At 42.9% G+C, this 144179-nt stretch overlaps 2 protein-coding genes across 3 annotated transcripts; one reads left to right on the top strand and one right to left on the bottom strand.

Annotated features, from left to right (window-relative positions):
• The first annotated feature begins 8764 nt into the window (after positions 1-8764).
• On the top strand, positions 8765-44211 carry ENDOD1 (endonuclease domain containing 1). The gene is made up of 2 exons (XM_036324642.1): positions 8765-9338; positions 40024-44211. Exons 1-2 carry the CDS (start codon positions 9039-9041, stop codon positions 41224-41226), a joined length of 1503 nt encoding a protein of 500 aa, XP_036180535.1. The 5' UTR covers positions 8765-9038; the 3' UTR covers positions 41227-44211.
• A 31585-nt stretch (positions 44212-75796) lies between these two features.
• On the bottom strand, positions 75797-136006 carry SESN3 (sestrin 3). Of its 2 annotated transcripts, XM_036324638.1 has the most exons (10): positions 135666-136005; positions 103058-103123; positions 100272-100469; positions 98406-98588; positions 93381-93617; positions 92327-92501; positions 87721-87839; positions 86452-86642; positions 84083-84227; positions 75797-83453 (listed from the first exon to the last, which is right to left on the bottom strand). In XM_036324638.1, the coding sequence occupies exons 1-10, from the start codon at positions 135741-135743 to the stop codon at positions 83367-83369; spliced, it is 1479 nt and encodes a 492-aa protein (XP_036180531.1). In that variant the 5' UTR covers positions 135744-136005; the 3' UTR covers positions 75797-83366. The 2 variants fall into 2 exon arrangements, with proteins under 2 accessions (XP_036180531.1, XP_036180532.1); XM_036324639.1 differs by lacking the exon at positions 93381-93617 and having other exon boundaries at positions 135666-136006.
• Between the last annotated feature and the right edge of the window lie 8173 nt (positions 136007-144179).

The following is a 144179-nucleotide window of genomic DNA, read 5'->3' as shown; positions in this document are numbered from 1 at the left end:
TTAGTTTCCTGAATCCTGTGGAAGTTCGCATGTCTGACTCTGTTGCCTCCTACACGTGCTATGTTCTAACAGACGTTGTCAAAATGAGCATTTTCTGCCCACAGTGATTCAAGGCTAGCTGAGACTTGGTCAAAGCCAATGAATCAAGGGCCTTCGGGTCTCAGGAGGTTGTGCTGAAAAGGTTCTGTGATATGAAGGCTCTATCTTGATTTGGATAGAACTGTCATTATCCCCATTTTGCAGATGAGGGATTTAAGGCTCAGAGAGCTCAAGCAACTCATAAGTGGCAAAGCTCAGGTCTAAACCAAAGTTTCCTGATACTCAAACCTCGGCTTTTTCCACTTATCTGCACTTTTGGAGATTTTATACAATTCCCAGATGCTGTTACAAGCTCACCGAGACAGATACACACAAACCGAGACAGAACTGTTTGCCTTAAAATTTTTCTAGTGATAAAAGTAAACAGAAATGGCTTTAAATTCATAAGTAATTACAATGACATGAATACTTGGGCAGATGAACTTCTGAATAAATGTTTACAGTTCTCTGTTGAAAATAGAGTTAACCTGGTAGCTTGACCTGTGAGTTCCAGGACCGCTGAGGTCATATTTTATTTGCTCTGTGTCCCCAGCAATTAGCCCTGAGCTTGGCCCAGAAGGGGCACTCACCATTTGTTGAATGAATGAATGAATGAATGAATGAATGAATAAGTTTCTCCTCTATCCATATCAGTATTTGGAAGAAAGAGACCATCTACCTAAATACAACAATAAAATCAGCTTTCCAAACTTGACCTGGATTTAATATTTTTTGCTTGAAAAAAGTATTTTGGCAGGAAGAGATTAGCCAAAGAACTTATATTCATACTAGAGGCCCAGTGCACAAAATTTGTGCATGGATAGGGTTCCTAGGCCTGGCTGGCAATCAAGGCCAATCAGGGCCTTCCGGCTGCCAGCTGGGGCCTTCCTTCATTCTGCGCTGCCCCCTGGTGATCAGTGCACATCATAGCGAGCGGTCAAACTCCCGGTTAGTTGAACTCCTGAGGGGACAATTTGCATATTAGCCTTTTATTATATAGGATATGCATTGCCCATAAACACAGACAATAAAGTGGTGAAGGTCTTGGGGGAGGAAGGAGAATGGGGGAGGTGGAGGGCAAGAGGGGAAAAAAAGGGGGGGGGACATCTGTAATACACTCAACAATAAAAATTTTAAAAGTATTTTGTTTTTTTCTTTTGTAAGATAGTTTCTCTATATAAAAATATAAATATATGAAAATAGAATAAAACAATTTTACTTATCTTATTATGCAAAGATAGTTATTGAACTCTTAGTCTTTTATTATTCTTTGCATACATTCACACAGTGTGATCATACCATGCATATAATTTTTTATTCTACTTTTCCAATTTTCTTTCTATTACAAACATGTTAATAGCACTTCAGTTTTTACCTCCTGGGAAGTTTTGTTTTTTTTTTTTAACTTTGTTAATACAAAGGCAACATATATTCTAGATAAATAAAAATATACAGATTAAAAAATAAAAAATTATTCAAAATAAAGAAAATTAAAAATATGGACCTTAAATAAAACAGAGTGTTCTGCCTTCTCACATTGATGTTTTAAAAAGGAACATGCAATTAGCAAGGCAAATAACCTGGGAAGCTCTTTTTGATCCCCTTTCTAAATACACAACGTCCACCCTGTCTGTGTGTCTGTTACCTGAATAAACTCCTTTTGGGGCCCAGAGTGGAGCTGAAGTACCGTTGGTGGGAAGATGTTTGGAGTCGCTCATAGGACCAGTCTCCAAGGTTCACTAGAGCATTATTGGAAATATGAGGATATTTTAATAAATATATTTATTGAAACTTCTCTTAGGGAGAGTGCTGTATATGATTATAAAATAATACTTTGATTATGTATTTGGGGAAGGGTGTAAAATCCCTTGAGTAGCCAACAATTTATGCAAGATCACACAGTCAGTAAGAGGAGCTGGCATTGGAACCCAGACAGTCTAACTTCAAAGCTCAAGTTCATAACCACTACACTCTTCTCCTTATTAATATGGAAAGCAAAAAAAAAAAAAGCTTCAGAAAAAATATTTTTAAATTTTTATTTATCAACTAGAAGTCCAGTGCATGAAATTCATGTGGGGGGGTTGGGGGGGGGACGGTCCCTCAGCCTGGCCTGCACTCTCTCCAATCTGGGACCCCTCGGAGGATGTCCGAATGTCTGACTGCCAGTTTAAACCGGCAGTCGGACATCCCTCTTGCAATCCGGGACTGCTGGCTCCTAACCGCTTGCCTGCCTACCGGCTTGATTGCCACCTAAGCACTCCCCTGCTGGCCTGATGGCCCCCAACTGCCCTCCCCTGACAGCCTCATGGCCCCTAACCGCCTCTGCCTCAGCCCCCACCACCATGGCTTTGTCCGGATGGAAGTTGGACGGTCAGAAGATGTCCAATCTCCCGGTCTAATTAGCATATTACCTTTTATTAGTATAGATTTATTTTTTTATTGACGTATATCAGAAAAATTACTTTAAATATGCCTCTACATGAAGGGAAGTTATTCCTGCCTGAAGTAATCCTCTAACATCTGGACAAATATGCAAAGACAGTTGAACAACCTGAAGTGCTCCGTAGTTCTATGGGCCACGTGTCTGTTTTAGTGCAGGCTAACCAGGAGAGTGTGTATGTGTACACATGTGTGCTTCTAGGGGAACTGAAGTTCTCTAATACTACTGTAAAGTAGTATTAGAGTATAGGTTTTGCCCTAGTCAGTGGTTCTCAACCTTCTGGCCCTTTAAATACAGTTCCTCATGTTGTGACCCAACCATAAAATTATTTTCGTTGCTACTTCATAACTGTAATGTTGCTACTGTTATGAATCATAATGTAAAAATCTGATATGCAGGATGGTCTTAGATGACCCCTGTGAAAGGGTCATTCGACCACCAAAGGGGTCGCAACCCACAGGTTGAGAACCGCTTGCCCTAGATGGTTTTTCTCAGTAGTTAGAACATTGACCTGCAGACTGAAGGGTCTCAGATTTGATTCCAGTCAAGGGCACATACCTCAGTTGCAGGCTCAATTCATGTGAAGAAGGCAACCAGTCGATGTGTCTCTCTCACATCGATGTTTCTCTGTCTCTCCCCTTCCTTCCATTCTCTCTAAAAAAAAACCAATGGAAAAAATATCTTCAGGTAAGGATTAACAAAACAAAACAAACAAAAAAGTAGCTTTTCTAGAAAGAAGATAGCTCTGCCCACAATTTCAGTTGAGCATGACTCAGCCTCCGGTGGGCTTGGCAGTCAACATCTCTTTTGACTCAGAGGCCTTCAGACTCTCACTAGAGGATGTGAGCCAGGCCTGCTTTGTTAGGTTTAGTCATTATTAGAAAAATAAACCAGGCATTCTAACCCAAATAGGAGCTACTTCTCAGCCTCCTCTCCCCCTCCTAATAATCCAAATGGGGTTAATTTCCTTATTATTGGTCAGTTTCATATAAATGCTAGACAATCTATGAGAGGAGAGCCAAAGAAGTACCTTCAAGTGCTTAGAAATTATTATTCTAGTTTGTGAGCCATTGTTTCAAGTATCTTATCACCAAGTGTGACTTTCTACTATTCCCATTGTCTTTCCAGAGCTACTTCGCCCCAGATTAGCCTCGTTGACCCTTCTCTGCCCTCATAACACATGTATTGTAATTGCTTGTCTGTCTTCCCTCCCTCCTTTAAGTTCTGTGGTGCAAAGGTCTGTGCCAGGTTTGCACTGGAAAAGAGCTGGGTACAACATGAAGCCAAAGCTACGGAACTCACTGGCTGCATGAAAGCTCCCAGCATTGCCCTTCCCTGGCCTAAATGAGCAGTTTGCAGAGGTTACCCACAGGCATCACAAGCGCAGCGGCAGGGTTTTACTTTGCTCCCCTGGAATAACCAGCATCCAGCACAATGTAGCTCAAGGTAGATGTTAAAAAAAAAAAAAAAATCTTGAAAACCTGGACAGAGTGGCTCAATGGTTGAACATTGACCTATGAACCAGGAAGTCACCGTCGGATGCCTGATCAGGGTATATGCCCAGGTTTCAGGCTTCGTCTCCAGTAGGGGGCATGCAGGAAGCAGCCAAAGATTCTCTCTCTTCCTCTCTGAAATCAATAACAATATGCTTAAAAAAACATTTTGAAAGTAAATGAATTAAAGCATGAGACTCCAAATGAAGTTACATAGAGAAGGGTTTTCTTCTTTTATTCATTCATTTAGTCACTTACTATATTGAATACACTATGTTTATGTCTAAGGGAGAAGGTAGCAATTAGATACAGGGGAAATAATGGCCTAACACAATTAGAAGAGACATTTAACCTCACAGAGGGCAGGAGGGGGCAAAGGGTGAGGGCACACTTGTCAGGAAGGTGGGTGACCTGAGGAGCTAATGCTTATCTGGATTGTGTAAAAAGGAAAAACAAAAACCTAACAGTAAATGAAAGAGGTGAAGGGATGAAAGTGTGTGGTGAGAATTCCAGGCCACGGAAGTAGTTTAAGGTGCAAAGGCACTGTACATTCAAGAAACTACAAGAGCCCGGCCAGCGTGGCTCAGTGGTTGAGCGTTGACCTGTGAACCAGGAGGTTACAGTTCAATTCCTGGTCGGGAAACATACCCGGGGTTGCAGGCTTGATGCCCAGTAGGGGGCATGCAGGAGGAAGCCAATCAATGATTGTCTCTCATCATTGATGTTTCTCTCTCCCTCTCCCTTCCTCTCTGAACTCAATCAAAATATTTACAAAAAGAATAAAAAAGAAACTACAAGAGCACAGAGGGCGAGGTGGGAGTGGCAGGGAATGAGGCCCGAGAGGGAGGGGCCAGATTTCAGTGGCCTAGGGATCAGGTGGAGAGTAGCTTCATCCTAAAATGAATGGAGAGTAATTGAAGGGATGTAAAAGTTGGATGACATCATTGGATTTATTTTAGGAAGTCACTCCAGCTGGAAAATGGATTGGAGGAGATGAAAGGATATAGCCTGGGTGTGAGAGATGAGGATGGCTTGGTCTCAGGTGCTGGTGGGGGGACCACTAATCATCAGAGCACTGAGGCAGTGAGGGGGTGGGGTTGGAGAAGTACCTACTTGTTTTCAAACAGCTTGAAATAGAAACAACCAAACCCCAGAAGTACAAGTAGGCTGCCATTTTATTCCACATCGGCCATTACTTTTCCTCTTCAGGCCTTTGCTGAAGGCTATTGACAGACACTGACTGGCATGGGTGTGAGCGCAGAGGCCCAAGAGGCTCTGGTTTGAAACCTTCTCCCCTGTGAGAACAGTGAATGGAAAGGGACTAGAGGCAAGAGATGGCAGTGAACTATCAATGGGCTGTATGTTATGCATAAAGATGCAGCTAAAGACAGTCTTCCCCTGGAATGAGCAGTCAGCAAAAACTAAAATTAGATCAAGGCTCTCCCACCCTGTAGTGTGTTCTAGAACCTTGGGGTGAGGACATTTGTAGTTTGCAAAAGCATGTTCAGTATTATAATCATTTTATATTTGGAAGGCAAGCAAACAAAAACAACCTGTATTATTTTGTGCTATAAATGAAAGGAGATAATGCAGACAAAACCATCTGGGCTGTGGGATGTGCACATGTTCTGTGTGTATATGTGTCAGGGGCCTGGAGGAAAACTGGAATCTGTGTGGGGCTGGGGATGTGTGGCAGAGACATTATGCTTATCCAAGGGGAGAAGGACCCAGAAAGTGTGAGAAACAGTGAATTAAAGTCGTATAAATACTTTGGTTATAAAGACCAAGAATTTATTTCATTATGTTTTCTGCATTTGTTAAAATGTAACATAAGCATCACATTTGACATCTATTACTGCAGACTCTGTGGTAGCCCCCGGCATCTAGAGACTAAGAAGACATCACCCTGTCCCCAGGAGTACATGATCTAGTAGAGAAGACAGACACAGGAATTACTAATACCTTAACATTATAGGCATCATAATAGAAGCACTTACAAAGAACGCAGGGTGAAGAAGGATTGGTTTATAGCTGCTTATACAGTTCCTTATAGTTGTCAACATGAATTGACATTGGGGAACATGTATATCCCCATATAATAATATAAAAAATCCTATAAAATCTAGAATCCTCACAGCTTCCCAGGAGAGGCACCATACCCAAGAGAGGATATGACTGAGGTCTACAAGGTTGAGATATAACTTGGCTGAGATACAAGTACTAGATGATCAAGGTCAGCAACCCCAGATCAAAAGGGACTCTAAGTTTAGCCTTTTTGTGACATCATATTAAATGTACTTATCGTTGTTTTTTCTGTTGTTTTGTTTTTGTTAATCCACTCCCAAGAATATTTTTTCCATAGATTTTTAGAGAGAGTGGAAGGGAGGGGGAAAGACACAGAGAGAGAAACATCAATGTGAGAGAGACACATTGATTGGTTGCCCCCCTCTCCCCCCTCCCCACCCCCACGCCCCCGCCACATGCCCTGACCAGGGCTGTGGATCGAGCTTGCAACCAAGGTACGTGCTTTTGATCAGACTCGAACCTGCGACTCTTCAGTCTGAAGGCTGATGCTCTATACCAGTGGTTCTCAACCTTCTGGCCCTTTAAATACAGTTCCTCATGTTGTGACCCAACCATAAAATTATTTTCGTTGCTACTTCATAACTGTAATGTTGCTACTGTTATGAATCGTAACGTAAATATCTGATATGCAGGATGGCCTTAGGCGACCCCTGTGAAAGGGTCGTTCGACTGCCAAAGGGGTCGCGACCCACAGGTTGAGAACCGCTGCTCTATACACTGAGCCAAACCAGCTAGGGCTGGGTTTTTTCTTAATAAAAAAATAAGATATAAGTTTAGGCTTCATTTTAGTCAACATTTTCAGGAATTGAAGCCTGCATAAGTTTGTTCTTAAGCTCCAAAATATGTTCTTCTGATAATCCGTCTTCTACTTCATAGGTTCACCTTATAGATTTGCTGTGACTCAGAGGAAAGGCCAGGCTTGGGAACCAGACAAACCTGGTTCAGATCTGGTTCAGGACTCGCTGGCTATGCCATCTTAGACAAGCATCAACATACTCTAGTCCTCAGTCTCCCATGTGGCACACTGGGGAAATAAGATTAAATACAAGGGCACCTGGCCCTGAGTAGGTGCTCTGGCTCTACCTCTACCACCACCACCATCTGAACTACCATCGTTCACCTGAATTATTGGAAATGTTTTTCTTCGTTCATTCTGGACCACTCTGATCTGCTCATTTCTGCAGAGAGAGCAAATGTGATTGCAACACCACATCCTATATAATCCTATATAATAAAACGCTAACATGCAAATCAACCAAAAGGTGGAATGACCGGTCGCTACGACCAGCACTGACCACCAGGTGGAAGACTCTCAACACAGGAGCTGCCCCCTGGTGGGGCCAGTGTGCTCCTATAGGGGGAGCGCTGCTTAGCCAGAATCTGGGCTCCCTGCTGGCAAGAGCAGTGGTGATGGCGGGAGCCTTTCCCACCTCCATGGCAGCGCTACGGACCCCTTGGGGGATGTCCGACTGCCTGCTTAGGCCCGCTCCCCAGGGGGTCTAAGCCAGCAGTCAGACATCCCCCGAGGGGTCCTGGATTGCCAGAGGGCACAGGCCGGGCTGAGGGGGACCCCCCCCCCCAGTGCACAAATGTTGTGCACCAGGCCTCTAGTTGAAAGGTGAAAATCCTCAATATGATTTATAATATTTTTTCCAAACTGTAGCTCATGAGCCATTAGTGAGTCACAGAAACAATTTTGTGAATCACCAATGGCATTTTTAAAAAGCAGAATAAAATAGAACAGAATAGAAATACCAGCTTGCAATGCCATGAGCATAAGTATTATTACATGAAAGTTGTTTTCTCATTATGGGTCCTGTCAAAAATGTTTGAAGGCCTCTAGCCAATGATACCCTGAATGATATGACACTGCCTCCTTCTTTAGCCTCGTTTCTCCTACTCTCCCAGTTCTCTGCTTGAGGCCCACACCGGCCTTCCTTAAATTCCACCAACACACGCTGTTTCACTCTTAGTCCAGTTAATGTCATCTACTAGGTCTCAGCTCAGACTTCGCTTCTTCAGGCAAACCCCTGATTTTATACCCTGAGTCCCTGTGAGGGTCAGGTTCTCACATAGATCCTTGGTCAGTGTTTAATTATTCCGTTAATAGAATGATTCTGTGATGAATGAAAAGCTTCGCTGCTAGGCTGTCCTCCTCACTCCTGTCCTTGTCTATCACCTGACCCAGGCGCTCCGTGGGATGAATGAAGCAATGAATCCACCAACCTAACAACCCTGGCCTCCTTGTTTTCTTGGTATTGGTTTAGTTTCTAAGCTTTGCACCAGATAAACTACAAAGGCTGTGCTGTCTGCCATTTTAGGAACTTCTTAGAACTCCAGGCTTCTGATCTGCTAAGGATACAGGGACGTGGTGTTCCTGTGCAGGCGGCTGAGCATTCGCTGGGCGGGGCAGGCTAATTTTCATCGGATTTTAGAGGGTCTCTGCCCACCTGCCCCAAGGAGATACAGTTCTTTGAGCATCTCACACCGCCCCTTCACCTCCCTAGGGGTCCCTGCGGCCGTTCGCGCCGGACTCTGCTCAGCGCCCAGCCCAGGGGACGGTCCCTTCCCCGCGCCTCCGGTTAGGGCGACTGCTCAGATCTCTCCGGAGCGCGCGTTCCCGCAGACTGCGGAGGCGAGCCGGAGCGGCGGCAGGTGCCTGCGTCTCCGAGCCCGGGTGCAGCCCAGGGGCGCTGTCCGCATCCCCCGGCCCGGCCGCAGGCCTCTGCAGCCACCATCACAGGGAGGGAGGGTGCGCGGGAGGCGCGGCCTCAGGACGCGGACCCGCCCCCGCCGCCGGGGCCGCCCAGCCCGGCCCCCGCAGTGCGATCGCCCAGCCGCGCCTCGCCGGGTTCCGACTTCCCCTCCAGCCCCGCTCGCGCCTCGCTCCCCGCCGGCCACCCGTACAGCCCGCGCCGCCCGCCGCGCTCGCAGAGGCCGCCATGGGCCCCGCGCGCTGGCTGGCGCTGGGCAGCCTCCTCGCCCTGGGCGCGCCGCTGGAAGGCCGGCTGGTGGGCGAGGGGGACGCCGGCTTCGGCGAATGCGACCAGTTCTTCTACGCCGGGACCCCGCCCGAAGGGCTGGCGGCCGAGGGCCACGTGAAGATCTGCCAGCGCTCCGCGGGCACCGAGCGCTTCGCTACCCTGTATAGCACCGGGGACCGCATCCCCGTGTACTCGGCGTTCCGCGCCCCGCGCCCCGCGCCCGCCGGCGCAGAGCCGCGCTGGCTGGTGGAGCCGCAGGTAAGGGAGGTGGATCCCCAGCCCCGCGCTGGGCGGGGGGGTGGGGGCCCTGGGGCGCCTTGCCGCCACCGTGAGGGGTGGGACCGGGAAAAGCAGCCCCCACGCCCTCAGTGCCCGGGTCAGGAAGCCCGGGTTTCGGATCCACCCACTGCGCCCCTGTAGTCACAGCCTATCTCGCCCCTGTCATCGCCACCGCAGGAGCTCGGCGACATTCGAGCCCTCGCTGGAGCCGCAGGGGCCGGAGGTGGCTCTCTCTGTTTCGCGTAGACGCCTGCAGTGCTTCATTCATTTCCTGAGCAGTGAGGGGCGTGAGAGCCAGGCCGCCGACACCCTTCAGATGAGCGGGCAGCCTAGGCTGGGAGCTCACAGGCCTTGGTGCAGGGCATTGTCAGTTTGGAGGCAGGGGGTGGGCCTTTTCATGCCCATTTTGCAAAAGAGGAGATCCAGGCTCAGGAGGAAGAAGAGGCCTGGGGAAGGGAAGACCGCCTGACTGGGAAGCTGGGCAGGTCTCTTGGCTAGAAGTTCACTGCCCATTCTACTAGGGAAAGCTGACTTCTGCAGAGGCCGCCTGAGCCTGAAAGCCCTTCCCTTATGCACAGACATCCAGTAAATTCTATCTGAAGTTGTGTTGAGCTAGGACAATAAAAGTATAGGCTTTTAGGAATGCAATGGGATAGTTACAAATAACATGGAAACATTGACTACCTCCAATTAATGCAAAGGACAAACCAGTTTTTCCTGACCCTTTATATCTGTATTACTTGGAAACCATGCCAAGTCCCAGGGTGTTCTGTCACGTTTGGGGAGGGTAACCAAACACTCCAAGAGGCCCCCAGAGGCCCTGCTGAACCCGAGAGCACATGCTGCCCCACCTCAGCTCAGCCAGCCTCTCTCTCTTTTCTCAATATATTTTTATTGATTTCAGAGAGGAAGGGAGAGGGAGGGAGAGCTAGAAACATCAATGATGAGAGAGAATCATTGATCAGCTGCCTCCTGCACGACCCCCGCACCCAGGTGTGCTCTGACTAGGAATTGAACTGTGACCTCCTGGTTCATAGGTAGACGTTCAACCACTGAGCCACACCGGCCTGGCTAGCCAGCCTCCCCTTTGGCCAGTTCTCCACCTCTCACCAGCCTCCCACCTACCTCTGCCCCAGCTGCCAAGGCCACCCTAGCTGACTAAGGAATTGAGCCACTCAGCCCGCCCATTCACGATGGCCTCAGCTGTGCAGGGAGGGCCACATGGGTGGACCGGAGACCTGATTTCAGGTGCTTCATTCAGAAGCCTGGATTGTAATCTCTGTAATCGCATTCAGATATTTCTAACTCTGAGGTTTTCCCAGGTCTCAAGCAATCTGCACCTGTCTCCTTACCTTCTCCCCTCCATCCCACCTTCCTCCCCTGCTGATGTCAGAACCTCTGAGATCAGGCATGTGCAAACGCCTTTGTAAATTGGGCACACTTTAGACATACAGTATCTAAAGTTATTTTGCCCCCCACTGCCCCCCCCCCCCCAACCCCCTGTGCTCTCTCCGTATCCTCCAGCTCATTGTGCATTGTGATTGTGGGCCTGTGAAGAAAAGAGAAGATCTGGTCTTTACTCCTCGAGGATCTCATGGATGCCTTGGGAAGACAGAACATACATGCGGGGGTGGCATAGGAATGCATGCTAAACACATTTCAGCTTAATTCAGAACACATTTAGTGATCCCCTATTGTGGGCCAGGCACTTAGGGTACCAGGAGAATAGAGTGAAGCTCTTGAACTCAAAGGCTTCTTGGTCTCCAGGTGAAGCATGCTGGGTGGATTAGTCCTTCCATTGACTAGCTGTAAACTTGGCGATAATTATAGGGTGGTTCTGAGAACTTAATGAGTTACTATATACAATGTTCTCTGAGAGGTGCTGGCACCTGAGTACTAGGTTATTATGACATAAGCAAACCCCATAATGTAATAAAGCTAAACAAAGTCCTATTATGTTTAATCTGCCTTGGAGGTGATAGGGGAAAGCCTGGGGGTCAGGATGACATTTGTGCTGTGCTTCCCAGGATGAAGCAGAATTCAGAAGGGAGGTCGCAGCAGGAAGGCATTCCAGAGCAGATTCAAGGATTAGTGATGAGCGTGGGGAGTGGTTGGAGCAGCTGTAAAGTGAGTGGATTATAGTCTACTCATGTGTCCAGGGGAATCATGGGAGGGAGGGGTCAGGTGTGAAGGAGTAATCAAGGAGGGCTTAGGGAGGCAGCAGTTATTGAAGGAGTCACAAAGGAGCAGGGGTGGCAGAGAGGAAGTGGACAGAGCCTCACCCAAGCCTGGGCCTTTGGGGGTAGGGGTGGGTGATGAGGAATGGGACTAAGGAGGTAAAAGAGATTGGGGAAGGAGGGGAAATAGTTCAAATGGCGGCTCTGGAGGTGAGCCATACAGCGTGTTGGAGAAGTACAGGAGCCAGAGTTCTTAGCTGGGGAGGTCTGAATGGTCACAGGGCTGATGCCTCCCCCTGCGAGATGGGCTGTGGCCCCCTCCCTCCTTTCCCACTACAACTACAGGTCCACAGGAAGTCAGGAGGGAGGGGGAGGAGGTGCGAGATGAGATGCGGGCAACTTTGGAGCACACTGCAGCAAACCTGACCGCCCTCCCTGTGGCCAGCTCCCCAGGCCTGCCTCACTGCCCAGGTCCCCACTGCAGAAGGATGCCCCCGGCTCCGTGTGGACTTCTGGCTGCTTCATAGCTGTTTGAATACTGAGTCACCTGTGCCCACATCACCTTTGAATGAGGTCAGCATTACAGAGAGGCTGAGCAGACAGGGGAGGAAGAGGTAGAGACCCAAGGAGCTGCAGGCTGGCCATTGGTAATGAGTCAGGCAGGGCTGCCCTGGCCCTGGGGCTCCTGAAGCCCATTCAGTAGCTCTTACCACTGTCCTGCAGTTTCCCTTTGAAAAAACAACTCCTAAGTCGAAAACTGAGTCACTCTTGTGCTTTAAACCTTTAAAGAATCGGCTGCCCCACACCTACAGGACAGAGTTCACAAGGCCCCCATGCCCTGTCTCCAGCCCCAGGCTTGTTTCTCACTCCTCCCCATTCTCACTGGTTAGGTTCTAGCATTGTCCAGCTGCCTCTCGTGCCTCTCATAAACCATATTGTTTACTGCATTGGCTTCTTTGCTCATGGTCATTCCTTTTGCCCCAAATGCCCTTTCCACACTGCCCCCATCTTGCTTCTGACTTCTCCCTCCCCTACTCCATCCTTTAAAACCGCCAAGGTGTCACCTCTTCCAAAAAGAATTGCCCACCTGACTTAGGTCCGCCTCTCAGTGCTCCTATGACTTCTCTATTGTTGTGCTTACCACATCATTTTATTTTATTTTTTATATTTTTTTATTGATCTCAGAGAGGAAGGGAGAGGGAGAGGGAGATAGAAACATCAATGATGACAGAGAATCATTGATCAGCTGCCTCCTGCACGCCCCATACTGGGGATCAATCCCACAACCTGGGCATGTGCCCTTGACTGGAATTGAACCCAGGACCCTTGAGTCTGCAGGCTGATGCTCTATCCACTGAGCCAAACCAGCCAGGGCGACATCGTTTTAGAATTACCTGCTTACGTGTCTGTCTCCCCCGTGTAAGCCCCTGAGGACTGCATTTTACTCATGCTTGTATTCCGAGTGCCTAGAATGTACAAAGCACTCAGTAACTATTGAATAACAATTTGATATTAGGGTCAATCAGGCAGCGAGTGAGAGGTTCAGCTGGAGCTTTTTTGGGGGAGCTTACTGCTTCAGAAGCTTGTCCTGTCACTGGCCAGCAGCCACTGTTACAAACACATTCCATGTGTGAAGCTGGAACCTTCCTCCATTTACCCATCATTCCTAGCGCTACCCCAAATGATCTGGATCTCTGCTCTGGATGACACCTCTTTAGTGTCAGACAGAGGAGCCCATGTCTGCCCATGTTGGAGGAATTTAAATGGGATCTCTGAGGAACAGAATGAGAACTTTAAAATGAAACAGAGAGCCCTAGCCAGTTTGGCTCAGTGGATAGAGCGTTGGCCTGCGGACTGAAGGGTCCCAGGTTTGATTCCGGTCGAGGGCACATGCCCAGGTTGCAGGCTTGATCCTCAGTGGGGGACGTGCAGAAGGTGGCCGATCAATGATTCATCGTTGATGTTTCTGACTCTCTGCCTTCCTCTCTGAAGTCAATTTTATATATATATATATATGTATATATATATATATTTAAAATGAAGCAGAGAAAACAGCTGCCTTAGGTTTTATGGTCACCTTTAAATTGAGAATGGGGAGAAGGAGAGAGGGAGAGAGAGAGAGAAGATGAGAAGAGAAAATGCGTTCCTGTTAGCTTGATGCCAGTGGTGTGGAGGTGTCCAGTCAAGATTCCAAGACTCCAGAGACCTGAGACCTGGGTCTGGTTTAGTACAGGGAGCCTCAAACCATTTAGTTTCTCAACTCCTTTCCGTTTAGGGGGAGACTTTGTGGATGAGGTGCCAGTGATGCCTTTCTAAAGTACATTGTCAGTTCATGCCAACATATAAGACTATCGTTTTATAAACACGAATACCAGAAGTATCTGGCTTTATATTCCACGTACAATTATTTCAACTTACAAAAATACTGTGAGGTAGATAACATTTTCTTCATAGTAGAGGTGAGGCCCAGTGAGATCATTTCAAATCTTAGTAAATGTATGTGAATCATTGTCACAGCTTAGTTCTTGACCTTAAGTTCTTGACCTTTAATTTCCACCAGTGGCTTCTTGCTTACACACCCTGAAACTGTTAGACACACTGTCTAATTTATTCCAACATCAGGCCTCTTCTGATTGTGTCAGAGATAGAAGACATCATACACTTATAGAGGTGTGTTGTTACAAAACAAGCAGTGAGCAATTACATTCCAATCTATTATGCTGAGCCTGGGTCAGGCTGAGCACCTGACAGAGGAATCCCTGTCAGCCGCTCACAATTTCTTCTTTACTTGAGTGCAAATAGCAAAAAATAACAAACACACACACACAAAAAACCCCAAAAACAAAACAGGAGGCACTTGGGCTATTCTTCATTGCATTTTTCTCCCTTTCTGACTTTTTATTTATCTCTGATTTCAGTGTTTCCATTTGATTTGCGATTATTTTCAGGAGCAAGTTAAGGTACTTGCCCTATATTGGCAGATCATTGTAGGACATTTTGTCCTGAAACAGTCCAGGGGTGGCAGATCTGTACACCATTCTTTCAGTTCAGGCTTAAATTTGCACAGTCCAGGAAAGGAACTATTGTTTATTGATCCCTACGAGGTGCAAAGGTCTTCACAAATTAACTCATTCATACAACTCCACGTTTTATAGTTACTATGCTCAGTTCTGTGGATGATTTGTGGCTTTCCTTCTAACATACCATTCTGAAAATCCCACCTTCGGATTGCCGCTAGCTCGTTATTAGCTGATGGTGATTGAATGGTGCTTACCTTGAGACATAAGGATTTTGTTCTTTGGGTTTCAGATTTCTCTTTCTCTTACACTGTCGGCTTGACAAGTGAAAATTGGAAAAAATAAGTCCTCCCACTTGCCAGTAGCTGTCACTTCCTGTGGTCTGGTCTTGCTCCTAGAATTACTGTTAGCTCGAGAATGTTTTCTCCTTCAAGTTGCATATCATGTCTCCTGCTTGGTCACATGCCCTTTTGTTCCATAGAACCTGACATCTATGGCAGCGATAATTGGTTGCCTGCTGATATATCTATGCGGCCACTGAAAGGAAGGGGGAATAAAGAAGAAACCACCTCATAGGGTGAACCAAATAGGGAAGCACCACTTAGTATTCCAGTCATGCATTTACTTCTGTGCCTGACGGAAGAGTGGTTCAATCAAGAGTCTAGCTGAGGGCATTTTATATTTTTAATCAAAACTGAAAATAAGGGCACATTTTGTTTTGCTGAGTAAACAGATAGCTGAATAGTGTTCAGAAATGTAAATTAAATGACATGTTCCCATTGGCTTGCACCTTAACTGTGAGGATTATGGTCTTGAGTTTTGACTGACCTTCAGTTGGCAGGACTACCTAATGCTTTCACAAAGCCCTGGAGCCTCCATTGGTTAATTCATCAACAAATGTCTATTCCAGGACCTGCTATGTGCCAGGCACTGTTCTGGGCCCTGGGAATAGATCAGTGACTCGGACAAAAATCCCTGCTTTCATGGAGCTTAATATCTAATAGAGGACATAAGCAATAAGATAAATAAAAGGCATAGCTTAGTAAATAGTAGGAAGTACGAAGGAGAAAAATAAAGCACGGTAGAAGGATATGAGTTACCCAGGAAAAGGTGACTCTGTGTACAGACCCAAAGCAAGTGACAAAACCAGACATGCAGGTATCTGGGGGAAGGTTGTTCGGTAGAGGGAACAGCAAGTGCAAAGGCCCTGGGGCCTGAGTGTTCCTCCGTATTTGAAGAGGCCAGTGCAGCTAGAGAAGGATAAATGAGGTGAATGGCAGGAGATGAGGTCAGACAGGTGGGGTGGGAAATGGTAGATCTCGCCTCTGCGTTATATGTAGGAAATTTGGCTTTTACCTCGTGTGAGACAGGAAGCCACTGTACCAGCTTTGAGCAGAGAGTTTTGATGTGACCTGACTAACATTTGAATATCATCATTTCGGTTGCCACATTGAGAGCAGACTGTATGGGTTTCAGGACAGAAGCAGAGACCAGATAGGAGATTTCAATAATCTGGCAAGAGGCAATGGTGGCTTGGACCAGGGTAATGGCAGTCTAGTTCTGGATTTATTTTTGAAGAAAGAACCAAGAGTCTTTGGGGTGAGAGAAAGGAAGGAGTCACAGATGACTCAAGGACTTTGGCCGGACGACTGGAAGAATGGCATGGCCATGAATAAGATGAGGATACTAAAGGGGAGGCCGGGGTGAGAGGAGCTAAAGTGTGAGGTGCTTTCAGGTGTTCAATGGAGCTTCTAGGGCTCGCTGGGTACTTACCACATACTGGGCCCTGTCCTAGGCATTTCCCCCCACATGTAATCTCAGTCTTCACAACAACTGTAGGAAATAGGTGCTATTATTATTATCCTCCTCAGGCAGAGGAGGAAACGGAGGCACAAAGAGGTTCAGTTATTCCATTTTTTATGGGGCTAGGAAGCGGCGGAACTGGGGTTTGAACTCAAGTTGCCTGACACTAGAGAACATATGCAGCTGCCTCTGTTTGTTGTAAGGTACCCGGCGAATCACAGAAGGACGCCTCAAGAAGTCGAATGAAAGAGTCACATTTATTGCAATCCGGGACTATGAGGGGTCATTCCCAAATCTCACAGTAACAAGATGGTCGCAGCTCCAGGGTTATATAGGCAAAAAAATCACGAAGGTATTGATTACATCTCAAGGTTTGGAATGAGGAACCTGGTTTGCAAAAAAGCAGTTTACAGAAGCAGAAGCAGCATGTTAATTGTAGTTTTGGGTCTCGGGGTCACTGAATTGACAGAAACACATTATCTAGAGCCCTCAGGTCTGGAATGAGGAACCTGGGTTAAACTTAGGCATGCTATCTAAATTACAGTTTTGGGTCTCTGGAACACTGAGTCAACAAGGATACGTTAACTGGAGCCCTCTGACCTTGGGATAACTGTGCTGTCCTTCCCAGGTAAAGGAAAATGTGCTTTCTAAGACTAGTATAACCACAACCCATGGGATATTCACATTACAATCAATAAGGCATTTAATCGAATAGGATGATTTATATAATTCAGAAAGTCAAAATAACCTGTCCATTGTTAAACAAAGCAAATAGGTACCATACTTCATGTTACCAAACCCATTACTGTAATAGGAGAACTCCTCTTTAGCTCTCCTGAATGAAGTTCCTCTTTCGAAAGGTCACACATCTATTTTCTAGGATTTTATAGAGCATCATAGCTCCATGCCCACGAGTGCCAGATGCTCACAGCCGCAGGTGTACCTTCGTGCTGCATTGGCTGAGGGTGCTGTTGCCGCCCTCTGCAATGTTGCTCTATTCTCGCCTGTGGTGAGCACGTCCTATGGTGGTTGTGCTCTCAGACATTCTCCTTAAGGCACCAGCTTGGGGTGGAGGGGAATGGATCATCTAAAAACTCTGTCAAACAAGTATTGTCCCCTGGGTCACAGTGAGTGTGGTGGGAATAAGGGGGTGCTTGCACTTGTGGGGGCGTAGGCCTATTGCTGCTGGAGGTGGGTTGGGTACAGTACCTGAGCCCGAGGTGAGCCCAGCTCCTGACCAGATGCCAGTTGCCCGAGGGGAAGGAGCGGGCAAACCACACCCTACACAGACCCTCCTCTGGAGCAGAGATGGAGACCCACTCACCCAGCCTTCAGCCCAGTCCGTTCAGGAGCCCCTCCCATGCACCCAGCTCGTGTCCCCAGGGAAGTTAAGTCAGCTGACAGCACATTCTGAAACTTAGCCCAGTAAAGCAGGAAGCCCCACTTTGGGCCAGAAGAGGGCCTTTGCTCCCACTCAGACCTCCCGGCCTCCTGAAAGTGCGGACATTCCCTTTCCCTTTATGACTGGTAGCAACCCGAAGTCCCTCCCCTGTGCAAGTCCTTATGTTGGAGGCGGTGGGAGTAGCACCAGGTGTCTGACCGGTGGGGTCAGACCAAACCCGGGTTCAGAACCTTGGAGCTTGGGTTCTGGCTGGGAAAGAATTCAGAGCAAGACCCAACTGTAAGAGAACATGTATTGGGTAAATTACAGAGGTAGATAAAGCAATTCCTGGAATAAATGGGCTTAGCAAACAAATTCCAGAGGTAAAGGAAGGGCCCTTGGAGCTGGGGAGTGAGGAAGCTAATGGTAACTTGCCAGGGGGAGGGAAGGGAAAGGCAGTAGCTTGCTCCCAGGAGGTCCTCTGTCCTAAGGGTTTTAGGGGTATAGATTTTAGGGGAGGTCCCAGGGAAGATCTCAATAGAATATTCAGTAGTTTTCCAAGTGTGTGCTTTCAGGGTTGTGATCTCCACTGTTTGATTGATGGGGGTCAGTATTCAATGCAGCTGGTCCTGATGTCACCTGTGGCAGGTTTTGTTGTTTATCTGGGCCTGGAACTGAAATACAACTGAGGCCTAGATGTTATCTCTAGGAAGGAAAGGCCAGGGAGGGGGTCCAAACCGAATGATCAGCTGATCAGCAATATGCTAGGGGAGGGAAAGTTACCCTGGGGAGAGTTCCCACCCTGCAATTGATTGTCCATTGTTAAGCACCTGGAAATTTCCACCCTGATGACCTTCTGTACCTGGCCCATCATTCTTGCTCCGTTTCTGTCTGTCTAACTGCCTACAACACTGACATCTGTCATAGTCCCAGGTCACCTGGCTTCCACCCAGCATGGTAAATGAGCCTTTGCTAAGTGTTTGGGAGATGGCAATGTTGGTTTCAGGAAATCTCCTGGCCATTATCTTAGTGTTTATAACTTCTTAGTGCAGAAGTTGATCCACACACATCACTTTGTTGAACCAACTGACCACGATACATGATTGAACAGGGACCTTGTGAGGAAATGGCCACTATTTATGTTTCTGAAAGATTGGGCATCCACCATGGTCTCAGTGTTACAGAAGACTGGAGAAGAACCAAGCAACATTTAGAGAAATGGAGTTACACTTTATTATTATTATGCACGGGCCCAGAGAAAAATGTCTTTCAAATTCTGTGCAAAAAACATGGAGGAAGCTTTCCCTTTTTATACTTTTTTCAGTCCTTTGTCTCCCAAATATGGGGTTTTTCCGGTTCCCTTTGCAAGTTCTTAAAGAGCCCTATGTGCTGGGGCTTTGAGACCTCAACCAAAGGCCTGGCCTGGCACCAGCACTGATAACTTTGTCTGGGGAAGGTTTAAGGCCTCTCTAAAGTGGGAGTAAACAGGTCTTGCAGGACCAGACAATTAAAGGAGCAGTGACTAGATTCAGATTGCTAGCCCCCCAAAATGTCTCTTTTCCCCCATCATCAGGACACACAGAGACTTAGGGGAAGGAAAGCAGAGTTTATGAGTCATGAAAGGCCTTTCCTCATTCTTGGCTGTCTCTACCACATCTGAACCCTGGTACCTATGATAACATCGGACAATTCCTTCACGTCTGAGTGGTCCGTTTGGGATGATTGATGACCTTGCTTCTGCACCTCAGCTGGACGGACTTCACCCCTGCAACCCCTACCATCTGCATTCTGAGGTCCTAGCTCCCATCATCTTCGTCCAGCCCTCTCTGCAGAAGAGCTTCCTGCCTGGTTAGCCCCTGGGTCTCCCCTAGCCTTTCTCCACTGGGAGCCAGAGAAATCCTCTCCAAGCACTAATCCCATCAATGTCTCCCAACAGTCTCACTGGAAACGCTTGGAGACTCCCCACTTTCCTTCAGATAAAGATAAGCCCTTATCGTGGTCTCCGGAGTCCTTCCTGCTCTGTCTCCCTTCCCCCTCCTTGCCTTATCTGGTGTCACAGACCTTGTCAGGCTTTTACCTCTAGCCACTTTGGCTTATTTCTGAGTTTGTTTAAAAAAAAATTTTTTTTTGGGTTTAAATTTCCATCATAAGGACTTTGTACCTGCTATTTTTGTTTTTGTTTTATTGTCTTCCATGGTATTCCCAACCAGGTCAACCACCGGGAACACTCTCTAGCAGCACCAAACATACCTTTTTGTTGCTAGCATGTTGCAATTATACATTTATTTGTGTGACTAATTGACTTCCACCCACTAGACTCTAAGGACTATGAGGGCAGGGCCCAGGGCTCTTGTTGCTCCATATTGAACCCTCGTTGTCTAACTCAGGGGCCAATAAACTTTTTCTCTAAAGGGCCAAATAGTACATATTTTAGGCTTTGCAGGCCACATAGTCTCTGTTGTAACTATTCAGCTGGGCTGTTTGAGCACAGAAACAGCCACAGACAACACATAAATGAATAATGCTGTGCTCCGAGGGAACCCTGTGAAAGCAGGTGGTGGGCTGGATTTGGCTCACCGGCTGTGGTTTGCCAGCCCCTGGTCTCACATGATGCCATCGGTAGTAAGTGGTTAATGTTGAGTGTTGAGCACTCAGCAAATATGGATTGAACAGTGACTGGGGAATTTGAAGGCTGTATCATCCTATTCCTATCATGGCATGGCAGCCCTAGATCTAGACCTATAATTTTCAACTAACCTTTTTGATGTGGTTGCGGTTGTCATTATTTATAACATTTAGGTTTTTTTGGATTATACAAGTAATGTACGCTTATGATAAAAAATATTTTGAGTATTTTGGAAGTATATAAAGAAAAAGATCTAACTTCTTACAGGTCGTTTATGAGTGTGTGTGTGTGTGTATGTGTGTGCTAACATTCCAGGAATTTCCATCATTCAGAGACACATATATGTTTGCATACCCTTTATTCTAGTCAACAAGTTTCAGCACACGCCTTTGGACTCTGTGCAGCCACATATAACAAGCTCAGAAACAACCAACACACCCATGGAGTCGGAGAGTTTATTTCATTTAGAAATAGAAGACCTAGGGATCTCGAATGCAAAGTCCAGTTCATCACATTTTCTTTCAAGTTTGTATCACATATTGCTCATGGGTGGCTTGAGACCATCCCGCCTGCTTTCCCCTTCCCGTGCTCCTGAGCAGAGGTCTTCCTTTCCTCTTACAGGAGACAAAGGCTGGGCAGTCACTATCTGCCCAAAGTCACAAGGCCAGTAAGAGGCAGGGCCAACAGGTGCCTCGTTTCTAATCTGGTGTTCGATTTCTAATTCCAAGCCCTGCTGTTGTGTAGTCCATGTTTAGAGGAACTTGAAGAGGAGCCACATTCCAAACACCCAGGAGAAAAGTTAAAGAAATGGAAATGATTTTGTCTGAGGGCAGACTTACTAGCCTCTGTTATGCCCAGATTTCAAGATCCCCAAAAGCCCACCAGGGAGCCAGCCGAGTCCGATGCAAAAGCAAAGAGTCTTTATTCGAACTAGTTCGGCTCTCCGACCACACTCACCGAGGCAACGGCAAGCCAAGTGGCAGAGAGAGAGAACTCTGTGTGGAGAGAGGTTTTATAGGGGGTTGGAGGAGAAAGGACTGTTGGCCTGCCGATTGGCCAGGCGCAAGTTGGTGTCTCGTTACACAGGATGTGGTCATATCTATGGCGACTTCCCTTGATTGTCATTGGTTAGTTTAAAGAAGTCCTGGGTATGGCTAGCAGAGGCTTGGGCTTCTGGGAAGAAGCCTTGCCAAGCACATGGCCAAGGTAAGATGGAGGGCATAGACCTTACCCTGGGCAAGATGGAGGGTGTAGCCCTTTCCCTGGGGCAAGATGGAGGGCATAGTCCTCGCCCTTTCAGCCTCAAACGATATTTGCTACACAACATGGAGCAGATGCTGTCTCTTTTTTGCTTAAGAAGATATAAACTTTAACACTTACGAAGGGTTTAGGTTGGAAGCAAAGAAACCATTTCCTATAGAGAGAGCTATTATGCCGTGGAAAAGGGTCTGAGGGCTAAGGCCCCTTCTCAAGTGATCTTTTTTTTAAAATCTTTATTGTTGAAAGTATTACTTATGTCCTCCCTTTCCCCCGCATTGACCCCCTCCAGCCCGCTCCTATAGTGATCTTTATAGCGAAGGGTAAATTTTGGAAAAAGGCTGTCTGTATAGCTGTAATCTTGTGTGGAAACAGGCTAGGAGCCCTTCCCAGTTTTCAGGTAGAGGTGAGTCCATAATTGAGATGACAGTGGTGTCTTGTAGGCTGCAGTTCCGTGCCCAGGTAGCTCACTGACTAGGCTTGTTACTGCTGTTGCTTTTGCTGCTGTTAATATTGGGTACCATTCTGTTCCTCCAGTCCAGACACAGGCCAGTGCCCGCATGTTTCCTCTCATTCATTTACATAATAAATGTGGTCATGGCCAATCAGAGACAAGAGTTTATCATAAATGTGTTCTCTTTTCTATTAATAAATTGGGTTTAAGAGGTAGACATAGAATTACAGGGATCTTCAGTGACAAGAGCAAGCTGCCCCTGTTTATTATCTGTTCATTCATTTATTCATTCCTGATCAGCAGGTCTAGACAGTTAGCATAGCAAAGGATGAGTAGTCAGACGTCTAGGTGCTGACTGATACTCTTATCAATATTGTCATTATCATCAGCAGCAAAACCATTTATTGAGTTCTCAGGACTAAGCCAAGAAATAGAGTCTAAGACGTGGTCCTGGAGCAAGGCCCCGCCCCTGACTGCGGGTGTCCTGTTTCTTACTTGGGAAGGCAGATCATGACCAGGAGTGGTTTACTTACCTCTCTCTCATTAGACTATTAGCTCTGAAGGGGCAAAGACAGAAACAGAGAGGTTAAAAAATGGGTTTTGTAGAGAGGCAACATGGGGTTGTGTCCCAGCTCTGTCACTTACCAGCTGTGTGACCTTGGAAATATTACTGAATCCCGTGGTGCTTAGTTCCCCATCTGTGGTGTGGAGCTAATAGATTGTCCCTATTCTGCAGAGGAGTTAGGACGATGCAGTATGGCAGTGTGTTCAAGAGGCACTCTGCATTGTGTCTGAGCACACAATACAAATTCATTAAGTATGTTGAGTAAACAAGTAACCTTTGCTATACCTGCCTTGGAGGTCACCAGAATGAAGGTTACCAGGCTTCTAGGTCTGACCCTTTATTATTTCTGAAATGGGTCCTTGGTCCATCTGGGAAAGAGAGAGGTCAGACTCCCTCAGTGGCCAAATAGGAGAAGAAAAAGGCCTCACCAAGCGACAGATGTAGTACATCCGGTGCTTTGCCAATGTTGTGCCCACCTTTAGCAAAAAGAAGGGTCCCAGTGCCAGCTCTGAAGACTTTCGTGATCCTGGCTTTTCTCTAACAAAACCCCTTAGCCTTCTCAGAACAACAAAAGTCCCCGTTCCTGCTCCATTGCCACCTTCCCTGTGATTGGTCTCAGCTTTTTCTCTACGTTCAGTTGCTCCTGAACTCTTCTCTATGTTACTTTTTCCCCCTGATACATTCTCTGAATGTGGTAGAAGTTCTTTCTCTCTGTCCCATGGGGCATCCCTCTGATGTGTCCCCAGACTTCTTAGACCACGGCAGCCTTGTATCTTCATTTGTTCCGAGATTTAATCCAGGTGTCTAGAAGGTTCCATGACTACAAGGTCCCTGCCCCAATTCCCACAGTGGGCTTAGTGAGTTCTCATAAGAACAGGACTGTTGTTTCAGGCTTGTTGGTGCATGAATCATAAGCTTACCCAACCTTATTCGGGTGAAGGGCAGGGCAGTGTAGGAACAGGCACAGGAACAGATACAGAAAGGCCTCAGAGGAGCCAGAGCTGGGAATCGTCTACAAACCAAATGGTCCCACTTAGTCTCCAGGGTCCTTCTCCCACCCTCTGTCTTTTTTATTTTTATTTTTTAATTTAACGCATTTTTATTGATTTCAGAGAGGAAGGGAAGGAAGAGAGAGAGAAACATCAATGATGAGAGGGGATCATTGGTTGGCTGCCTCCTGCACGCCCCCTACTGGGGACCGAGCCTGCAACCCGGGCATGTGCCCTTGACTGGAATCGAACCCGGGACCCTTGAGTCCGCAGGCCAACGCTCTATCCGCTGAGCCAAACCGGTGAGAGCATCACCTTCTGTCTTCTACCTGCTTTCTCATGGACCATCCTGGCCGTCAACCCTAAACTGCATCGAGCAACTCTCACACCCTGACTCTTGTCAGTCGCTGAGTTTCTTCGATAGAAAACCTGAGAGAGTCATCTGGTTGGCTGCTGGCTGGATTGGCTGTCCCTTGGTTGTGACTGGCAAGGCAAGGAGTGCTTAGGGAGGGTCATGCAGTAACAAGTGCTGCTCTTTCAGAAGTAGTGTCAGAACTGCTCAGTTAAGTCAGAAGTAAAAGTTGACTGTGGCACATTGATTGACAGGGGCTGGTATACCTGGCGGTTGGCTGGGAGAGCCCAGAGTGGGCAGCCAGATTAGACTACTTGAGGGACCCTTTCTGTGTACCATCCATGCACGTAATCCTTGCTACCCATGCCCTGAGGCGGCTGTGACTGATCTCTCAGGATTGGGTGAGTTGGGTTCTTGGGAAAGATCTCACTGTAGCTGTATCCTGGCAGGAAATAGATGGAACTCTCAAAGAGTTGAATCAACAGAATTGAATGAAAAAATGATTTCTAGAGAATTAAGGGAGTCAGCAAGATATGGTGAAGCACCTAGGGCCTAGCCATCACACGAAGCTGTCACTATCCCTGGTCTGTGCGGTGAGGGGAAGCCTGGTGGGAGCCATGACGACAGAGAAACTCAGCCAGAGCCAGAACTGCAGCAACCAGGTGGGGAGAGAGCAAGGGAATAAGTACTCTGGCCTCTTCTTCCCACCCTCTTGTTGGCTATTCCAGTCAGAAGCCAGAGGGCAAGAGAGCTCAGACGATGTGGTCCCTCAAAGTCACCCTCCTGGGATACAGAGGAGGGCAGAGAAGAGTGGAGAATGGATCTGGGAGGCCAAAGGAGACTGCCCAGCACAAGAGCTGTGAGGTTGAGGCCCAGCCTTGGCATCCAAGTAGAATGCAAGCAGCAGAGAGGAATGGTGAAGGCATCTCCAGCCGCTGATGACCTGGGCGGCAGTACAGAGAGAAGCAGGGAAGCATTTACATTATCGCCATGTAACTGACATGGTTGGGACAGGCATTGGCCTGTTTTGTTGAAGATGAAAGAATAGTTGAGAGAAGAGGCGGGGGGAGTGTGGGGGGGACCCCATTTACATGCCAGTTGATCATTAACCAGGATGTTATTGAAGATGTTAAGAGTAGTGACATACGCTCAAAAGAGTATAAATAGCCAAAAATAGACTTTTCATACCACATGAGAATAAGGCAGGAAATCCATGTTTACACTTTTATGATCAGAATCCTAGCTGCTCTGATAGATGGAGGACCCAGTTGGCTCTATATTTTGTTCTCTCCATTGTCGTTATCACAGCACCTGCAATTTGGGGATAATACCTCTCACAAAATATGGATAGTTTGACTAAACTAAGCCCAGCTGGGGTACTATCAAAGATGATTTGCACATTTGTTTTTCAGTGTGGGGTTCCTGGACCCCCTGCATCAGTATCACTTGGGGGGGGGGAGTTGAAAATGCATTTCTGAACCCCACTCCAAACCTAGTGAATAGACCTTGTTTAAGGACACATAACTGATTCCTTCTAGTGGCTGTCTAGGCAGGGGCTGAACTCCAGCAGAACGATAAATAAAAATCTGATAAAGATCTAGCCCAGCCGGTTCTTAATTTAGAATCATCTGGAGAACTTTAAAAACATCCTGATTCCCAGCCCTGCTCCTACCCCAGAGGTTCTGATTTAACTGGTCCGAGGTAAGGCCCGGAGGTATTTTTGTTTTTAAGCTCCCAGGTGATTCTGATGGGCAGCCAGGTCCAAGAACCTCTACGCTTGTCTGAACTCCGAAGGTGGAAAAAATGAGAAATGGAGACAGCTCCACTGAACCAACCTGCTTTTCTGAGTTCTGCCCCACGCAGTTCAAGGCTGAGAATAATTGTGCTGGAAAAGAAAGTAGCGTCCAGAGTGGAAAAAGAAAGTGGAGGCCTCAGTGAGTAAGGAGGAAGGAAACCAGAGAAGACCAGGGATGATGTAACCTGAGAAGGTGCCGCAGGTCTGGAAAGGCCTTAAAGGAGCCCGCACCTCTCTGAGGCTCCCAGGAGTTGGAAACTTGGAGCTTTGTGTGAGAAGAGCAGTCTGAGGCGTCTCATGGGAGGGTGTTCGCCTCAAGGCCGCCCACTGCCCTCCTTCCAGCTTCCCTTGTAATTGCTAGTGTAGGTTTGGTGCATTTTTTTAATCCCTCCACCCCCTTTTATTTATTTTTTTAATTTTCAAGAAAAAAACCCCAAACCCACAACAGTCTGAAATGGAAATGGAATAAATGGGCTTTCATTCTCTCTCCTGTTCCATCATCTTCCAATGTAGGAGGACCCAGCCATTCGTCTTTGCATCTCTGCGGTTCACCCAACTTGCTGAGCACCTAAGGCAGCGAGCGGTTCTCAACCTGTGGGTCACGATCCCTTTGGGGGTCGAACGACCCTTTCACAGGGTCGCCTAAGACCATCGGAAAACACATATATAATTACATATTGTTTACAGTAGCAAAATTACAGTTATGAAGTAGCAACGAAAATAATTTTATGGTTGGGGGTCACCACAATATGAAGAACTGTATCAAAGGGTCGAGGTATTAGGAAGATTGAGAACCACTGACCTAAGGCATGAACATCCCAAGGAGAGCTGCAGTGCCTGTTCTCCCAAAGGCAGGAGGTGCGAGTGGCCTGGGGGCCCAGAGGGAAGCTGATTCACAGGGGCGAGGGGGTGGGGGTGGGGGGGGGTGGCGGGCAGGGTCCGCCTGAGTGCTGAAGGGCTGGTTGGGAAAGGAAAGAAGCCTGCATTTCTCTTTAGAAAAAGAAAAAATCCTTCTAATTCTTCTATAGCCATTACTATCCCCAAGAGGATAAGGAATATTTTGGATGCCAAGCAGGGAGGATTTATTTTTTTCTTAAATGGGTGGGTCAGAACTCTGTTTATCCCTTCTCTGAGAGCTCCAAGGTCTCCTTCACCCGCTCTGTGGCCCCAGCGGCCTCCCGCTGCTTTTCGGAAAGGCGGCTCTTCCCTGGCGCTGGGTGTTTTCTGTGGTGAGTGGATTCTCTCAGGACTCACCCAAGGCCTCAGATCTAGCTCATTCTAATGCGTGCCTCTGTGCAGAGGGCCTGTTTGCACCATCCGGCTCCAGCCCTGATAGGATTGTCTGATGATCTGATTATCAGCTTCTCTCCCCGTGTCTTGTAAGGAGGGGCCCTCCCCCCATCTGGTGATGGGCAGTGGGTGATAGCATCTCTGTAATGTTCCTGTGTGGATCGTAGTTCAGAAAACTGTGAACAGGAACAAAATGGGAACATCCACTGTTCGGCTCATCTGATTATTTAACTCTTGTTGAAAATAAAACAGACCCCAAGGCTCATAGCTTCTCTCTCCCGCAGGGTTACAGGAGTTCACTAGGTTGTCTCCCGATCTCAGGATCTGGTCTGAATCATCCTGCATATGCTCGTCTAGGCTCAGCCTAAGATTCTCCAGGGAAGGAAACGCCGCCCTTCCTGAATCATTGCAGTTTCATAAGCATTTTGATGGTTTTTCTTGATGACCACCTTTTCCTGGGGCAGGTCCTGGAGCAGGTCTAGAGGACAGCCCAGCTCATTCTCTTTGGAGCCTTTCTGTCTTTGCACATCTGCACACCAGAGGAAATGAGATGTGCATCAGGAGATTGTTGTGGAGGTCAAATGGGGTCATTCAACAAATACTTCCTGGTTGAGGGCCATCATAACAGGTACAGGGAGCAGAGATAATAGGTACTGGCTCCGATCTGATCATTCAGGGGGACAGACAGGTGGACAAATGTAGTTTCTCTGCCTGGCAGACTTCTCCCCACGTTGGTGGTCAGCCTGCCTTTGGTGTCCCACACTCAGCCGCCCCTCAGCAGCAGGGTCACACCTGGCCCCTCCACCTGCCATTTGCTGACCTGCCACTCCTTCTCTCCAGCCTCCCCCTCCCCACGTCCCCTGAGCTTGTCTCGCGTCTCACCTGCACTTGCACCCGCTCAGTCTCTTTGCACTAGCAGTCCCATTAGCTGTCACCTGCAACCCCTTCCCTTGCCCACTTGGACGCTGAGGTCAGGCACTTCAGCTGTTTGCAGTGACAAGTTTGTCCTCTGCACCTGTCCCAGGACTACCAGTCATTGTTGTGGGTAAATTAAATACCAAACTGCAACCCTGGTCTCAGCAGAGCTGGCCGGCCCCATTAATCCTGCTGGGCCTTTGTGGGGCCTTCCTTTCTTTCTTCTTGTGAATTCCCTGGCACAGTGACCTCCGGAGGCTGGCACACCATCCCTGTTCTTCGTACGCTCTGCCCACCATGTCCCCACTTACAGCAGAGAAGCTGACCACCGCTGCCCTGAGGACTCAAAGCTGTCCTGAGTCCCCAAGGCACCCTCTCTGGCCTTCTCCGAAGAGGTTCCCTCGTGCCAGGCCCACTCTCCTCCACATGCTCCCAGTGTCATTCCCTTTGCTGACCTCCTCCCCTTTGTCACTGCTGCGGTCACAGCTTAGCAATCAGCAAACGCCTACCAAGAACCTACCACATGTGATTTAGGCAGACAGAAGTACAAGAGATGATCTGGCCAGTAGTTGAACCTCGGTCTATGAACCAGGAGGTCACGGTTTGATTCCCAGTCAGGGCACATGCAACCAATCAATGATTATCTCTCATCATTGATGTTTCTATCTCTCCCTCTCCCTTCCTCTCTCTCTAAAATCAATAAAAGCATTAAAGAGAGAGAGAGAGAGAGAGAGAGAGAGAGCGCCCTAACCGGTTTGGCTCAATGGATAGAGCATTGGCCTGTGGACTGAAAGGTCTCAGGTTCGATTCCAGTCAAGGGCATGTACCTTGGTTGCAGGCACATCCCCAGTAGGAGGTGTGCAGGAGGCAGCTGATCGATGTTTCTCTCTCATCGATGTTTCTATACCTCTCCTTCCTCTCTGTAAAAAATCAATAAAAATATATTTTAAAAAAAGAGAGAGAGAAAGATGATCCCAATGCCTGAGGAACACACAGTCTGTAAAATGGAAGGAGCAAATGCACAGGAACCTGATCTCAGACACACAGGTTCCCCTGGTAACTCTTTCTTCTTGACTTTTAAACCCCGTCGGGTCCACTGTTACTGCTCTTTGGTAACTAATGGTAAGCTTCTCCCTATTCCTGTCTTCCCCACCCAGTCATCACAGCCCTCTGTAAAACCTCCTCTGCTCCTGTGTGTTCTGGAACATTCTGTGACCCTCCACCCCTGCTCAGGGCTGCTCTACTCCCTGGCTCCACGTGCAGTCCCCTGACTGGCCTTGGAGGTCTTAGCGGGGACCCCTGCTGAGTTCTCACTCTCCTGGGCCTGTGGGGTTGGTCACATGGAAACACTTGTGCAGGCTTGATGCTGGGAAGGGAGGTAAGGGAACTCCTCCACGCCTGTCATGTCTCTGATCTGTTTCACAGAAAGCTTGTGCCGTCAGTGTGACTGTCCCTGGAGGAGTTGAGGGGAGATAGGGAGGCGGACAGATGTGGAGCAGAGGAGAGAGTGCAGGGTGGGCAGGGGATGGCTGACAGGGGCTGCAGCCCTATGCTTGTGTCGTACAATCATTGTCACCTCCAACAAGCAGCTCCTCCTACCTCCTCAGTGACAGTTCACTGGGCCACTCTGGTCCCTGAGGTTTGTATGGATTTCACAGCTCAGACACCCGCAGGGACCGGGCTCTGCTCAGTGGCTCACTGCTGCTCTAGGCTGTCACCTTCTCATCGTCCCCTTGGGCCGCTCCCTGGTACAGAGACCCAAGTGGCCCCATCCTCCCAATGCCCCCTCTGCTGTGCGTGCATCGGGGGCTAGAAGACAGTCTTCGCTGATGCCTGTAATTCCTGCTTCTCAGCTAAGGTCCTGTTGGTCTCCCGCCTTTACCTATAACAAGAGGTCAGTTTCTGCAGCCTCCTCTCGCCCACACACAGTCATTTCCACACCTGTCTTCCTTCCAGAGCCCTCTGTGGAAATGGCCCTTTGTTGTCTCACCGAGGATTCTTTAATCATGGAAGGCCTTGGTCTTTGTCTCCCTCTTCCCTTTCCTCTCTGAGGCAGGTGCCACACTGGTGATTCTCCCTTAGCCGAAGCTTTCTCCTTTTTTTTTTTTAAATATTGATTTCAGAGAGTAAGGGAGAGGGAGACATAGAAACATCAATGATGAAAGAGACTCATTGATTGACTGCCTTCTGCATGCTCCCTCACCCGCCGGAATTGACCCCAAAATCTGGGCATGTGCCCTGACCGGGAATTGAACCGTGACCTCTTGGTTCATAGGTCAACACTCAACCACTGAGCCAGGCGGGCTGGGCTCTTCTCCTCTTTTTGGACGTGACCCCAGACTGTTGATTCTCCCACAGCTCCGCCTGGCCTTCCAGCCTCTCTCCTCCCCCTCCTGTCCTCCAGAGTGGCCGCCCGTGCCTCTCTCATCCAGGGCAGGGGCTGCTGACGGCTCACGTGAGGAGCTTTGGAGTCTAAGAAGCTGAGCATAAGCCGCGGCTCTGACACTCATTTATTGGATGACCTTGTGCATGTCACTTGTCTGAGTTTTCATTTTCCTGTGTGTAAGCTGATAACAATGCCTACCTGGTAGGGTTTGGTGGGGAGTCAGTGGGAGGCAGCAATGCTGTTGGAGTCATTTGCAAACCTGCTCTCTCATTTTGCTGTATCTGAGTACACGTCTATTGCTGTTGGTTTGAAATTGGCCTTTCTATTGTTTTTAAATCAACTTCCTGGAAAACCAATTTAGTCTTGTCCTAAATAATAATATCCACGAAATCATGTATATGAAACGCTGGTCATATTTTCCTGGGACCCATTAAACATAAATTGACAGCAATGAAAATGAAAACACTCCTTTATATACTTCTGATTATTCTGGGAACCACAGGGTGCCCTGCACTGCAGTGCATCTCTTATGTGAGCCTCCCGCCACAGTGCCTGACCACAGAAAGCATGAGAGCACGTTGACTCTTTGTTGTTCATATGCCTCCCTGGCTACCTGCTCGTCTGTAGTTCCAACCTCGCTTCTGCTCCCAAGCTCCCGTTCTGAATCTCCGGCCGCTATACGATACTTCTGCCTGTGCGTTTAGTCTCATTGAAAGGTCGGCCTGTTTACTTTTCCTACCCTGCCCCTCGTTTCCTGGTAACCTCAGCTCTGGCCCTTGACATCATCTTCTAGTTTCCACCGGCCTTTCCACATCAGCGCTCACATCTTGAGCTTCTTCCTTCCGGAATCTTGCACGTGTCCTTCCTTTTCCATTCCCTCGCCTGCCTTTGTGGTCCAGGCTTTCCTGCCCAGAGCAGCCAGGTGAATCCTCCTGGAATGACACATCCCTAGTGATACTCTGGTCCTTAGAAACGGCCAGGGAGTTGCCACTGTGCACAGCAGAGCGGAGTGTGTGATAGCTGCTGAAGTCAGACTACGCGGGCTTGTGACCTCACCGGCCCTCGCTGACAGTGCGACACTGGGCACCCTGCTCAGAGTCTGAGCCTTCGTTTTTCCTTCTGTAAAGGAAAGTAATAGAGATCCTGTAAGGATTAAAGAAGATACTTTATGTAAAGCACTTATCCTGGTGCCTGGAACATCCTCACGAAGTGGTAGTTACAATTAGTCTACGATTAGTAATCTGTATATCAGGTCATTATAAACTGGTCCCCTACTATCCTTTCCAGTAAACCTTGCTCTTTCCTTACTCAGTCCTGTTTTCACAGGCTGCTTGTCTCTGCCTCAAGCCTTTGTCGAGAAGTATTGTTAAGCCTTACTGACCTTCCATTTCTCTAAATTTATCGAAGTCTTGCACATCCTCCTAATCCCATCTCACCTTAACCTCCAAGAAGTCTTCCTTGGCTGGACTCAAGGTGCCCTTCCTTCCTCTGAAATTTGATTGTTCTTTTTTCTTTACACCATTTATTTGGCATTTAACATAAACTGCATTACGCTGTTGTTTTTCCTCGATTTCCAATGTAATTCTGTCTGTATCTGTCTTGTTTTCCTAAATAGATGGCGAGTTTCTTGATGTGAAGGCCTATTTTGAGGCCTATAAAGCATGCAAAACAGTAGCTGTGGGGCTGGACCTCCTCAGTTCATGCCCTGATGCTACTACTCCCGAACCGTGTGACCTTAGCAAGTTACTTAATCTTGATGTGACTCAGTTTCTTTATCTGTCAACAGGTTGAATAATAGTACCTAGTTTTGTGAGTTTGAATGAGTCAATACTTAGCACAACCACTGACTGATTTAATGCATGTAAAGTTCTCAGGCCCTAGCCAGTTTGGCTCAGTGGATAGAGCACTGCCTGCAGACTGAAGAGTTTGTTTCTGGTCAAGGGCACGTACTTGGGTAGCAGGCTCGATCCCTGGCCCTGGTCAGGTGTGTGTGTGAGGCAATTAACCGATGTGTCTCTCTCACATCGATGTTTGTCTCTCCCCCTCCTTTCCACTCTCTAAAATATCCTCTGGTGAGGACTAACAACAACAACAACAAAAATAAAGTTCTCAGAATGCCTGGCATAAAGTGCTCAATAAATGTTGTTGTTATTAATATTATTTACTAGAGGCCCAGTGCACAAAATTCATGCAAGGGGCTCGGCCCTCACAGCCCCGGCTTCGTCCAGATGGTCATCCAGAAGGTCGTCCGGATGGTCGTTCTGCTGTTCGGTCTAATTAGCATATTCGCTCTTTATTATATAGGATTATTATTACCAATCCTGATGCTTCCTCCCACAGCACTAGTCACAAAAATTTATGCTTATAAATATTATATATTATAATAAAGTAATAAATATTGTTGAATGGGTGAATATTTCCCCTCCAGTACTCTTTTTAAATTTTCTACCAGTCTATTTTTTTTTTTTACATGCATCCTAGCAGGAAATTTGAAAGTCTTCTTTTATTTAATTCCAAAGCAAAAGAGAAATCCCATGGGTTTAAATAGCTTTTAATGTCTGGTGGAAGGAAACAGACCAAGTCGTTGGGAGAAACTATTTTTTCTTGGTACTAAATTTAAAAGGAATTTATTATAAGATTATTTATGGGGCAGGATGCTGGTGGAGGGGGGAGCTCATTCTTCTAAAACCTACTTAACATGTTGTGATTAGGAAGAAAAAGTTTCCATGAAACACAGGAACGATATCAAATTACCCTGGCAGCCCAGGGGGACTAGGTCAGCAGGGAGGAGGATTACACAGTGAGATCTTTGTACCTACCCCTACTTCAGAGATTCTGCTGGGAAACCAAAGAATAAGATTAGTGGTGCACACAAAAGGGCAAGTATAGCCCAGAAACCGTAGTCTGAAATTACCTCTTACATCATAGGTGTATTTTTTTGTCTTTAGGAAGTGGTGTTGTCAGTAATTTACTGTAATTGCAATAACCAGATCATTAAACTGTGTCTGCAGACAGCATGGAAAATACATATGCCCTTTACATGACACTGTAGCAAATAATATTTTAGATTTTAAAAATCACATACATGTACCACTTTTCATACAGTTTCCCATATGTGCATTAAGTATTTTGTTACACACACACTTTATCATTCCTTCAGAAAATGAGAGCCTACCAAGACGCTCTTGGTTGTGGAATAAATAAGCATGGTGGTGATGGGAAGCTGGTATAGTGATTTTTTTTTTAGATTTTCAGATGATTCTTTAACAAATGGTAATAAAACATTAGTCATCTTGGGATCTGAAGAAACTCTCGTCATAGGTTAAAAACTGGTTTTAAGACAAGAAGTAGGAATCATAAGGGGCATTTCTCTTAGTGGAAGTCAGTTAGGCCCTGGAAATTAGTATGTTTACAAATGATATGGTGAAGTGACTTTGTAATGTAATATCTAATTTTTAAAAGATCTTCACCTGAGAATATGCTTTTTTATTTTAATTTTAAAAAATTGATTTCAGAGATGGAGAGGGAGAGAGAGAGATAGAAACATCAGTGATGAGAGAGAATCATCGATTGGCTACCTCCTGCATGCCCCACACTGGGGATGGAGCTCACAACCTGGGCATGTGTCCTGACCAGGAATCGAACTGTGAATTTAAGATACATATGTCCAAATTATTGACAGATAAAAAAGAATTTTACAAGAGAAAATAATCAAGGAAAATTTGAAATAGAACTAAATAGAAATGTTAAAAAAGAAAAACAGTCATTAAGATGCAAAAAGAAAGACACCTCAACAAACAAGTAGACTAGATATAGCTAAAGAGAGATCTAGTGAATTGGAAGATATATCAGAGGAACTCACCTAGAATACAACATGGAGAGTTAATGAGATATAAAATATGAGAAAGGATGTAAAACGCAAAGGTTTGAGGTGTAGCTAATTAGATCCTCAAAGGAGAGAATAAAGGGTTTTTGGAAGGTCAATATGTCATCTTATAAGACACCCTTTGTTATTTTTGTCAGAGATTAATTCTGGATTAGATAAACCTTGGGACATTTATCTATTTTTTTATTTCTTGTTTTAACTTTGTTTAGTATTATTCACACTCATTTATCTACATTAGTGTATTAAACTAAAGTTATGACTAGATAAGCCAAACCTAGAATGCCTGACACTTCCATGGACTTCTTCTCCAGCACCCAGCCACAGCTGATTGGGCAGGGGTGAGCATTTAACTCAAGGATGGCATTCTATAGGCTTGTCTTGACATGGCCTGATATGAAAAGTTGATCTGGATAACTCAGATTCTGTCTCTTGAGCATTTGAAGTAGGAACTTACTAAGTAACAGAAGTAGCTAAGATTAAAGGTAAATGATAGAATCAGTGGCCAGGGAGGCCATGATGATCCATGTGCAAACTGAAGTGATGATTGAACAGAGACCATAAGTTCACAGGGGCCACAGTGTAGAAAAGAGCTATGCAGAAAGAAGTAGATGAAGAAGCCAGGAGGGAGAGATAGAAAAAGTCTGACAGGTCAAGTGTGGCTGAATGATGGCAATCATTAACACCGAATTAGTCTCAGCTACAGACTCTTGCTGCCAAAATTCCCTAGAGCTGCCTGGAACCCATTTCTGGTTCCAGCATTGCCAAGCTATTCCGCAGTTCTGGTTCTTTGGGAGCCTGTTGGTTCAACTTCTCTTGGTTTCTATGTAATTTTATCCTTCCAATGAACCATCCATATAGGAGGCAACACCAACAAGTATTTGTTCATTGAAAATAGAAAGTCTTAAGGAACATAGTCCAGATTCAGTTAAGCCTTTCAGTTTATCCAGATGACAGTGCCTGTAGCCCAAGCATGTCAAACTTAAAGGCTAACATGGGCCAAATAAATAAGGTTTAAGCTTATGTGGGCCGCAAAAAAAGAAAAGCTTCAATTTTCATAGAAATGTAGGTTTATTTCAATAGAGACATGCTGAATACAAAAGGCTGAAATAAATGAGTAATCGTTAACATAAAATAATAAAACATTTTAATAAAAATTAATATTTTTTCTTGAACATTAACTTACCAGACACTGAATAACTGCACAAATTAATAAGCATAACGCAAATAAACCCATTTTCCTTGTCCTCCAAAAGTGAAATATTTCGCTTGCGCACACCCAACAAGTCAGTCCAAGACTAATGACGTGGCAATCAGCTGCTAAAACATTCGCTGCTAGTCTTAGTGGAGGGAAATGGTGCACCTGCGCATAAGGCAAGTACCATAAGGGAAATGAATGCAACATGGTTATAGTAATCAGTCATTAGTGAACATTGTAGTTTGTTATTAATAATTATGTGTAACAGGATATTGTAAAAATTAAGTTACAAAATTTTTATTAAAATGTTTCTTGCATACCGTTATATTGGCTGGGCCACAAAAATATTCGTTGTGGGCCGCGGGTTTGACATGCTTGCTATGCAGATCCCTTTCCTAACTGTTGAAATCCTTTCTGTGCAGTGGGAGCAGAGGAGGTTATGGTGAGGGGACTGATTTTACAGTTTTTCTCCAGAAAGTTTTGCTGTATTTGCTGTTCTCTGCTACCCCTACTGGTGTAGAGGGGGGACAAAAAGGAGTCGCCAAGTGAGGAGCTGATAGGAACACTGCGGGCCAGACCGCTGACCAGTTTCTAAGGGTAATAGGAGTCTGGAAACTGCTCTGGCCAGCTGCCCTCTGCCTGTGCTGCCACACTAGACTCTGAAGCTAATGGCTCAGCTGCCATGTGACCTGGGCAAAGGCAACAGGGTGGCATGAAAGCCAGCCTGGAGGTGTGCCCTTTTCCCTTCCTTGCCATTCTCTCTTCAGTCCGGGGCTGCAGCACCGGGGGCTCAGATATCAGCTTCTTTCCCTGCAACCTTGAGGAGCTTCAGTTATTCCATGGCACAGAGAGAAAAGTAGATTGCAGACAGTGCAGCATTTTTTCCTACTCGGTGACAGAAAACTGGTATAACAGTCCATGAAGGTGGGGAAAGTATGGCTTAGTAATAAAGGATATATGCTTTAGGTATAAAATGACTGATCTCAGTTCAAATCCTGTTCCTGCTAATTATTGGGTGACTGAAAAGTTACATCATCTTCCTGTGTTTTAGTTTCCCCATCCATAAAATAAGGTAAAAATACCTTCCAGTCAGGCCAGTGTGGCTCACTGTTTGAGCATCAACCTATGAACTAGGAGGTCAAGGTTCCATTCCCGCTCAGGACACATGCCGGGATTTTGGCCTCAATCCTCAGAAGGCAGTGTGCAGGAGGCAGCCGATCAATGATTCTCTCTCATCATTGATGTTTCTCTCTCTCCCTCTCCTTTCCTCTCTGAAATCAATAAAAGTATATTTTTAAAAATGCCTTCCATATAGTGCTATGTTGAAAAACAATTATTTAGTAGTTTAAACCATATTAGTCCCTGACCCTCACACCCCATCACCATATAGGTATAGTATACAGGCCTTCTACCTTGATTTCAAACATTATATTGTATCTTGTCATCAAGCCATAGAACCGAATTTGGAGATCATATAGTGACCATAGAGATGGGGATCTGCAAAAGCAAGGAAAGGGGAGGGAAGATGTGCTCTCTTCTGCACTCGCATCCACAGCATCTAGTTTAGTTACTCCTTTGCCTAAGGGGGCCCAGGGCAGGGAGGTGCACAGAGCCCATTGTAGCATTAATTAAGCCCTGGCCTTCTCAGCTACCTTGGTGCCTCCTGGCCCATTTCCTTTGTACCTATGAAGTCAGAGTAGAAAAGGCTTAACCTGGTTGCCAGGTGCACAACTATAGCAGAAATTTGAAGCCCCATGAACCCAAGTGGCCTGAGAGGATGCAGAAGCAACCAGCTAAATCTCCTTTGACCTTGGCAACTGGAAGGCCATGTTCTAAAATTTGGGAACAAGTCAAAACCCTCAGTTTTGGTTTCTGCCTAAAAGAGGATATTGTGTTGTCTCCCCCTCCCTCCCTCCCTCCCTCCCTCCCTCCCTCCCTCCTTCCCTTCCTCCTTATCTTCCCCCTATCTTTTATCCCTCCCCTTTTCTCTCTCTCTCTCTAGCTCCCTCTCCTTTCTCATCCAAGAGTCTCTCTTCTCTGCGCATGTTCCAGGCCTGCCATCCACCCCTGTAGGCACTGTTTCATCCCCGGATGGCCCTCAGGCTGACAACACACCTGTTTGCTGCCTATGCTCTGTCACAGGAGCAATTAAAAAACCAGCTCCAGACTTTCCCTTGAGAGGATCAAGAAGTTGTAGGCTACATGCAGACAGAATGCCTAGTAACCATGGAAACACATGCATCTGGAAATCCCTGACCTTACACCCAAGACTTGACAATCTTGGCTCTGCCATATCTTGATTTCATGATTTAGGAATGAGGCTGATATGTCCATGTGGTATATCTTTCAGCCATAGGAGAGCAGCAGCAGAAGCTTTACAAATCACTGAGCTATTTATCTCTGTCCTCTGAGGATCTGGTCGGAGTGGAGAACATTGCTGATTCTAGGACTGGGGGAAGACTGGAACAGCCTTGAAGGCTGAGGCTGTGGAGTAATCCGTTAGACATCAGTAAATATTGCTGCCTTCACATCAGATTGCTCATCCATTGCCCTTGCTAACCCTAAACATACTCCCATGAATATGCCCGCATTTGCCATTGCAGAACTGAAGAAACGCATTATTGGTTTTCCTCCCGACAAGAGGTACAAGACAATTCACGTGGCCTTGATCCCCTTGGGGTAGTGATGGGTTTAGTAGCACTAACTCTAGGAAATCAGTTATTAAGAATTTACTTATTTAAAAAAATAAATATTTTTTTGTTGATTTTGGAGAGGAAGGGAAAGGAAGAGAGAAAGAAAGAAACATCAATGATGAGAGAGAATCATCGGCTGTCTTCTGCATGCCCCCACCCAGGATCAAGCCTGAAACTCTGGGCATGTGCTCTGACCGGGAATAGAACTGTGACCTCCGGGTTCATAGGTCATTGCTCAACCACTGAGCCACACTGTCTGGGCAAGAATTTACTTATTTTAATTCGTGTCTTGTTTGCTTCCTCTTGAAAGTAACACTATAAAGAATTTGTGGATTGATGTCAGTAGGAGAGGTATAGGGAGAAAAACAAGAAAGTAGAGGAGGAAAATCACTAGCATCCCCAGGAATCAAACAACCGTGTGGACATTTTCTTCTGTTTCCTCCCAGTATTTCTTGCCTATTTTTAAACTTAAAAATTTGTATTTACTAAATTTTATATTCTCTTTTTCTTTCAACATTATAGCATATAGTTCCCCATCATTACAAATTCATCATAATTACAGATGCTTTTGAATGGCTTTGAGATATTTCTCTGATAAAACAATGTTTATTTAACTTTCTTTGTTTTTTGAAAATGTGTGTTGGTTCTACTTCCTATTATGCCTGTCTGCCATGATGACTATCTCAGGGCATAGAGAAGGATTAGTACCTTGAGATTCTAATGTGTGTCAGTCCTTGGGTGGGTCCAGTGGGGAATATACAGGGTTCCTGATATCAAGGAATTGACAATCCAGTTTGAGAGGTAAAAACAGAGTCATGGGTCAGTCCTGAGCTCTTTCCTTTGGCCCTTGCAGATTGGTAAAGTGAAAGTATATATTATACACTGAATTTAAAAAGAAAAACAAAACCAAGGTCACACACACACACACACACACACAGTGCGGGGCAAAAGTAGGATTATTGGTACATATCTAGATTGACCTAGACTGAAAAGTAATTGTTAATAACAGTAAATGTCATGGGGAGATTAAGTTCAAACAGCAGTTGGTCAAATTATAATTTTAGTTTAGCGTAAATATCTAATAACTGATGATAAGCGATATATTTTCCCTCATTTGATTTAGATGCTGTGATTGAAGTTGATTTTTTTCATATATCCCAAAGTATATAAACATTCATTAAGGATGTGTTCATTACATTGCAGACAACATTGGTGGCTGATTATCTGAATCACAGTTCTGATTTTTATGGGCCGATTAAGATCTACTTTCCCCTTGCTTTCGTTTTCACAATCAAGTTGAATCTCATGGAAAAATATTCTAGAAAAGAGCTATGAAATTCATCAAACCACAGCAGATTAAAAAAGCATGACATGATGGTGTGTGTGTGTGTGTGTGTGTGTGTGTGTGTGAGAGAGAGAGAGAGAGAGAGAGAGAGAGAGAGTATTACTGCAGAGCAGGAGTGGAGGATACACAGAGAGTAATATAGGAAACCGTGTTTGAAAGATGATCAGCATTGGGGGATGTTAGAATGAATGAAGTGTACATGCACCAGAAGCCAAGCCCTTCCAAACCCAAGTTTAGGAAGTGCAATAGGGACTTCTGTTAGACTTGCAGGGGTGGGGAAACGTCCATCCTTGGGCTGTATAAGGTCCATGAAATCATTTGGTCTGACCCTGCCAAGGCATTGGGGGTGAGTTAATTAAATGTTTGGCCAAATATGGCAGGCTAATATTTAAGTTGATCATTTTGTGTGGCCCAAGAATGATGTTACAAATATCCAAATGGCCCTTGGCAGAAAAAAGGTTCCCCACCCCTGTGTTAGGGTCTTGGCAGAATGATTCAAGACCACTGAAGCACCTGAACACTCCCTCTCCTCTTTCAGATCGATGATCCCAACAGCAACCTTGAGGAGGTGACTAATGAGGCTGACGCCATCACCACGGTGGACAGTCTGGGAAGCAAGCAAGCCTTGACTACAGATTACCTGAATTCTGATTATCAGAGAGGACAGCTGTACCCGTTCTCCCTCAGCAGTGACTTGCACACGGCCACATTCGCTCTCACAAATGCGGCTCCAATGACCCAGACCTTCCAGGAACGGTGGTACATGAATCTGAACAGCCTCATGGACCGGGCCCTGACCCCACAGTGTGGAGGTGGGAACGACCTATACATCATCACAGGCGCCGTGCCCTCAGACGTCAAAGTCAAAGACAAGGTGACCATCCCTAAGTTTGTTTGGCTGGCAGCCTGCTGCGCTGTCCCCGGGGGAGGCTGGGCCATGGGCTTTGTCAAGCATACCACGGACGGTGATGTCATAGAGGATGTGATGGTGAAAGAACTGGAGAAACTGCTGCCGTCTAACCCTCAGTTGTTCCAGAACAACTGTGGTGAAACAGAACAGGACACGGAGAAAATGAAAAAAATCCTGGAAATAGTTAACCAAGTCCAGGATGAAGAGCGGATGGTGCAATCTAAAGAAACCACTAGTGCCCTCCCCAGCACCAGGAGCAAGAGGTCTGCTCTGCAGCCTCCAGAGGCCCCCGAGGAAAGGAGTAGCTTCCTGGGGAACCTCGTGGGCTTCATCGCTACCCCGTTCATCAAGCTTTCCCAATTAATTTGCCACCTGGTGGTAGGCATCCTGAAGAACACTGTGTATGTCCTGTGGTATGTCGCCAAGCAGGTGATTAATGGCATAGAAAGTTGCCTTTACCACCTGGGTTCAGCCACTGTCTCGTACTTCTTGGCCATTGGGGAAGAGTTGGCAAGCATTCCCTGGAAGGTACTCAAAGTCATAGTCAAAATCATCAGGGCCATTCTCCGGATCCTTTGTTGTCTGCTGAAGGTGGTTTGCCGCATTCTGGGCATCCCTGTCCGCGTCCTTGTGGATGTGGCCACTTTCCCTGTGTACACCATGGGTGCCATTCCCATTGTGTGCAAGGACATTGCAGTGGGCCTCGGTGGCGCCATCTCTCTGCTCTTTGACACTGCTTTTGGCACCATGGGTGGCCTATTTCAGGTTGTCTTTAGCGTTTTCAAGCGAATTGGCTACAAGGTTACTTTTGAAAATTCTGGGGAGTTATAGAACTCAAAAAACGAATAGTGGCCAGTCACAGTAAATTTGATTTTTTTTTTTTTAATAGAGAAGGCTGGAATATTTTGTACAATGGGTCTTTGTTCATTCTCAACTATCATTAATTTTGGCCTTTCATGGAGATGTCTGTATGCTTTTGCAAAGGAAGATGGTGCACTTTAGACTTGACCCTAGAGAAATGTTCAGGGTAAGACTACGTGTAGGTCATCTGATATGAAATGAGCAAACTTCTAAACCATAACCTTTATTTACTCTGATACAGATGACCAGCTGAGACTTTCTGGTGTTCATTAAAATTCTACAAGAGGGGAAAATTAGAAAGAGGACAATTTTAAACCCAAGGGTTTCTGAGACGATGAGAAAGAAGTCTTGTTCCTCCTATTACTCTCTGAGACTCAAGGCAAAACTGGTATAAATATTCTTGGCCAATGTGTCTTTTGCTTCTATTTCTCCTCAACTCAGCCGACCTTGGTGAGGTGCGGGCATGCTTCCCTGGTGAAATAGCTTTCTTAGGGTATAGAGTCTGCTATATCCCTTAGCTTTCTGTGGCTTCCAAAAACCTTTAAGATTTTTTTTTTCTCCAGAGTTAAATTTTGCTGAATTTTTCTTTTATGTAACGATAAACATTTTATGCCAAAAGGGGCATAACAAACTTTGAATGCAAGGGCAAAGATGATTTGCCCCTTGAACAGTGTAGGACAGTCTTCTTGGGTATAAAGAAGAGGGCACCAGGGTCAGAGCCCAGCTCTGAGTAAGTGCTGTAGGTCCCAGGACATCCCTAGCCAAGCTTGGACTAATTTGAAATATATTCAATATCTGGCTGACAAGATTGAGCTCAAAGACCTACATGTTAAGCTACTATGGAAATTCAAATTCTGCAACATACTAGATCAGTCTTTCTTATACATTAAGCAAATACCCAACACAGTAAAACACATTGACTTCTGTCCTTAAATGATTGTTTTGGTATAAATGTATAGAAAAGAGCTACCGAACAAAAACTATTCTAGCCGTCTGGAAAGTTTACATATGTATAAACTTGATTAAGAATTCTCTCTTAGACAATTATTTTTATAGTGTGTTTGAGGCTAGAAAACATCATTCTCCCATTAATGCAAATAGATCTGGGAGCTAATCCCCAGTGTTTTGATCAAACACTTGTCATTTTAAATATTGCACTGAAAATGGTAAGAAGAGGAAGCAGAATCTCCCAAACTTTGCTCTGCCTTTCACAGCTGAGAATGAATGGTCCGTATTTTTCTAAGTGTTCTAAAGAGTTGCTGTGAGGTAAATAAAAAAAAAGTCAAGTGTAAAATACTGGTCTTGGGGGCACAGGCCGCCATTCATCTGAAAGTCAGATGCAGAAACCTGGGGTCCAGAAAGACAACAAGGAGGAAAGGATGGGTCAACTATTTGTATCGGGTTGGTGGATGAGAAACGTGAGTGTAGTGAGTTACATTTTGCAGGAAAATCATTGAACTCGACCCAAAGTAGAAGAGCAGCTAGCCAGCTGGCATCCTGATCAATTTGTGATGCAAGGTTGGGGAGTATGACCCCGGACTGGTCCACGATAGGGAGCTATGAACTCAATTTAAGACTCTTAAGCAGTGTTTCACCAACACTTCTGTTTGTGAGCATTAACACCCGTGATTGTGCTGCTCTTCATCTCAGCAGTGTGAAGGTACAGGGAAGGGTGAGACTACTAATGGGTCAAGAATCCTGCTGGATGAAAGAAAGAGAATCTTAGACGTGACCAGAAAGATAGTCTGGCCAAACCTTCATTTGACGAGGAGCCTGAGGCACAGGGAGGTAACAAACAGGCTTGCCTTCAGTTTCACGGCTTCCTGATGGCGTATCAGGAACCACGATCTTTTGCACACGTCCCATCACAGCTGGGATGTCAGATATGTGGTGTGTGTGGTACTATTCATCTGCCTCCCTGGACTATGGCAGAGTTTTCTCCATCATCCATCAAACAGACTAATCAGTTGGACATGCCTATGTGGTGACACTATTGGCCATCCATGCACAGCATCATGCTTACCGCCTCCCACAGGCTCTGTGTTCCTTCATAGTACATATTTGCAACCTGAAAGGCCCAAGAGGGCATCCATGGCAGCTTGAGCCCCTTGGCACCATGCAAGGAGCAGGGCATCCACACTGTTTCTTGAGGGCCATTTGGAAGTGTCTTCTGTTTCATGGCTTGTTTAATGTCTTATTTATTTATTCTTGCATGGCTTTTTTTGAAATTTGTGAAGGGATAATAAAGCAAAAATATTCTTATGTTTGGGTGGCTGAGACTCTGCCCTGGAACACTAGCGATGACTGTGCCTCTGGCTCACGGGCACAGGGACCCAGCACGTGACTGGACTGCTGGTCTGCTCCCAACCAGCTACTTTGGGTTTTGAGGTGGGAGTTTGGGTTGATAAGCCCCATCCCTGGCTCGGAGATTTTTCCGTGGCTCTGTTACGTTCTCAGGCCCTTGGGGAAGTCAGCCACCTGTTCATTCTGAGGGAGCTGATTTTCTAGCGTGTGGACTAGCCACACTTGTGGACACTCCTTTTCCATTGTGCCTTTTGAATGTTGGCTTCTCACTCGGCATTAACACTTCCACTTAGATTCAGACCAGGGAGTTTGGAGGAGGAATTAGAGTGAAGCGCTGGTCATTCATTCAGTCATTCAGTCATCTATCCAATATGTATTTGAACATCAAGGTTGCAGAGATAAACACTACATGGATCACATCTTTGAGGAGTTAAAAGATCTAGTAGGGAGACCACCTGGTACAACTGCATGGTAAGTGCTACAGCAAAGGTACTAGCAGCTGGTCCCTGGGGCGCAGGAGGAAAGACCACAGAACCGTGGAAATCCGTGCCGCCTTTAGAGAGGGTGTGACAAAAGCCAATTTGACATTTTCAAGCTATGTACAATGCTGCGCACCTTGCAATGCTCAATAAAGTAATTGTTGACAACTCATTGGCCATTGTGTGAAATGTCTGAAGGGGGAGAATTCTAATGGTTGAAATGAGGTTTGGGGATTATCTGCGATTTTTATTTTTTTCTATTTCTTGATCCACTCAAGCAGTTTCCACTTACATTGGCTTTGTGCCCTCCCCACCTTCCCCCTCCCCACCCTAATTTTGAATTCTAACTGGGGAAACAGAGAGAAGGTTAGATCAGTGAAATAGGCTTAGAACTGCGTTTCAGTGTTGTTTTTCTGAAAGCTATTTGGGATATGAAGTGTTTGTGACTCGTCCTTCATAAATAAGCACCGAAGGCATATAGCTTCACTGATCTGAATCACAAGGGACATGATAGAAACACTCAATTACTTGTTTATTCATTAGGACACTCCCACAGCGTCAGAAATAGTCTCTGCAGGGGGCGCTGTCTTCTCTGTGGCCTTTGGTAGGGCCCCGCTCTCAGGGGAGGTGGCAGTAGTTCTTGGCTGCCTTTCCAGTGAGAGGGCAGGGTCTTATGTGTGACTCTGTCCCATTCAGCATTTCCCTCAAGCTCGTTACACGATGAGCAATAGAGTGTGGGCTCCTTGACTGTCACAAATGGGTTCTCAGATTTCACATTATCTCTTTTTGTAGATACCCCCCCCCCCCCCGCCCAGATAATGGCTTGATTTCTAACAATTACGTCCAAACCAATTACAGTTGATCCTTGAACAACACTTTTTTTTCAATAAATACCTGTACTGTGTATGGTCTGCAGTCAGGAATCCGAGGATGTAGAGGGCTGAATGTATGCATTGTCTACACCGTTTTATATAGGAGAGTTGAACCTCCCGGATTTTAGTATTCGCAGGGCATTTTGGGACCAATTTCCTCCAGATACCAAGGGACAACTTAAGTTTTGGGAGAGTCAAAAGTTACATATGGCTTCTCAACTGCTTAGGTCAACTGTAGTTTTAAGCTTAAATTTCCACAGAGTGCTGACAACCACTTGCCATTGTTTTTTGTGTTGAGTCCACAGTGAGATGCTCTCAGGAGGTGGGCTCCTGGACGCTTCTCCTGGAGGCAGTATCGCCTAATGCTCAAGACCCAGGCTCTGGAGTCAAAAGCACTTAGGCCTGAATCCTGGCTTTGCCTGTTACTGTGTGGCGACGTGGGCAACTTACTAACTTGGGCAAGTTACCACCCAAAGCCTTCGTTTCTCCACCTGTAAAATGGGGCTAATTATTAGCACCTACTTCAGAGGGTTATAAGAATTCAATAAGTGAATGAAGATAAAGCATGTTGTGCCATGCTTGTCACATGGTAAGTGCTCAGTGAATGTTAATTATTGCTGCTGTCGCTGTTGTTGGTAATAATATCCACACATCTTGGATGAAATTGGCCGTCCTTGGATCGCAGGATGTTTCTAGATTAGAGCTGGGAAGGTTCAAGGTTAAGGTACAGTCTGGGAGTTGAGGTCATGAATGAAAATGAAGGAATCTAGCGCCTCATCAGTGGTGTCAACGTACTGAAGAAATAGGTGAGGGTTTGGCCCTAGAGACTAGAAAAATGAGGCTGTGGGAACAGGACCTCAACCTGTTTCCAGCACCATGCAGGAAGGAAGGCATGCGCATTTCCGGTCTCAAATAGAGCGCTTTTTCCCTCCAGGCTTCTTCCTTGCTGAGTTCACAGCCTTACAACAGATTCAGCTTCCTAACAAGCCTATTACTTGGAAAGAGTGAACTAGACAGAGTATTTACATTTTAGCTGCTGAGAAGAATTATGCGCCCTACTGTAAATAGTCATTTTTCTTTATTCTCCAGCCTTTAATGAATTAAGGCATTACGAATTAGTGTCCAAAGACAAATTGACCCTGGGTATTGACAAGGTAGAATTGTTGGAACCCATGGTTGACCCCTAGGGCCTGTACTAGACTGATGAGCCACCTACCACATGCTCACTAGGTTCAGCCTCCAAGAGGCCCTGCCTGCTGTCCTCGGTGCCATCTGTGGATGAGCTCATCCGATCTGTAATGCCTACATCCAAAGCAGATGCTGACAACACATTTTGCCTTTGCAGACGTGAGTATAATATAAAACTGCCTGCTGTCCTGAAGACTGCATAATACTTTTTTTAAAATAAGGGATTATTTTTACAATGAAGAACCCATTCTAATCAGATGAACTGAAAGATGATTTTGATGATGATTAAGAAATAATAAGGGGTCTACCTATTTTATGTGTCCTGACTTGACTCACTTAATGGATCACCCTGGTTCAAACATTAAGAGTCGTGCTGGCCTGGCTGATATGGCTCAATGGTTGAGAGTCGATCCATGCACCGAGGAAGGACAGTGAACCATCATCATCATCATTATCATTATTAGCAGCACTCCTTCCCAGACTTGCAAAATTAATTAGCGGGGTTACCCTTAGGGAACCTGAGAACATTGAGGAAATATCTGAATGCTCCTCGCTCCCAAATAACTCCCCAGAAGTCTGCAGTGTTGCTAGAACTCCTACCCTTTGGCTCTCTTCCCTTAAACTGTCTCTGTTTCCTATGAAAATGCAAATAGTCTGAGGCGAGTTACACATTGCGTCAATACTAACTTAGAATGAATGGTCTTACCAAATCCTTCCAGGGAGCTGGGACACATAGTAGCTTTGAGGGGTGAGAGGCACGGTGGGAAGCACTGTGCTGAGGCCCAGGGGTGTCTGCACTAGACCAGCTTCCCATAGGGCCCGAGCCTTGGCCAGGCGAGCCCTTTAATGTGAGGGCTGGAGAGAAAGCGAGGTGCCCTTTAATGTGAGGGCTGGAGAGAAAACGAGGTGCCCTTTAATGTGAGGGCTGGAGAGAAAGCGAGGTGCCCTTTAATGTGAGGGCTGGAGAGAAAGCGAGGTGCCCTTTAAGAAATAACACCAAACATTGCTCTCTCCGTGTCCATACATCAGCCTGTAATGGATCAAAGCACAAATACACACCTGGAAGAAGTAACAAGGCTGTCGGGCCAGTTTTTGGTGGGAGGGTGGGAGGGGGGAGTAAATAAGCCCAGATTTGTGGTGTTTGCCAATTTCTCTAGTATACATACTCCCACCACGGCTGATTTCAAGCTGCCAGTGTGACACCACTGCATACAACTTGTGCTCCTGATCACACAACCTCCTAATCCCAATTTACCTAACAACTCTTTTTCCAATTTCATTCTTTTGTCCTGAGCTGCCTTCCTATGTTGGTTTATCTCGATGGCGAGAGTACACGGAACACATAGATTTCAAACCTGCTTGACAAAGCTTTATCACAGCAAATTTTAACAAAGTAACTTTCTATTATGTTATGGTTTCCCGTGTAGCTTAAGAACATAATGTATTAAGATACTAATGGAAATGTTTCAGTCTATACATCATTTCTATTTGTCAGTGTAAATTAATTGAACATCACTATGGTGTCGCCCTTAACCTCTCAGGTGTCCTCGTGTGAATCTTTTTTCTGGAGCGCATAACTTCCGGAAGCTCATCGGAGCCCACATCCATGCTTTCAAATCTGAGAAAACATCTCAGACTGTGGTGTCAAATCAACACGGAGAATTCTGCACATCCCTGGCTAACGTCCCCTGAAAATTCCCACAGCCAAGTTTCTCTTCTCTCAAGACTTCACTTCTCAGCTATGTAACCTCTTTGAATCAAATATCATGAGGAGGTGTTGGAGATTGATGAAAACTCATCCGCTGCCATGGTATTTCAAGATGGCAACCTGTAATTGTCAGGATTCCTTTGGTTGCACACATCAGAAAACCATTTCAAGCTAGCCTAGTCCCAAATTTGCTGGATCCTGTCACAAAAGGTTGGCAAGGGCTTATTAATCTTCAGGGACTCACATGGTGACAGGATTCTGTCACATTCTCTGTGTTGTCGTCATTCTCCCCTAGCATCAATGGTTGTTCTTCATACAGCAAGGAGCATGGCCACTGGCAGCTCTGGGGACTTACCCTTACGGCCTCATATCCAGAGAGGGAGGGAAGCTTCTCTGTTAGCTCTGGCTAGGACAAGCCCCAGGAAGTTTTCTTCTTTAGTTGAGTACAACCCACTTGGACCAATCGCTGAGGCCAGGAAGCTATGATAGGATGATTAACCCAGTCTGGGTCCCGGCCCCATGTGATGGTGGTGTTAGATGCCATAAGAAAGGCAGCGGAAGGGGTTCAAGGTAGACTGCTCCAGTGGTCCCTTACAGGGTCACAGCTCGACTTACGATATATGATGATGCTGTTTATAAGGTGCCATATGATTAATAAAGCCCTTTCACACTTGTCAGTGGACTATAGCTGAACCACAGATATTTTGCCTTTTTTACTTCTCTTAAAAAATAGGCCTTATACTCTCTGTGTTCCTGTTTGCAGGAGAACCTTGTTGTTTCCTGCAGGAGGGGTGGTGGGAATGTGGACATGGTGCTGTGTGTGACCCCTGCAGGTCACAATGGACAGCAAAAGCTTAAAGGCAGGTGGGAAGGAAGGGTGGAGAGGTGGGGGTGAGCTTTGGCTCAGGAGAGAGTGTGCAGTGGTCTTAATGAAAGACAGAGGTGGGCCTGGCTGATGTGGTTCAGTGGTTGAGCATTGACCCATGAACTAGGAGGTCACCAGTTCCATTCTGGTCAGGGCATATGCCTAGGTTGCAGGCTTGAGTCCTAGTGGGGGGGCGTGCAGGAGGCAGCTGATCAAAGATTCTCTCTCATCATTGATATTTTTATCCCTCTCTCTGAAATCAATAAAAACATATTTAAAAAAAAACAAAACAAAAGAAAGAGGCAGGCAGCCACAGGGTGGTATCGCAGGGCAGCACCAAGGGCAGCCACGTGCTGCACACGTTCCGTGGTTCCATGGGAAAGCTCAGGGGTAACTAACTGTGCACGGGCGAGTTTGCCATGTTCAAGTGCATGCCCGTGTTTGAGAGCAACTTCATCTAGATCAGCAGAGAGGAGTGACCAATGTGCACAACAGCGTGCAGATGGTCACTGGGCATCGCAGACACCAGCCCCAAACTCATAGTACCTGATGTCTGGCTATTGGCATGACACCCCGGGAAGGGGATTCAAGTCAGCGAGGAACTTGGAGCTAAACTGGCTGCTTCCTTTGAAGTTTGTCAAGTCCATCTACATCATGAGAAAAATCAGCTTCACTTGAAGCTTGCAGCACTGGCCATTCTTTTCATCTACAATTATCCCCCCTTCAGATGTGTTTGCACACTGGGAAGGCCTGGTGTTCTTCCTGAGCCCGCCAGTCGGGGCTTACAGCAGTACCCGAGTCGTACCAGCTTGGGACGTGATGGTGATGGACGGGACTGTGTTGGAGGCTGAGGACAGGAAGAGCCCAGCAGTAAGCTTTTATAGAGACACTCAGCGAGGGGTCCAAAGGCTTCAGAAGAGCAACTGAAGGCTCTCGGGCTGCTCTCCTAGGCTGCCTGGGGGAACATTGCACGTAGAAGGGCTCAGGCCAGATGAGCCACTATGTGGAGGCCTTACCACACTGGGGAGGCCTCAAGGGCGTCTGAATATCCGGGCTTCATTAGATGTCAGCTCCTCTGTCCCCATACCCGATGTTGTCATGCTGTCAGCAGCAGCCTGATGGCCACAACCGTTTAAGGGTGATTTTGTGCCTTGTAATTTTCCTTGCTCTATCAGTAACCCAATCTCTCTTGGTCCCTTCAACCTTGAGGCCCGTTGAGCCACGGTCCAGAAACTGTCTATTTAGTTTTCTAGTGTGTCCCTCTGCAGAGATAAAATTGAGTCAGCTGAAGAACCTATACTCAAGGAACTCAGGGTCAAGTTGATTCTCTGATCCATCAGCTCATCAAAGTGTCCTGGTTTGCTTACCCAGTCCCAGAACAATGTGACCCTGGGGAATTATTCATTTATTACCAGTTACTGTTGTGTTGTGAAGAACGAGAAGATGGATGAAAAGTGCGTAGCCCATTGCTGGGCACAGAGAAAGAGCTTTCTAAGTCACCTCTGTGATGCAGCAGTGTGTGAGCATCCCGCCTGCTTCCGGGCTCCCCTGGCAGGCTGCGGGAGGAGGCTGTGATGCTGTTGCAGATGCTCACATGCCACAGCCCCTTGAGCCATGTTCCTGCCCAGAGAAGTGTTGGCTCTACCCTTCCCAGGGCTTCACCTCCAAGCCGTTGGCCTGGACAAAGAAGATTCACACACATCTGTCTCTAGCACATTTACATAAGGAATGAATGACTCACTGTGAGAAGTTAGACATTGTTCAGGCATTTCTCCAAATGCTAACATTATGTAAGGGCATGATATTGCCTTTTTTTTTTTAAGAAGGATGAGTAAAAAATCAAAGTTAGGTGGTTGATTTTAACTAAGTCAGTGAAAAGAGCAAAAAAAAACCCCAAATCAACTGTTCAATAATGAGAAACTATGTCCATCCACCCCCACTGGGGGAGGAAGTGTTTTGAATGTAACAAAAATGCAGCCAGTCAGTAAAGAAACTCCAGGATCTATTTTGATTTTTTTTTTAAAGTATGTTTTTTATTGATTTTTTTTTTTTTTTTGAGCAAGAGGAAGAGAGAGGAATCGAGAGATAGAAACATCGATCAGAGAGGAACATAGATTGGCTGCCTCCTGCATGCTCCCTACTGGTGATTTAGCCAGCAACCTGGGCGTGTGCCCTGACCTCTTGTTTCACAGGTTGATGCTCAACCACTGAACCACACTGGCTGGGCTGATTTATTTAAATTACTGAAAAAATGTAAGCAGATCTTGTCCCTGAAAACCATTTTATTCCTACCACTCATCACACACATATTCTTTCCCTTGAGTGAGTATCTTAGTCAAAGAGTTTATCCCTCTGTCCCAAGAGTAGACAAATCCTCCCCAACTCCCCCAAGAGAGGTCCCCGTTGTCTCTGAAGTTCCTGGAACCATTCCTCCCCCTGCCAATTGTAAAGCTCTGCCTTTCCCCATCAGTGTTTCTTTTTCTTCTGATTCCTGTATTTTCCTCCAGAGGAAAGTCTGGGTGAATTTGTATAGCCCTCTCCTTACAGCTGATTAAACAGAGTCTCTCCCCTTTCCCGTTGTATGAATATCTTGTAGCAACACAAATACGATAAATTGCTAAATAAAAGATTCCTTGGCTGTGTTTTATATGAACTACAATTGCAGGCATGCAGAGAAACAATACAGATGAATAAGTGATAACATTTTCAAACAAGGAGGAAGAGAATGAGGAGGAAGGATCTGACTTATGGTTAAAGGCAAACATAAGGCAATGAAGCAAACCTCAGTCTCTTCATGCAAATTGCTCCTGCCCCCCAATACCTGTGGGGAACGGGCCTTGCTCCTCAGCAGGAGAGCGGGGCTGGGAGAAAGGGGCCCCATTCAGGAGGCTGGGGCTCTCTCTGGTGGGTCATCCTGTCCTGTTTCTCAAGAGGAGAAGTCAAGAGCTTTCTCAGATGTGATACAGAACTTAGGTTTACCATTTAAAATAACACGCTCCCCCCTAGCTTTGTGTGAAGCTCATGCTATAGGAAACATCTCTAAAGGTAATCTTCAGAAGCCATAGGACGGCTGTGTGTAGGAACCATCGATTGGCTCCCGAACTACTTGCCTGTAGTGAACTCAAAGTGAACTCTTCTGGGGTTTTCAAAAACTGGTTTCACCCACTTATTAAAAACCCCGCCTATTACAAACGCAGGGTTGCGTGTGAAGCTTGAGGAAGCTTATGCTGGTCATTTTCTCTGCTGCCATTGTTTATAACAAACTTGAATTAAAGGCATCTTTGTCATTTTTTTTTTTTTTGAACCCTCACATAATGGGATGCGTTTTGGGATTGTTGTTTTCTTTTTCTTCTTTTGGTTGCTCTAGAAGCTGGGGCCCCGGTGATGAGTTAGATCCAGCTGCTGCCCTCAAAGAGCCTGCAGGCTGGGGTTCAAGTGCCAGGTGAAGCCCACCTTCCTGGACCAGGGTCAGCTTGAGCAGAGATGGGTAAGTGGATGTGCAGATAGCTGGCTGCAGGATATGGAGCAAGAAGGAAAAGAACCCAAGGATTGCCACTCAAAATACAAGTCGGTACACAGAGAATACATACCAGAGGTGGCCGACAGTGAAATAACTCACCCCATTCAATGCGGGGAAAATGTGTCCCTCTCCTCTGAAGATATTACGCTGTGCAGAAACCACCCCTGTGTTTGCCCCGGCACTGGACGGCATCGTAATCATCTCTGTCAGCATTTCCATTCACTACACTTCCTGGCACAGAGCAGGGTTAATAAATAATTGTTGGAATAAACAAACATTCAAGAAGGAATGTCCTCACTGGGTAGAAAGTTGAGCTAGGAGAATTCCAGGATTCTTTTCTACTCAGAGATTTTATGATCATATAGAGAGCCTGACATGTGACAAGAGCCTGGCATGTGATGCCTGTGTAGTATTGGGGTTATTTGTACCCAGGTTTTATCTCCCCATATAATTAGCGCATCCTTTTCTGCAAATGCAGTAATATTTACGAAGGACTATGCCAATCAATTTGCATGCATTACCTGATTCAGTGTTCACAGCAACCCCAGGAGGCAGTGTTTTGGTTTCTCTTGCTGCATGACTGCCATTGGCTGAGCTGCTTCAGTGGCCCAGGTAGTTACACACTATATAGAGACCCATTTAATCCTCACAATAATATTTTTCTCCCAGATGAAAAGTGAGACTTAGAGAGGTTAAATAACTTGCTCAAAGTCGCTCAACCACTACATGCTAGAGCCAGGATTTCACCACAGGTGTGTCTCAGTCCACTTGCCAGGCTGCTCCATGCTGTAGGTCAGGCTCAGAAGCAGACTCTGGGATGAGACTGACATGAAGGAAGTTAATAAGGACGGCTCAGGGGCAGCACCTGTGGGGGAAGTGAAAGACACAGCACTAGGCAAAGCAGAGGGCGGGCTGTGATACAGTCAGAACAAAGAGCTCAGCAGGCCCATGAGCGCTTTGGAGCTGGGGTAACCCTTCAGAGTTGTCCGGAATAGGGGGAGGGGTCTGGACCTTTATTACCAAAGCCCCGTGCCCCCAGCAGGCATCACAGTCAATAGTTGCCATATAAACAAATGGACCAAGCGATCCATCCAGATGGAAGTGTTAGGGGAGGCAGCACTGCAGGGGGAGGGATGGCTTCTTCGTAAAGGCAGTCAGCCTAGCTCTGGCCCAGGAGGGGCTTTCCTGAAGAATGCTAGACTGTGCGGGGCCCTGACTCCCAGGCAGTCCTCAGGAGAAGCCAGATCGCTAAGCTCGAACAAAGAGCTAGATGAACAGCGAGTCCACTCTACGGCCTGCCCAAGGAGCCCTCAGCCCAGGCTGGTACATTTTTAATGTTGTTGAGTTCAGGCATGGCCGCAAAGGGAATCAGCTTACAGTATTGAGTTTATTTGCTCTAGGATTCAAAGTGTGATCACACACCCAATGAGGAGTTCCTTAAAGTAAGTAATTCAAGAGCTATTCACTCATAGAGGCCAGTAGTGGGGTATCATCAGCCGAAAGATGTTAAGAGCCAATCATCACAACAGTCATCTTCAAGGGGTGGTGTCCAAAGAGGGAGAAATGAATCAAGGAACCGCACATTTCCCACACCCATTCCACAGGTCTGGGCCTGATCCAGCCTCGCCTTCAGTCTCTGTGGAGAACAGGAGGAAGGAGACGAAAGGGAGAATTGGAAGTCCACAGGGAAGAGGAAAAGATGAGATGACTTAAGGAAAATAGGACTAATGTATTGAATATGTTTATCTCATTTAATCCTTATCACAACCCTATAAATTACTCCAATTATAAGCTTTTCAGATGATGAAACTGAGATTCAAAAGGACTACTTGAGATACCATGACTATGGGAAGAAACAGGGGAGGGAAGAAGAAAGGAGTGAAGGGAGAAAGGAGGAAACTAGAGTTGGGTACATTTATTAGAAAAGGGGGCATTTTAAAAACTGATTTTGAGAGGGAGCGAGGGATAGAGATGAGAGAGAAAGAGAGAGAGAAAGAGAGAGAGAGAGAGAGAGAGAGAGAGAGAGAGAGAGAGAGAAGAGAGAAATAGAAGCATCGATTTGTTGTTCCACTTATTTATGCATTCATTGGTTGCTCCGTGTGTGTGTCCTGACTGGGGATCGAACTTACAACCTTGGCGTATCGGAAAGATCCTCTAGCCAACTGATCTACCTGGTCAGGGACTAGGGGACAGTTTTTAAAATGTCACTAAAACATATATTCATGCTGACAGAACCATGCTTCCTCCATCTGCACCCAAACTGAGAAACCAAAAGGCAAATCAGTCCCTGAACCCTTAGTCCTCATTCTACCTCCCTTTCTCCTGTCTAAATATCTCCTGATTCTGCTGGAGGTGCCCAACGACCTTTGATGGATTGTCTTTCCAGAGGTATTGACATGTGATGACAGGAATCACTGTTCACTTTATTTCTAATACAATTTTCAACAAGAATCACAAGTTCCTTATGCATCAGGAACTTTCAAACATGTTATTTCATTTACTCTTCACAACAACCCTGTCAAGAAAAATAGTGGTGATTTCTTCTGTTTATGGAGGGTGAATCTGAAGTTCAGAGAGGTTGAGTAACAGCTGGTGTAAGAACCAGGACTCTAAGCCAGGCTGGAGACCACACTTTTCACCTGACCCTCCTGCCTCAAGGTTACTGAGGTCTGCGAGTTGTATGAATATTGCCCTGGCTTTGCCTTTGGTTGATTCAAATATTCAGGGTCCATCAGGGCTTGCGAATTTTGCATAGACCAGTTATCCTAGTCCTGGGAATTTTATTTTTGTTTAGTTAACTCAATTTATTTGATGATTCTTGGTACCTATATAGCATACAGGCCTCCCTCAAATAGGTTAAACCTCCCACCTGTCCTGAGTCTTTGGCAGGAAGAAATGGTCACAGCCAATGCAAAGAGAGGAGGAGTGCAGGAAAGGGGAGGGGTGAGAGAATATTGTAATGTATGGAGCTGTGAGTACAAATGTCTCATTTTTTGCCTCCCCATCCCCTAAATAACCAGCACCCCCAAGGAATCATTCAGTCTGTACTTTTGGTCTGTGGTCCCATAGTGACCCCACAGCCTGTGCACTTGGCAATCATTGTTGGTCTGGGACTGGCTCTAGCCTGTGTGGACAACTATGGAAGCTGCCAATAGTTCACTGGGCAGGGGTGGGGGTGGGGGGTGACCACTATCCACTGCACTCTGAGGCCCTGACTTTCTGCAGAGCAGAGGGGAGGGCACAGGTCCTCCCAGGTTCTGGCAGTGCATTGAGGGAGGGCTGGCAAGCCAGAGCCCAGCCTGGTGTGTGTGTGTGTGTGTGTGTGTGTGTGTGTGTGTGAGAGAGAGAGAGAGAGAGAGAGAGAGAGAGAGAGAGAGAGAGAGATTGATTCTGGAGGCATACCCAAGTAGAAGACACTGTCCACTCTGAACCAAATGATGAGGCAAGGGCCATATAAATCAGGGCCCCCCAGTCATCCTGTGGCCCTAAGTGTTACCATGCAACTAAGGATGTGGGCGAGAAGGAGGAGGTGGGAAAATGTTATTTACTGGGGCATGTGGGAAAACTGGAGTCAAGCAAATGCCAGCCAAGCTTTGGATGGTCTAGAAAAGGAACCGTGTCAAAGTGTCATTAATCCTCAACCCTGGGCAATGGAGAGAAAACATGTGTTCATGTCTCCATGGTATGTACATATGCATCTGTAATTTCTCTAAAACAGCGCTGGGCTTGAGACCCCCTCTGCCATTTACCAATCATGGGACCTTCACCAGGCACACACCTCACTGTGGGTAATGGTTGCTCTGGACCAGCTGTCAGGCAGTTCAGGGCTGGCACCTGCTCAGAGCACAGGAAGGTGCCCTTCCCCTGCACTCCCTCCCAGCGACTGGGAAGGGCACTTAGCTGACCTCCAGCCAGTGCGGCTCCCGGCTGTCTTTGGCTCCAGGGAGCCCTGAGTGTGCAGGGACAGCACCAGGACCATGGTGTGTGTGTGTGTGTGTGTGTGTGTGTGTGTGTGTGTGTGTGTGTGTGTGTTTAGGGGAGGGGGTTGGAGGACAAAGGGGCTTTGTTTGGGAAGGGCTGGCTGGCCAGGTGCTGCCTGGGCTGCTGGCTTGGGAGTGGGCAGTCTGCTCCCCCCCACCCGCAGGGGACCTCCTCCAGCCCAGCCCGCCAACGACAGTTTTGTGAAATGTCAGGCAGGCGTGCGGGAACGTGACCAGGGACCGTTTGTCTTCCCCTGGGACAGGTAGGGGAGAAAGCCGGCCCTCCTCGTGGACTGCATTGCGCTTGCCCGCCGGTGGGGTGGTTGCACCCAGTCCCGAGGTCCCCAGGGAGGCGGCCAGGTGAACTCGCCGCCCCAGGGTCTCGGCGGCTGCGCTCAGCCGATTCCTCCCGCGCAGAAAGGAGGTGCTGATGCCTGACGCACAGCCCCCCCGCCCCACCGCGGGGACGCACAGGCCCCAGCAGGGATACACTTTACCCCCGTTCCTACCCTCTTCAGACCCTGGAGACTGAGCGGGGCTCAGTACTAAAAGCTGGCGATCCTGCAGCTCCGATTGCAGGAAAAAAAGTCTATGTATCGGGCCTATACGCAAGGCAACCCGCACCTCCTTCGACCAGGCCCAGCCCCACGACGGCGCGGCGGGGAGATTCTCTATGGGAGCCGGGCTCTGGGTGCGGGAGGGCTCTGCTTGCGGTTGTCCGCTGCCTCGGCGGAGGGGGAGGAGGAGGAGGAGGAGGAGGAGGAGGAGGAGGAGGAGGAGGAGGAGGAGGAGGAGGAGGAGGAGGAGGAGGAGATCCGGGCGTGAAAGAGTCTTCATTACGATCGCTGCCCGCCCCGCCGACCCCCGGGGGTCCGCCCCGCGAGGGCGGGCGGTGCAGAGTCCCACGGCGGCGGCCCCCACCCACCCTCCCCGCTCCCAGCTCCTTCGGCCGCACTCGCGCTGCGGGGAGAATGCGCCTGGAGAAGCCCGCGGAGGCCGGAGGGACTGCCGGTCCTTCCCACGGGTCCCGCCTCGCGCCCCCGCCCTGGGCGCGGGGTCTTCCCTTCCTCGGGCCTGGAAGGAAGCCCCGACGCCTCCCAGAAAAGGGCGGGCTCCTCTACCCGAGTCCCCATACCCCTGCGCCGCCCCGAACCCCGGGAGCACCCCGTGCGCCCTGATCCCGCCCTGGGAAGGGCGGCTGTCCAGCCGAGGCCGGCGCGGGGCTCTGGTCCGGCTCCTCTCGCCCTCTCGGGTCCCCACCCGGGGGTGGGCGCCTGGACCCCGGAGGTCTCGCCCCGCCCGGCTGGGAAGGGCTGGGCGGTGCTAACCAGGGAGGGTCACTCATTAATTTACACCGAGAACAGGCTCCGGGGCCCACACCTGGGCGTCCCCCTGGGGGTGCGGCTGGTCCCTGCAGTCAAGCCAGGCGAGGCCGGAGCGGGCGAAGGTGCCGGGACCGTGAACTCGGAGCCGGAGGCCGGTGAATGGACCGTACGGTGGCGTCAGGCTCAGTCGGCCGACCCATCTCAGCGTGACCGGGTTCTTCCTTGAGCCCAAGAGGCCCAACCTCACCTAGACCCATGCCCCCGCCCCTTTTTTGTGATGCCCCGCCTCCAAGATGTTACAATTTAGTCGAGGCCTTCTTTGCACAAGTATCTCCGCGCTCTTCCACCGCGAGCTGGTGTTAGAGGTTCACCGGCAGAGGGCAACCTCTCCCCAGGTTCTCTACGCTCGTCTCTCCTACCTACAGTGGGGGTGGGACTGGTACTTCCCTGTTTACCGCCCTTTCCTTCCCGTGGGGCTCTTTCCTCCTCCTCTCCGGCTGGCATCGGGCGTCCTCCAGTGGATCCAGGAGGTCTGGCCTCTCCCTCCCGCAGTGAGGCTTAGGGGAGAGGGTCCCAGCCAAGACATCTTGTCTCTAGCAGAGCCAGTCTCAACTGGCTGTGTCCAGATGACTTGTCTTTTTATTCTTTGGGCCCTGGAAGCAGGGTGTGGGGTGTGTGTGCAAGGGCACAAAGGGGGGGGGGGGAGTAGGTGCGGGGGGGGGGGCGGGCAAGAGGGAGAGAGAGAGAGAGCTGGGCAGTCTCTGAAAGAGAGCGAGGGGAGACCCTAACCTGCCGTGGGCAAACTACGCCCGCGGGCCGGATCCGGCCCGTTTGAAATAAATAAAACTAAAAAAAAAAAAAGACCGTACCCTTTTATGTAATGATGTTTACTTTGAATTTATATTAGTTCACACAAACACTCCATCCATGCTTTTGTTCCAGCCCTCTGGTCCAGTTTAAGAACCCATTGTGGCCCTCGAGTCAAAAAGTTTGCCCACCCCTGCAACCGGTTTGGCTCAGTGGATAGAGCGTCACTGAGGGGTCCCAGGTTCGATTCCGGTCAAGGGCATGTACCTTGGTTGCGGTTACATCCCCAGTAGGGAGTGTGCAGGAGGCAGCTGATCAATGTTTCTCTCTCATCGATGTTTCTAACTCTCTATCCCTCTCCCTTTCTCTGTGTAAAAAAATCAGTAAAATATATTTTTAGAGAGAGAGCGCCTGATGGGAGGATTTCCCAGTTGTCTGAAATCACCTCAGATTCCAGTTCAGTTAGCATGTGAAAGCGCCTACTCTGTGGCAGGCACTGCATTGCACACAGTCTTACTGGAGCAAGCTCTGTGTTTGAAGCTGTGAGATCCAGCTGGAGTTCTCTTTCCACGGATTTACTCTTACAGTCGTGCATCTTGTTCATAGCACTTACCACTATGCAGCGAAACTCTTGTATAATCATTTTAGGCATTGAATACATGTTTATAAAGTGCCCACTATGTGCCAATAAATGACCCCTTGCCAAGCTTGTAGTCAGACAGACAATAAGCAATCAATAGAATAACTATATCATATCCGTTGGAAGGGGACCAATTGTATAGGGCTTTGCAGGCATTTATGGACTTCGGTCTTCATGCGAAAGAAATGGGAAGCCACTCATGGGTTGTGAGCAGCAGATGGCCTTTCTCGGGATCACACTGGCTGCTGTGTTGAGGATAGACTGGGGAGGTCATTGAGGAAAATGGAGGCCCAGGTAGTGATCCAGGCGGGGGCAGTGCTGGAGGTGGATAGAAGTGGTCAGATCCTGGATATTTATTCCAAAGGAGATAAAAAAGATTCCTGTTCAGTTGTGGGGTATGAGAGAAAGGGGAATGGGAGAATAGAGCTGCTGCTGACTAAGGCTGGAGGGCGGTGGAGTAGAGGTAGAGAGGAGCTTAACTTTGGACCTGAGGTTTCTATTAGAAGAACTAGGAGAGAGGTGGACTAGGGTGATCCTTGTGTCTAGAGAGGGCTGGGCTGGAGGTAAGAAATGTGGGCTCGTCGGGATACATATGAGCCTGGAGAGAGTGAATGGGACAGAGCCTGGGGCTGCCAACATGCACATCACATCTGTTCCCTCCGCTCAGCCGTAACTCCCAGGATCCTCTCTTGCTCATGGCTCCATGCACAGAACCTGCTCAGAGAACATCTATTAAGCTAACGAGGCTCACTTCTCTGACTCTCCCTTTCATCACACGTGAAATGAACATAAACATGATACCTACCTTATAAGTTTGTTGTCAGGAAAAGTTAAGCGAGGTGATGAGAGTGAATAATGGCTTACAACTAATAGACAGCATATTTTAAAACTGTAGTTTTGACGATCTCTTCTCTTATTTATAACTCAGGTTTTAAAGAACTTTATAGCTTACATCACAATGGTAGCTTCACAATTAGTTCCTGGTGCATGCAGGGCAAACACTGCTATGGCGTTCTCAACTTGTAGGTGAGGAAAGAAGGCTTGGGGAGGGAGAGTAACTTCCTGAAGGCGCCCATCTCACAGGAATGCCAGTAGCTGACGTAGCTGAGCACGTCTGTGTCAGGCACTGTATTGATGATTTTGCTTGTATCTTGCAACACCCGGAGGTGGGTGTTATTCTCCTCGTTTGCAAACGGGGAACCCGAAGCCTAGAGAGGGCAATTAACTTAGTCAAGGTCACGCGGTGAGTGGGTAGCAGAGCCTGGGTCATGAAGCCGACAGCCTGACCCTGACTTGAATGTTCTTTTTCCAACCGTGTAGTGCCTCTTTCACATTCACATCCTGGACTGCTGCCAGGGCTGGGCCTTCCTATAAGTAAAGTGAGGGGCTGCCTACTGGCTTTGAAGTGGGCAAAATTCTCTTCTCACACGCCCCTCCTACCAAGCCCGCCTTCAGATCTGAAAGCTCAGGCGCTCCTTGAGAACTGTGTGGAACCAGCTAGACCAAAGCACTTGACCCATTGCTTCCTCTCTCTGGAGTGTCCTTTCCCTCCTGTCTATTCAGTGAACAACTCCTGTGTGTGCTTCCACTTTCTGGTGAACTACGGTGTGTTTTTCTAAATCCAGCTGAGATGTCACTTCTACTGTGAAGCCTTCCGTGCTTGCACCAGAGCTAGTCACCACTTAGTTCACATGACCCTTTGTTCATACTTCTGTGGTAGCAAGTGTCACAACAAATTGACAGTTTCCTATGGATTTGAGTGGCCCCACTGTAAGAGAGCTTCTTATTGTTTTCATGTCTTTGTATTGGACATGGTGTGTGCTTCGTGAACATCTAAGTGAATGAATGACCCATCCGTAATTGCTATCAAGGCCCTCTTATGGGTACGAGTACTGATTCAGAGATGAGGAAATAGGCTCAAAGAAGTGACTCGCCCAAAGTCACTCAGCCCATTAAATATTGGAGTCTGGGCTCCAGAGAGGTGATGAGGTCGTGCCTCATGAAGTCTCTTGACAACGGGCGAAGCGCAAGGACTTGACCCTGCTGTTACCCTCTTCATCTGCTGCCACCCGGGTCCTTGAACTCGCCCCAAATGATCCTGCAGGTGGCAACAGAGGCCAAGAAAAGGTGCAGCATCTGGGCAGGAGCCCCGGTCTGGGTGTGTGTGCAGGAAGACAGAGCTCCCTGAGGGCAGGGGCACGGTGGCAAAAAAAAACCCACCAAAACAAAACCAAAAAACAAACCCAGGCAAAGGAAAAACATCTCGTGTCTCCATCATTGTAACTTAGAGAGGAATTGTTGCCACTTTCAGCATAAACACGCGTCATAAAGTTGCAGTGAAGAAAAGGAAAAGCAGTAAAATAAAAGGACATCAGCTCACAAAGTGAAACCTTATATTTGGATGGAAAAGCCAAACCATTTGTCTCAAGCCACAGAGTTAGAAAGTGGCAGAGCCGGGGGGCGGGGGGGGGGGGGGTGTCCCAGGGCCCATTGCCTCATGTCACTTGCAGAGCAGGTCTCCACCTGATGGTTGAGCAGAGAAATCAGGTGTAGGTCCAGGTACATTAGATGGGCCCCAGAGGGTGTGTGGTCATGGACTGATGGCCCCTGGAGGGTCAAAGCTTCTGGCTTGTGGGGCTCTGTCCCCAGCTCTGCCCTAACGGACATGTTTAGCCATGGCTCATTTAAACAGCAGAGCAAAGGCCATCGAGATTGCCAAGGACAGGACACTGAGAACTTAAAAGTGCCCATGAGGAAGGGTGGGCAACTGTGCAAATCCAAGCGGCATGGGGGAATGGAACAAGTACTTGGGCAAAGTCATCATGGCAGAGGCCTGGCTTCCGCGGTGGTATAAATGGAAAAGAACAGGGCTGGGGCCCTGATGTCACAGCTCATGTTTGCGTAGCACTGGCAGGGCATCTCCATGCTCTCTTTACTCCTCATGACACACTGTGAGTTGGCAATGGGGAAGCTGAGGCTGGGAGTATCTCACGTGATGAGGTGGCCGAGCTATAGCGTTTCTGTCACGCCTGGGCTACTTCTCTGCTTTTGGTCACATCTCCACGCAGGCTGCAGGTTCTGCTCATTCTTTCTTCAGACCGTGTCTCACCTGCAGCCCAGCCATCAGCCCTGCCACAGGGGCAGAGCCTCCATCTCTTTCTGGCTATTGCACAACCTCCACCACGTTCGATCTCCTCCTCTCTTGCCTCCCATTAGTTTGATATAAGCAACATGAGTAGCGTTGGGTTAAAAAACAACACAGGATGTTCAACTACGTTTAAAATTTAAAAAGTAATGCATAGTTTTTATTGTATGGGATATAGTATATTTAAATTTTTTTGTTTATCTGTACTTTAACTGACAATCCTACATACAAGTGTTAGTTCTGAAACATTATTTCATTATTCTGAAAATGATCAATGTCCCCATGACCTATAGGGCTGGGGCCACAAACTCAAATTCCTACAGGGCCTGGGCAGGTGGTATAAATGTATAAATTGGGTGATCACTAGGAGGGCTTGGAGCTAAACTGAAAATTGAAGAGCACATTTTTCCCTGCCCCAGACATTCAAATTCAGATTTTAAAAATATATAATGGCCCTGGCCAGTTTGACTCAGTGGATAGAGTGTCAGCCTGTGGACTGAAAGGTCCCGAGTTCAATTCCTGTCAAGGGCACATGCCCGGGTTGCCGGCTCAATCCCCAGTAGGGGGTGTGCAGGAGGCAGCCGATCAATGATTCTCTCTCTTCATTGATGTTTCTATTTCTCTCTCCCTTTCCTTTCCTCTTTGAAATCAATAAAAAATATTAAAAAATATATAATAAGTCCCTATGGAAGCAACACACACACACACACACACACACACACACACACACACACACACACGGCTTTTGGAATTGACTTCCTAACTGAAATCCAGGCTAAGCCAAAGCACTGGACTGGCATGGGAGTCCCCGAAGAGACCCCTCCCCTCCCCACCCCAGCAAATTCTCTCACTGTGGCCCATCTCACCCCTGGCCATCTTCCACTATGCCAGTCCTGCTGGCCACTCAGGTCCACAGCGACCTTTCCCTTTCCGTGGTCAGATGTTCCTCGCTGCCGGGGACAGCACTCTCCAACAGTCCACGGGGAAGATGGGAAGTGACTTTGAGAGGCCCCTACCAGATGCCCTGTCTTTTTTATGCAGATACTTGCTTATTGTTGATCTCTTCTTGGTGAGATGGTGAATCACTCTCTGGTAGCAACCGTGGGCCATATACCCCCCAATTCTATATCAAGTTGTGGTGTAAAGATGTGTTCAGTGTATATTTACCAAGAGGGCCAAGATCGTGCAAACGCATGAACTTAATGACTGCAAACTGGAGCAAAACCACCCACTAGTGCGTCCCCCGCCCCCACATTTCCTTACCAACCTCCCACACCTCCCAATTCTAGTTACAAGCATTTTTTTTTTTTTTTTTTTTTTAAATCTGAAGCCTTTAGCACAATTTAAACCTTGGCTTAAAAATCCCTTTTTTTTTTTTTTTTACAGAGCTGATTAGCACCTAAATTTGGAAGATGCTGGTTCTGTATTGCCCTAATTCAAAAAAGTATTGTTCTATTGGAAAATGAGCTGTAGCACCTTCAAAGGCCTCCTCTTGTGCGTGTTGAACTGAGCCAGATTTGGAGCTTTGAAAGGAATACCAGCTAATCTTGGCCCAGCCCCACCTTTTGTTTCCAAGGGGGGAAAAGGCTGGAGGAACACAGATGACTCAGAGCAAAGGACCAGTTGGCCCCAGATGTGATCCGCTTCTGCTGGGAAAGGGCACGGATCCTGGAAATATATGAATTAGACTTGAAGCTTGGAAAAAGAAAGGGACCAGTGCCAGCCAGGCAATCTTTCAGTTTTGCTAACTCCAAAGATTTTTCAGATATTCCCCGCCCTCCGCATGATTCCTGGCCTCCCCAGCTACTCCGGCGGTGATGTGCTGAGTGCAGGTCGGCTGGGCTGGCTGGGCTGCCACTCCAGGTCTGCTTTGCAGCCAGCGGTGCCTTCCTGGGGCTCCCTCTTCAAGACTTCCTCCTGCTGCATGGCAGCTCCTGGGAACTGCCCGGGCAGGGCAGGAAACTTCTGGAAGGCCCCTTGCCTTTGGAGGTTTTTTTTTTTAATTCTTTATTAGTTAAGGTATTACAAAAATGTCCTCATCCCCCCCCATTAAATCCCCATCCTCCCCTCCCTCCACTCATGCTCTCAGCCCCCTGTTGTCCATGTCCATTGGTTTAGCTTATATGCATTCATACAAGTCCTTTGGTTGATCGCTTCCCCTTGCCCCCTCCCTCCCCTACTTTCCCTCTGGGGATTAATAGTCTGATCGCTGTTTCTCTGTCTTTGGATCTGTCCCTGTTCATCAGTCTATGTTGTTCTCTATATTCCACAAATGAGTGAGATCGTGTGGTATTTATCTTTCTCTGACTGGCTTATTTCACTTAGCATAATGCTCTCCAGTTCCATCCATGCTGTTGCAAAATTGCCTTTGGAATTTTTTATTCCTCTTTTTCTTTTTAAACGGAGTCCCTTCCTTTCAATGGAAAAGGTTGTCATGACAAATAATATGTCTCTTTTTTATTATTAGGCTCCACACTTCTCCACGGGGGGTGGGGAAATACTTTTAAAAAATTAAATAAACTTGAAGAAGTTCTTTCTATTCATCAATTTCAAAGTGACTATGCTAGGCTCCATGGGCAGGACTCAGAGCAGAATTTCTTAATAAAAAAATCAGGAACAGAGAGAAAAGGAGACCAGGACACATGAGTGACATTTACTGGATTAGTGTTTTTTCCTTAAATAGTTTATTGTCTGGGGGCAGGGGAAGGGAGTGTCCATGTGGGTGTGTGCCAGGTACTGTGCTGGCAGCTGGGGGTGCAGGTGCAGGAATGAATGAAACAGTCCCTGGCTTTCCGTGCTTGATGGAGGAACCGGACATAGGTGCCCTGTGCCCAGGAGAAGCAGTGCAGTGCAGTGGTTAGGGGCACTGCCTGCAGAGTCAGAAGGCCTGGCTTGTGCATTGGCTCTGCTGCTTGCTTACGGGCTGTGTGGCATCAGGCAAGTTACTTAGCTTCTCTGTGCCTTACATTTTTTTGCATCCTAAAACGGGGTTTATTCTAAACCCTACATTATAGGGCTCCTGTGAGAATACAAAGAGTTAAAATAGTTAAAAGTACTTTGAAGCACAGTGCTTGGTGCTTGTGTTTATCACTCTCAGTTAGAAGGTGTGGAGGAAGTATGTGGGAGCACAGAGGAGGGGCAGCTGACTGCCTGCATGTGGCAGGGGAGGCTGCAAAGAGCAGGTGACAGCTGATTTGTACCCTGAAAGATGAGTAGGAGTTCGGTAGACAAAGCTGATGCCAGTGGACCTGGCCCAGGTGGGGGTAGGGGAGGGAGCTGGGCAGAGGCAGGAGGGAAGGCGGTGGCTGTAGCAGGAGCAGAGGCCAGTGTGGCCGCATCCAAGGATTGTATCTGGATTGGGGAGGGAGTAAAAGCACAAAGGAGTCTGGAGAGGTGGAGTCAGGCTAGCCTGGGAAAGGCCTTGAGTGCCTTGTACTAGGTCATTCATTCATTCATGTAAGTCACCTCAACTGTATCTGACAAACGAATCGAGCGCTTAAATGTTAGCACTGTTATTACTACTTTTATTACCAAGTTCTTTACGAACATCATCTCACTGAATTCTCAAGACAGCCCTGGGAAGTAGGTTCTGTGGTCCCCATTCTATAAGACAGAGAAGGAAGGCTTAGGGAAGTGACATAATTGGCCCAGCCTCACTGAGCCAGTAGGGGGTGGAGCCAGCAGGCAGTAGAGCTGGAATTTGAACCTGATTCTGAGTCCAGAGCCTAAGCTCTTAACCGTGCAGTGGTGCTTTCTCACGGTGTTCTCACTGCTGCCTTAGAACAGTGTTCCCATTTGCCTAGTTAAATGGGATTGTTTGAGAATACCATACTGTTTACTTTGAAAGATAAATTAAAGGAATCCAATGAAGCTGTCTGACAGGGACCTTGGGTGAATACATGCACCCTCAGCCTGGGTGTGTGTTGGGCAGCCTGGATGGGGAACTCTCGGGCTGTATCTCCAAGGCTCGGCCCGGAGGAGAGCTGTTTGACCCCCTCATGCCCTCAGCACGAAGACCGCCATGGCAGCCCCAGTGAGCATTTCTTTGCAGACTACTTGGCAGGGCCCAGCGGTACCCAATACCCTCTGGGGTCACTTCGCTTTGAGCAAGGACTTGACTCTTTTAGGGGTCAGCGCAGACCAGGGTGTGCAGGTCTCCAGGCCTTGGACAAGAGCTCAAACATCTTCCGATTGGATCAGGGCCTGGGATACCTTCTCTTCCACCCTCTCCCGGCTGGCTGGGCACTTGTGCCCTGGGTCAGTTCTGCAGGTCCACTCCCTTCCTTTGGGGGACACTCCTTGGTGGAAGGCACTGAGTCAGCGGGCCCCCAGCACCTGCCGGGAAGTAGCTGGGGAGGGAAGAAGGTTCTCCAGGGGGGAAGCAGGCAGCAGGCGCTAGGGAGTTCCCCTCCTCCACTTCCCTGTTCTCTGTGCACTGACCAGTGTGTCTTTAGTGCCAGGGGTTTAAGGAATCACCAGGGGCTTTTTGTGTGTGTGTGTGTGTGGCGGGGGTTGGGGGGGGGGTTGGGAGGGGTTGCTGTGTGTTTGTGGTGTTTGCCTTCAGTCAAGATTCCAAATAACTTGATTTGGGGAGAGAGAGGAACCTCACCTTCCTTTTGGGCAGCGGGCAGTGCTTCCCGGGTCCTCTATTTGACAGGGAGAGTTGGTACCGTGATGGCACCATTTGGGGAGGATAAGTAACTGTCCTTTGGAGTGAAAAAGGGAAGAGGAGGACAGAAATGTGCATTCTCAGGCACAGCCCCAGATCTGCATTAGGAACTGGTAGGCGAATAGAATGAATGTGCCATGGCCAGGTGCCCATGGGACTTGGTAAGGAACTACAGCAGGCCCTGAGCCTGGGCAGGGCTATTAAGACACCGTGGTCCTGGACCTAGGAGGCCCAGAGAGCCGTCTCAGAATGCCTGGGCTGAAAAACTGAAACTGAGATGATACTTGCTTGGCCTTTTCATCCTCCAAGTTGGTTTTCTAACCGCATGGCTGGATGAACAGAAAGCAGAAGCCCGTGAGAACCTAGATGTCCTTTTTTTTTTTTTAAAAAAAATATATTTTATTGATATTTTACAGAGAGGAAGGGAGAGGGATAGAGAGTTAGAAACATCAATGAGAGAGAAACATCGATCAGCTGCCTCCTGCACACCTCCTACTAGAGATGTGCTCGCAACCAAGGTACATGCCCTTGACTGGAATCGAACCTGGGACCTTTCAGTCCGCAGGCCGACGCTCTTTTCACTGAGCCAAACCGGTTAGGGCTAGATGTCCTTTTATTAAAGATCTATTTCTAATGTATTTATATACAACAGAAAAAAAAGAAGAAAAAAAAGAAGTCACCAGGGGTCCCGGGGCATTTACCCTGGGACAGGGTCCCCGCATTGGCATCCCAGTGCAGACGAGCTGCTCTGAAGAAATGTCACTCAGAGAGCCCTGCCCGCCCCACACTTCACTCTTATTCTCGCTCTTTCCCTTTGCAACATTCATTCCAGTTTATAGTTCTATAATGTTATGGCGTTCTTGCTTAATGTCCCTGCCCCTCCACCTGACTGTAAACTCCATGCAGGCAGGGAACGTGCCTGTTTTATTCCCTGTTGTGCAGCCAGGTGGGGCCCATGGCTCTTTTGTCTGCATTTCTGGCCGTTCCTTCTCTCCCTCCTTCCCTGGCTCTGGTGCCTTCTCCTCCTTCTGGCCTTAAATGGCGAGTTCTTCAAGGCTGGCTCGTTGGTTATCTTCATCCCTCTTTTCCCTAAGCCATCTCATCCTTGCTTCATTTCACCTACTTGATATCTTTGTACGTCTTAGCGTCACCCCAAGTTCTCAGTGACCAAGGCAAACACATGGTTTCTTTCCTAGCCCTGGCCCCTTTCCATTGTTCTCGGAGTAAATGGCTCCATCCGGCACCACATGAGTGGGCCAGGCGCCTAGGAGTCACCCTGACACCTCCTTATTGTTTACTTCCCCCCGCCCCCCAATCCAGTCACTGTAATCTCTTACTTATCTCCCCAGCCCATCTACTTCTCACCATCTCTGCAGTTCCCATCCTGGTCCTCGCCACCTGCTCCTTTCGTCTGACTGGCTTATTAACTAGCCTCCCCACTTCTATTCTGGTTGCGGTCACTCTTCATGTTCCAGCCAGAATGTTGTTGGAATGCAAATCCGATCATGTCAGTATCCTTCCTCCCTCCTCCACTCACTTGAAAACTCTTGCTGGAGCTTCCATTGCTCAGCCACAGCCCAGACCACAAGTGGACTGTCACAGGAGTGTGTTCTCTGGCCCGTGTGCTGGGGGCATCTCACTTAGACAGTGTCCTTTCAAGATATCGCCATCCTGGTTACCTTTCCATTCTTTGCTTGGTCTACAGGGAGCTTGCACGGCCTTGCCATGATGAAGGCTGGAAGACTTGTTTTTGCTGACCCCCTGCGCCCTCCCCACCAGGCTGGCCTGCCAGTGAGGGCAGTTCAAGCCACAGTTCTTTCTAATTAAATCGTCTCTTCCTGCCTCTTCTACTTCAAGTCTTTTTTTTAAAAAAAATCCTCACCTAAGAATATATTTTTTCTGTTGATTTTTTTTTTTTTTAGAGAGATTAGAAAGGAGTGGGAGAGACACAGAGAGAGAAACATTGACATGGTAGAGACCCATGCGCCCCAACTGGGGCCGGGGATTGAGCCTGCAACCAAGGTCCATACTCTTGACCAGAATCGAACCTGAGACCCATCAGTCTGTAGGTAGACGCTCTAACCACTGAGCATCCAGCTAGGGTTCAACCTCAAGTCTTTTATAGCCAGGGGTAGAGTTGAGGAAAGGCTCACAACAGGTTGTGTTGTTTTTGGTTTTGCTTGTCTTGAGCACATGGACCATCATTTCACTTTGAGGCATGGGAGCACGTTGCCACATTCTGAATCCTTTTGGGACCACAGGCAGAACTGAGCAGAAAAAGTGCCAGTTACAGAATCCTGTTTTATATAGAAGGTGCTCAATGAAAGCAGTTGGTCAGAAACTACTGTTATATAAGAAGGAACATGTTCCTTTTGTAGAACTTGGGTAGGCAAAGCCCTGAGCAGCTAGCACCCCACGAGGGCACCAAGAAGCTGAAAGAGAGGGGATAAGGGCTAACTTGGCTCCTCTCCGCCATGCCTGCTGCCTGACGTTAGAGCTCAGGGTATCTGAGGGCCTCACCCTCACCCACATCTGTTGACCTCCCTCCTTCTCAGTCAGTCCCTGTACCCCATCTGGACTCCAGCCCCTGTCTCAGCCCAGATGGGTTCCTTTTGGAGACGGCTCTGTAGGGATTATCCACCAGCCCCACATAGCAATCTAGAAATGTGTACTAAGAGCATTGAGTGTTTTTGCCTTTTGATTGAGTAATTTCATTTTAGTAGTTTCCAATTCTGGAGTAGTTTGTAACAGGTTTATGATGGGGAGTTCATTTTCCCCATGGGAAATCCATCTTTTTATTTTTTGGTTTGTTAATCCTTTCTGGCGGATATTTTTTTCCCCCATTGATTTTTTTAGAGAGAGTGGAAAGGAGGGCGGGTGAGAGAGAGAGAAACATTGATGTGAGAGAGACACATCGATTGGTTGCCTCCTGTATGGGCCCCGATCAGGACCAGGGATTGCATCTGCAACCAGATACGAGCCCTTGATTGGGAATTGAATCTGAGACCCTTCCGTGCTGTAACCACTGAACACACTGGCCAGTGTGGGAATCTAACTTTGAGGGAACTTCTTCTAGATTCCATTTGATTTGCTGCTGTAATAAGATGTGAACCTTCTTTGGTTTCGGTCCTAGACTGAACAGAGAGGGTGAGGCAGTCAATGAGGATCCAAGTTCATGCAGAAAACGTTGTCAAGGGGGCCTGCTTCCAAATGATATCTGGGTCTGAAAAGGGGATTGCTGAGGTGCTGAGTGCACAAAAATTCGTGTGGGGAGCCTGTAAAAAGGGAAACTGTATGAGTCCGCACCTCCCACTCTGATTCAGGAAGTTTGGGTGGTTTCCAGGAACATCTATTTTTAAGAAGCTTCCCTGCAGATTTTGATGCACAGAGAAAGGGTTCTGAGAACCACAGCGTAGACCAAAATCTACCCTAGTCCATTTCGTTTTTAAAGAAATCCCCTAGGTCTTATTGTCATGGGAATATGGTATGTCACATAGGATCCTTGCATTCAAGAAATATCTGAAATACCAGACAAGCATTCTTACCACACAGTTATTGGGAGAAGAGTAGTTTCAAAAGACATTATGTAACCCATATACCATTTTTAAGTGCACACGCTACTAGAGACAGAGAAATCTAGGATGACTTCCTTATGCAAACGTGTTCTGCTTACAAGCAAGCATGGACACTTGACTTCTTTTCCTGGGGGGTCATGGTCATGGAAAATGGGTCCACGTTCCCATGATCACCTTCCCGGCACTAAGATTCTGCCATAATGTGATTTTAGAAACCGCTGGGAATTCCTTTTCGTATCTGCCTCATCCAGCGGTCTTCTCTGCGTTTGGCCTGCAGGTCAGTTTGGTGAATCAGGGCTGCAGTTCTCCCCACTGTTAGGCAGATAGCTATTTGGTGGGAGGTGTTATGAATTTTGCCCACTGATTCTCAAAATGTGCTGGGCTTTGGAATCACTAGGAAAGCTTTTCAAAACCAAAATGGACTGTGTGCACCTTAGACCAGTGGTCGGCAAACCGCGGCTCCCAAGCCACATGCGGTTCTTCGGGCCCTTGAGTGTGGCTCTTCCACAAAATACCACGTGCGGGCACACATGTACATTGCGATTGAAACTTCGTGGCCCATGTGCAGAAGTCGGTTTTCGTCCTGGGTGAGTCTATTTTGAAGAAGTGGCATTAGAAGAAGTGGGGGTACGTTCGCTGAGGTCAACCCCTCAGATTGAGGACGTTTTTAGCAAAGGCCAGCTTAGGAGTACCCTAATTAAGTTAATAATAATGTACCTACCTATATAGTTTAAGTTTAAAACATTTGGCTCTCAAAAGAAATTTCAATCGTTGTACTGTTGATATTTGGCTCTGTTGACTAATGAGTTTTCGGACCACTGCCTTAGACTGAGCCCATCAGAACCTCAGGGTGGGGCATTGGTTCTCAGATATCAGTATTTTTAAAGTCCTCAGGGGATTCTAGGTGCAGGTTGAGAATTATTCATTGGGTCTAAATGCCACCTGAGATAGGAATAGAAACATAGCAAGAACTTTCATTGAAAATCAGGAGAAAAATACTTCTTTTCCATGCTCCCTACATTTCTGACTCCACGGTGACTTTCTGTGTCCACTGTCTTTCTGTGGTTTGTTTTGTTTCTTTTTCTTGTTCTTTTTTCTCTCTTCACAGCCTTAAAATATTACCTTCTGTGTGGCTCCCAGGTACCCAAGATACATATATATATATTAGAGGCCCGATGCATGAAATTTGTGCAAGGGTAGGCCCTCGCACCCCTGGCTGCCTCACAGCCCCTTGTCCCCGCTCCCTATGCACTGGTCGTTTTGAAGGTCATTCTGGAAGGTTGTTCCACTGCCTGGTTTAATTAGCATATTAGCTCTTATTATATAGGATATCAGTGGAAGTTCCTGGTCTCTGCTCTATACTCAATGAATCAGACTCTCTGTGGGTAGTTCCATAGATCTGGATTTTTTTACATGATCCTCAATGATTCTTATATAGTCTATAGTTTAGGTCCTAAACTCACTAGTCTAGTTATGGGTACAGTCATGCTTAGGGTCCAAAATATTATGGATAAAGACTTAAGAACAAGCTTAACAGGAATATTATATATTTTACCCCACAAAGAGGGGACAAAGAAGGATGATCAAAGGGCTGAATATTAATTTACCAACTACTTTGACTCTACTTTAGAGATATAAATAAAAATCCCTGAGACTATTTCCAAGGTCACCCTATTTTTTCTTTTATTGAATTTATTGGAATTCCATCTATAATAATAATAAAAGCATAATATGCTAATTAGACTGGACGTCCTCCTGGGACAAAGCCAGGGCTGCAGCCGTGGGATCAAGGCAGCCATTGTGGCTGTGAGGGAGGGATCCAGGTAGCCGTGGCTGGGAAGACCTACTCTTGCTTGCATTTCATGCATCGGGCCTCTAGTTGGTTAATAAAATTGTATAGGTTTCAGGTGTACAACTCTATACTACATCATCTGCATATTGTATTGTGTGTTCATCATCCCAATTCAAGCCTCCTTCTATTTATCCTTCTATTTATCTTCTACCTCCCCCTCCAAGGCTATCCTTAATTGTGATATAAGGAAGAAATTTCCCAATCCCGATTCTTATGAAGTGCCAGCCACCTGGAGCATTTACATCATGTCAGTTATCTATTGCCACAATAACGCTGTGTAACGTACAGCCATAAAAACCCAGTGGTGCACAATAAACAGGGAGTTTTGCTCAGCAGTCTGTGGGTGGGCTGGGCGATTCTGCTGCTCTGATCTGGGCTTGGAGAGGCACTCCCATGAGTCAGCTTCTGTTGCAGGTCTGCTGAATTGATCAATCTTGGGTGGACTTTCCCTGAGGCCTTGGCCAGAACACCTGGGGCAACTCAGGTTAACCAGCTGGCTGGTCCTGCAGCAGGCTAGCCCGGTGTGGCAGAATGCTAGAGAGAGTGGAAGCTTGCCAGGGCTCTTAAAGCGCAGGTTTGCAAAGCGAGTCACAGGACAAACCCATATTCAAAAAGTGGAGAAGCAGACTCACCTTTGGATGAGGGAAGCTGTTTAAGTTACAGTCCTAAGGGTGTGGCTGCAGGGAGGACAGTAATTGATGCCTCTTATGCAAACAATTGACCATATCCATCACCTAACTGTCATTTATTTAGGTAAAGTGTATTTAGACAGCACAGTGTTCTGAAGGCCCTCCTCTGGCCCTGGGCACATGGTGGGAAGGGAAGGCCTTGTATGTCACTAGTCTGCTTTAACAAGCAGAGCCTGGTGTACATCGTCAAGGGTGTGTGTAGAATTCCTGCCCTGGAATTCTAGCCAGACTCTGGTTAGCAAGGGGCACATCCACCCCCGTGGCAAAAAACCCATTGAAAGTGGCTTCCATCGTTTCCGAATGAATAAATACAAGTGGTTTAGCCTAACCTTCCAGACCCTGCACAGTCTGACCAAACAACACTTTCCAAAGTCACGTCCTAATGTTAAGTCCTACACATCCGCCCTATTACAGTGGGTTTTTCTCCATCTGTCCTCTCTACCTAAATGTCTTGTTTGTCAGTCTCTGCAAATCCAAATCTTATTCTGTAGGTCCCTGTTTATTACCTGTTTTAAAAGCTGTCACTGATAACAGCATATACAGTGCACTGCTTCCCTATTTACTTGGCAGTGAGGAAAGAGTATTAAAGTCACACAAATCTGAGAACATTTCAACCATCGACTTGTTTGATCTTAGACAGTTGTTTAATTTTGCTACGCCTATACTTTTAACTGTCTAAAATCGGGATAATACCCACTTGCAGGAAGATTATAATAAAAATAATGTGTTTAAAGTTCCTAATATTGAGAAGGTTCTTGATAAATGATGGCTATTTTATGACCCCATTTTACAAGCTATTACCTTATTCTTTCCTATGTTGGCAGATGTCACCTATCTTATCCTCTTCTTACCCACACTTCCCCTTCTTAAGGACAAGGGCTGCCTTCTTTCTTATTATTGTTACCTGCATTTTACAGATGAGGAAACAAAGGAACCACAATATCCAGTGACTTGCTCAAGGTCAGGTAGTTAGCAATGGTGGCACTTAGATTTGAATTCATTCCAGGATCTGCTTTCTAACCCCCTACTGCCTTATCTTGGCCTGGGCTCCCAGGGGAGCAAAGCCCAAGACCAAGGCCGATTTGAGATCTAGGGGGCAGGACTGCAGGACAGGGGGGCTGAAATAGGAAAGGAGGGAAGATCAAGAGAGCTGGCCTCGTACTCAACTCCACCAGGCCCTGAGTCTCCAAATCGTGGCCTGGAGAAATGAAAGGAGGGAGCATTCACGCATTGTCTCCAGTCCAGTCACTGCTCCTGGGTTAATCATGAACTCTCTGCACTTCTGGTTGTGCACACTCAGCTCAGAGGCAGTTCCCTCTGGCATCCTGCCAGGCTCCAGCAGCCCCGGGGCAGGAAACCAGACAGCAGCCCAGGGCCACCGAAGGTACTTTCCCACTGAACCTGTGAACACCTGGCGCAGCCGGCATGGGCCTGGTGGCCGCAGCAGCAGGACGGGAGGGAGTTAGAGGGGCCATGGTGACTGCCAAGTGGGGTATGAGAGGGATGCACCACCTCCGCAAAATGAAGGTGAAAAGTACTGCAACCAGGAGGCTTCTCTGAATTTCACCTTGATGTAAAGATGGACGATTTCTTTACGTTTATTTTGGGAGCAGGCCAGTGTAGGGGGAAGTATTAAGAATTCTTGCCTCACTGTCCTTTTTTTAAAGAGTTCTATGGAAAGGCTTGGGCTTACCTGCATTTTGAAATGTGAAGTATGTGAGATCCTGGGAGAAGAGACAGTCTCTGAGGCTGACTTTCTAACTCACAGAAAGTTACATGCCTAAGAAACTATGGCTTGGAATTGTAACTTCCACCACACAGCAGAATGTCCTAGAAATAACACGCAGCAGTTGCAAGCTTTCCCGAGTTTTCTTAGCATCAGGCTTCGTGTTGGGAGAAATGGTCAACCTTTAAATGGACAGGTACCGCTTGTCTACATTGGTCTGTGCACCTTCCCCTGTGGTACCTTCTTCTAAATCAGTGGTTCTCAACCTTCCTAATGCCGCAACCCTTTAATACAGTTCCTCATGTTGTGGTGACCCCCAACCATAAAATTATTTTCGTTGCTACTTCATAACTGTCATTTTGCTACTGTTATGAATCGTAATGTAAATATCTGATATGCAGGATGTATTTTCATTGTTACAAATTGAACATAATGAAAGCATAGTGATTAATCACAAAAATATGTAATTGTGTATGTGTTTTCCAATGGTCTTAGGCGACCCCTATGAAAGGGTCGTTCAACCCCCAAAGGGGTCGCGACCCACAGGTTGAGAACCGCTGTTCTAAATCAAAGGGCCCATTCAGGACTGGAGGGACAAAAACGATTATTTTGAAACTGTAAAAGTTGCATGTTATCCAGAGAGGAAAGTTCTCTAACTTCTGGCTGGCAGTAAAATGCCATGCTGACAGCATGGTCATTAGATCATTAAGCAAGCCACTTGGGCTGACCTGAGGTAATGAAGTTCAGTGTGATAGGCGGTAGCACAAAGACCGGAGCACAAATCTTCTCCGAGCCCATTCCCGGTGCCAGCTCTCGGGCAAGCAAAGTTCTCTTACGTCTCAACTTCTTATAAAATGATATCACTTCTTTGCTATTTTAGTAATGAGATAATACTGAAATTAATTTGTCTCTTGCTGAGTTCACAACTGATATTTTAAAAGGTAACAATAACTATGTATTTTGCCCAATTTATACTATTGCAATAGTCTACTAATGTAATATTGAGTGAATGTAAGAAATGTCATGACAAAATTGTGGGTCAGAAAGAAATGAGGTGAAAAGTGACTCTTATGATTCTGATGCCTTTTAGAATACATGTGTCTATACTCAAGCAGAAACAAACCTGGGCAAGAATGCTACTCCAAAGTAAGTATAAATATGTATCTAAATATATAAGAAAGAGGAAATAATTGGGGTTCAGGTTTGCCAATTTTATTGAACCAATAAAATTCCTACTAATAACAATGAAATAAATTTTTGCAAGTATAAATGTGATACAGTTTAACAAAACCCATTGTTCTGTACCTATAAATAGATTTTCAAAATGTCATAAAAAGTGCAGTTATGAATTGTTAACATGTTAATACACAGTTCCTTTATTTCAAATGTGTTTGTCTTGACTCACTAACAGTTCCTTCTGCATCTGTTCAAATAATATTACCCATCCCTCCAAAAAAAAAAAAAAGGCATTAAAGCACTAGAATATTACACATACACTGATCCATTCAGGTCAGCTTTAGTCAGAGTTGTAAAATCAGCAACATAAGAAAAATAAAACCTAGTTATACATACAAAAAGCTTTCATGGGTTCTATAATCTCCTTAACTGCTGACTCATGTGGAGGGCATAACAGTGGAGAAGGCTTATATGGGTAACTACCTCAGACTACATCTACAGCAGGGTCTGGTTCACCAGAACATGTTTAAAGTGGCTGTTTATCAAGTTTGCTATTTTTGGAATTGAAACTATAAATATAAGACTGTCATTTGACAATGCAAATTGTGTAAATCCTAAATTTCATCAATGATCTATTTGATAAAAGCTTATTCTAATGGAAAACCTTATATAGTAAGAGACTGATATATATATAACAGTCTTAAGATCATCCGCCTCACAATAGTCCAAAGTCACGTGCTTCGTAAAAAAACATTACAGTAACAAAGCACAGGACTACAAAGGCAAAACATCACAGCTTCTGATTACATTGAATAAAAAGTACCAAGGAACGCAAAAGATAATTCTGTATTAATACTGATGAATTAAAGAACTATAATAGACATTTCACAGCATGCTACATATATCGCTCACAACTTAAGGATAAAATGAAGTCTAAATTTGAAAGTCAAGAAGTTGGCAATCTGATTTCATGTGCAATTCAGCTACAAAGTCTTAATATATACATTCATCATGTAGCTGCCCTGCAAAATCAGGATTTAAAAAAAAAGATTTCAAGTTCAAATCCTATTTCATAAGCTAAAGGATACATCCAGTTCTTCCATGACCAGAAAAGGTATTTCAGGTTTGAAGGAGCTAATCCAAGTAGCAAGGCCATGTTCCACATCGACCTGACAGGGTCCTTTTTGACCTTGCTCAGACTGTGCCTGTGATGTCACTGCTCTAGTAGCACAAAGAGGCCACACTGGCTGTGGTTTGCTTTTTCTGTCTCTCCTGTCTTAGGTTGAGAAGAGTAAATGTGAAGAGGAAGAGGGAGGGAAAAATTGTATTTTCTTTCCAGGGAAGATATACCAATGCAAAGGAAATACCTGCATTAGATAGAGTTTGGATAATGTTCCTTGAGGAACAAGGGTACCATTTAACTCTTGCATTTTATTTTAGAGAAGCAGTAAAATTCAGACAGGAGAAAACAGTCTCCATATTACAAATTGATATGTTTCCTTTAGCCTACATTTTGATCCTTCCATATCAGACTTAGAAGCCAGTTGGAAAATTTGTGAAGACTGATTAAGAAAGAGATGTACAATCCATTTCATTTGGTGTCATGATGGATACATCTAGCTAACCAGGATTCATACACTCGCTTTTAAGAGGTTAAACTGAGGGGTGGAAGAGAAGAAACTGTTTTTATAAATTTATATACCAAGAGTTATATTTGTCACATTTAAACTTACTAATGTTTGATACTGTCCTATGAGCTATAAAATGGGGTGTTTGTTCTAAAGGCCATTTTATAGTATGCATTTCATTTTTCCAGAAATTTCCACAAGCACTGCAAAGAATCAGATAGTCTTCCTTCCCCCCCACTTCTTATCTCCTTTTTTCAATTCTATACTTCATGGTGGTGCAGCCATGATGAATTTAAAGCTGGAACAAATACTTCATGACATACGATTTAATAAAAACCATTCCTTCAGTCTCCATTGCTGTCTCATTCCTTAGCTAGGCACTGATTCATTCCTGGGCCCTTAAAGGCATGGACTAGACTCTGCTGTCAGGCTGGGTTGCTCATGAATGGGAGTGGACAGCATCCAGATGCCACCATTGATCATAATAATCGATAGTTTCAAACAGGTGGTTCGTTTGTCCCCAGGCCAGACAACCATCGATAGACAAACCCACCCCATGTTAGAAACCTGACAAGTTTTCCTCTGTGACGACACGAGTACACACTGGTGGGAGAAGAAGAACTGTTGCGTCTTCCTCCTCTGCATTTCCTGCTCCTCACAGATAACTGTCTGGACGTACCGAAGTGCAGCCAGAAAATACAGATGACAAAGGCAATGCATTCCCTCTCCATCCCATAGGACGTTCCCCCCAAGAGAACAACAGGGTCGGCATGGGGGTGAGAAGCTTGGTCTAACCCAGGAAAGCTTCATCAAACTCTCATGCAGCCTATTTTGTGGCATTTTAAACATATTATAATCAAGTGGGCTTCCGTGATCCAACAGACCACCTAACCATCCTTTATCAGATATCCTCCTGTCAGACATGTGTTCCAAGGCTCAGATACCACCAAATAAAACCAGTGATCTGAAACACCGCCCATCTGTATGCCAGAAACCCCGTTTCACTGAAGGGTTACAGATCCGTCTGGACTCCTGGGGAACTTTAACTTCACATTCAAATAACTTGGACTAATACCAGTATTAACTACCTAATACAGATCCAGGGTAGAATGGCAATTCAATCACTTTAAAGTCCTGTTAAGTGCTAAATTCTGCATGGTAGAAATAGTTCACTTTCTGTATCATGTATAAATATAAAGATTCCTACTTTGTTAGAAGGCAAAATCTTCTATGATTTATTTAAACTATGGAAGTAGTATTACTGAACAACAGAGAGTGAATCCATGAAAAGGTTGGATACTCTGAATTTACAGGCTCTTTGGGGATGAGGTAGAGGAGAGCAAGACATTTTGGCAGCTGGGAAAGGTGGAACAGTCTGGGATGGACAGGATTACACTTGGTGCTGTATAATATCTGGTAGGGCATCTGGGGCAAGGATTAGCCAAAATATAGCTGATGGCTGTGGAATTTAGAGGGAGTTGGGACAATGGAGAAAAAAATGCCTCGGTAAAGTAAATGCTGGTGACTATCAGCAGGTGGCTGGTGATGTTTGGTTTGTAGTGTGACAAGGCATTCAGATCAAGATGGGCTGAGGGGAGAGGAGGGAGCGGGTAGAGGCTGAGGCACTTGGAGGAAGAGAAAGCAGGCGGGAAGGGTGGATGGAATGCAGGCAGGAGCTCCCATGATGGGAAATGTCCTTTATAATAAGTGTATGATGCTGAGGACAGCCACTGTCTCGGAATTATGTTCCATGTGTTCTCTGAAAACCTTTTCCTTCCTCACCAGGCTCTGCCTTGACATATACCTCTACCTCTATGATCCATTTCATCCCTGCTGTTTTTGTTCTAGGTCTCACCTGAGCAGACACTGCTAACTAAGCCACATTAGCATGAAAATAAGCTCCACATACAGGGGGCATGTAAGTTCTGTTGACTGAGATGAATACATTCATGTTACAGTACTGCTTCGAGGAAAGACTACTTATTTTGATTCTCAGTCTCCAGAGGGATATTATAGGGAAACACAGTTTATGATGACGTCCACCTAGAATAGGCTCTGATTGTACAGATTCGCTAACTTAAAACTTGATCTGAACAGTATAGCCATATGTGTTTCCGTTTGCTGTTCAATTATCCTAAGAACATTTCATATACTATTTATCTAACATTATGGTTGCATAAGTTTATTCTGTGTAAGACCATCTATTTGCATAAAAAGAAAAAGTCCTATTAGATAAAGAGTTTAAGGTCTTGCTTTCTGGAGGAATAAATCAGAATTGTCTTTAAACACAACATAAAACAACACAAAAACCTCATTCTACTAGTACAGTGCAGATCATTTTTATAATATGCACTGACACTTATTTATTTCTCCCTGATGAATTTCCTTAGAGTTTAAAAGAATGTTACCGTCATATATGCATGCACTCTGCACTACAGTGGAGAACTATTTTTAAGCACAGATCTTTGTTTGTTGATTAATTTTGTTTTGCTGTGGCATAAAAATCTAAGTTTTTGGATTAAAAAAAACACTCTGTAAGGTGGGAAAGGAAAAACAGTTCTGAAATAATGTTAGTTAGCTTTTAGAAACACTGAAAAATTTTAGGAGACTGTAACACAATTAAAATAGGGGTTCTGGTTCAAATAGAATTTTGATATAAAGCTTATACTGAGTTTTCTGTTCTAAAACAGCCCTGTGAAGCTTGGCTATTATTTGGGTTTGAAGCCATGATTAAAGGCCAAGGCCATGCCCCAGATTCCACACTGGCCATCTTTTATTTTAAAAGTACCCCAATGAGACAAAGATCCTTCCCCAGACTAAGACAATATACTTAGTTCAAAAAGGTGAGGAAGGTAAAAGCCTTTTTTCCTCTACATATTATGAGTCTGGCCAAGAAGGCCTAATCTCAAGAATCCCGTGAGGCCACTGCTGTGGTCAAGGGATCGGGCTAATGGACAGCACTTTCAGATGGCAGAGTATTTAGCTATTTCTTAAGGGGATCTGAGAAAGGAAGAATTGCAACGGAAGCTGGAAAACTTGAAATTCAAAGTAAATCGACATTGATCAAGCGTTTATATCAGTGGGTGACTAAACTAACTTTAACATAATAAGCTACGAAGGTAGAGAATTCACATTCGCATGTGCTTTTTTTTCCACGTACACTTGCACATTTAAAGTTTGGCACGATGTGAGCCCATGGGATAGGTTAGAGTCTCGTATAACCACATCACTTCACCAATTGAACCAGATAGCTCTTTTAAAAATATCACATTTTAATATAAAAAGCTATACTATAAATTACTACATAGTAAATTCAATACTCTGAAAAAATACCACCCTGGAAAACCGCATCGGAATTTCAAGTCTGCATTAGATAAAGTCCACAGCAAGCTCGCTGTAAAACGGTATCCACAACCTGGAATGCTGCGCATGCGTCTGAGTAGGTGCTTAATCAAGCACCTCCAGAGGTCACCTTCTCTAGGCTGGTTCACTGAGGTTCATAAATAGATGGTTTTGTTTCTGTTTATAGTTCCAAGCCAACTTATTTTCCTGATTACTGACGAGATGGATCAATGCTGAGGAAAGAAACCTTGCTAGGAAAGAGATCTAGTAAAGGCACTAAATTTCCGTAACCCAAACTCCAACTACTTACATTTCTGAGGGGAAAAAAGCAAAAAACAAAAATGAAGTGGCCATTTTAGTTACTTAAGCCTTGTTTCCTCTTTTGGTCTAAAGCTCATATGGTGTTCTGTGAGAATTTCTCCTCCTTTTCAATATATAACAATCATCTTCCTCCTGTAATAGAGGTCCCCTGCACAAACACAGGGCTATTAACTGAAGGACTCCTATTAAAAAAACAAATGTCAAGAATAAAAGAGATCCTCAACTTGAAAGTTTTCTAAAGTTTGGAAAGTTAAATGGACATTAATGTTGTTGTCTAGGTTTTGCCATTCTCCTATATACTTTTAAAATATGTATCTATATAATGTGATATTGAATAAAGCCAATATATGGCATATCAATAAACAAAACAGAAGAAACCTGGCACAAGTTCTTTGAGTAATCTCTTTAAATAAACCACCCTTGTCTTTAAAAAATTCGTTATTTTTTTCCTCACATGGAAGTTTTCAAAGAAGTTCCTGGAATTAAAAAATGCAGAACTGCCTTATGTTACTGGGCTCACAGTCATCTTTCTATTTTCTCATCTGGAACAAAATCTAAAAGAAAGCAACCTACTGCATTGTACCAGAAAAGGATGATAAATGGAAGGGGGGGGGATTATTAAACAAAACACTAGCCCACTATTCTTTCATGAGAGAGGGGGAAAAAGCAAGTTCTATATAACAAATAAGTCTAAAATGAAATCTTTGTGGGAAATCTAACAAAAATTTTAACTATTTACTAGGAAAAAATTGATCTGCTTTTAAAAAATTAGCATGTTGGTGTACAATTCAAGTCACCATTAATTAACCACAAAGTGTTTAAGCCGTGCAGTTGTGTCCCACCAGGTGGCTGTAAGCATCTCTTTAGGCACTTCGCTGGTTCAGTAACGTAACACAAATTAAAGCTATAAACACATAATGTTGTGCTCTGTGAAGATAGTCTAATCAAGCAACATAAACCAATGCAACAATGTGACTTTTTGGATGCTTATATTCCTCCCCTAAGACTTGTTCATTATTTTTAAACTCGTCGTTCAAAGAGATTTTTCTGGGGAAGGGGATGCTTTGGCTTTATGAAAGGAACACTGTCAACCCCAGTAAGGGGAAAGCCTTGTGCAATAAAGAAATCTGAACCAAATTTCTTTATGGCTCTGTCTTAAAGGACACTTCTGCAGTGACATAATAGGGGGAAGTTTAGTATGTTTCTTTAACATATTGCACTCTTTCTGTTGTTGTTGTTGTTGTTCATTCACATTAATGCATAGAAACACAATTTTTACCTTTGAATAATAAACCGTTTAACCTATTATAAGAAAAATCATGGAAAATAAGTTCTAAAAGCCTAACAGGAAAAAATATAGGTATAGTAACCTTCTTCCGTGTACTGCAATATAGAAAACACTATGAGAAAAGAAAAATGTGCAAACAAAATTTTTGGTCAGCCTAGTGTGGGTACAAGATTACATGTGCCAACTAAATGAACTATAAGCAGCACTGTGAGCACTGATAACTGAAGATGACGGAGGATTACTGTCAGTGATAGGAAGGATTGTGTATAATTCCACCTTTAATATACACATCTGATATGGAAAACTGAAACTTCTGTTTCAGAAGAGAAAGAAAATAGCTGAATTTGGCATTTCAGTAGCATGCTATAGAATTCATCATGATTAATTTCACATTAAATTATGGACAATGGCTGTATCACATTTCACGTTATCGCCAATAGCAGTAACAAAAACAAACAAAAAAACCAAACAGTGCCTGACAATAATCTCCTGGGGACACAGGGCTGTGTCCTGTGAGCAGCTTAGTTCAACAGCGCATGCTTTCCCTCTGCCAGATTTAGGACACACCATGAAAAGTGGAGTGGCCAGAGGTTATTCTTTGCTGAATTCCAATATCTGAATAAACAATTGCTTGAGCAGATTGTAAGCGCTTTTCCTTATTTAACGACAACAAAAAAAAGGTGGGGAGAGAAATACACATACACACAAACCCCAAAGCGCTGAAGTTAAGCATTAACAAACCAGGTTCATGATTTATGATCAGTTTCCAAAACTCCAACTATAAACAATACAAAGTAGTGCTCCTCAGTATTATTTTCGCAATTGTTAGTAATGTTAAGCATCAAGAAAAAGAAAACACATCATTGCACATTACAGCCGCCCCCAAAAACGGCTAAACTTTGACACAGAGAATTGAATAACTTTTGATGCTACATCACAAACAGCTTCTGATGTATATATCTTATGTGAAAAGGTCTTTACACACATCTGACATTTTCCCTGGGTGAGGCTTCAGGTCAAATGCCGAGTTATGGCACGAAGCGCATACAGAAGTTCAGCTTGCATCCGTGCTTCCATTAACAGTAAATTGACGTGAACCTGGAAATGAAAATGTTATCAATTTAATGACAATTATAAACAACTGATAAACTTTAAACTTTTTTCATATAGCAGACATTCACAAAGGTTTTCTTGTGTATAAAGACTCATACACAAACATACAGGCCTGGGCACTGCTATACATGCACATGATGTGAAACTCACAAGAAAACTGTTTATAAAAAATGGCTCTTGTGCCCGGCTGGTGTCACTCAGTGGATTGAGCACAATCCTATCCACCAAGAGGTCACCAGCTTGATTTCCGGTCAGGGCACATGCCCAGGTTGCGGGCTGGATCCCCAGTAGAAGGCATGCAGGGGGCAGCCAATCAATGATTCTGTCTCATCATTGATGTTTTTCTCTCTCTCTCCCTCTCCCTTCCTCAGGGATCAAGCTCCCAACCCAGGTATGTGCCCTTGACTGGAATCGAACCTGGGACTCTTCATTCTGCAGGCCGTCGCGCTATCCACTGAGCAAACAGACTAGGGCTAAAAATATATTTAAAAAACAGTTGGCTAGATTATGCCACTTCCATTTCTATAATGGCACTAATTTATTAATATTTTCATAATCATTACTTCTTATATTGAACATCTATCTATGGTATAATGTTTAGTCATGAAACACACCTTTTCTGAGTGTTTGAACTGACGCCAGTAACTATCATACATGCGCTTGGTAGTTCTCTCAGGATAGCAGGTCACTGTCTTAATGTAAACCTTCAGGCTTCGTTCAAGTAATTGATTAACTTCTCCGTAATCATAGTCATCATACCTATGAGTAATGACAACAGCTTTATTATGACAAAATCACAATTTCTAATTTCTAAAGCTGTAATGGAGACATTTATTGTCCAGTAATTTAAATACCAAAAGCTCATTAATTAAATTCATCTAAAAATATTTACTGAGTGCCCACTATGTGCCATGTGCTTTCCATGTATTCTTCTAGGCACTGGTGATACGCAAATGAACAAAATAGACAAAAACCCACAATCTTGTAGAATTTAAATTCTATTGGAGCAAAAAAAAAAAAATTAAAAAGATAAACATAGTATGTCAGACGGTGAGAACTGCTCTGGAGATAAAGTGAAACTGGGGGCTAGGAGGAGAGGAATTGTGGTTTTAGATAGGAAGGCCTCTCTGAGAGGTCAACATCTGAGCAAAGACCAGGAGCAAGTATAAAGCCCTAAGTAGGAGTCAAGTGTTTCAAGGAAGAAGGAGTAATGACTCAAATAAGATGATAACTGGAAACTGAAGTAGCATGTACAGAGGTCACTGGCAACCTAAATAAGATAGTGGTTTCAAGAGAGAATGAGAGTTAAGAAAATAGTGATAGTAAATATACTACCAAAGAGATTTGCTGTGCACAGGAGCAGAAAAATGAGGCAATAGTCAGAGGGAAAAGCATGATGAAGAAAAAGGATCTGTTCAGCCCAGCCAGCGTGGTTCAGTGGTTGAGCGTAGGCCCAGGAACCAAGAAGTTTCCGGTTCATTCCCCATCAGAGCACATGCCTCGTTTGCAAGCTTGATCCTTGGTAGGGGGTGTGCAGAAGGCAGGAGATCAATGCTGTTCCTCTTTCATCCAAGTTTCTATCTCTATTCCTCTCCCTTCATCTCTCTCTAAAAATCATTAAAATCATATTTTAAAAAAGAATCTGTTTACAGATGAGAGAAATGCATGTTTATATACAGATGGGAAAGACCCAATAGTGAGAGTAAAGGTGATCATGCAGGAGAGGGGAGATTGCTAGAATAAGGATCTTTAGAAGAAGAGAGGAGATGGGACTTTGTGCCCAAGGGCACAGGAGCATAGATAGTTCATCCACAATAAGAAGAGCCAGAAGAAGTAGGCACAGAGGCAGACAGGAGGGTAAATGCAGTAGTGGGGGTTTGTAGAATTTCTGGTCTATATTTTCAGTTAATATTTAACCCAAACACAATGCTTAAATAATAGTATCTCAAGGATTTTATATAAGCTTTATTTAGTAGCATCTCAGAGATAAAGTCACCATAACATTTGTTATTTATTGTCATGAATAAAGATTTATCACAACTGAATTAAATTCTATTGCTGTTTATTTTTCTTAAGTAGGTAGGTATAATATCTGTTTTAAAATGTAATGATTCTGTGATAACTTATTGTCTAGGATGGTAAGTGGGTAAATAGCAATTACTATTTATCATCATAATAGTGTCTTCTAGGTAGAATGTTGATTTTTCAGAAAAAAAAATTTTTACATTAAAATTATAGAAACTACTTCACTTAAATTCTAATTCCACTTCACAGAGACTTTCTGATACTATATCCGAAAGAACATGGTACAGAGTCAAACTGAATGCATCCACATCTGGGGATTTCTCTTTCTATAGATCTATCTCCATAAAGGCTCAAAAAACAGCTCAAAAGGGCACATTAAAAAAAAGAAAGCTTTCCTGATTACACCATGATTAGACTATTCAATCTCATTTATTCACTGTCCTCTCAATGCTAATCTTTAAAAAATGTAGAGGCTATTAATTTACATTGACTGACAGTTTTCTTTCAGTGTTTTTATGTGCAAGCTTTATGAAAGAAGAATCTATCCTAGTTTTATTTATATCCTAATTATCACTCATTCAAACTAACTACCTAACTAACTAACTAACCAGCATTTATTAAAGTGATCTAAAGGAATATAAGATATGGTTTTTAACTGCTATTTCTTCCAGGAAGGATTCTCAAACTGAGTCTGATTTTATCCTATCTCCAATGATTCCTGATATTTTCTTCCCTCGTTAGTAAATTGTTACTACTGTATTTACATATGCATATTAATATTCACAACAGTTAACCATAGAAAAATGCTTTTCTATAAAATGGAATTAATTTTCCAAAATCAGAAGTCCACATGTAATATTTTCTCCCCAAAATACATACTCCTAAACAGGACAGGAGTAAGGCTAGTGTCAGATTTTTCTTTTAGAAATGTGTAAACCCGTCGCCACAATGAGCATACCTGATTCCAAACATACAGTGGACATAGTTAAATAAAGCTCTGCGCAGCATGGTTGTGTCGACATCTTCATGGGTGGCCATAGTGTTATAGGTGAGACTGTAGACCATGCGAAACTTTTCATCAAGAAGATGTCCAATGTCAGAATAAAGTCTGTTCACCAGGGAGAACCCATGGTTTTCCCAGGTATAGTCCTAAAAGAGTAAAATGTATACACTTACAAAATGTGCATTCTTCATTTAAGTAAACTCTAGGTTTTTATTAACTATAACTACTTAAGCAAGTAAATGAAGATATTCAAATTTATTTCTAAGTTTGTAGCTTTGCTAAAAAGCCTTCACATCAGTTTGTAGATTGGAGTGCCATGCTATTTCCTCAGTGGGGTTCAGGGTGTAGCATGTCGGTGATAAACTGGCTACTTCCTGTGGTCAAATGCTATGCAAACTACGCCCTTATCTGAAAGAACCCCAGAAGATCTTGGACTAGTCTTATGTGACCAAACCTATTCAATGACACAGACAGTTAGCAGATCATCTGAAATAGGCACGATGGAGTTTGTCTTAATTCAAATTTGCACCCACTTTAGGGGTCACATCACTATTGTGACTGTTTTTTCTAGGGGTGGGGAGGGGATAACTCTGAAGCCATTAGCTACCGATTTAGGATTGTATTACAAAATATCTTTTTATTATAAATGTGATATGATACATCACTGGGTTTCTTCTCTGCTATGCCCCACCCCCCCCAAATGGTATGAATATTATACAACTACAATGTAATAATGCTGTAATTGAAGAAAACCTTTTCCTTTTGCCTTCTTAGCTGGGAAAATCCTATCTAATAAAAGAGTAATATGTAAATTAACTGTCATGCCACAACAAAGATGGCGGCACTCATTGTGGCCAGGGCAGGACGCTGGCCATGTCGCCCCGGCAATGCGAGCCCAGCGTCCACGCCCTGGCTGCGCGGAGGGAGGGGAAGGGCCTTGGGCCAGAGGCCGGGGCGAGGAATGCTGGCGTCATTGCAGGCCGGGCTGAGGGACCCCCCATTCATGAATTTCATGCACCGGGCCTCTAGTGTTGAAATAATAATCTACCTATTAAGACATCAAATTAAACTAGGCTGAAAACAAGATTAAAGAAAATGATTTACAGACTCTATCAAAATGACCTATTAATTTCTTTAGAGGTCAATTTATTTATATTTCAACATGTCACAGTTAAAATAACAGTATTTATTCTCTATTTTCTCTGAAATACAGATATCTCATACCTGAGCTCGAAATGTTGGCAAATGCTCTTCTCCTCGTCTAGCAAAGTCTTCATACCCAAAACCGGGGTCTTCAATATATCGGGAGACATCAGATGTTATAATCATGTCATCCTCAAAATCTAAGAACAACAACAATCTAGTGTTAGGGAAACCACTTAGTTAGAACAATGAAACCTCTCCATTTTCCTCCACTTTTTAGCTTTTCCATGGATTTCCAAAGTGACAATATTGACTACCTGGCTTAAATTCAAATAAAATATCTACTACTGAAGTTTCGAATACAATTTCATTACCAAATCTTGGCCATCTTAGCATTTAACTATAGTTATTACTCAGTCAAAAAATTGATGAAATTAAAATACCTAAATAGTAGTAGCACATTTAGACAAGGAAGATAGCCAGGCCTCTGGTTAAAATGCTTAAACTTTTGATCTTTCTGGGGATGAAGTGGGATGTGGGGAAAGAGAAGAGGTGAAGGTAAAGAGCACTTTAAGTGAGCGGAATGTTAAGAGAGATTTTATTAAAATTAGATAGATGGTGTTTCATCTGGATTCACAGGGAAAATAAGTTCATTTTTAGTTTACCAAGAGGCATATAAGGAGAAGGACTGGGAAGGGAACACAACAGTGAGGAAAGTGGACTTTAAGGAGTCACTAATATTCTTAGTTGAAAGATCAAGTGCCCAGACTACCCAACCTAGGAAATATTTTACTGAAATTCTTGCCTAACTCTAATTACACCAATGAAACTGGCATGGTTGAGTACTTACTCTATAGCAGGTACTATGCTACGTACCTGTTATTTATTTTTTCTTTGTTTCATTAACAGTAAAAGAAATATCTACTTAAGACCTAAGTAAACCAAATATAAGTTAGGAATACTATTGTTGGTGCTGAGTGTCAGAAAGAAATACAATGTGGATTAGTAAAGATGACGTGGAAAACTTGTAAACATTAAATCACTGAAATTGGTCTGAAGCTTCAAAGTGACTTTCAGCTCTAAAGAGAAATCTCAGGCTCCCCTGGACCACTCCTCAACCACTCTGCTGCCTCCTCCTCATGCTCCAGTTCTCTATTCCGGGGAAATAGAAATGCTTAATAAATGGCGTTTTCAATGCATTATCTCTTAACATTTACCAATGAGGTTAAGCTTGTCCATCCCATAATAATCAATAAAATAAAGCAAAAAAAAAAATGCAATTGCCGAGGCCACAATGAAAGTTAGGAGTTTTGTGGAGTGCAAAGTAAAATTAAACCAAGCACAGTAAGTGATAACTAAACTCTGTAAAACAGTTTCTCTCTTGAAGTGATTTTCCCCTCACACTGGACAGCTCGGTGGTTTCAGTTGACTATTACTTAGCTGGTTCTTTTGACTTTAATGATAGTTTTTGTCTTGCTCATATACATATTTGGATTGTCATATGACTTTTAAACATCTTTAAACAATGAGGAGTAACTAACCAAATAACATAAAAATGTATCATATGAATACTATCCATTCATTTATTTTTAAATTAGGAGTCAATTGAGACCTGTTTTCTAGACAGTTTTGTCTACAGAAAAAAAAAATATACAAAGATCTCTCAAACCACACATATCTTTTTCCTAAATTTATCTTAAGAGGTTAAAGTTTAAAAAAATTAAAATTAGTACTGTGATTAACAAATCTAAAGCTCTCACTTTAATTCTACCTAAATAAATATTTCAAAGTCTGACCTGAAAACAAATAGTATTTTGCACTTTGTCTGCACTCTTCTGCCCCAAGAAGTAACTATTAATAAAATACAGAAAACGTTATAATGAAACACCTTTCTAACTTGAAAAAAAAAAACACCACACCCAATAAAAGCTAGTTAAGTCTGTTACCAAGCTACAGAATATCACCCCCATATAACACTTTAAATATTTATTTTCATCAAAAAACTTGAAATCTATTGTTAGAATCTCTCCATAGAATCTGGAATGCTTTATCACATTGGTTAAACCAAGAAATTTTTTACTTTTTAATTTTTTTTTTTAAATCAAGAAATTTTGCATAGGACAAAATAAATTTCTATTTTAAAACTTTGCTAACTTTATAAAAATGACTCAATTAGCCAGTGTATGAAGTTATTTTTCTAACTTATCTTTGTGTGACCAGCACATTTAGTACAGGGTATGTTTAAGAGTATGTTTAAGAGTATATAATGAAATGATTTATTTCCTTGAATGATTTACAAATGATACAGCCTCTTCTGTTAAAATCAGAACACAATTTTTTGGCTAGGGTCTAAGACTTGCTAGTCAAAAATTCATTTTAGAAGGTAGTAGTCCTGCTCGAAACTGGGATCCAGGAAAGATTTTCAGTAGTAAAAAATAAAAACAAAAACCTATCTTTTAAACTCTAGTGATCTTAGAGAAGCTCAGAAAGTAATGTCTAAAAGCAAAAAGATATTAGTAACTTTAATAAAATTGTTTACATTTAAAAATATTGGCTTACCTAGAAGGTTAACTCTAGGCTCATTATTACTATTATAATAATTACTTTTTTATTGATTTGAGAGAGAGAGAAAGGGAGGAAGGAAGGATGGGGGTAGGGAGAAGGAGGAGGAGAAAGGGGAGAGAGAGACATCGACGGGTTGACTCACCACCTTTTAGTGTATGAGACTACGCTCCAACCAGCTGAGCCACCCAGCCAGGGCCCTGGGCCCATTATCGTTCGTTGTCCCATTTGTTCTACCTGGATGATTTTTATAATTATTTTGATTTTAACCCCTAATTATATGCTGAAAACTTCCAAAACTTTATCTTGAGCTAAAAGCCCTCTCCTGATCATCACACTACTACTCCAAGTGTGTTTGCAGCCTAGCATTAGTCCCAGTTGGAGCTGTGACAGAAAGTGTGGCCTATCCCGTCCTAGCCCAGACTGACTGCGCTCCAGCCAGATTCCCCAGTGACTCACATGCACAGCAAAGCTTGAGAAGCACTGGGCAGACATCCCTGGACTGAATGTTGTATACACATAGGAACTCCAAATGTCCCAACTAAGGCAGCTTATCTGTTCCTTAAGGTTAGAAAGATCAATCACCATGATAAGACCCTGTCCACCTACCCAGCTCCTTGTCACATTACCTATCTCATGATTTATGTCCTAACAACATGGCCATTTGTTCCTGAAGCAAGCATCCTATTTCCTTACCATCGTGCCTTGGCTCAGGAGTGGATGCTGTTTACACCAACTCCCCTGTCCCCCAGCCACTGCCTGACATCCCTGCACTCAAGATCTAAGACTCAGCTTAGAGCCAAATGGTTGGAGAAAGTCATCCTCTGGGCACCCCTTCTGTCCACACTCCTCCCCCCACTAAGGCTGGGTTCGGGGTCCTCTTCTGGGCTCACAAACCTTCTGCATTCCACTCTGCATTGTCATTACTTCCCTTTCCCACCAGCAATGACAGCTCCCTGGAAGCAGGAACCATGCCTCATGTAGGCTGCAAATCTATCTGCCACAGTGCTGAGAGCATATGGGGGACTCAGTAAATGTTTGTAGAGCGAATATTAAACAAATAACTAAAACACCAGGTTTCCTTTTTTTGGGGGGATTTCATACTGATTAGAAGCTCTGAGAAACTAGTACTTAAAATACTCAATTTTGAGGATAAAAATCTTCATAGAAAAAAAAGGATCATCATGAGAAATAATAAAAGGAATTCTTATTTTTCCTGGTAAAATTTCCGAGAGCTATTGGTTGATGCTATGTTTAAAGTTAACAAATAAGTATGGCCAAATCAATTACTCTCAGAACTTATGAGACTGACTAGTCTTAAGACTAGCCATTTTGAAGCCCCCTTTTAAACCAAAATGGAACTCTATTTAAAAATAAATGCTATGTAGATGGATGACTTTGAAGGATTTATGCTTTCTACTGAGTCTATGCTATTTTAATAACACTTACTACATGGTGTTTAATATCTTTTTTAGTCATAATTAAAAAGTTTCCCTCCTTTTTCAAAGTCTCTTAGAGTATTAGATAAAAATGTATTTTTAAGACTACAGCAAAGAAACCTAGCTTTAAGTATGGAATAAATTCCTCCAAATTTAACCTAAGAAAATAACCCAAATAATATGTTTTTATAAATTCCAAAGATTTCTCCAAAGAAATGCAAATGCAAGTACAATATAATTTTAAACTAACCTGGAAAAGCAGCAGTGTGAGAACAGTCCTCCTACATACTCTCCACCCACACAAAAGGCAGAGATATTTTTAAAAAATTATATCTATTGAAACAGGATTTCACTGATCATGAAAAAAAATTCACAAAAATAGGATGAATTAAATATTTCTATCTAATTTTATAAGCAACTGGTCTGCTTTGAATACATTTTATCCAGGATAGAGTATGAAGTACAAAGTTGGGCGTTCCTCCCACCTGGATCTGAAATATATTCAGAGATGAACCAACATAATAGGGGAAGCAGTAGTGTCAGATATACCATCTATTAACGCAGAGGACGAGAAAGAAATAAAGGGAACATGGTAGCACAACCATTTTTACAAAACCACATGGAAAACACTGAAGGTGGCCTGTCAGGGTTCCAAGAACAACTAAAAGATAGTGAAAAAAAGGCACCTGAATGAGGAAATGAATGAAAAGTATCTCCAGAGACAACGAAAAGACTTTCTTTCGTCTCCTTCTCAAAACGAGTGGTCATTTCTTCCTGAGATGTGTCTCCATCTTCCCTTTCTTCTTGAAGCCTTTTCATTCTTTCCATTAAGGCCTCCAGCTCACTTAGGGAACCTACAATCTGGAGACAGGTAAGACGATGGTGTTATTAATATTAGAAGTGGTTCCAGTAAACATCTCTACCTCCCACAGTCACCTTGTGATGTACAGAGGCATCAGTACTATTACTAAGTTCCTGAGTGGGATTCCCACCAACTCCAAAGAAAATCATATCACAGCTTCAAACATTTTCAGTTATAAAATATACCAGTAGAAAGTTGAGATATATATTTGATCTAGAATTCTAGCATTTGATATATATTAAATCATATTATGGTTTATTTTTTAAAGTGAGGCCACTTCAAATTTCTAATTTTTCTGTCATAAGATGTATTTTCTATTGGTTGGTCCAGCATCTTAAGGACCAAAGATAAACTGTTCTAGGATCTGCTGTTCAAAGGATCTAACATTAAAAGCCTAGGATCACTGGAATGCAGCCTTGTTTTTTAGTCTTTATGATTTGTAATAATATCTATCTGCTGTAAAAGCCTCTTCAAGACAATTCAGAATTTCAGGTACAGGATACATTTTTATAGTAAAAATTATGCTAAAATATGTCAAATATAAATATATTTGGATATATGTATCTTATTTAATCAGAGAATAAATTCTCTGTGGATATTTTTAAAATGTTTTTATTGATTTTTAGAGAGAAAGGAAGGGATAGGGATAGAGTTAGAAACATTGATGAGAGGGAAACAGCATCAACTGGCTGCCTCCTGCATGCCACCTACTGGGAATCGAGCCAACAACCCAGGCATATGTTCTGACTGGGAATTGAACCGGTGACCTCTTGGTTCTTGGCAACACTCAACCACTAAGCAACACCAGTTGGGCCCTCTAGATATTGTTAATTTTAGAAATTACAAAGGCAAAACAATAAGGAGAGGAGAAAACTGACCCCGAAGTTGTTGCCTGTAAGGGATGCATTCTCTATGTTGTTGTCATTAGCGAGGTCACAAACACAGAAATTGTTGACTGATATTAGCCTGAATCCATTGGAGATTTCTGGATCTCTCTCCGGATTGATGCCACTACCAAAAACAAAGCTTGCCAAAGCATGATAATGTGTCAGTAGGACCACAGCATGTACCAGTTCGGGCAGAGACCAATTATTTTCTCCAGTTTTGACAAGTTTCTAAAATGAGAAAGCAAATCAGAGTAAAAATGAAAATCACAGATGTCTACAAAGCAACAGAAAGCATAGAAAAATCTATTAAATTTCATATATGTTCATTTATATGAATAAAACTTAAAATTCTCTTTTAAAAATGTTTCCTATATTAGCAAAGAAGTGGCTCTAGTCAAATAATATTACATTACACTATCAAACCTACCTATGATTTTGTTGTGGCTTCATCTAAATTCATATATATATAGTAGAGGCCCAGTACACGAAATTCGTGTACTCAGGGTGGGGGTGGGGGTGGGGGGTGTCAGCCCAGATTGCGAGAGAGGGCAGGCCAGGCTGAGAGACCCCACCGGTGCACGATCACGGCCGGGGAGGGATGTGAAAGGATAGCCAATATTCATCATTTCAAATTTCTCACCTCATATTCACTTCTTTTTTAATTTATTGTAATGTAATCTGATTTCTTTTTCAAACAAACTCCTGAAGTTATTTTCTATTTCTTTTTAGTCCTTATCCTATTTGATCTCTGTAGAATTTACATTTTCCTCGCTTCCTTCTTGGAATTCATCTCCCTTGACTCCATCTCCCAAGCAGACTCCTCCTTTTTCTACTTGTCTCCACAATGTTGGCTTCTCTATTCTGCCCATGAACTCCTTTTGTGTAATTTCTCCCTGAATGGATCATTCATACTTTCAACCTGACCTTTGCTTATCCTATCTAATAAAAGAGAAACATGGTAATTAGCGTACGACCGCTACCCTTCCCATTGGCTAATCAGGGTGATATGCAAATTAACTGCCAGCCAAGATGGCGGCCGGCAGCCAGGCAGCTGACATGAACAGGGAGGCTTGCTTGCTTCAGTGACGGAGGAAGCCAAGCTTCCCCGCCTGCCTTGCCGGCCTCTCAGCTGCACTCTAAGCAACACTGTAACAAATATAGAAACTAAACAAAACCCCGGGCTTCAGCCAGCAGGACCGCAACATTATTTCAAATACAGAAGGTAAACAAAGGCCAGAAACCTGCTTTCAGCAGCAGAGGTCTCATAGCTGGAGCCGAGCCTCAGAGCTAAAGCTGGTCCAGAATAAAAAAAAAAAAAGGAAAAAAGGACAGGCTGGGAGCTTCAGTCACCCACCAGCCTGAAAACGGCCCTCAGCCCCTCACCCAGGCTGGCCAGGCACCCCAGTGGGGACCCCCACCCTAAAGCGTGTGTGACCAGATGCAAACAGCCATCATCCCCTCACCCAGGCTGGCCAGGCACCCAAGCGGGACCCCCACCCTGATCCAGGACACCCTTCAGGGCAAACCAGCCTGCCCCCACCCGTGCACCAGGCTTCTATCCTATATAGTAAAAGGGTAATATGCCTCCCAGCACCGGGATCAGTGGAGCCGCGAGGCCGCCCAGCACCGGGATCAGCGTGACAGGGTGCGGTGCCCCAACCCCCTGATCGGCCCTGCTCTGTGTGTGACGGGGGGAGCTCCCCAACCCCCTGATCGCCCTGCGGCTCTGTGTGTGACAGGGGGTGGGGCCACAACCTCCCTATCCGCCCTGCTCTGTTCGTGACAGGGGGAGCCCCTCAACCCCCTGATCGGCCCTGCTCTGTGCGTGACAGGGGGGAGCTCCCCAACCCCCTGATCTGCCCTGCTCTGTGCGTGACAGTGGGGAACTCCTCAACCCACTGATCGGCCCTGCTGTGTGTGTGACAGGGTATGGAGCCCCAAACCCCCTGATGGGCCCTGCTCTGTGCGTGATAGGGGGCAGCGCCCCAACCCCCTGATCGGCCCTGCTCTGTGCGTGACAGGGGGTGGCACCGCAACCTCCCTATCGACCCTGCCTTGAGTGTGACAGGGGGCGGTGCCCCAACCCCCTGATCGGCCCTACCCTGAGCGTGACTAGGGGTGGCATCGCAACCTCCCGATCCACCCTGCTCTGTGCATGACAGGGGGCAGTGCCCCAACTCCCCAATCGGCCCTGCTCTGAGCCCGACCAGGGCCTGCACCTAGGGATTGGGCCTGCCCTCTGCCACCCGGGAGCAGGCCTAAGGCAGCAGGTCGTTATCTCCCGAGGGGTCCCAGACTGCAAGAGGGCACAGGCCGGGCTGAGGGACCCCTTCTCCGCCCCCCCGCCCCCCAGTGCACAAATTTTTGTGCACTGGGCCTCTAGTCTATATATAAAAAAGCCTAAGTAACTGTTACAACCAGACGACCAGCCAGTATCTATGATGCGCACTGACCACCAGGGGGCAGATGCTCAATGCAGGAGCAGCCCCCTGGTGGTCAGTGCACTCCCATAGCCAACCTCCCACGGCTGGCCAACCTCCCGCAGTCCCTCCCCAGAGCTGGCCGGCCGATCGGCCTCAATCCCTGGGTAGGCCGAGGGACCCCGCCTGTGCACGAATTTGTGCACCAGGCCTCTAGTCTGTAAATAACTATCCAATTTTATTTCTTCTCTATCCTTTATCTTGAGTTACAGACCTGCAGTTCCTCCAGTAGCTGGGTATCACCACATGGATGCCACAATCTCCTGTTCTCAGGCCTGTGTGTTATCTCCTGCTCAAGCCATTGCCTTTTGCCCAATCAGGAAGGTAGAACCTTAAAATGGTTCTCCTACCCCACTTCCTTTTTCATCCTCACATTCTGCCAGTCACTAAGTCCTGCTTATTCTTCTGCAGAATAACTGTATACTGATCCCTCCTCTTCATCTGCCTATGAATTTAAAAAAGGTAGTGTCTCAGGTGGATTACTGCAACTGTTTTATGACTAGCCTCCCTGCTTCTAGTCTGTACCATCTATAATTTATCTTCTGCATCAACAAATATACTCATATTGCAACTCAGCTCAAAACCTTAATGATTCTTGACTCTCTATCATAGTGATTTCTAAGCTCTTTTGAGCACATATATTTCTATCAGTAACAATTGGAAGCCTACCTCTGATAATACATTTATTTACAAAATATATATTTACAAAATTTTATAGTTATATACATGTACTATAATACTATTATGAAACAAAAATTATAAAAGAATGACATATGAATACACATACACATTTTCTAACATTTTGAAGGACTGTCTTGTGCACTCTGTGAGGTACCATACCTTTCTGAGGGTAAACACAAATTCTTTAACACAGTATTCATTGGGTCATACAATAGGATCCGAATTCTTTCCATCCCCTGTCCCCACTGCACATAACCATTCCTCCACTTCAGTAACCTAAAGCTGCTAAGTACTTTTTCAGCATATCCTAATATTGCACTGGAGGCCCGGTGCACAAAAATTTGTGCACTGGCGGGGGGGTATCCCTCAGCCCGACCTGTGCCCTCTCACAGTCTGGGACCCCTCGGGAGATAACCACCTGCTGGCTTAGGCCCGCTCCACAGGTAGCAGATGGCAGGCCCGATCCCACGGTGCCTGCCCTGCCTCCCCTGGTCTCAGATGGCAGGCCCGGATGGCGGCGGGGCGGGTGGCTGATTGTGTTGCCCTGCCCCACCACCCCGGATGGTGGTGGGCGGGCGGCGGATTGTGCTGTCCTGCCCCACCTGCAATATGCAAATTTAACGGCCATCTTTGTTGGATTAATTTGCATACTCTTCTGATTGGCTGATGGGTGTAGTGAAGGTATGGTCAATTAGCATCTTTGTCTTTTATTAGTGTAGATACTCTGCTCTCAGTCTGGAATGTCCTCTTCTATTCCAAAACTCCCCCTTATTCTTCAAGATGTAGCTCAAATGTGACCTCTTTCATGAAACCTGGGGATCAATTCTCTTTATTTACACATTCATATGCTATTAATGCTGCCATCACTGTCTCTCTTCCTCTAGACTCCAAGCAGGCCCAAGGGCAGTGTCCATCCTTTTAGACCCACCAGTTTCCGACACAAAGTAATTAACATGTGACATAAAAATAATGAGTGACTCCTTTATCTAACGAACATATTGCAAAACCAGAACATAAGCATCAGGACAACACTGTTCTTCAGAGATTCCCAAACAGGTAATTGAAATCTGAGCGTATACAGATTGACAAAAACTAAGTGAGTATAACTGGGCAAATAACTAACAAAAATGTAATCTAGTAATATTTTTTAAAAGGACATCTCAATGCATTAGAAACAGAGATTTTAAATGCCTTAGGCTTGTATTGACAATAACTTAGATGATTGCTCCTATTTAGTAGTTACTATGTGCCCCACACAGTATTAAGAATATTCTATAACCACCTCACCCTGCTGGCCTTTGATGAAAGGTCCTTTTGAAGTACAAGTGCTTAGTCCATCACAACTCTAAATGCCATCACAGGCATTTAAACATTCACACACCAGCTGGCAAATCACTTTATTTGCAAAACCATTCTGTGAGAATCTTAAAATGATTAAATGTTAGAACTTGAAAAGAACTTAGAACTCATGGAATCTAGGCCCTTTATTTTATAGCAGGGGAACTACTGAGGCCCAAAGAAGTTAATTTACTGAAGGTCACAACCTTTTGAGGAGCAGAGGTATCCTATCATGCCTGTGTATTTTCTTTCTTCTGTCCACTGCTTCTCTCATAGCCACTCAAAGCACTTGTGCAAGCTAATTATTGATTACTCAAAGAGAAGCAGTCATTCATACTTATAGTAAACCTACTGACTTCCTAAATTTATTTTTCTACATATATTAATATTTCATTTTTCAAGTTCCTCATATATGCAAGTTTTAAAAATTGAGTCTTAAGCAAAATACCTAACTAGAAAATTACTCAGTTGGAATCATTAGTAAATATCTTTTTTATTTTAAAGAAACATCCAGTACCTGAATGTGCTCTTTCGTGATCAGCCAGGGTCGGTGTGCTAGCAGCTTATTTATTTCATTAAGGTTTTTCAGTCTTTGTGGTACATATTTCAAACCATTCAACCACTCAGCGATACCTCCTGTCTTTAGGAATTCATCCACATGCATGTTTATTAGGTAAGAACACTGATGTCTAGCTGCAGCCTAAAACACAAAGAGTTAGTTGATAAAAAGTCATGGTAGAGTCTTATTCTACTATTTCTAAACAAAAATCTAGATGGAATTAATCATTTTTATAGCCAGTAATTCTTGTCTTACAGAATATTCCTCCTTTTAAAACTTTCATCACAATGAGGCCAGATTCTTGAATCAATACAGGAAGCTGACATTTATATAAGCATATGAATTGTCACACAAAGTCAATTACTTCCTCATCTAGAAGTTGGTGCCAGTCAACTTAAAAACCACTTTCTTATTTTGTGAAGAAAGTACATGTTTGTTTCATTATGGTAAATTACATCAACTGTAGTCTATTTAAAACAATAAAATCTCATTAACTTGTATTCTACCAATTCAGAATGCATTCTAATTTGGGTAATTCTCTTCTCTTATTGCAGCGGTTCTCAACCTGTGGGTCGCGACCCCTTTGGCAGTCCAACGACCCTTTCACAAGGGTCGCCTGAGACCATCCTGCATATCAGATATTTACATTACGATTCATAACAGTAGCAACATTACGGTTATGAAGTAGCAACGAAAATAATTTTATTGTTGGGTCACAACATGAAGAACTGTATTTAAAGGGCCAGAAGGTTGAGAACCACTGTCTTATTGCCTTTGGTATAACTGTGACATTAGTCTTATCTGTGCACACCACTGAGCAGAAACTGAAGATCACTGACCCTTTCCCTCCTATGCAGCCAAAATCAGCCATGATACTGAAAACTAGATAAACCCACACACAGCAAACTATTGCAGCTCCTTTCCTCAGCGCTCCTCAGTAAAACAGTGTTGTTTTATTATTTCTGTTTTCTATATCTTATTTCTTTCTTAGTTTATGACCATTCTAGGTCTGTTTTCATTCAGCCTTACTGTCATCAAAACCTTAAGCTAAAATTATATTCTTAGTCAAGTTCATCATTCAATAAAACACAGAATGCTGCCTTTTGTGTTTGTTTAAAACTTCAGTGAGAGCATAAACAAGATAATCAAAGTAAACCTGGTGAAACCAATCTGCTAAGTCCTGGCCATCTCTGCTAGCTCTGCCAGCCCAGCTGGTCTAAATCTCCAAATATAAAGCACTTGCATCACATTCATTCGTCTTTTTCTCTGGTAATAGTTCAACTGTGGCACTGCTTCTTTCTACCCTTCTCATTCCTGCTGCTTAACACCCCAATTTATAATTCTCTCCTACAAACATTAACTAGTTAACTAGTGCCAAGTACTATACTTAAAAGTATTATCATTCACTTAAGAATTCGTCTCTTCTCCAGAGTCTCCATTGGTGCAGACTGGTACTTTCCTCTTAGCCAAAATAGTAATTATTTTCATGTATAAAATGACTAAATAAAATGTGACAAACTGGTTATATACTAATAATAAAAACAAGATATCAAGAGCAAAAACAAAACCTGTGGAATATTACTTTGGCCCCTACAAGCATCTTTAATCATAAGAGAGTAAGTATAGAAAATGATTTTAGTGAAAATTAAATGAGAAATTTTCAGTACATTAAGTGGTTTAAAGCATTCAGAATGTACCCAAGGGACCTGGTATCCAAAAGGCCACAGCCTTCTTGAGTTCTTAAGTCCTTACAATTATACTTAGTTCTACACACCCACACGCATAATGCTAGAGGGAAGAAGAAAGAAGTGAGTGTAGCGTCACCATTATTGCGATGTAGTGCCTGTGTGGTAGAGGAAGGGGGCCGTCCATGCGCAGCATGTAGAACTGGCTCCGCAGGAAAGACTCCAGGTACTGAGTGTGCAGACTCATGACCTGGGTGATGTTGTCCAGACGACCGGATGTAGAGTATTCTTCCACAAGAAAGTTAGTACGTTCATCCCCTGTGTTTGCTTGAGCAACCTTACAACCAAGAAACCCAAAACAAGATAATTATTGAGAAGTAAACACATCCTTGGTTTACATAAATTATGCCACTATTGAAGCAAATGAATGTTCTTTTGATATTAACAGATGCTGGAATTACACAGTTGCTCATATGGGAAATAGAAGTAAAAAAGAAAGCACCACTCATTTTTGGCTCTGGTACCATCATTTATTAAACAACAAATGTCAAATTATCAAACACTGCACACACAGCTATGAAATCGGAGAAAAGAAGCTTCCATCTGCTTTGCCAGGAACATAAGGCAAATATTTCAGGGCCCACATGCGTGGCCATTGTCACACCAATTTGTGGTGAGGCAAAATAGTGGCATTTGATTATATACATCTATAATTTTATGTCAATAGTCTATGAAGTTATTTAGTCACATTATCTTTAGACAAATATTTTCAGTCTGATCCTTTGTTTTTGTTTTTCAAAATTATAAAGGGGCCTTCTAAAATCCTTTTTAGGGACAAAGGAAAATATGATCATTTATGGGAAAGTGTTAACTGAAAAATTAATAACATGAGAATACTGTCGTTCCTATTTTGAGACTATGATGTTAATTATAAAATCAAGGTAAATTATTAACATGGACATCCTCCATCCTAGTGAATCAATAGAGCTTATTCAAAAATAGGTTTTTTGTATTATAATTTTATACACAATGACAGGTTGGGCATCACACCAAGAATTGGCTTGGAAGGTGTAAAGAGCTTATTAGCACCTTGTAGAAGGTCCCAGCTCTGTGGGAATGAATAGGCATGAGATGCTATTTCTAGTACTGGTTCATTACTTACTGATTTTAGAGTTAGAGTTCTAGACTTAAGAAGAATGTATTCCTTGTATTAAATTCAAGATTAAATTTAAGCTCATGCACCTTGTTATGAGCAGAGCCTGATCTGGAAACAGTTCTCTTAAAGGCCAAACTAACGGTCTTTCCAAAGACCCACACTACTCGAAAGAAACCCTGTTAACTTACAGGGCTGGCTCTACAGTCTCTTCTTAAAATAAGTTATATAAAAGGCACTACTGACAGAAAAATTTAATCCCAAAGGAAATATAGTGTTTGAAAAGTGTAAATTGCAAAGAAATGCTAATTACAATGGTGTAAAAAAGCAATTTCACTTTAGCTCACTAGAAAGCCAAAATATATGTTCATTTACCCATTTCCCCCATTTTGTTAACTATAGGGACCAAGATGATTGTTAAAAATAATAGGATCCTGATAAACTACATATAATTAGAGATAGTATACCAGGTATTTGTTGTTTTTGTTCTGTTTTCCCCAGAAGTTTCTTCTGTTAGACTGATGTCTAACATACATTAACAAATGATTGATATGATGCAATAGATCCTGAAAACAGTGATAGCTTTTGCAGATCAGATTATCTTCAAATATATACTGTGAAAGTGATTCTTTCAGGAAGTCTTTATATGTAACACCTATGCTATATGAGGGAACTAGGTGCTAGCACAGTAGTTTCTTAACGCATGGCCACCTCCTAGGTCAGCTATAGTCACTGAGCCCCTAAAACATTACTGCTATCTTTCATTTAAATTGCAAGGTCACTAAAAAAGTGAAATGAAGGTAAAGGAACTGCTGACTTTGGCAATGACCTAGACTGTCTTATTTGAATTCTACTCATACCTTAAGACAATGCCTGGCACAAAATAGATGCTCTATAAATATTTGTTGACTAATTTCAGAACAATATGGGAATTATGTTGATGCTTTGAGATAAATGGTATCTTTGCAATACATAGTGAATCAGTATATATAACCATATTCAATATGAGTTAATAACCCCTTGAAGCAGAGAAAAACTCCTTTATTAGCGGTTCCCAAACGTTTCTTAACCCACGTGTATCTGAGAGGCATCTAGGAATCTAGAAGGTCCTGCACATTGCTGTGATCCTCATAGAGATGCACACCCACACAACAGGCACAAATCCTGTACTGATTTTAATCTCCTTTGCGTCATTTTACAATCTTTCCTTCTTGCATTCCCCACCTTGACTCCCCACCCTCACCAAAGGTACAGATTTTATCAGAGACTCTGTAGCATTTTGTACAATCAAGACTTAGAAACAAACGAAAAGAATAACTACTAGTGATGTAATACCATGTTTTGTTTAATAACTGGTTTAATAAGGAAACTTAACAGGTTTAGTTGGGAAACTTACTTTTTCATTTCAAAATATCCTTTCTTAACATTTATGTAACCTATAATCAACATGACAGTGGCCATTTTAAAACCTAAAACCTTCAGATTAGTATTAAATTTTATGACTGTTAGCTGCTTTGCTTAGAAAAGTTATATTTGAAATCAAACATGTTAAAATTTGTTTCTAATCTTACTAATAATAATGATTATTTTAGGCAGATTATTACACATACAATATTTTAAGTGAACTTGAAAAGAAAATATCTCCGTAGTTTTATGACATGTAAATAAGAAACAAGCAAAACACGTTTATTTCTATATTAAAAAATGGAGATATTCTTTGATATAATTACTATTTATCAGACTGTCATGTATTTTATGACAAAAAAACTTACTTCCTTCTCTGGAATAAAGGCACTTGGTCCTCTTGTCAAGGGCTGAGACACTCTGATCCTTTTATCCTGTTGTTAAAAGAGAAGTTGTATGTATTAGTGGCGACTTTCTAAGAAAGTTACACTGGTGCATGCTTATTGCTAAAGTACTAAAACAGAATTATGTAAAATCAGTGTTAGATCTCAAATCAACAAAAACCATAGGGCCACTGTATGGCTGAGATAATGGGGCCAGCTCCTCACCAATGCTGCGTGCACAGTAGGCTCCCAAAATGTCACTTCCTCAGCACATTCTACAGCACCACAGACTTTCAGTCCATAGCTGACATGAATGAAAACTATCAGCCTCTATAATAAAAACCTGCCTAACAGGACCTCAAATTGAAAGCTAAAGGAAAGTTTAAATTCAAAGAATTAAATTCCATGCAACTCCCCAAAGCAATGAATGACTTGACCTGTGTGGTTTTTAAAATTAAAATAGGAATAATTATATCAAAGATAAAGTTTTGAGGGTTTAAGTAAGAAAAATGTAAAACTTGGAGAAGTAGAAGTTAATTTAACCAAAGAAATAGGAGAACACAACAATGCTTATTGTGACACTTGCTATTCTATTTAGTATTAACAACTGGTAGATTGCCAATGACATGTTGATCTGTTAGATCCCCATTTAAGTGTGATTATCTGTAAGCCACAAAAATTCCAATCAGGGACTAACTTCCTTCTCCAAAGGCATGTGGAAGAGCAGGAATAGTCAAGGGAGGCCCTCCGGCTTTGAAGCTCTTCTTAGGCAGGAGAAGAGACTGGAGAAATGGCCACTTAATTTTCTATAATACAAGTAATATTTTAAAGTTCTGAAAAAGAAGTCCTCCAAAACTGTAATATAAAAATAGGTACGGTGCCATGGTTTATAAAGATTATAAACACTGAGTGGGAAATTACAGAGCATGGGAACCGGAAATGAGTGAATTAAGCTTTCGGTGTCACTAAGCCCTCCTCAGGAAGAGTCTAAATTGAGGAGGTAGCCCCCAGGTGATATTTCTTATCTGAGGATGGCAATATCTCTTTCCCATGGCTACAGCTGACTAAGCAGCGATTTTCAACCTTTTTTATCTTACGGCACACATAAACTAATTACTAAAATTCTGCAGCACACCAAAAAATGTATTTTGCTGATCTGACAACAAAAGAAAGGTATATTGATTTCATTCACATTGGATGGCTATTGTCATTTTTTTTCTTGATAATCTGAGGAAAAGAAGTCAGTGCCCTGGATGAAATAGTCAGGTATTATATGTTTTAAGAATTCTTGCGGCACAGCGGTTGAAAATCGCTGGACTAGACCAATAAACATGGAAGCTGACCTGCAGCCCATGGGTGCCTTGGTGAGAGTTCTGCCTAAATAGCTGAGGGTAATTAGCTGGAGCAGTAGGATTCCACAACACTAGAAGTCACTCTCGAGTACTGGAGTTGTATGAAAGCAATGTAACCTGATGGAGAAGAGGAACAATAGCACTCAGAAGCCGAGCAAAGAGAGAATAATGAAGAGGCACCAGAGTAAGCAGCAACCATGCCTGCTTCTAAGGAGAAAACCACTAGTTTCCATGGACTCACTAGAGAAAGCAAAGCCTAATCCTAGCTCTCGTCTCTCCTTTCCTCCCTCCTTCTTTAGCTCTGCACAAAGTAATCTGAGTCTTTTTGTTCCTTACAAACAGCCCACCAAACACAAAATAGTGGCTTCAATCCCTTACTTTATTAGGAAGCAGTCACCATACAAGTTGGCAAAAGTAGGCAGTGGGGCAGTCAATGATGTTTTTAAAGAGCTTAATCAGATCTTTAATCACTGGGTGAACAAGACAGATATGGTCCCTGCCCTGATGAGTTTGGCACACATTCATCATCAAGTTTCAGGGTTCTATAGAAATAAATATATTTAATAATGGTAATCTTAAACTGCTACATACTCAGAAAGAACTAGGCATCATCTATGTTATATTTATAAAGTGATGACAAATAGATCTCAATTTACTGGTCAAGTACATTAGAGGACTCCATGTAAAAATAAATAATTTCAAATTTTAAATATTGGCATTCCTTGCCTACATCAACCATAATCAAGATTTACCCAGAAAAATAACTTCAAAGAAAATAACAGATTTCTTCCCTTTGCTACTCTCTGGAAATTATAGGAAGTAAAAACTTTAATACTCTCCATTTAATATAGCCTAATGCACTAGTATGTAAAAAGCAATTTCCCTTACAACTGATCATTTCAAATAAACAATGAAGTCAGAGAAACTAATTCTGAGGAGAAATCATAGTTTTGAGGAGAAAAATGCCAATAGGAAGGTAAGTAGAATCTTTTAATTACATTTATAAAAATACATAAAATTCATAAAAATACAGGGAGAAGAAATAAAAGTGTACAAAGGGAATTTGGAGATGCAGAATGATTTACTACTAAGATGATTTATTAAAAAATCACTATTTGATACACACTCATTTAAACTTACCTTTAAATGTTTGAAATTGTTATTTTGCTTACAATAATATTTTCTGGAATAAGAGATGTTTGCATCTGAAATTCATTTTCAGATTACTGAAAATTACTGCACTTAAAAGAATATAACATCTCTTAGTTTTAACCAATTAATAAGCAACTGAAACAAAATTTCATTTGTGTCAACATTAATTTATTCAGCAAACTATTAAACATTTACACTGTTCTAGGCACAATAGGGACACAAAGAACGGTTAGATCGGCAGAACTGCATGCAACTGACTGCATATAGCATATGATATGTTCCATAGTGGTTGCATACACAAAGTGATGTGGGAAGACATTAATTTTAGCATTTACAACTTACTTTATTTCCCTATTGTTGAATATCAAAGTTGTATACAGTTTTCACTATTATAAATAATGCTATCCTAAATATCTTTGTACAAAGAGTTTTGGGGGGCATATTTTGTGGTATTTAGGCTAGTTTCTTCAGGAAGATTCCCAGATGTGAATTTATTGGGGTTTGGACTGTAAATATCAAGTTCTTGTTGCCAATATACTAACAAAAAGTGTTTTACCGCCCTGCCTGGGTAGCTCAATTGGTTAGTATCATCCAGATATGCCAAGGTTACAGGTTCAATCAGTGGAGCAACAAACTGATCTCTTTCAAATCAATAAATAAAAAATTTTTAAAAAGTTTTACCAAGTTTATTTCCTTCAGCTGGGTCCACTTAACCCATTAACTACAAAAGTGAAAAACAATATCCAAAAATGTGTGCAAAACTTTTTATTATAAACTGATTTGAGGTAAAATTTCTTAAGCATATCTGTGGATGAGATCTGTTTTCAACAATATAATTCTGGGGGTGATGTAGCCCCTGGGTCTGACACACACACACACACACACACACACACACACACACACACACACACAAAACAAAAAAACAATGCTCCCCCCACACACATACACACAGGCACAAAAACAGCTGGGAAGTTACAGCAATAGCCCAGGGAGAGATAATGTGCCTGACCTAAGAGTTGTTTAGACACTGAAGAGAAGGAAAAACTAACATTTTTAAGTTTCACCATCAGTACCCTTCTCCTCAGTTGCATTTTTGAAATGGCATCACTACTGGAAAGATCAGCCTAGCTCCTGCTTCTGTATAAGGAGCACCTTTTCTGGTGAGGACTCTACAATCGTGTCAGTTGGTTGCTTTGGATATTTATATGAAGGTGAAAAACAAAATTTTAAAAATGACCAAAGCAGCTAATAAATTCTACTGTAAACTCATTTTACTGAAAGTTTCTTTTCTCCACATACTTTCTATCAACTTTTTAAAGCTGATAAGATCAAACACAAAATAAATAGGATTGCATCATATCCAAAAGATTCACTTTAAAACAATAAGCTGAAGTTCTGGTCTCCTTTCTTCAGCTTTTATTTCAAATCCAAAATGTTTAGGACTGAATTTCTACTTCATTCATACCCCAACTAGCTTGTCTGAAGTCTCCTGACCTGTGTTGCTTTATATGGTAGTAATCAGCCACATTTGACTAAATTTAAATGAATTAAAATTAAATAAAGTTAAAAATGCAGTTTCTCAATCACGCTAGTCACAATTCAAGTGCCCAACAGCCACATGTGGCTATGGCTACTGTACAGGAGAGTGCAGATGATTCCATCTGGCATCGCAGAAGGTTCTACCAGCGAGGTTGCTCTAAGACACTTATTTTTAAATTCACATCTTCAGGCATTTTAATGCCTTTCTGAAATGTTAAATGACTGCTCTGCAGAGTTATTGCTTTGATGGTTACTCCTACTCAATCCCATAACCAAGCATTTTAATGTAATTGCAGAAATCCTCTCAACCAAACTAAGAGTGAATCCAGACAGGAGCAACGCAGGGGGCAAAGACAAAAAAAATCAGTTCCAAAGAATCCTTATCTCAATTTCTGCTCACATTACAGTCTCCAGAAAAATATCCAGGAATTTCCCCCCTCTTTTGTCCCTTTTAAACAATGATGGTAAAAAACACACGAGGTCTACCTTCTTAACAATTTAGCGTACAGTACAGCATTCTTTACTGTAAACACTGTTGTACAACAAATGTTTAGGATTTTTTCATCTTCCTAACTGCAATTTTACACCACTGAACAACTCCTCATTTCCCTCACCCCTCAGCCCTGGACAACCACTACTTCCTGCTCTTCATGTAAGCACACTCTTCAGATCCCAGCTGAGATGCTGTGTAATCACCGGCCTTCCTCACCTCCCAACACAATTCAGATCTGCCTCTTCCTGTGCAACTCTCTCCTTGCCGGGCTTCCACAGCACCGAACCACCCACTCCACTTCTTCATCCACTTTCACACTTTTCCTATTCGTTCCCTACATTTCTTTCAAGAGTCATTCTCTCAAGTGTTTCTTCCATGGCTTACATCTTTTATTGCACAAACAAAATTCTACTGACTTGTGTGACAGTCACTATATTGGGAGAAGAGAGTAGAAAAAAGGGATGTGTGATATGAAAATGAGCAAGCCATACAACTGACCCCTGCATCTTTTACATCCATCTAGGATAAGCTTAGCCTTTTGGTCTGGCTTTGGGCATTCTGAACTGCCTGTGACATCATCTGTTTGTAATACTAGCACCTTCAAATCAACATATCTAAAACTAATCTGCTGCCCTAAATCAGCTATTCCTGCTTACTCTCCTCTATAAGTTATAAAATCACTCCCCTCCCCCTCTCCCCCCCCCTCAGTTACCCTGGCTCCAATTTACAGCTATCCTTGACTCTTTATCCTAGGAGTCTGCATTCAAACAGCTGCCAAATCCTATCATTGCTCTTCCCTAACTAACTCTTTGTCATCCTTTCAACGGACCCTTCAACCATAAGAGTTTTCCTCTCACAACTGAGAATAATATCAATATTAGGTCTTGGCTTTCCCTCGTTTGGAGGCTTTGAGAAGGCAACACATAAAAAATGTAAAAAATTCAAATCACAAAACAAAATAAGGTCTTATTTTTATTTTTTCTCCTGCTAATTTTCCCTAATGTAAAACAAAACACCCCAAACTGGAATAGCTATATTTTCTCAGCAGATGCCACTCTAATAGAATAATTGAAGGGTTGTTCTCTAAGTGAAATAACCTGCTGCTGCACTGGTTCTGAAGAACAACACTGCCATGTCCTCCTCTCTTAGCTTAGTATAAAGCTAATATCTTATTCTGGGGAACAAATGACTTTGATCATACTAGTGCTGAATCTTGTACAACGGCTTTTCAATCATAAGGCTTGTTTTGTTTCTATGAAAATCCAAAACTAACAATTAAGCCCTTGAGGCTTTTTTAGCTGCATAGTCCATTTACAGTAGCTACTAGTCACATGTAGCTATTTAAATTTAAGATGATTAAAGTTAAAAATTTAGTGTCTCAATTACACTAGTTAAATTTCAAAGGTGCCATAGTCACATGTGGCTGCTGGGTACCATGATGGACAATGCAAATCTAGGATTTTTCCATCATCGCCAAAGGTTCTATGGTACAGCACTGCTCCATAGCATTATTAGTCCTGATTCTAGTTACTGGGCTGATGAAAAGATACAAAATGGCTAAAAATTCAGGAGTAAAATAAGCACAATAAACATGTACTAAGCTTACTTCATTGATATAAAAATTGATTTGAATATTGAAACTGAAAAAACCCCACAGTAAAATAAATGAACTACAAAGGCAAGTTGGAGAAGATACTGTTCTTCAGTCTTAATTTTTTAAAATATGTTTTTATTGGTTTCAGAGAGAGGAAGGGAGGGGGAGAGAGAGAGATAGAAACATCAATGATAAGAGATAATCATTGATTGGCTGCTTCCATTGATTGACTGAGGATTGAGCTCAAAACCTGAGCATGGGCACTGGTTCATGGGTTGATACTCAACCACTGAGCACACCGGCTGGGATCTTGTCTTAATTTGATGACAATGTTCAAATAACTAAAAATTCAAATAAGTAAGAAATCTCGTAATTTCAATCAAGAAAAAATTGTAACTATATAATAGGAACTGTTACTTTCTACATGTCAGTTCTATATGTTCTAAGAGATATTTTCCAAGGGTGATCTCAAGAATGCTACCATAAGGGAAGTATCTTTTTTCAGATACGTTATAGCTGAAAGAAGTTATGCTTGAAATACATCAGTTGAGAGTATGCCTAATTATCTGCTGGAAACCAAAACACTGAAAGGATAAAGATAAATTATATTTAGAAAATTGCTTATTTTGACACTTAACAGATAAACAATTTACCAAATCACTTTATATAAATGAATCTCAATAGAAAATTAAGAAACTTACAAGTTACAAATTCTTAAAATTATGTCTTTAGATGTAATCAGTAAATTACTTGCCCTGAAAATGCTGAATGCCAAAAATAATTGCTGCATTTAAAGCTACTAAATACTTTCAAATAAATTATTAAACTTAATTTTACTTTTCTTCAGTTTATTTCATTAAAAATGGAAAAGTAAAGAATACAGTCTATTCATTAAAATATCAAAGCTTATGAATTTACTAGTAGCCTGGTGCACGAAATTTGTGCACATTAAAAGGGAATTAATTGCCCTAACTGGTTTGGCTCAGTGGATAGAGCATCAGCCTGCAGACTCAAGGGTCCCAGATTCAATTCCAGTCAAGGGCATGTACCTTGGTTGTGGGCACATCCCCAGTGGGGAGTGTGCAGGAGGCAGCTGATCAATGTTTCTCTCTCATCGATGTTTCTGGCTCTCTATCCCTCTCCCTTCCTCTCTGTAAAAAATCAATAAAATATATTTTTTTAAAAAGGGAATTTATTAGCAGAGATATTTTAATATTGCTATTTGCCCTTTCTCTATAATAGAAGTGTGAGAGATGAAAGGAAATTAGTAAAATGTATATGAAAATAATGTATAAATTTATTAATAAACAGTAACAAAAGGATATAACAACAACAGAGGCATGATAGAAAAACAACAAAAACATGATATGAAAACAACAAAAACATGATATGAAAACAACAGTGATGCAAACAATGACTGATAAAGTGATTAAACTTATTCTAATATCTCCCTGTACACCCTATTAAGAGTGAAAACACTTTCAGAGTGCTTGACTAATTTCCCTTGTGATGAAGTACTTAGAACTTTAACTGTAACATCACATGCTCTTCAAACTCGAGAGAAAGCAACATATAACTGACCATGTGCAAAAACGGGTTCAGGCAGGAATATGCCTACTTTGTCTAGAGTTTGTTCTTGTGATTTATTAATAGTCATCACAAATGTTGGCATCACGAGAAACTGTTGTCGAATCAATTTAAGTGGGAGGCCACTGTCAGATGGGGACAAATTAATTCTTGGAATCAGAACAGCCTCTCCCTCTGCAGATCCTGTTAGTACTTCAGCTTCGACAATGTTAGGTCGTAATCTTTTGATAAATCTGGTACCATTACAAAGACCCCATTTACTATTGAGATTTCTCAATAGCATGATGATTGCACCCACTTTCAATTTTAATTTATGACACGGCATTCCCGAAGGAGTAATACTATTAAGAAATTCGATGGGAACATTTTCCTTTTCAGCATCATCTGTGGAATCAATGGAATCATCACTCAAATATGTGTGAAAATCTCCATAGAGTATATCCAAATTTTCTTCATTTAATTTTTGAACATGCTCATTTTTTGGACAAAGAATTGCACGTTTAGGTATATTTTTAGTATTATCTATAGCAGTGGTTCTCAACCTTGGCTGCACATTAGAATCACCTGGGAATCTTTTTAAAATCCTGATTCCTGGGCCTCATCCTCCAGAAATTGTTTCTTTGTTATGGGGTGGGGCCACAACATTAGTAACAAAGAAACAGAATTAAAACTTTATTGTGGGGAGCCGCTACAGTGTTTTGGACAGGTTCAAGCCTTGGACTGATGAGAAGGCACAGTCCTCTCATTGCCACATGCAAGTCCCAGCTTGGAGGGCAGGGCCCTCCCAGCACAATTATAGCCAACAGCTATAGTTGTACGCTTGAACCTATGGACCAAACACATGGCCCCACGTGCCTGAGTGATGTAGGCTTGATAGAGTTCAGGTACATGTAGTTGAGTAGGATTGAAACCCAGGAGAATGTTGTAAACATCTTGGTCACGCCCTTACTTTGCCACATAGCATCTGTTATAAAATAAAGGCATGGCTGTGGGTGTGGTCGCTGTCTCTCAGAGAAGCAGTGTCCCACCGAGACCCGGCTTTCATTCTCTTGTCTGTCTTTTCTAAGCCTGTCAGCCACCCCCACTCAGGTTCACCCTTGGCAGTGCTGGCGCGGCACACTTTAGAAAGATATGCCTCCATGCTCCCAGGGCGGGTTCCTGCCTCAAACCCCGCCCTAACAGGAAACAGCTCTGGGAAACAGCTCGGGGGAGGGTGCAGCCATTGCCAAGACAACCCTTTGCAGGACTGACTTCCTTCTGCTTGGTCGCAGCGGTTGTGGTCGTGATGAACACCACCCATGGTTTTTATATAAGTAGATTAACATTTTCTGGTTAATGTGAAATGCTGTGAGTTTCTAAATGCTGGTAGAAAAGTTTTCAGAAGCAAAATAACTAAAATACTTTAATTTTCTCATTAATTATACTAGTTTAAAATATTATTTTTAAATAACCACTTTACTTAGTCTATTAGTAAATTGATAAACTTAGATTTGAATTTTTGGTAAAATGTTATAAAACCATGATTAAAAAATAACCCATATTATAGATATCTATTATATAATTTATACATTTTTAGAACCGAATGACTTTAATTTTAAATATATCTAAGGTTCTTTTCAATGTTGTATACTCTATGTCCTCTATAAATGATCTAGTTAAGAAAACATAATATTCTAAAAAAAGTAAATAAATTAACAATAAACATTTCTTTTAAGGATCTGTTACTTAATGATTTTCTTCCTTCTCTAGTTTTTAGCCCTCAAATAAATCAAGGGATAAAGATAAACCATTTTATGAAAATAATGAGTAGTCTTGTTAATAATCTTTATAAGAATAAAAATCTTTATAATCTATTATTGCAAATAATTTTTCAAAGTCCTCACAAAATAATGTATGGACTATTGTTCTCAGATCTATTAAAAATGTATTATAGAATTTTAGCTTCAGCATTAAGGAGTACTAGGCCTATATATATTACCTAGTTTCAATTTTCAGTAACTCTTTTTAGGGGGTTCAAGTAGGTTTTCAAATACAACTGTTTCTTCACTAGAATGCAATCTCCAAAAAATACAATTTTCTCTTCTAAAAGAAGAGACATATGATCATCAGTATACCAAACACGTATACAATGATCAGAGCATAGGAGGTGGCTGCTGGGTCAAAATGCCTCACTCAAATACTGGCACTTGGTGCTGGTTGTTGACTGGCGTGCCTCGCTTCTCCACGTGGGCCACTTTTGCTTCCTCCAAGTATGGCAGCTGGACTCCCAAAGGAAGTATCCAAATAGCAAAGGTTAAAGCTCTAGCTCCTCCCCATGAGTTTTTATCACCAGCCCTTCAAAGCCTAATTTTACTTTCTAAAGCAAAGCATTTTAGTTTCTCTAGCTGCACTCCAAACTATCTTTCCACTAAGATGAGTGTATTACAGTGGGAACAACTCTTGAGTGCTTTCAGCACAATTATATGAGTGGTTCAAGACCTAAGTGACTAAGTTCACATGACAAGGTACATTTCCAAATCAATAAAACCAGTCCAAGTGATGGTTTTTAGAGAATTTAAAGACTAATCCAAGGGTGACTGCATGCTATGATCAAGAGCAGAAGTGAACCTACCAAAGTTATCACTTGTACCCATAATGTAAATAAGATTATTTAAAATAACAGTTTGAATAGACATGTGACTATTTAATCAGCAGAATTTAGTTGGCAAATAACACTTTTAATGTATCAACAGACTTCTGCATTCCAGATAGCCAATAATTTTTTTATTTTTTTAATGTCAATATCATGTGCTGCCTTGACATCTGATAAAATTGGGAGAATCTCAAAATATCTCATTGTAAATTCCCCTCCCCAATCTGCTCATGCAAAGAAGGCTCCCTGACCAAACAATCCTCCTTATCATCAGAAGAATCAGATAAAATTCCTGTTTATCCTCAAGTAGCAGGTTTTGGTTCCCCACCAACCTGTGAAATTATTCAAACAAGCCAATATAGCTTTCCACAGGAACCTGGGGTAACTCACCCTCATCATGCTACAAAGCCTCTCTCCTACAGCCCCCAATTGTTCATTCCTGAGTGCAACCTCAATATAGCCCTGTGTGTTTTCTTTTCCTGTGAGTCTATGTAACTAATAAACTGTGGATCTTATCTGTTCAGTGTTGAATGTTGTGTTTGACCACCTCATGGCCCAAAGTTAGAAAGAGGGAGCTTACCAATGGGGTAAACAAGAGGCTAGTGAGACTATTATATGAGTTAATACCTGTAAAGCTCTTAAAACAGGGGTGTATTATTTACTACATAGGTATTTGTTATTATTAAAATTACATAACACTGAATTCATAAAATGTAAACTAGTTCATAAACGTAACTAGTAAAAATGCTTAAACATTATCTACCAAGTTAAAGAAAAGATTTATACAGTACATTAGATGTAAGAAAACTATTAGTTGGCTCACAGTAGTCTCTTAATTCAGTATTTTGCTCAACAAATGATGCTGAAAATTTAAAATAGAAAACAAATTTGGAAAATAAAGCCATTTAAGTGAGAAACACACATTTATAAAATAATTGGTTATATATACTCTAATGAGCAAATGATCATTTTCAATAATTAAAATTTAGATTTAAAAAAATCATTAAAATGTAGAGAGTCATCAAGATTACATCTCTTGACCTTAAAAATAAGTATTTAATATTTAACTACCATTCTTTTCTATATAGTAGCATATTTATTTGGATGACTGAAATTTTTTTCAAGCCTTCACAGTTGTTAAAGACAAATAATAACCTATGAATCCTTATAAAAAGTCAAAAGGGGCCCTAACCAGTTTGGCTCAGTGGATGGAGCGTCGGCCTACGAATGAAGGGTCCCAGGTTCGATTCCAGTCAAGGGCATGTACCTTGGTTGCGGGCACATCCCCAGTGGGAGGTGAGCAGGAGGCAGCTGATCGATGTTTCTCTCTCATCGATGTTTCTAACTCTCTATTCCTCTCCCTTCCTCTCTGTAAAAAATCAATAAAATATATTTTAAAAAATGCAGACTCCTGGGCCTCACCTCAGAATTACTGAATCATAATACAAGCCCAGAAATATGCATGATAACCAGTTTTCCAGGTGACACTGATGTATAATAAAGTTTGAAAGGCAGAGTTCTGCAGTATTTAAAAAAAAAAGTCAAAAGGGTATATATTTTTCATTTTTACCTCCCTTCACAATTATTTAGAAAACATCTTTCTCTCCAATCACACATTAAGCTCTCTAAAAACTAGGGCATATTCTGTATACCTTTTTTAAAAAGTATGATTTTTTTGAAATAGAGGAAGGGAGAGGAATTGAGAGATAGAAACATGGACGAGAGAGAAACACTGATCAGCCACCTCCTGTACTCCACTCCACTTACTGGGAATCTAGCCTGCAACCCAGGCATGTGACGTAACCAGGAATTAAACCAATCTCTTCTTGGTTCATGGGTTGATGCTCAACTACTGAGCCACACCAGCCATGCTGTATACCTTTTTATTGTTCAAAAATCCTAGAAGGTAGCCCTGGCAGAGTGGCGTTACTTGGAGCATCATCCTATACACTAAAAGGTCTCAGGTTTGATTCCTCCTCAGGGCACATAGGTTGAGGGTTAGACCCTTGGTCAGGGCATGTACAAGAGGAAGCTTATCGATGTTTCTCTCTCTCTCTGCCTCTCTCTAAAACAAAAAATCAGCCCAACTGGTGTGGCTCAGTGGTTGAGTGCCAACCATGAACCAGGAGGTCACAGTTTGATTCCTGGTCAGGGCACATGCCCGGGGTGTGGGGTTGATCCCCAGTAGGAGGCATGCAGGAGGCAGCCAATTAATGATTTTCTTTCATCATTGATATTTCTATCTCTCTTTCCTTCTCCCTTCCTCTCCGAAATCAATAAAAATATATTTAAAAGAAAAGAAAAAGAATCAATAAGAATAAACATATCCTCGGGTAAAGATTACAAAACCCCTAGAAAGTAAATATTAACTGTAAAATAAAATAATTTCATAAAATAACCATCTTGTCCTATGTGCACATTCTAACTGATAACACCTGTAGGTTAACATGCAATGTTCAAGTTATATATTTGATAAATTCATTTAAATTTATACAGTCTTTTTTGTTCATTTAAATTTTTTATTGTTTAAAGTATTACATAAGTCTCCTTTTTCCCCCATAGACCTCTCCCCAGCCGCCCCCACTCCCCAGCACATGCCCTCACAACACCACCCTCCGTCTGTGTCCATTGGTTATGCTCATATGTATGCATACAAGTCCTTTGGTTGATCTCTTACCCCCTCACCCTCAACCTTGCCTCTGACGTTTGACGGTCTGATGGATGTTTCTCTGTCTCTGGTTCTATTTTTGTTCTTCAGTTTATGTTGTTCATTATATTCCACAAATGAGTGAGATCATGTGATATTTATCTTTCTCTGACTGGCTTATTTCACTTAGCATAATGCTCCCCAGTTCCATCCATGCTGTTGCAAATGGTAAGAATTCCTTCTTTTAAAAAAACAGAAACACCAATAAGAAAGGATATATACACCCCTATGTTCATAGCAGCACAATTTACAATAGCTAAGATTTGGAAACAGCCTATGTGCCCAGCAGATGAGTGGCTTAGAAAACTGATACATCTACACATTGGAATACTATGTTGCTGTATATAGCAAGTCTTATCTATCATAAATGTAGAGCAAAAAATATTGTAGCTATCTTTTAAATTCAATATTAAAGAGAAAAAAGTAATTTCCTGATTAAATATTATGAAGTACCTGTCCTATAAAGAAACCCTGGAATGACTGCTATAGCATGAAGGAATGTGCTATGGAGACAGCTATACTATCTTCATTCATTTTCAGATGGTATATATCTATGTCTACACATCTGAGTTCTTATTAGCCACCTACCCAGACATTATTATTCCCTTGGCAGTTTAGCCACAGCTTCTATGGGTAGCTCATATATTAAATCTATGAGCTCTTGTTTTTATCTCAATGTACCTTTAATTTACTATCCCATTTAATTTACCATCTCATTTGAATTTCCTCTGTGCACTATTCTTCACTTAAATTATTTGTCCTACTCTTATTACGTCAAAATAGAACTCTTGAATTTTTACAAATACATCTTTACTATTAAAATAAACAAAAGACAATGAAGAGAAGTAGATGGTAATAATAATTTCCAGAAATTCCACTACTAGAAATTAATACTTTAATTTTGGAATACATCCTTCTGTCTATATCTTTTTACTTTTTTAAGTGCAAATAAAAACTTCACACCTTTAGGGAAAAAAATACCTATTATGGACCTCTGTTCTCTTCAATATGTAGATCTACATCCTAAGAGGCATCCAGTACTTCATTGTATTTATGTCAAATCATTCGTTTAACCAAATTCCTTCTTTAACAGTAACCTCCGAGTATTAAGCATTTACTGATACTTTAAAGATATGAGATGATTCAACTGGAAATTAACCCTATGCTGAGATAAGGCTCATTCAAGGAGAAAATAAATATAGAAAAGAACAAAAGAAGATTACAAAGGATAATGTATTATATTTCAGTTCTTAATGCAGCACTGGCCCTGACCTTCACTGAAGGCTGGGTGGCCCCACAGTGAGAAGCAATGGCTGTGCCTCTGCAGTGGGTGTGGCTGCGATAGGGAGCAAGGCAGCAGGCTGTCCCCAGAGTCTTTTAAGTGATCCTTAGACCCCAAATTACAGGTACCAGCTAGGGAAAAAATGGCACAAATTGTGGTTTTGTTTTTAATCTTGTTATTGCTCCCAGTGTGCCAGAAATAATTGTTTAAATATAAGCAAGAATGACCCATCATTTTGTCAGTATTTTTATTTTTTTATGAGAGAACTGCAACCAGCACTAGGCAACTTTCTTCCCTAAAAGTATACCTGAGCTTCTTAAGTTTTCTATTAACCTAAAGATATTACCACTTATTAATTAAGGGAAGGAATTGTATAGCATTTTGAAATACTCAAGATAAAAAGTGCTGTTTACACACACACACACACACAAAACCCCATATTATACTAGCTTAATCAGTCAAGCAAAAACTGACAGGAAATATTCGTATACCTTATTTTGCCATACTGCTATTTTAGACCATGAAAATGCTTTTTAAAATTTCCTTTTTTATGAGTCTCAAAGTCAAAAGCTGACTGCCCATTGCCATGGAGACAGTTCTATTTAAGGTACTATATTAGTTCTCTCCTCACAGAAAAAGGATAGGAAAGTGGTCAACAGAAAAACATCACTCTCCGGGGTTTAGAATTAAGTACTATATATGCTTCTGGGGCAGCTGACATATAAGGAATTTGAAAGTGGGGTTGGGGGCATAATTTAATACAGTCCCTTACCTTTCATGAGTAAGACCAACAGAGGTTAAATTTTAATATTAAGCTAGAAGCAATATGAGGAAAACTCTCATTACCTCAAAATTACATGCAACCAAATAGTAAAAAGAAATTACTTATATTCAGTATCCTAGATAGAACTGCAACAAACTGAAATAATCTCTCCTTTTCACGAGCAATCTTTTATCCCTTTGCTTTATCTAAGGTCCATATGATATTCATTCCTTAGGTTTGTTCTGTTTTAATTTTCAGGCTTCCTGATGTGCCTGACACTCCATTTGTAATTGTAACTGAAGAGTAAGCTACCAGTTTACAGGTGAAAAAGAATATCCATAATTTACATGCATATTTAATATATCTAAGAGACTCAGTACAATAAAAAAGATCCCACAATGTATCAATACTAAAACTATCTTTAGGACAGACATTATCGTTTATTCTGTTTAAGAAAAAAAATCCTTGAGAGGAATAAATTGCCAGTTAGATAAATAGTCACTGGGATGTACTAGTAAATTAAGCGACTGTTACATACAACAGGTCGACCAGTTGCTATGATGTGCACTGACCACCTAGGGGAGATGCTCAATGCAGGAGCTGCCCCCTGGTGGTCAGTGCATTCCCACAGCCAACATCCTGCAGTCCCTCCCCCTGGCCAGCTGCTGATCGGGACTGGGTGAGACAGCCCCAATGGCCCTGATCGCTAGCCAGGCCAAGGGACCCCACCCGTGCACAAATTCATGCACCAGGCCTCTAGTATAGTCAATAATATTGTAATAATATGTATGGTGTCAGATGGGTACTAGCACGAAAACACTTTTATGTAAACAAGCAATTCCAAGAAAAACTATCACTTGATTTCAGTCATAACCAAGCTTTCAAAGCCCATCTCTCTTCTTTTTCCTTAAGCTAAAGTTTAGAATCTAGCAACAATAAAATAAGACATATTTTTCTTAAGGTTAGAACATATTATACCTGAAGGTCCCAATTTATAATTATTTTTTAAAAAACAGGCTAAAGGAATCTTGAATCTCCCTGATTCTAGAGCTGGTACTGCCATTATTATCTATAAAGAGTACTGTATTGATTTAATTTCCTTTTTTCACTATATTGCTCAAATAATTGACAATGCATACTGAAAATAAAATGGATATACATAATTTTGATTTGAAGAAGCATTTGGTTAACAATCCTGGAACAGTGGTTCTACTTTCTCACTTGAGAGCTTATTAAAATACCTATTAATGGGCCCCGCCTCCAGAATTTCTGATTCAGCAGGTTTGGGGTGGGTCCAAAATTCTGCATTTCTAACAAACACCCACGTTGTGCTAATGCTGCTGGTTCCAGGACCACACTTCAAGAACCACTGTCCCAGGCATTAAACAAGCTTATTAGTCTATAGAAATTGTTATTCCTGGTTAATAAATTACTTCAATTTTTCCCCAAATGAACCACTTTCAATTAAACAATAGCTCTAGTCTCTAGGAGAACAAACAGCCAATTTGAAAAGGATATTAATTCAATAAAAAAAACCAAGTTAATTCCTAAAAATTGCTATCCAGTGGTTGGAGAACTGCTGTGAGTTACAATGATATTCAGGGAAATAAACCCCTGACCAGCAGTAAATGCCTATGTCGCCCGTGAATTCAACTGGCCTTGAAAAGCAAGTATCTACTATAAAATTTTGAGGAGGAATTTAGTCTTTGAATGTAAATTTTTCTTAGAAATAACTGTAAAGCAATTATGCATTATAAGTGTTCCAGAAGAAGGCATGTACCAAATTTCTGTGAGTCCAGTCTAACTTCCAACTGGCTTACATCTTTATTTTAGAAATTCCTTATCTTAAATTCATCTACAACCATTGGAAACATCACATTACATTTTAGTTTTCAAGTGCTCTACAACTCATCAAATAGTTAATTATCCATAAACACTAAAATGCATTAAAATGACTATAAAGATAGAATAAAAGGAAATGGCTTTGTAGAACAAGCACTCTTCTTTTACGGTCATGAAATGCATACCTGCCACTGAAAAAGTAATGGAGGAGTTCTAGAGGACAAATTACTTTGTTTTTATGACATCAGAATAACATTAATGAATGGTAACAGTGTCTTAGTAAAAACTAGAATTAACAAATGCACACTGCCACAAAATGTTCAAATTTTAGAGGCACTAATATTAAAGAAGTAACATTCTGTAACACATTGGTGGCAGGATCCTAAGTTAATTTCTTGGTATTTTTCAAAATCCAATTGTTTCTAAAAATATCTGAAGTTAAATGGGAGTTTTCATAAAGGTAATCATTAATGATCCATTCTTTCCATTTGCCATTGTGGCAGATATGTTCTCTGCAATAGCTTTAATAAAGACCAATAGTAAAGGACAGAAGAGAAAAAAACACATCAATGAAAAGTAAGATATTTTATAATAATTTATACTAATGGCTGCTTATACATCATGGAAATTTGCTTTTTAAAATATAGTGCATCAGATTAGTGATTATTTCATAAAAGAAGAATGATCATCTCTATCAATGAATGTGTTATATACTCTTAATTCTCCCATATATAATCACTAGAGGCCCGGTGCACAAATTCGTGCACAGCTGGGATCCCTCAGCCTGGCTGGTGATTGGGACGGCCAGGCGGTGGCCAGCTAGGCAGAAGGACCATGGCCAGCCAGGGGAGGGACTGCAGGAGTTTGGCCAGCCACAGGAGGTTGGCTGTGGGAGCGCACTGACCACCAGGGGGCAGCTTCTGTGTTGAGCATCTGCCCCCTGGTGGTCAGTGTGCATCATAGCTACCAGCCGGTCGTCTGGTCGTCCAGTCATTAAGGTTGCTTAGGCCTTTATATATATAGATAATATACAATCATAACAGGAGTTCCCTACAGATCTAGTTTGAACCACACATTATGAAAATGCATAGTTCTCAATCTTCATTTCAACGAAAATTCCGATTGAACAGGGTTTGAACCTTGAACAATGAATGCACTGCCTGTGTCACTGCTCTGGGTGTCATTAGATCTCAATCATGGAAACATATACTGATACTTTTACAAATGAGCAACCCAGATAAATGGTCCCATATTATACTTACTGGTTAAGTGCTCAGTGTGAAATTTTTAAATCTCATCTCCATAAAAATATTTCGAGTAACTATCGATTTCCCATTTTAAAATTACTGACAGCCATCACTTCTGCTCATTAGAGATGTCTGCTTCTACTGAATTATACCATCCCCTCATGCAAAAGATCCAACACCAACATTCATGTATCTCTGTCTTCAGGTATATCCTACCCTTGATAGCTCCTAAGTATGTGTTTGGTTCACTTATTACATAGTGGCATTTCTTGAGTGCCACTACATTAATATTGGTTGAGGAAGTCAGTTATGGAATTAGGCCTTCAAGGGAATAAGACAATTATTTACTGTAGAAAAACTACTCTGCCTATCTGTAGTCACAGAATGTCTATAGAACTACTGCATATTATTTTCACCAGAGACCTCAAAAACAACATGGATAACAGAGTTCTGTAATCCTAACATGGGGACTCTGACCAGCATAAAACAGTCTGATTCTTGAGGGATTCATTTTGTACTAGGACATATCAATCCAAACCCTTCATATAAATTAGGTTTTGGGAAAGAGTACAAATGTAACTTTCTATCCAAATTATATGGTATTTATCCAGGTGCTATGTAGACAGGTCACTCAAATGAAAAGTTTTAACAAATGACAGTGTTTATCATATAGTTGCCTTTTGATTAATTTTGCACACCAATAAAAGTATAATTAGAATGATACAGAAAACTTTTTTAAAAAATAGGTACTATAACTATCTATATTTTAATAACGAGCAAAACACAATTTAGGAACATCACGTACCCTAGGCCTCTCACGCCAAATTCATTGCACCTTCTTTTATTCTAGGAGGTCAGCAAACTATGGACTGCTGGCCAAATCCAGCCTCTTTTTATACTACCTGAGAGCTAAGATTGAATTTTGTATTTTTAAGTGATTGAAAAAGATGAGAAGAATGTTTATGAAAACTATATGAAATTTTCAGTGTCCATAAATTAAGTTTTATTGGAACAAAGCCACATCCCTTCTTTAATGAACTGATTATGGCTGGTTTCATATACAAAGGCAAACTCGAGTAGGTGTCACAGAAACAACTGTTTAGGCCGTACTTCAGGCCTGAACCCTGAAATTATTTACTATCTAGCTCTTTACAGAGAAAGTTTGCCAAACCCTATTCTCTACTCTTTGTTAAGTGAGGGGCATAATCTTGAAGATCTCTTTGTGAGATCCAGGTGTATGCTGCAACTCACCACACTGCTTGGGCAAGAACCCTGATGTCCTCACTGTCTGTGTTCTTTCAGTGCCTAACATTAATGTTTGTTGAATGACTAAATAAATGAATAAAACATATTCACATAGTGTATGCGTGGCTGGTTTATAAATGTGTACAGCCTTTACATTTCTTTTTTTTTTTTTTTAAATATATTTTATTGATTTTTTACAGAGAGGAAGGGAGAGAGACAGAGAGCTAGAAACACCGATGAGAGAGAAACATCGATCAGCTGCCTCCTGCACATCTCCCACTGGGGATGTGCCCGCAACCCAGGTACATGCCCCCGACCGGAATCGAACCTGGGACCCCTCAGTCCGCAGGCCGACGCTCTATCCACTGAGCCAAACCGGTCTCGGCGCTTTACATTTCTTGATTGCTTAAGAATATGAAGGCCATTAAAGGGTAAGAGCATTGAGACATAGAATAGGCATGTAATGGCAATCTATATATTTTTACCAAAAACAGAGATAACTGTTTCTACATTCTCATTTACCAAAACATATATTTTCCTTTGTTTTTAAGGGCACTAAATACTAAATAGGTATCTTGCATAATCAAAAGAATACTTATGAGTTCATGCTAATCTTGGGTGTTCAACAACCAATACACTTTGCCTAAAGAATACTAGAAACTGTACCTTGTAGTTATTGTAAAGCTACACAATATAAAACAACCAGGGGCCCAGTGCAAAAAAATTCATGCACCTTGAAAGGAACTGGGCCGCAAGGATGCGGTGGGCACAGGGGCGGGTCTCTGCCCATCCTCCACACGCCCACGTGGCCCCTCCCCCGTCTGCCTGCAGCCCCACTCCCGCTGCCACCACTCCCATGCGCTGACGGGGGCGCCGGTCCCACTCGCACCCACTGACAGCATGGAGAGATTGGGGCTGGCGCCAGCAGTGGGTGCAAGCAGCAGCTGCTGCCCGGATCGCCCCTCAGGAGGCAGGGGAGGTGGAGAAGCCCCGAGGAGCGATCGAGGCTGGCAGCTGCTGCTCACACCCGCTGACAGCGCTGGGCCACCGGGCCAGCACCAGGCACTGGCAGTGGGTGTGAACAGCAGCTCTGGCACTGGCAGCGGGTGTGAGTGGGGCTGGCACTGGCAGCAGGTGTGAGCACCGAGCGGGACTGCAGTGTGTGGGAGCAAAGAATTTTTAGTAACCACCAGAGGCTTGCCCTGATTACAGCGACTGCCACCTCGCCCTGATTTGGAGCTTCCACTCACCTGCTCCACCATCCCACCACAGCCGAGGCTCACCATGTTCCATGCGCGCCCCCTGGTGGTCAGTGCATGTCAAAGCGACCGGTTGTTCGGTTGTCCTGCCATTTGGTCTATTTGCATGTTAGGGTTTTATATAAATAGATGTCTCAAACGACTATAGATCATACTCCATTAGAAAATAAAACAACACAAATTGGTATTCTATACCCAAACTAAATATTCACTAATTTTATGTAATATATTATACAAAAGGTTTTGATAAAATAGTTTTCACATTACTTGGGGCTCAGTGCTAAGGTACCTTTAGGTTAGGCAATTTTGTTTTGTTTTCATTCTTTTTTTAGTGGAATAAATTTGCTAGGCTTGTTTTCCTTTATTAATTTATACCCAAAATTAAGTTATGCATGTTAAATTCCTTATTTCATATAAAAAGAAAACTTCCTGCGGGGTTAAAATTGATTATTTTTTTCATTTATATTACCTTAAAGACAATGATAGGTAGCAAAAAATTCGGCATCTAGTTTAAAATGCTGGGCCAGAGCCTTAGTACAAAGTGAACAAGGATAAGCCAGCTTGATGCTGGCCCTTGATTATCCCAACACCCTGATTATCACCCAATTTTTATCCCTTTCTTCATTTCAACTCCTCTTTGAATACTGAATGCAACTGCATTAACAGTTTTCCTATTAGACACAACAATAACCAAACATATCCTCAGAGTGAATAAATTAAAAATGTTTTTGACAAATCACCACGCTTTTTATAGTGTTAAATATAACAAATTAAGAAAGATAGCCTCCAGTGAATCAATTACTTAGATTTCAAGATGCATTTTCCCCTGGAAACAATGTTGTACCTAGTGGTTAGGTTTCCAGGCTAATCAGTAAATGCCTATTGACTATTATCTGTCATATTAATAATTCTCTGGAATTTAACTAGATATTTCACTGTGTTTCCATGGAAAACTCTCAAGAGTTCTAATTTACATGTAGCAGAACCACATCTCCCAACCACATACCCTTTGTAAGACTAGAAACTCTTCTCTAGTTGTAGTAATTATTATAGAAGCTGTAAGTAGAAAAAGGCCTATGGAAGGATACCAGTCCCAGGATTTCCTTCCTTTACCACTATTTTTGCCTTACACAGAAAGCAAAAATGAATGGTGGAAATGAGCATTCATATTGCTTATCTTCATAAATAAATCATTTTTACTGCAAAAACTTTACTAGAAAGCGAGGGCGTTTCTTAGAGGTCCCATTCAAAAGACAATATTAAACTCAAAATGTTTCCAGACAGTGTCTTATACAACAGATACTATAGCAACACTGATCAATGCTATGAACTAATAAATGACTGATTGGCAAAAAGAGGAAGCCAAAATTTGCTGGGAAATTAGGAAAAGTATATTCTGGTATTAGGAAAGAATGGCCACATCATTAACAACAGACTTACATAGATAAAAGAGCTAGCTAGAGGGGTCAAATTGTGCAATGAAAACTTCAATTTGTTTCTCAATTAACTTATTATAGATAGAAAAATTTGCATTTCTAATGTAAAAATAAAGTAGAAAATATCTGAATTTGAAATCACTCCTATTATTCTCTCAATTAGGTCCTATTAAGTTTAGTTAATTTTACATTTTATATCTTTACATTGTATAAAAGAAAAACATGTATAATGTAAGGCAATACAGTGTTTATACCTGTAAAATGAGCCGGGCTTTGAAACTCAGGTTTCAAAGTTCTGCCACTTATTGGTACTCTGACCTTAGGCAAGTAACTGAAGTTCTCTGAGCCCTAGTTTCTTCATCCACAAAATGTAATAATTCTTCATAGGTTCATAATAAGTAAATGTGATACACAAGTAGGGCTTAAATACTTAGCACAGTCTATGGCACATAAGAAGTAGGGAAGCTACTGTTGTTATTGATATTATAAAATGCATTTCAAAGCTAAGAGTTACAGTATCAGAGAATTACAATAATATGCCACAAAGTCTAGCTTTAGTTAGCCATGAGGTACATCTTACGCATCTCCATTATTTGGAAAGACATTTCATTTCTTCTACTGACTAGTTCCATCTTTGCAATAGAGGAAGATGTAAAAATAAAATATCTGGAAACAAGAACATATACTTCCATTACAAGTAGCTACTAATTAGTAGAGAAAATAAGTCTTACACAAATATATACTTTATACTTGTTAAGAAATCTCTGGTTCAAGAAATATCACCCCAAACCAGCCATTTTTATAATTGGTCATACTTATTCATATATATACTTAATACATTTGTTATGAAACATAAAGCTAAATGCCTGCCATTCCTTTCAGAAGCTTTGAGCAGCAAAATACAAGGTATTTCAAACCATCATTGAATAACCCATAATATTCACGTGTCCCTCAGGAGGCAGTCAATATCCTGGCCCACAGACGAATGAATGACTCACTTCTGGGTGAATTTAAAAAGTAAAGGCTAGCTAAGAGGTAGTCCAAGCCTATGAACAATTCTCTGGTTCAGTTACCAAGGGAGTGCCTGCTGGCCAAGGATATCACAGCTGGCTTGGGATACTTCCAAAGTAAAGGACTTGGGGGGTAAGGAGGAGGGGAGGTGGAAGAGGAAATGGTTTAGACAGAATTCCATGGAGAAGTGAACCTTAGGAGATGGCCTACAGAAAATCTTGGAAGTTTGAAGGTATGCCTTGAACTACTCTGAAACAGCCATCCCTTACAGAATACTAGAAGATTCCATGAAGCAGAGCGTATGTCCATATAAAAGCAATGGCCATTTTACATTTCTGAGAAGAATCAACAGCCAATGCCAGTATCCTGACCCTCTAAATGGACTAACATTCTTGCTCCCTATCAGAACTTTGTCCAAAATGTGGTATAATATTTAAGTCAAACATTCCCATGGTCACAAATATGACAAAATAATCCTTGCTACTGAACTTCTGAAAGTGTTCCTTATGGATAAAGAGAACAAAATATGGCTGTAAAGAACAGACATACCACATCTGACATATTTTGGAAAATGAGAAAATTTTCATTTTATTGGATTATATTGTATCCAATGTAAATATACTGCTAATATATGTAAGTGCAATATATATTTAAATCAAAATCCTATTTTGCTAAAAATAAATTTTCCATTAACCAGATCCCAAATAGGAGGCAACCTCATAGGGGAACGATATATGCAAATTGTTAATTCTAACTCAATGTACTAAGTGCAATAAATGCAGTATACTTGGGTAGCATGGCAGTCCTGCGAACAGAGGGAGAAGGCAGAGTTTGAAGATTAGAGAAGACTGTCTGGAGCTGTCAGAGTTTTGAAGAATTTAAAGGTACCACTCAGTGCAGTGAGGAACTCTGGCTGAGTTCTTAAATACTGGCTTTGAAACTCCTTCACACTCTTAAGTATTGAAGACCCCAAAGAGCTGTTGGTTATGTGTGCGTTATAACTGCCAATATTTATTTTATTATAAATTAAAACTGAGAAAAATATAAATGTTTGATTCATTTAAATAATCCATTAATGTTAACTTAAGTCACATATTTTTGTACAAATAAATTTTCCAAAACAAAAACAGTAAAGAATGGCGTTTACATTTTTTGCAAATCTCTGTTTAATAGAAGACAGCTGAATTTCATATTTGCTTCTTCATTCAATCTCTTATGATATGCTTTCAAGTGCAGAATATATGGCTCCCACAGATATGTAGTTGGAAAACAAAAAAGACAACTGTGAATATTCTTCGATACCACACTGAAACATGACAAGTAGCTTCTTGAAGGTTAGCTGCCATGTAGAATCTGAAACTCCACCAGTAAACTTAACTTTCTATCCTGTTTTATTAAAATCCATTTGTCTGTCTTGTACGTTGAATGGATCTTTTATTTGATCCGTGTATGATTTTGATAAACATTTTCTCAAAAAATGAGTCAAGTGATCCTGAAAATTCAAGAAAAACAACTGACATTTATTTCCTGGGATAAAGAAGAATGGTCAGATGGCAAAGATTATGCCCATTGTGCTTACTTGGCTGGTTCTTAGCTGTAAAAGAAAGGCTCTGAGTAGCAATGGCTTTATATATTGATCATCTGGAAGATATTGATTATTAAATTATGCAGATCTTCATAATGTTGACACATTTTGTTATACAGCATCAAAAAAGCATATCCATTAACATCACCGAAGAGAAAGCCTTTAAGAACTGGGAAGCTTTCAGGCTAATGATGGCAGATACACATTTTCCAAAATTCTACTATTTCCTTGAAAGTTTGAATTTCTTCAAGGCAATGAATATTGTCAGTTTTTTCTTTGAATTTTTAGGGTCACATTATTCTTTTTTAAGATTTTTTTCCTTTTTATTGAATTTATTGGGGTGACACTAGGTAATGAAATTATACAGATTTCAGGTGCACAATTCTACAGCATATCATCTGTACCCTGCATCATGTGATCACCACCCCAAGTCAAGTCTCCATCTATCACCACTCATCCCCTCATACCCTTCTGCACCTTCCCCCACCTGAACTTCCCTGGGCAATCACCACACTGTCCGTGTCCATGTGTTTTTTGAAAATTTTAATCAAATATCCAAAGTTTGTTTTTTTAAATAAAAATGGGGTTACAGTTTGAAAACTTTAAAATTAACATACCATAAAATTAACTTTTTCGTATGTGCAGTTCTGTGTGTCTAAACATATTTGTCTCCCTATCTCCACAGTCACGACATAGCAGTTCCATAGCCCTAGAAAATCCCCTTACACTGGCCTTTTCTAGTCAAACCTTCACCACCAATCTGTCCCTTTAGATTGGCTTTTTCCAGAATGTCATGTACATAGAATCATAGAGGATGTAACATCTGGAGACTGGCTTCTTTCAGTGCGTAACATCTTTGAGATTCATATATATTTGCTTTTTATGGATAAGTTTCCATTGTATGGATGTAGTTTGTTTTACATTCACCCACTGAAGGATATGTGTTTCCAGTTTTGGGCAATCTATAATAATAAAAGTGTAATATGCTAATTAGACCGGGCAGCCGAACAACCTTCTGGATGTCCTTCCGGATGAAGGCGGGGCTGCGAGGGCCAAGCCTCTTGCATGAATTTCGTGCATCAAGCCTCTAGTTTTGAATAAAACTGCTATAAACATTTTTTAAAATGTGGTTACATTTAAAAAGTGGTTAGTTTAGCTTGTAACTAAACAACTGCTCAAGGTTTTTTTCTATAGAAATGAGGAGTATGCTATGCAATAGAAGTGCTTTATATCCTTCTCATTTTGTCACGCAAGATATTTTTAAAAGATGGACAATCAAGGATTAAGGTATTAACATTTTAAATTTTTACTGCTTCTTCAAGGACACTCTTAAATGTAACTGGCATTTTTTTCACTGAATATATGGTAGTGAAGAATACAATGAAAACTGCTTGGTGCCACTACCTTAACCCCTAGAGATCGTGCTCCTCTGTCTTTCGCCAAAAGTGCCGGGAGCGCGATCGCACTCCTCCTGCAGTGTCACTATTAGATGCTAGTAGTTCACTCTTTATTGACAGATGGCACCTAAGTGCAGAAAACAAATGTAGTAAAGGTTTCCTTAAGTTTTTGAATATGTAACTTCATTGACTTGCGATTCATAATTTTTTTCCTAAACTGCTGTAAAATCAGCAAAAATGCCTTGGCAATTTTAGCATAGTTCCTAGGATATTGGTTGGCACTCAAAGGGTTAACTTACACTATGGAGCCAGCAGAGTTTTACTTCTAATGCTTTTGCACAGTGAAAAGGGCAATAAAGTCTTGGTATGATTATAAAAATAGTTTGACCTCTTGATCCCCAAAGGGTATTGGACATCCCCCCAGGATCTGAAGATCATATTTGACAAGTGCTACTTTATCTTATTAAGGAATATAACAAACAACTGTTACAGAGACAATAAAAATAGCCAGCTATATCCTCTCCTTTCCCTCCAGTTATCTGCAATAATGTGTTAGGGTAGCTAAAATTCATACTTCCAACCAATATTACCTGGAGAGTTTTAGGTACTTAGACATTTCCCAGATGCAAAGCTGGGAGTGGGGATATTCCCCGAAAACCTCAACACTGCAAGAGACAATAGAAGTATGGAAATACGGTTTAGTTACTATAGAAGCAGTAATGAGAATTAAATGGGCATCTTACTAATTATATGGCAAAGTCCATGCCACTTGAATTTTCTCAGTTTGTGACAATCAATTAAGACTACATGAAAACACTCTAAAAATTGTAATGGTCTAGACCCGTGGTCGGCAAACTGCGGCTCGCAAGCCACATGCGGCTCTTTGGCCTCTTGAGTGTGGCTCTTCCACAAAATACCACGTGCGGGTGCGCACGTACAGTGCGATTGAAACTTCGTGGCCCATGTGCAGAAGTCGGTATTTTGTGGAAGAGCCACACTCAAGGGGCCAAAGAGCCGCATGTGGCTCGCGAGCCGCAGTTTGCCAACCACTGGATAGACCAGCGGTTCTCAACCTGTGGGTCGCGACCCCTTTGGGGGTCGAACGACCCTTTCACAGGGGTCGCCTAAGACCATCGGAAAACACATATATAATTATATATTGTTTTTGTGATTAATCACTCTGCTTTAATTATGTTCAATTTGTAACAATGAAAATACATCCTGCATATCAGATATTTACATTATGATTCATAACAGTAGCAAAATTACAGTTATGAAGTAGCAACGAAAATAATTTTATGGTTGGGGGTCCCCACAACATGAGGAACTGTATTAAAGGGTCGCGGCATTAGGAAGGTTGAGAACCCGACTCTAGACAAACATAACCCAATCCCTTCAAAAGAGCAAAAAAGGAAGGGATGAAGACATGGGGGAAAAAGACAGACTTTTACTTCCATAACTTTTTTCCCAAATTAAAATAATTAAAAATTATTTGCTTTACCCTCGATTTGCCCCAACTTCTATTAAACACAACCATCCTTAACTATTAGTCTTTTCAAATTGAGTACCAATTTCCCTCAACTGTTAAAAGTGTCCAAAAGGCAATTTTATTTAATTATTTGAAAAACCAAAAGGTACTCAATGAATTATTATTTAAGTGGGAGTTGGATACAAATATATATATATATATATTTTTAAAGTATTGATCATTCTAACTAAAAGCATATTTTTACCTCTCATTTACAGGCAATAAGGAAACAGGACAGAAAAGTGAAGACTAACCAAATTACTCAATATGTACTGAAATATATTGCCACCACATACAAATAATTAAGGTATCTGGATAAAAGAAAATTAATAGGTTTGACTTTTTCTTTCTTATATTTATAGTTGTACTTTATGGTTTATAACGTATTTTGACATTCATTACTTCTCTCAAGCTATGCAGCTAACTATAAAATAAGTAGAAATTATCAACATTTTACAGAGGAAACTAGGTTTCAAGGAAGTTAACTAACTTGCCCAAAATATAAGAACCTACCAAAGACCTAACTGTGAGCACATTTTGTGAATTCCAGAATCACTACATTAGCAGTTATGTTTTAGCAATTTATTTGGTGATGGGGGAAGTGGGAAGAGCAGTGGAATCCCTTTTACAAATGAAATCTTATATTGAAACTGAACTCTGAAGTACATAAATACACAAAACCATTATTTTTATGTGTTTTTGTGACAAAGTAACAACTACTGATAACAGTAACTTTGTGTTCTCACAAGTAAAAATTTAACATAAGTAGATATGTACAGAATTGAATTTTAACCCTGTACCAGAATAATCTTGTAGCAAAAGATAACTTTTTAAACAATGTTAAAATTTGATAAAACATATTTTGGGATAGCAATATTTTTAAATTATAATTTTAAAATAATTTAAAATATACTTGAAAATTTAATCCAACTCAAGCATTTTTGAGCACAAGCATTTTAGGGCTCCATAAAAAACAGCTTGCAAACCATTGCATATTGGATTGCTACCATAAATTCACTGCTTAATTTCTGCTTAGTTCATCCTATATAATAAAAGCATAATATGCAAATCGACTGAACAGTGGAATGACTGGTTACTATGACATGCACTGACCACCAGGGGGGCAGATGCTCAATGTACGAGCTGCCCCCTGGTGGTCAGTGCGCTCCCACAGGGGGAGCACTGCTCAGCCAGAAGCTAGCTGGAGTTCACAGCTAGCTGGCGGAGTTCACAGCTGGCAAGCATAGCCTCTCCTTCCTCCCCTGTAGGCAAGGGGGGGAGGGGAAGGAAGAAGGGGTCTTGGACTGGGAGAGGGTGCAGGCGTGGCTGAGGAACCCCCTACCCCTCACTCCAGTGCAAGAATCTTGTGCACTGGGTCTCTAGTTTAAAATAAAACAGTAAAAAACTGCTTTTAACAATCAAAATTATGTACATAATTTCTCATTTTATTTCATAGTCTCTTCACTTATAAACCCATAAAAAAAGGTGTCAAAATATGTTACTATATAAGCAAAGTGGAAAAATGCAACAAACCAACAAACATATACCACTGGAACTACTGAACATACTAAGAATTTTTAAATGTTTAAACCTTTAACTTATGGTGCAGAGTTTTATTTACTTCAATAGCACTAACTGCTTAATAGCCTATTGTAATAGGCCACCTTTTACTTATTGGAAAATGAGTGGACAGTGACCTACCTTTCTTAATGTAGTTCAGCACTCCACTTTAAAATATATCTAGTTGTTCCTGGAATTTCTTCAAGTAAAATGTATTACTCTTCAAAAATTCATTAACTTTTCCTTAATAAATATAGGCATTTCCTCTTTTATTACAAACCTTGTTGAATTATTTCATTGATAACAGAGGAAGTTGGACTTAGTAGGAGTTACAGATTTGAGGGCAGTCTTTTTGTTTTGTTTCCCTCTGTGGTTTACTTCTCCATTCTTTTTACTGACCGAAGGTTACCAAATTATATTCAATATTTTAAGAAGTCTCTTTATTTTGGAGGACACTGAATCAAAATTACAAAGGCACTTCTAAGAATAAATGTGATTCTCATACAATATACAATTCAATTTTCAGATACAGAGTTAAACCAAATTATTTCATGTGAAGGTGAATCCAGTTCCTTTTGAAGATACCCCCAAATCAACACACTTCAACAAATTAAGCCACTTAGAAAAAGGCATCATGCCACCTATAAAGGTGACTCTTCCCCCATCATTAATGAGGATTATAACTGCAAAGAGTAATCTACACTGGGTATGCATGAGTTTCATTCTTCCCAACAAAAATTCAAAATGCTATGACTCACTTGGTTATTACTAAACACATTATTAAACAGAAAACAGAATAAATGTGGAGAATCACATTTTGAAGGTTGCAGATGAATTTTATATACTTTGTATCAAAATTTATATATATATACTTTGTATCAAAAAGAAAACCATCTCTTTATTAGAAATAAACTCTTACATGCTTTTAGAATGATAAAGAATTTAAAATGCTAAATACTTGATATTTATTTTTAAAGAGCACTTAAGAATACTACTCTTAAAAAGCTTCTTATGTTGCCAAGTCATGTCATAACTGGCTCAAACAATTCCATTTCCATCTAAAGCTATTTCATGCTACTGCATGAATCAATATTAAATATCCCTTGGAGTTGTTAAAAACTGGAATATTGGCAGAGGTATGCATAGTAATTAAACTATAAAAATGGTGAATATCCATTTTCCGTTTACCTTTTTCTTTTAATAATGGTTAGAAATGATGATGTTCTTTCTAGGTAAACAGAAATGGTTTCCTAAAAGCTAAGAGAAAGATATAAAGAATGCTAGTAGCAAAGTAAGATGAATCCATAGCCATAGTTCAAACAAAAGAAAAAAAAAAGTCCCCTCCAAACATTTTATTAGCCTACCAAATTGACAAAGCCACTAAAAAAAAAAAAAAAATCAAAATCAATATAGCTCTCTATCAGTGGTTCTCAACCTTCTGGCCCGTTAAATACAGTTCCTCATGTTGTGACCCAACCATAAAATTATTTTCGTTGCTACTTCGTAACTGTAATGTTGCTACTGTTAAGAATCGTAATGTAAATATCTGATATGCAGGATGGTCTTAGGCGACCCCTGTGAAAGGGTCGTTCGACCTCCAAAGGGGTCGCGACCCACAGGTTGAGAACCGCTGCTTCAGTTAAAAAAAAAAGGGTATTTTAACCAGGCTGGAGTTTAATCAAATGTGTATTAAACAACACCTTTTTTTTCACGTTAAAGACATAACTTACCACTTTTACAGTTAGGAAATAATAATAATTTTTAAAAAAGTTTAGTTCAGTGGACATCTGGCCCTGAAGCGAAAGAGTTAACATTGAACTAAGCAGATCTGCACTTCTGATCCATTACATTTCTCACAAGCTGCCCTACAATGAGCTGAACAAGTATCAACTGTAATTTGATCCCAGAGTTTATGGAAAAAAATAACTGCACATACTCAAAGTGAACATTGAATAAAAATCTGTTTCAAGAAAAACATATTCAATAAACACAATTTAAGACATATTTAACTGTTCGATTAACTTCAAATCTGCAATCTCTTTGCCTTCTTCATGCTCTCCAATAAAATGGGGGGGGGGGGGGGGACGACGGAGGGAAGCAGCAGCCCTACTGCAGGGAAAAGAGGCTTGAAAAACAACTTTGATTGGCACTTGGCCTGACCCACAGAGGAAGAAAAACAGTTTTTGGACAAAGAGCGCAAATATTTGAGCTTGCTTACTTATATGCTTGCTTCCTTTCTTTTTCTTTTCTTTAATATATAAAGAGCAATCCCAACTGAACTGTATTTAGAGAAGTGGACTAAAAAACGGTGCCCTATTCATCTTAGTCCTTCAGTCCCGACGCGTTTGCACAACTCAGCAATTTTAATTCATTTGTACTGGGCAAACAGAAGCACCGCCACGAATGTCCCCACTTAACGACATGCAAAAAACAGGGTTTGGGAAAGAATAGATTGATTATGATATTACCCAGTGGCCAGTGTTAAAGTCTGATTAAAAGCTCTTCTCGGTCTAAAGCGACATGCCCCCCCCCCCCCACTCCTCCTCCTCCCTCTAACGGAGCGATTAAGCCAAGTAAGCCAAACAATACCGGAGTAAACTTTCCATCAGTCACTCCGGGAAGCAATAAGCTGGTGGTGCGTCCGATTTTTCGGGACACACGCGAGCGGGGGAGGGGCTGCTAAAAAAGGAATCACCCTTGTTCACCCCAGTCTCCTCCCGCCCCCCCGACCCCCGCCCCATCCCTGCCGGAGGAACTGTAAGGTCGAATAGCATTTCCCATGGGCATAAAGTTTAAGATGCTTTACCAATTCCTTGCATGACTGAGTTATAGGCACAAGACGACCATCAGAAAAATGTAAAAAAAAAAAGGGGGGGGAGGCTGTTAAGGGGAGAGAGCACGCCAGGGAGGCAGAAGGGAACCGAGTCAACAAAAACACCCGCAAGAGAGAGCCAACGCGAAGAGGGAGGGAGCCAGGTTCCTCCAGACCAGACCTGGCCGTTCCGACTTCACTCCGGCCTCCATCAACAGCACGGGCAGGAGAATCGAACAGGTCCTCCCCGCTCCCTGCCCTGCGCCCGAGGAGCCGGCTGGTTAGGTAAGATGAGCCGAAACACAGCACACTGCACCCCCTTACCAAAAAAATAAAAAGTTAAAAAAAAATCGCCAACCCCTGGGGACCAGAGTCTGTCCCCGCCGAGCTACAAAGCAGCAGCCTCCACCCTGCACCCTCCACCTACGCCCCCTTTCCCGGCCTCGGCGGGGGAAGGTGCCCGGGGTCCCTCGGAGCCTCGCTGCAGGAGCGCGCCCGGCCGGCCGAGCAGCCCGAGCCCAGGCCGGCGGAGAGCGCCCCTCCGAGCCGGACCCCAGGCCGAGCCCGTACCTTCCGCAGCACTTTCCGGCAGTTGGTACAGATCAGGTAGTTGGTGGCGGCCGACGGGCTGCTGCCGCCCCGGTTCATCGTGGCTGTGGGCACCGAGGGCGGGCGGGCGGGCGGGCCGGGACGGGGCTGTCACTGCGGCCGCCTGCGCCGCTGCAGAGCCGGACGGTCCCCGCGCCGCCGGCCGCGCTCCTCCGGCGGGATATCGGGCTAGGAGGCGAGACGACCCGAGAGCAGGCGGCGCTGTCCGAGGCGACCACCGCGGCGGCTGCCGAAGCGACGGCGGAGACGGCGGCGGCTGCTCCTCACCGGCCTGTTGTTCCACCCGCCCCCATCCTCCAGACCCCCGCCCCCGCCTGGCTAGGACGAGCAGCCGCCACCGCTGCCTCCGCCGCCGCCGCCGCCGCAGCGCCTCAGTGCGGCCCCGCCCCTGCCTCCCCACCACCTTCACCACCTCACGCTCCGGTACCGCCCCCTCCCACCAATCGGACAGCTCCGGCCACGCCCCCGGGCTCTAGCCCGCCGCCTATGAGCAACTACAGCTCGGTCGGGAGCGGCGTCGGCCAATCACAGAGGCCGAGGATGCCTTGAATCTCTGGGCAAGTTAAGTTCATCCCGGCGGCTCAGTACTGAAGGGAGAAGGCGGGTTAGTTAGGCTGTGAGGTGGGAGGGGATACAGTTTGTGCTGCTCCGCCAATAGGAGGAAGAAGGTGTGTCATATGTAAATTAACTCGGGAAGCCCAGTCCCTCCCCGAAGCCAAGCCACGCCCCCTTCTCTAGGTCCCTGCAGGAATAGTGACTGAGATAAATAGCTGGGAGCTAGAGCTTGCTAGTTGATCTAAAACTGAACTAAATATTTCCTGATTTCTTGAGAAAGGTTTGGAAGGTGGCGTGGGGATGGGGAACTAAAATTTTCATACCATCACGTCAATGGGTAGGCTTTCTCTCTGCTCAAATGTTACCTTAGCTGTAAAGAAGACTGCAGTCACGTAGCGCTTTGCATCCAGGGAGCTCTAAGAACTTTATGCATCATTTATCGTGAGTCTCGGTTTGCAAAAGACCAGTTACCTGAGGCAAGGGCGTAAAGTAGGGGATGCTTGACGCATATTTACACCATTAATCAGTTAAGGGGGAGAAGGACACAAAACCTCTGGTTTCGCGGTTTCCTCTGCATCTGAAGCCCCCTTTCGCAGTCCCCTCGGTAATGGAAGTTCCTTTATTTGTCTAGCACTAAAGGGGCAAGGAGACAGGTTTATTTTCTCACCCAAAAGTCCTTTCTAAAGCAGCTGGTCAAATACCTGCAGAATGCACAGCCCTGTTCTCTAAAGGTTCAGAGAACAAATTGCCTTTTAAAACTATTGGTCTGTACCGGCCTCTTCCACAGCTAAAAAAATGGTGTGTCAGGGCTTTTGCGTTCGCGCCCTGGAGAGAGAAGGCAGATGTCATTGGGGAAAGCTCTGGCTGACCGGATGGGAGGGGGACAAGGCCAATGGGAGAGCCAGATCGCCCGAGGAGGCCAGCAATGCGCGTGCGGGTCGAATGCGGTTCCGGAGGCTAGACACCCCGAAACCTGTTCCCCAGTGAGAACAAAGGCAGGCGCCGAGCAAGAACCTGATTGGTGCGGAGATCTCACCGGTGTCCTGGGGCCCCGGAGATAACTTGTTTCAGCCACTGACGCCGAGCTCTGCGTCCCCAAATCCCCGCCCGGCCTGGGCTGCAGCCAGACAGGACTGTGCGCTATGACATCACCTGTTTTCCCTCTTTTGAGCACGATCAGTATTCTCGGCTTCTCCCTTTTTAAAGGTCGCTAGTGCACGCAGATTTGTGAAGGCCTGCAGTTAGCAGATTGAGTCTGTGATGATTGAGAGGAACCGTCTCGCTGGTTTGCATTTCTTTCTTTCCTTTTTAATTTAAAAAAACTACCCCGGTTTCCTTTGGGATTCAGTGTGGTGTTGTGATGCAAAGTCAGAAAGGTACAATGGGAGGAGCTAGCAAGTTTAGCATATCAAAGCTATCACACCAAACTGTGTGGTTAAAACTGCCAATCTCATTTTTTTCAACAGCTGCCTCCTCTCTGTCCTTTTTAGAGACCAACAGGCATAAACCAAAGTCTACACAAGGAACAAAGGAAGTGGAAATCTGCCAGTGTTGGGTTTAAATAGATTAAAATAGACTGGAAAACCCCCAAAGGGTCTAAGTTATGTGGTTGGGTAAATGTGTTGATCCATTAAACTAGTGACAGCTAAAAGTCTCTTAATGCTATGTAGACTAGAATATAGCTTAGAATAGCAATAGAAGGGCCAAGGTGCTTAAAATTCAGGTAGGAGAAACTGTAAAAAGCAAGAAAGTTCAGCAATGGGGGAAATTACCAAATACTTTCCAATGCAAAAAAAACCAAAAAAACAAACAAACAAAAAAAACAACCAAGAAATTCGGGAAGAAAGTTAGCAAGGCCCAGTTTTCCCAGAACTAAAATATGTATGTGTCTCAATTTAGTGGTAAATTTCTTGGACTACATTCCTAACTGGTTCTGTCTTATAAAGCAGATTTTATGTGCATACATTTTAAAGGAAAGAAGAAATGGAAAGATGAAGTCAGTTTTTGTGCAGAGATTGAAATTCCTCAAATAGCATATTAGCTTTTAATTATTTTATTTATTGTTTGTTTTAGAAATAAACACTTCACAAGTTTTACTTACTGATTGATTTTTAGAGAGAGAGAGAGAGAGTGAGAAACATTAATTTGTTGTTCCACTTACTCATGTATTCATTAGTTGATTCTTATATGTGCCCTGACCGGGGATGGAATCTGCAACCTTGCCATATCAGGAAAATGCTCTAACCAACTGAGCCCAAATTATTTTCTATCTTATTCTTTTTATAACATTTCTTTTTACTTAATAGATAAAATTATTTAACAATGAAGCCCTTTAACTTCTTCAATAACTAAATTTTCCAGAAAGAATGGCAGGAGAGTTCATCCCTACACAGTTATTTCCTCTAACAAAGATTGTTAAAGGGAAGTTTTAAAGGAAAATCATCACTAATACATGGCCAGATACATGTATGTGACCTAATGATGGCTCTCTCCACCAAACTTCCCCAAGTTTTTATAACATTAATTGTCTATAATGCCATTTATTGACAGTTAACCATGTACTGTATTGTGACATTTCTTATGTTGAACTGTTACATATGTGTTTATGTTCCACGCCTGAAAATTTCAATCTGGTAACTCATTCTCAAGGCACAGCAACCACACTTTCTTCTGGTTCTCACACCCTCAGGCCTACCATACCTTCTTCTCCACGCTGTGGTAATTTTCAGCATCTGGACCCTTTCTGTCTCATCCATTCCTCACCTGCCCTCCCTTCTTTTCCTAGCTAGCCTGGATATCATCAAGAGAGTGGGACTTAGAAAATAAGCGACTTGCAAATAAATCCTGGATCACACTTGTTGATCCAACTCAAAAAGAGCCTGGGGCTTTGCTAGAAATAACTGATAAAGATTTATTAAAAGTTCTGAGTTTGCAAACTGGAAACACAACCAGGCAATAGCCAGAGTTCTCCAAAGAAGAAAGAAAAGCTGAGGTTCTTATAGTAAAAAGTACATTCTTAAGAAGAATCGGTCCTGCAATCCTAGCCTCTGGATTGGGGGGAAATGGTAATCGTCTCCATGGCCCATGGTCTGGACACTGGACATCAAGTGGTCTGGATCCAAGAACATTCTTTCTTTAGTCCTTCAGGGCGTAATCGGAGGGAAATCTGAAGGTTTGATATATATATATATATATATATATATATATATATATATATACACAGACATTGACACAACACAAGAAAGTTAAAAAATGTTTAAGTTCCCAGGCTAGTTAGAACAAGAATAGATTGTTTCCTCATACCTTAACCTACTTGATTTTAATAATTTAGCAGTTTGCTACAGTACTCCTTTTTATTTCTTTACTCTATTCCTCGTTTTCCCCCTCTGATCAGGATTTTCCTCTCAGAAGACATCATAGATCCAACAAAACATTTTGAAGTCATCTAATGGCAAGGTGGCAATATCTTTCTTAGGTTTATCAGAGGGGGTATATGGATTAAAGACATGCTTGCTATATATGAATTTATAGTCCACTCAATACTTTAGTTTGAGTCATTGGGAAAGGACCAATTGAGACATTATGATTATACTACTGACCCAGTGCATGAAATTCGTGCACGGGGGTGGGTTCCCTCAGCCCAGCCTGCACCCTCTCCAATGGGGGATCCCTTGGGGGATGTCTAACTGCCAGTTTAGACCCGATGCCTGTGGGATCGGCAGTCAGACATCCCTCTCGAAATCTGGGACCACTGGCTCCTAACCGCTCACCTGCCTGCCTGCCTGATCGCCCCTAACTGCCTCTGCCTGCCTGCCTGATTGCCCCTAACCCCTCTGCCTGACTACCTGATCTCCCCTAACCCATCTGCCTGCCTGATCACCCCCAACTTCCCTTCCCTGCAGGCCTGATCTCGTCCCCAACTACCCCCACCCCGCCTGATCTCACCACCAACTGCTCCCCGCCCCCCCCTCCCCCCCCCCCCGCTGGCCTGATTGCCCCTAACTGCATCTGCCTCAGCCCCCACCACCATGGCTTTGTCCAGAAGGAAGTCAGACTTCCAGAAGATGGCCGGTCTACCCAGTCTAATTAACACATTACCCTTTTATTAGTATAGATCAGCCGTGGGCAAACTACGGCCCGCGGGCCGGATCCGGCCCATTTGAAATGAATAAAACTAAAAAAAAAAAAAGACCGTACCCTTTTATGTAATGATGTTTACTTTGAATTTATATTAGTTCACACAAACACTCCATCCATGCTTTTGTTCCGGCCCTCCGGTCCAGTTTAAGAACCCATTGTGGCCCTCGAGTCAAAAAGTTTGCCCACCCCTGGTATAGATAGATTATATAGGATAGAATTGTTTAAATGGGGGGGGGGGGGATTTTTTTCAGCAGGAGGAGATGCTCTTGGCAGACAAAAACTCATAATCCCTATATCTGGACTGATAGCCAGCCATATGCACTATACTGTCAAAGTGCTCGTTAAAAAATTGAACCGCTTTCTTACACCTTAGACCAAACAGCTGTTGCCCTTCCCCTCCTCAGTCCTCACCTTAGGTTCTGCCTTCGCAGTTCACCCAGATTAGGTTCTGATTGGTCAGTTACTATGCCAGTCAGCGTCAAGCTCCATCTCCTAGGCAGCCATTGGCTCCTCGCATTTCACCTAGATTTGGTTCTGATTGGTCAGTTTCTATGCCAGTCAGCATCTATGGGCCTATCTTCGGACCTGATCAGAGAGGTGGGGCTGATCAGAAGCCCCTCAGAGTCCTGGAGAGAAAAGACAGGCACAGCTGCTGGCCAGGCCCAGAGAGAAAGAGAGAGGCAAGAGCTGATCAACAGCTGCCACGGAGGCTATGGATCAGACCCTGCTTCTCTCTCCACGCCTCTCTCTGGGCCTGATCCACAGCCTCCTCAGCAGTCAGTGCTGGGTTGCTGTGCCCGCAGCAGGGGCAGTCAGTGCTGGGTCACCATGGCAACCCAGACTGAGTTCCAGTCTGTCAAGCCATCCGTCATTTTGGGCGTTATGGACCCTGGGTTTTTATATGTTAGGATATCAGTTTTAGAAATCAGTCTCAGTCTTGAGAATAGGTCAGTTCAATTAAACAGTTGTCTCTCATATCAGGAGTCAACGATGCAGGTGACTCCCAAAGTTAGGCCTATGGTACAAGCAATCAGGTATTTAATAAGAGGCATCTCTATAAAAACAAAAGAAAAGCAATGTCTAATTTAAGCACACTATAATTCTAGTTTCTGAGTGTTAAAGGTAGCTAGTTGAGAAGATTTTGAGATGTCTGGCTTGAAGCAACTTCAGATGGAGTGAAGGCAGGCAGTGGCAATCTGATAGATTCTCCTGGTTAGCAGTTTGAATGGCCCTGGTGATTTTCCCGCAAAAGGCAAATTATTATCTCTATATGAAAAGTCTATATTAAGTTGTTCCATTTTAGCTTGCACTGTGTTGGAAAAAGGGCAGTTTTAGTTCTCAATGATTCCATATCAGAAGGGTGAGAGAAAAATTAGAAATTTAGTTTGGAGAATAAGACAGATGTTGGGAGAAACTAGAAGAATTCAAGATCCAGTCCAGTTTATGGGTAGGAGCAAAACCTTAAAACATAATGAACAGCATTAGACTCTAACATCCACAAAAGTATATGATTGAAACAATTTTTCTCTCTAAATCAGTCTCATTTTTACCGCCGATAGCCAAATTAATACTAAATTGTTTGCAAAATGGCTCTAGTTTCAATAAACAGCCTGTTATTTACATAGGAGCAGAAAAATAATAATTAACCTTATAGGCTCTATTAAATCTTTCTGGAATTTTTCATAAGGAAAATTTGCCTGCAATACTTGGGTGAGTTCCTCTCTTCTCAATATCCCCCAAATATCTTAAGATTCCTGCGCTGCCAGGAACTGACCTACCTGACTCACCTGGTAAAGCTGCTGGGAATCTTGTAAGCAAGGTACCAAGCTGATATACCCAAAGGTTTTATTGGCTTTCGTAAGGCAGTTCCTTAAAGCTGTCTGCTCATATCTGAGTCTATGTATGTCTTCTTCAAATATGACATTTCAGTCAAAGCCTTGGTAAGATAACCAGTTTCCAATTATGTCCTATTACAAGGAGAACAGATTCTTATTGAACTTATGCAAATTTGCCATAAAAAACAAGAAGACTCACTGAGAGCTTCTGAATTCTGGAGGTATTAAATAGGGATAAAAAGACAAATCTTTCATATCTGCTCACATAGGGTAGTTTACCAAATTGCTCTAAGTCATAGGTAGCGCAAGAGAAAAGGTTTCCTTGTATCTGGTAAACAGAAGATTAAAGACCCAGTAATATTTCAAACAAAAAGTCATAAAAATGATCATTATCCTTATCAGTCTCATGTTATTAATTCTTGTTGATCTTGATCTTTTTGTTAAGAGTTTTATGAATCCAGTTTTTCCATTTGTTCTCTCAACTTTGCCTGATGATTAAGGGTGTCAGTATCAGTGATAATTCCAGGAAGTTTGTAAGGCTTTCCATCACGGCTTGTATGATTTTCCCAGTGAACTGTGCCTTGAACACTAGAAATTGTGGAAGATATATCCACAAGTGGGAAATACATTTTCTAATAGTTTCTTTGCTATTGTCAGGACATTGGCCTTACAGCAGAGGAAGGCTTCAAACCATCTGGAAAACATTCATACAAGAACATATTGGTAACCTATACTGAGTGGCAGTTGGATGAAGTCCAGCTTACACGCACTAAGCTGGATGAAGGAATGCAAAAACTGAAAATGGGGTATGCTATAGGTTGTCTTGGGTTTCCCATAACTACAACTGTTCATTTCATGTACAGCCACTGTGTCTCCATCTTAGTTTCTCTGATTTAGGAGCAGACTGTTGCCATGGTACAAGGGCATCAAGACGACTAAAGTCTGGCACTGAGGGGTCATTTCTGCAGAAGCAGAAGAGACTTCATCCACATGTGCCACGGTCTTTATAGATGTTGTTGTTGCTGCTTTTGTATGTAAGTCAACCAGGGCATTATCCTGATACTCAGGTTCAGTCACTTTAATGGGAGCCTCAGTTTTGATGACAGACATCTTAAGCCAGGACATATGAGACTTCCAGATTTTCACACAAGTTCTGGAGCAATTATAACATACACTATCCAGATACAACATAAAGAAGGCTTAATGTTTATACACTTAAATAGTCACAAATTATTACAAAATAACACAATTATCTATATGACCAAAGTAACAATAAAAGATTTTAAAGACAAATACAGAATGCTAGCTCTTATCATTGAGAAGATTCAGTTTTCTTAACTAATCAAAGACTTGATTAAGGCAACATAAAACAGATTTTTTTTATAGAACACAGAAACTTTGCTTTATTAGATGAAAACTTTTCACATTATCTTAATAGGAGCAGACAAATAGTCTAAGAAGACGTTTTCCTTTTAGCAGATGAAAGACTATTATTTTAGTACACTATTGATATTAAAGCTTATTAGTAAAAAATCTTTTTAACAAATTTCTTCAGTCTTTTTCATCTTGGTCACATATTAAATTTTTCCCCCAAGATTTCTTTTCCCAAATCTTCTACTACTTTCCTTGTCTCTCTTAGTTTGTCTCTTCTTACTCATTCAGAAAGAATCAATTTATTTTAAAATAAACCATTTTCTTTTAATTCTCTCAAAAATGCATTTCCATACTTTATTTATTGTTTTAAAATATTTTTATTGATTTCAGAGAGAACAGAAGAGGGAGAGAGAGATGGAAACATCAATGATGAGAGAGAATCATTGATTGGCTGCCTCCTGCATGAACCCACTTGGGATGGAGTCTGAAACCCAGGCATGTGCCTAGATTGGGAATTGAACTGTGACCTCCTGTTTCATAGGTCGACACACAAACACTGAGCCATGCAGGC

Source organism: Myotis myotis, unplaced genomic scaffold (assembly GCF_014108235.1).
Source record: "Myotis myotis isolate mMyoMyo1 unplaced genomic scaffold, mMyoMyo1.p scaffold_m19_p_10, whole genome shotgun sequence".
In the NCBI taxonomy this organism is placed as follows: Eukaryota; Metazoa; Chordata; class Mammalia; order Chiroptera; family Vespertilionidae; genus Myotis; species Myotis myotis.
This window is presented reverse-complemented; position numbering and strand designations above follow the sequence as displayed.

Coding starts and splice junctions, on each gene's coding strand:
- ENDOD1 (XM_036324642.1), top strand. CDS start 9,039: ATGGGCCCCGCGCGCTGGCTGGCGCTGGGCAGCCTCCTCGCCCTGGGC. Junction 9,339..40,023: donor GCTGGCTGGTGGAGCCGCAG/GTAAGGGAGGTG, acceptor CTCCTCTTTCAG/ATCGATGATCCCAACAGCAA.
- SESN3 (XM_036324638.1), bottom strand. CDS start 135,743: ATGAACCGGGGCGGCAGCAGCCCGTCGGCCGCCACCAACTACCTGATC. Junction 93,618..98,405: donor TCACGAAAGAGCACATTCAG/GTACTGGATGTT, acceptor TTCTCATTTTAG/AAACTTGTCAAAACTGGAGA. Junction 86,643..87,720: donor TGCCAACATTTCGAGCTCAG/GTATGAGATATC, acceptor TTACTCTTTTAG/GACTATACCTGGGAAAACCA.